This window comes from Camarhynchus parvulus, chromosome 1A (assembly GCF_901933205.1).
Source record: "Camarhynchus parvulus chromosome 1A, STF_HiC, whole genome shotgun sequence".
In the NCBI taxonomy this organism is placed as follows: domain Eukaryota; kingdom Metazoa; phylum Chordata; class Aves; order Passeriformes; family Thraupidae; genus Camarhynchus; species Camarhynchus parvulus.
In genome coordinates, this window is record NC_044586.1 from 17515955 (window position 1) to 17638907 (window position 122953).

The following is a 122953-nucleotide window of genomic DNA, read 5'->3' on the forward strand; positions in this document are numbered from 1 at the left end:
AACCACTGTGTAACTCAGAGCCTTCCCAGCTGTAAGCACCCACTGCAGGTCCTGCAAACAGTCTGTGCAGTCACACTGCTCTGGTGTCCAGACACCATTTCAAATCCTCCTGTCCTTCCACCAGAACCTGTTTTTTCCCAGGAGGACTGTATAGTCAGATCCTATTCTCATGACATCCTCCTCTTTTTATTTTAATCACATAAAACACATTGCTGAGTTTTTTCCCAAGCATATTTAGAATAATTTTAAAGTGTGACTCTAGTTGTTTCTCTTTCCCACGTTACTATCATTGATGATGTTTGCCAGACTAAACATGCCTCCTAATCTGCAAGCTAAGGAGCTTCAGCAAGCTGAGGGCCACTGTTCTCTGCAGATTTAGATCCAAAAGACCTGAATTCTGTTACTGAGCTTCAAATTAACCACAACAGGACAGAAAGACTTTGCCAGGGAAATGCAGATAACAAAGAATGCAGAGATTCACTGACAAGAATATATTTTGTGGTAATAGATTAATGGGCTCAGGTATTTATAGAAAAGAGACAGGGTGCCCAGCTTTGAGAGAAACTTTCTTCCTTTGAAAATAATCTCAGATCTACTTCTAAATACAACCACTGACAACAGCACTAGCCTGCTGCCTTGGTACAGGATCATGTTTGACATTTACTTTGCTAAATGGTGATGAATGGGTATAGACCAACAGTGGTGGGTGGCTCTATACCATGATCAATTTGAAAAAATAAAAAAGCAAAGGATAACAAAGAATAAAGGAAAATAAAGAATATTTAGAAGTGCCTTTGAGATGAGGCAGATGGAAGCATCCCCAGAGGAGCAGAGGGGAAAGCAGCACAGTTAAAACTGAAGCAGAGATTGAAGATTGCACTGCAACCACTGTTTCATTTTCTGATCACATGGGGAAATTACAAACTACTGTCAAGGAAAATTAATTTGACTTTTTGTGAAGATATAGTAGGAACTAGGACAAACCAGGCAGGTTACAAAAACACTGGGCCCCTACAGACTTCAGCCCAGTAGAAGAGAGCTTCTGTGAGACTTGACGAGGTACCCTGGGCTGGAGGTCAGAAATAGGTCCTGATGCCAGCTCAAATGTCCCTTGAGGGATGACCCACATAAAATCTCAGCTCTTTGTTTCATTTGGGTTATTTTCAAGCAAACTCTTTGGGGGCCAGTGGTATTTGTCACTCCACAGGCAGCACACCTCCAGTACAGAGCCAGAACATAATGTGACATCATTGTCACATAAAAGCAATGAAATCCAAAGACAATAGGACATAAAAAATGCAGCAGATGGCTTCGTGACTAGCAGAAAATCCTAGAAACACTTACTGAAGTGCAAGAAGAGTTGCTGCAGAAGAGCCATGGGAGAAAGCTACAAAGGCTGTAGATGTTATCACAGCAGATCCTGTCTCGACAGTGAGCTGTAGCACATGAACAGGACAGGGCAGAAGACAGAAGGGAGTAGGAGGACTGTCAACACCACAAGATACAGTCTGCATAACATGCAGCCTGATGCACTTGAATACTCACCTCTCCCTGTCAGGGGAAATGCCAGACATGCTCTCAGAAGAAATTCTCATAAGCCTTCTTGACCTAGGTGAGCATTTCATGCAAACTTCTCACGCTGTTGTATGGTGGGTGCAAAATTCTTATACTATTTCCTTTTTTCCAGATACATAGGCATAGTCCTTAATTAGATTTCCTTTGTTGAAAGGTGATGCCAAACTTCTCATAATTAAATTCAATTATTTTCCATCTACTAATCTTCTTACAAAAGAAAATGAAAATGGTATGAGCAAACAAAGTAGAACAAATGCACTGTAGAATGTATGTATTAGTAATCTTCAGTTAGGTAGGGGACAAAAGGCAGGTAGATGACGTATTCTGTATATTTATGCTGTAAGCTGCAGCACTGTACAGAGCAATCCAAGCATACTTTAAGAGTTGGGTCACGCAAACTTCCAGCAAGTTGGTGCAAAGGATGGGGTAATTCTCCTGCCAGCAGCAGAAGTGGAACCAGTTTGCTTTGAAATGCCCCTCCCTTCATTCAGGCCATGAGGAGTTAAACTGCCTTAGTTGCCAGTGGTCTGAGTTGACACCAGGTTAAACACAGTGATGGCAGAATCTTTTCCTTTTGCTTCTGGTGTGAACAATTATAGATAAGCAGTTGTGTGAGAGGTGAAATAATCCACTGAGTTGGAGAGGTCAAGAATCCCCATCCGAGTTGAGGAGGAGTTTCCTTGCTGTTCACAAGGAGAGGGGAAAGTTTTCTCCCAGCTCAGCATCAACAGGAGCCTCCTAACTCATGGAAGTTTGTCTTCTCTGGGTTCCATTGCATTGGACAAACACACTCAATTTATTTTCAAAAACAAGAGGTCACTCGCAGGGTTTCCAGAGCATTAATGTTAAATAAAATAGAGTCTTTAACCCAAGGACTAAATCTTTTTCCTCTCAGGACTGTGCAAAGGCCCTGTAGGAGCGGAAGCTTTGTGGTCCCTCTCATCTCCAAGAGGTTGGGTGCTTACCAGGATTTGGCCTATCTTGGTTGCAGTGACAACCGCCCAGAGGAGGCACCCAGCCCTCATGGGGGCACATGCAGGTCACACTGTGCTTCACCCACACACTCACACAAAACCTGTTTTGGCTTAATCACTGAGGGTTTCATGTTTCTTACAGAAAAACTGTGAAATTGCTTTCCCAGTAGCTTTAAAATCTCTGTGTCCCTTAGGAGGGCTCAAGGCATATTCAGACATCCTTGTTACATTTTAACCAGTGTGACCACATAAGAAAAATGTCCTATTTAAACTCAAAAATGGCCAAAACCTGCAGATACAGCTCAGAAGAAAAAAAAAAAAAAAAAATGTAGTGCTGAAACCATCATTAAGAATGATCTATTAGCTAATGTTGTAAAATAGTGGCATTGCATTTAGGCTGTCTTATTAAGGATGAAAAAATACAGAAGTCAGATAAAAATGTAATGAAAGTCATAGATTTAGAAAGCTTAGTTGTGCAGAAAGTTCTAACAGCTCTAGTCCCTATAACATCTTCTTGTGAAGGAGGAAAAATTGACACATAGTGACACTGCATTCAAAAAAAGATCTAAACAGTCCTAAGAGACAAGAATTTATGTCGCTGATTAGAGAAAAAATACAGAAAGGGTCAGGCTGACAAGGAAGTTCAGTAAAACGTCCTTTTGTGGAGACCAGATGGTCTCCTGTGCTAGTGAATTTGGCAAGGCTGGTTGGTGCACCACTACCAAGCTGAAAACCAGAGGTCCTGACAAACATCTGAATGTCTTCTACCTTTCCTAGTTATTATAATTTTAAAGTTCGTGCCTCTAGCTCAGAGAAGCCAAGGGGACTGTCTTTTTTTTATTTCTCATCTTCCCCCCTTCCTCCACCTTTTAAATATTTTTTCTTCTAACTAGCTGCAACTATTTTTAATACCATGATCAGATGTCTACTTCTTCAAGGGGAGGTTTCTGTCTTAACTAAGGGATTCAAATGCTGAAATTTGAATTGACACAGAGTACCAGTTTGTGGGGTCCTCCCATATACAAGAGATTTGGTGGATTGCACTTTAGGTTATTAAATCTGCCTGACTGTTGAACAAGATGGTTTGGTTTAAAAACTAGCACACAGCCTTCAGCATCTTGCACATTTCAATGTCCTTCCCCCAAAATTAGTTTCCTTTCCATACAGAGCATGTGGGAATTCTCCCTCATCACTCCCATAATTCTCAAGAATTATTACAGTATTGGAGTACAATAGCATGTAGAAATCATAGCTTCAATCAGGGCCTCAGTGCAATCCACAAAGTTGAAAATATTCCTTGTTATATCTAAATATAGGAAAGCATAAATAAATAATTTAATTTTGTAGCCAGGGAAGTAAAGCTCCAGGACATTCAGAACCAGCCCCCTAGAGCAAGTTAACATTTTCAAGAGTCTTCAAACAAGACTCAGTGTTACGTGACAAACATCCAAAAACTGTAGTTCAATTTTCGGACATTTCTGCCCCACCTAAACTGAAGCTACTCAGACAGTCCCTTGTAGCAGTGTGTTTTTTAATTGTAATGCATTTCTAGCAGTCAGTTTTATAATCTTTCCTATGGTGTACTGTTACAGCATATTTTATTATTGATGGATTTTTCCTTTCCCCCCTGCATTATTGGTTTTGCCCAAGCTGTCCATCTCTCTAAAGATGTACCCCTCTGTTTCCTCTTCCTCCTCCTATAGAATGTCAATCCTTCCCCAAGCCTGCCTCTTTTCCTAGAAACTTCCCTATTAATTTTGTATCCTTCGAAATCCCATTGATTTTTTAAAGTTATTCTCCTCCCCTGTAGTCCCCTATTAGTTTAAACATTGTATTCCCTGCCTTGTGTACCACCCTCAATTTCTCCCAATTGGTCAAAAATTGTATCCTCTCCTGGGACCTCCTCCCCCTTATAATCTGATATATGGGTTTCAGTTTGTCTTTCTGTCGCTGAACTTGTGGGCGTAAACTTCTTTGGAAACCGTACGGAAGGTCTCTCTCTGATCCCTGTCCCTACCCTCGGCACAGTCTGCAGTCCACCTGTGCCATAGAGCTGCCGTACCCTGCAGCTGCACCCTGGATTGGACAGCCTTCTGGGGGCAGCCCACCCGTGCTGTTGGTGTCGGGAGCTGGTTGGGCAGAAGAAATCCGTCACCGCAGCAGTCCCTGAGCTGAGCACCACATTATGCACCTTTTCTCTGACCTGTCCAGTGGAGCAATCTCAGAATGGTTTTGCCAATGTTTGTCGCATAGCTGCTACCATTGCAAAGAGGAGTAGATCCCATCTTTTGCTATGGCCCCCAGTGGCCCATAGGAAATTAGGAGAAGAAATAATAAAACAAATCTTACCTTAAATCTTTTTCTTCTGCTTTTCCTTTCTCATTTTCAACAAGTCAGCTCATTCAGGTTTTCCTATCAGTGCTTTGATCTTCAAAGCAGTATAGCATCTATGTTTATTTTCATTTCTATCCCTATTTAACCAAGCAGAAAAAGACATTTGATAATAACGGTTTGCTTAAGTCCTGTAGGTCTCAGTACCTTTAGAAGGTGTTAGATGGGCAATAGGAGCTTAATATTTTTCCTTCTTAATCACATGGACCTGATAAAAGATGATGACTGGTAAATAAATACATGACAAAAAAGTCTTCCTCTTTTTATCAGTAGTGGTGATGATGCCAGATTCACCTTCTTAAGAGGCTTTCCCTCATGAAAGGGACAAATTCATTTAATGCAGAGCACTGGAGAGTGAACTTCTAGACTGGTTTAGGAATGTGACAAAAACAATAATGCTCTTAGCACAGACGGTGCAGGGACAGACATGACATTGCTTTGCTACTTAAAACTTTGAAAAATTGTTTTCCTGAGAAATCATTGGGATTCCGTGATATCACATGTTCTTTGAAGGATGGTTTTATGAAATTTCAGAGGTTATTTCAGTATTTGGCTGGGTCCTTGGCTCTCCAGCAAAACACAATACTAACTTGGCCAATAACACATCTCAGAATACAGTAATTTAGATATGCTTGAGAGAGAGAGTTCCACAGCTACATTCCCTAAGTATATTATTTACTTCTGGTTTACTCTGTCACAGGCCTGCAAAGGAAAATCCAGCTTTCCTACCTGCATTTCTTCTCCAAAGTGCAGTGTTCACACGTCGAGCTGAGACAATGTGAAAATGCTGGGAGTGTTTCAAGAATCATCAAGGCTGTTGCTATCAGGGAATGGTATAAATAATTTTGTAGCTCTACAACCTTTGTCTCAAGAACAGTTTTCCTCCACTACCCTTAAACAAGGTTTACTTCAAAATATTATTTTTCTGGCAGCTGGATACCTCGGAATTTTCAGCCAGGCCACAAACACTTGTTGCTTTTTGCATTACCGCTCTATCAGTGCAAACAGCTCTTTTTTTTTCTTGATGCCTGCTACTCTTCCATCCCCACACAGAGAAATGCTCCCAGCTTTGCGCCACAGGCAATTCCATGAATGCACTCTTACTTTTTTGGGCTATACCACTAAAGGAAATGCTAAATAACAACAGAATCAACAAATTAAGCCCAACTAGCATATTTTCTTTCAAAAGCCCTTCTTGCCGCCCCACTCCTGTTCTCTCTAGGACAACACCACAGAAACACACCCACATTGCCTTCCCCCTTGCACCCGAGCACCAATATTTAAGACTTCTTTGCACCCTGGGGGTTCTTCCCTGGCAATGAAGTTACACAACATTGCTCAGTTTTGCACAAGGATTTTGAGCAGTCACTTACTCCACTGAACAATTTTGCCAATGGACTGTAATGGCTTTGGAGAGGAATGTGCGTCTTTTCTCAAGTGCAAACCATTCCTTAGAAATAAATAGTTTTGTGAACCATGAAAATCAGACAGTCAGGTAATTTGTGCTGATCAGACACACACACAATCAGTTTATTAGCTCCAATTAGTTTGGAGTTTCAGTTCTTAATTCTTCAGCCACCTGTTCTCAGGGACCTTTCAACACTTCCCATAAGAAAGTTCCTCAAAAGAAATACTTCAGGTGATATCACTGAATTTTGTGTAACTATCTTCCTTCAGGAATTAAAATCTCTATCACTTGTTACAAATACAGGAGAAAGAGGAAAATGAGAAAAGCCACGTTCAAGAGTCCTTGGACACAGGAAACCTTCTTGGAGGAAATGCAGTGCAGTGAACCCTGAAGCGGCAGCCGATGTTCCTGTGTGCACTGGGTAGAAGATGTCCAACAAAATACTCTTTTAATCAGTAGTTTTTCATCCCTTGCCCTTGCCTGGTTATTAAAAAACAAAGCATTGTATTTATAAATTTGCCCAGATGCTTTTTTTGACATGATTTGCATTCAGAAACAAGCAGTGGTTTAGTTTTGATTGGACTTACCTTATCATTGCCTGTCTCTTCAGTGAAAACAATACCTGATTTCTGATTTCTGGAGGCAAAGTTTCACAGCTACAGCAGAGAAGTAAAAGCATGAAAAGGCAGAAAAGCAGTAGAAGGCTGACATTCTTTACCCTCTTCTTCCAGTACTTCAATTTAAGTACCATTAATTCAAACTCTGCATGGATCTGCAGCTTACTGCCTTCCAGCTTGTCACCCAGTATGGCAGCAGTGGACCCTTTAACTTATCACTCCCTCTCAGAAAATTTAAAAGGTGGCTTGAAAACTTACAAAAAGGAACATAAAAAGATGAATGGGGAAAAGTAGATATTCTACTTTCAACATTACCCCTGTTTTAAGAGGAGACAGCCCAAAGCTCCTGCTGTTTGGAACCAACAAAAGTAGATTTTTTAAAGTTCTATGAGGACATGGCTGGATGTTTCATTCTCAGGGACAGAAGAGCAGGTGCATGGTTATGTGTCATAGTCATGGGTGTTAAGGGAATCTAGAGGCACAAAGACTGTACTCACACCAAATATAAATGTTTAGGTACCAATATAAAAATCATTCATTTACATGATTTTTCTTTTGTGTCCTGGTAAATTAAGTTTGGCAGAGGCTGAGCTCTGCATCTCACAGGTGTGAGATGCCACCAATTTCCTGCCTGGTTACAACTTGCTTCACATCTCTCACTACCTTCCCCAAAACAGCCCTCCATAATTCCTTTTTTACCTGGAATAATTAGGACTGCTCTGATGCTCACAGTAAGCCTCCATGGAGCACCCTATTTTCAGCTGTGCTTACATACAGATGAGGATAAAAATAACTCAGGAGGGCAGGGTGATGAACTGTTTCCTGAAAGAGATTCCAGTAATTTATTTTGTTTTCACTGAAATGACCCCATGGAGAAGTTTACTACACAGCTCAAGTGGCTTAGTCATAAAACCGCATGTGCACCAAAAAGCCTCCTACACGTGAAGACGACCACCAGCTGTTAAGAGACCCTTGATATTATATACATCTGAAAACAGAGCAGCTCAGGGCCAGAAAAAAAGCCTTTCAGCATCAGTGAGAGCCCTGTTTCACTACTCAAACAAGCAAGCAAGCACATGCCAGAGAACTGTTATGGAGCTGGCACCATGTTATTCCTGTCACAGGGACTCCTCTGTGCTTGGAGATGTGGCAGTGCTGCTGACATATAACATGTTCAGTTGTGCCACATCTGATATGGGTTATGCACTAGGTGTCCCCTGCAACAAGCATTCTCTAAATTGCATAAACCCTGCAATAAGTTTAAATATTGTAATATGTTAATGCGTTATCCAAAACACATCTTCTCAAAATACTGACTCCTTACAGTAAATGATGAGCACACACAGAAAAGTCAAGGTCCTTAAGTTTATGACACTTAAGGACCTTGAAATAGCTGTGATATTTGCACAGAAAAGAAACAAGGGCATACACAGTTTAAAAAGGGTCTATGATTTGACCCAAAAGGAAATTTTTTACTCTGAGAAAAACGGTCTCTAGGAACTGCCAAGGGCTTCTGTAGGAAATAGTGATGAGTCCCAGTTCTTTCTTTCAATGTCTCATCAGGCTGCACAGCAGTGCAGAGGCAGGAGCTCTTTAGTCCCACAGTACTGAGGCAAAGTGGAAAATTTTCCAGGGTAGAAATCCATTTTGATTTAGGTGAAATGTACATCTTTGAGTTAAGTCTGTGGTTTGAAACATAGCTATGTAGCCTGACTGCAAGGCCTAGCTGAGAGATTCAGTGAAGGACAGAGATAAGGGGAGGGAGACAGAAGATGATAAAGAGAGACAGAAAGACTGCTGTGACAGCAAGTCAGCTTGACCTAGGAATTCTTTCTGATAAAGAAGAACTAGCGGCAAATGTCACGCGAAATTAGTGAAAATGAATATGTATGAACCTATTGTGAAACTGTATGCATATGTATTTGAGAAGGGGATAAACAAGGACATGAAGTTCCCAGAGGTATGCATGTCATTTAGGAGAACGATTCCCACATGCGTCCTGCACTGTAATAAACGTACCGGCTTTACAACTTTCACAAAGTTGTGGAGTTTTTGGCTATATCTCCACAAAACAGTACCAGGCGTGGGTATGTGCAGTGGCTTGTGCCAGTGGAAGGCAGAGGAACACCTCACACCTAACACTCCCATTCATGCTCCTGACTGTGAGGAAAAAGCATCCATCTCCCCTCCAACACCACATATACCCTCCAGACACAAACAAAGCCCTGGAGGGGGGCAGAAACCCTCTTTGGATCCCCTCACCTTCAGTTCTCCAAGTCCTGGAACAAAGCCTTGAAAGAAGCAGACAGTTCCTAATGCTTCAACAACATAAAATTGAATATTTTGGTTTGTGAAATGCTTTTAGTTGTCTGAGGGCATCCAGCCAATGCTGAGGTACCACCACCAACCCAGACATCCTCCTGCCTATTTGACCTTCCACTAGGAAGAAAAGTAGGAAAGGGATGTCGAAATACAAGTGTTTTCTGACTTCCTGCCAGCAACATGCACGAGGGTGTTTCAAACAAATTTTTTGGAAACAATTTCCCTAGAAATGTTGTGGGAGGACTTCAAGGGAGATGAGTGATACCCTTGATTTCATTTCAGGAAAACCATATGCTAAATTGTAGGAATTAATTTTCCCAGCTAATATTTTGACATTTCTACAATATGGTCAAAATTAAAATGATAATAACGGTATTTGGCTTATTTATCCTGCGTGGTGTCTGAATGTATAGTGGTGGGGGAGTGCAGATATATATTCATTAGTGCAGATTTATATGAGATTAAAGCATTAGTTGTGTAGAAGCCATGAGACACAGCTTACTGTCTTCTTAAATTTCTGAGGAGGAACCACAGACATACCCCCTGGCAGCATCCAGAGCTCAACATAGGGAGCAAATCCTTAATGGGGAGGAGCTGCTCCAAACCCATGGGCATTTCACTCTCTTGTGAAGAATATCACCATCACTTCACCAAAGGGAGAATATTTTGGTCAAAATCAAACCCCTCCCTATGACAAGTTAGAGGAGGTTTTTTTCATGTGTTTGTGCATTCCTAAATCTCCAGTTGTGACCAAGCAGGATGGTGCAAAGGCTCAAGGCCAGGGTTTAGGCTGGCACTGTCACTGGTCTTTCATACAGGATTGTTTCAAATTATGGCTCTGTTTTATCCTCCTTGATTCATTAATTCAGCAGGTTTGAGCTCTGCTAAGTGTGTACTCAGCCTTACTCAAACAAATAGCACAGGATTCCAGTGGTGTAAGTAGAAATAAGATCAAAGATTAGAAGTAAAAAAGAATCATAACATGACAAAACAACTGCCAAAAATACTTCCATAAGCACTGATCCTGTTCCTTCAGAAGGTGACAGAAACACTGACATATACACCAAAGCTAATTCAAACATTTCAGAAAAACATTATCTCATAATTTACCGTAATTTGAGAGAAGCTGCTTGGTTTCTCCACAGTGCTGCTGAAGTGGCGACTTTTGGATTTTACATGCTACAAGCCTGACTGGCACCAGGTGCTATCTATTGTTTCCCTCTCAGGAATCTGTAAATTAAAAAATTATCACTTTCTCTTAGGAAGCCCTCAGGTCTGGCTGCCCAGGTTCACTCTGGATTTTTCTTTATTGGACACATTTTAAAAATTATTTTAAAACCACCAACGTACGGGACTGAGGCCCATCCTAACATCATCCAAATAGCAAGCCTGTTTCTGACCCCCAAACCCTGTTTTCTCTCTAGTCTATCCAACAGTCCAGATTTTGGATGTCAGCACTGCTGTGTAAAAGTTGTGATCTGATCAATTTCTTTTTAGAGACTGTACTACTCATAAAACTAAATCTACCCTATATCCACTGATAATTAAACTGCAACTAAAACTCATAAATATATCATGTAACTCACTTTTTCAATTGGTTGGTCCGTCAGGGCCCAAAGAAACAAGCAGCTGTAAAAAATTAGTTTCCATTACTGACATGAGAAGGCACAGCTCTGACAACACAACATCCATTGATGAAGGGAATGTCATGTAAGACCATGCAGCCTGTAGGACTTATAAACACTGACTGAACTTGAAGAAGAAAGAGAAATTAAATTTTGCAGGTATTGAATATAACTCCCGATTGGCAGCCAGCTGTTGCTTACTCCAGATTAACAGGCAGTATGACAATGCTCACAATCCAGCCTCAGGTAAAAACCAAAGCAGAAAAAGTTTGTCCAGCAGGTGATTAAAGGAAATGTACATGTTGAGAAGTTTCATTCTTTGTTTTTTGCAAGCAACTTCAAGATGTCATCATTAAAGATATTGCACTCTTTGCTCTTGAATTCAGAGGTTACACACATTTTCAGCCATAACCCCCACCCTCTCCTACCATACAAACAGCTGCAGCAAACCATTTTTTAGGTAAAACATACACTGAGAAACAATGGGTAATTCAGATCATCACAGCACATTGTAAATGAGATTCTAAACTGGCAACTACCAAACAACCCCTATGAGGGCATAAACATTGGTGGAAGCATATTTCTAAAACTTCTGGCAGCAGCACATCTTATGAATGGAACATATTTCCTTCTTCAGCACATCATATACCAAAATCCTAGTACACAACTTAGTATAGGCAGGGCAATAAAATATGACTTTTTGCATTCCATAAAGTTAAGTTATAAATCTAGGTCATGTAAAAAAAAATTAAGGTCACTATCACTTCTGATTCAGTGTTTCAGGTAGATACTCCTGGATTGTTTACTGCTGAAAACCATTTTCATTTGAAAATTGCCTTAAATATGTCCCATATTTCCCTGAGCTAACACTTTCCTGCCTTAATGAAAGTGTTACATCTAATGCATAAAAGAAGTATCAGGAGATATTATTCTTCTCCTTCATTGCCCCTAAGAAGTGTGACTTCTAGAAAAGAGCCATTTTAAAAGCTGCATTTCCCAAAGAGAGCTGGGCTGAAGGAGGCCTTTAAACTTGGTCAGAGCCTTTTAAAAGTCATTACTTTGAATTACAGAAGAGGTGGCACATTTTAGCTCAGCATCTTCATGCTTTGAGTTCTGCCAGAATTCTGAGCTCTGACGTGTACACACTCTGATCTGTGCTGCAAATCTGCCATTTCAAACCCCACCAAACCAGTGCAATGTCCCAGGCCGAGGGGCAGAGCACCCACGTTGTTCCACCCCACTGTGCTCCCTGAGGTGTTATTTATTCTGGGGAGGTGCAGCCCCAGCCCCAAGCCCAGCAGTTCCTGACACCAAGGGAGGGCAGGCAGGGATGAGGAGAGTAGGGACAAACCCAGCAAAGTGGCTGCACACAGGTTTTGTGTGAGAGGTGTTGAATCGGAGGGAGCAGAGGCCAAAGAAAACCAAAGATCCATCTTGGAATCCTGTCAGCTCCAGAGGTGAGGAAGAACGTTGTGGAGCAGCCATCCAGCATCCAAAGCAGCTGGGGCTAGGAGGGGCTCACCCACTGCCAGCACCCAGGTAATTCTGGCCCCAGGGTAGAAAAATGCTCAGGACAAAATATCAGAGCTGAGAAAACACACTAACATCTAGAGCATTCTGTTTTCTCTTATGACATGCAGGATATGTATAAGCTAACTCTTTTTATTTGTTTTAAAACTGATAGCATAAGGAAGAAGAGCTGCTAACCTCAACTGGGTTGAGTTGTCCTTATGCCTACTTAGTCCCGATGAAATTAATTATTATTTTCAAAGAGCAAGACACTTCTTTACAAAGAAAAGCTAGAATCAAAAACTAAGGAATTTTCAAACTTTGTATACATGGACTCACTTTATCTGCCATGATATTAAAAGGAAAAGAAATGGCTTAACAGTGAGATTAATGAGAAAATGTCTTTGCCACAGCAACATAGCCAGAGAGAGAAGGAGGTGACTGCTGACACTTCGTAGATGCATTACAAGGTAAAAAGTGCCTGGTGGAAGAAATACTGCATTGTGGCAGTCAAAGAAGTAAGTCTTTTTAACAATCCCCCAGGAAAAATCCCTTTGCCATAAGGAACTCAGCAAACAGAAAATGATTATGTGATAATGATACAGTGAGAATTACCAAGAAGGCTGAGCAACCTGCAGACTGGGTTAATACTTTGTCTCTAATTGAAAAGCTAAAGAATAAACGGTGATCCCAGAGCGCTGCAATTTAAAGTAAGCTGCACTTTGTGAATGCTTTCTGATAGCAATAGTTGACAAAGGGGTAGTAGAGGTTCACAGAAGCAAAAACTTTCTCTGTATTCAATGCCTTTCAGCATGGAAAATTAGGTGAGTTGATATATAAATTAATATTTAATATACCATTTGAACATCGTAAATGTAAGGCACTGTTGGCATTTGGGGGATGATAGTGGCTAATGAAAGCAAAAATTACTCATAATAGAATGAAGCTAATTTGCACATAATTAATCTTCCTACCCCATAATTTAAATGCATAATAACACTAGTTTCTCCCCATGTCTCAGCAGTAGCTGAATAACAGTGCCGTTCTGTAATCTCACATTATGTATTCAATTCTTTTGGAGGCAGGGTTGATAATACCAACAGTTACTGAAATTTCTCAGTATTACCTGCACAGAGCCCTGCTTGTGGTTGCTTTCAAAACCATGCCTCAGTTTAGCTATCTAAATGGATGTTAGATGTCTTCCTTACAGGAGATTATGTTTTTTCAGATCAAAACCTTCAGACAGGATAATTTAGTTGCTTCAGAAAATGTGAGCTTGTGAATGGGAATGAGTTTTTCTCTGCTTTTTTTTTTGAAAAGCTGCTACTTTCCATGTGAGGGTGGCAGCTTGAAGAGGGCAGTAGGTGCTTTTCATGATCCCATATTGTTTTTGCCATCAGCAGAAGAGTTAAAACATGAAAACTGAAAAATCACCAAAGCCTCAGCCTCATTTTGTCTCGCAGAGTTGCCAGGGCTGAACTGCCAACAAACTCACCATCTGCTTGGTGCCACCAAGTGTGTTCCCACCTCGGGAAGGCTTCACGCCTGTTGGCGGAGGACAGCCAGGCTGTATACATCCCAAATCTGAAGTTTGGGATCTGGAGACTGGATTGTGCTAGATAAGAATGAGACAGTTGGTGGGAAGGGGATTGTCCCTCTCTGCTCTGCGCTGGGGCGCCTTCACCTCGAGTTTTAGGGCAGCTTTGTGCACCACGATGTAAAAAAGACATTAAACTGTCAGAGAGCATCCAGAGGAGGCCGCGGGCACAGTGAAGGGTCTGGAGGGGAGGCCATGTGAGGAGCAGCTGAGGGTATTTGGTCAGTTCAGCTGGAGGAGACTGAGGGCAGAGCTCATTGTGCTCTTCAACACCCTCACGAAGGGAAGAGGCGGGGCAGGCCCTGATCTCTGCTCTGTGTGACCAGGGACAGGACCCGAGGGAGCGGCTGGAGCTGTGTCAGGGGAGAGCTAGGGTGGATATCAGAAAAGGTTCTTCCCTCAGAGGGTTGTGGGGCGCTGAACAGGGTCCCCAGGGAATGGTCACAGCCCCGAGGCTGCCAGAGCTCCAGGAGCATTTGGACAATGCTCTCAGGCACAGGGTGGGATTGTTGGGGTGTCCTGGGCAGGGCCAGGAGTACTCAGGGATCCTTGTGGGTCCCTCCCAACTCAGCATATTCTGTGATTCTACAGTTTGATTTTCTTTCCCTCAACTTCAGGTAACAAACAGAAACATACTAAAAGTCAGAGCATATCAAAGGCAGAGTGTTGCGGTGCGCGAGGTTTGTTTTAAGCAGTTTGATGTTGTGTTTGTTCAGTGCTATGTAAGCCTGGATCAGTTTTATAAGTTCAAAATGGCGTTTTAAAACTCGGGTTTTCAGGGCTCCCTCCCCTCCTTCTTCCCCGCAGTTAACTGCCACTCACAAAGTTCCCATAGCAACTCCCGCCCTTTTGTATCCATTTGCCCATCCATCAGTTTTCCCCTCCTTTGTTTCCCCGACAACCCCCCTGTCCATCACCCTTTCCCAACTCCTCATCCCTAGAATCTTCCATCAGGGGCTGAGGGTGATTGGTGCAGGGTGGGAAGCCACTCCCTAGTTGCTTTGTCATTCGTTAGAGTCTCATGCCTTTCATTTGTACTTGTGATGCTAGTGGTTCTTTGGGTTTTACCCCACCCCTCGGGGATTCTTTATCTGCCCCACCCGAGGGGCGGGCTTTGGGCAGTTTCTCGCACCTTCCTTCCCAGCCTGTACTCCCTTTTCCTCAATAAACCCTTCCCCTGCTGCGAGTTTCTGCCTCCTTCGTGTCTCCCATTGCCTCGCCGACCTCGCACTGCTGCCGTGCGCCCTTTCCAGCCTTTCTCAGGGACGCCTTCTCCTGCCCTGCCGCAGGAGAGGTCCCTTGGCAGCCGGCCATCGCCCCAGCTGCTCTCGGTCAAGAGCCTACGCTGCCGTGGTCAGCTGGCCGGCCCAACCAGGCTGTGGGCTGCGCATTTTGTGGAGCTTAGCCGGGATTGGACTTAAACGCGCAGCAGCAGCAGGCAGCCAGCAGCTGAGATGTGTCAAATTGAAGGCACGGGGCCTCCGCCATCTTGAGCCCCATGGGGCCATCTTGGGCAGGGACCACGAAGCGAACTTTAGACTTTAACTTTGGGGACTTAACAACTTGGAATCGGGGGTTCGGGGTAGGAGAGGGAAGGGGAGAGGCAGACCGCGACCCGGCCGTTGGTCGACGGCTGCTGGGGGATCGGGAACCCTGAGGGGGGCCCAGGAGCGGTGTCTGCTCTGGCCGGCTGTGGGACGGGGCTGCCTTCCTCAGGATCCCGGGTTTTCTAGGGGCAGCGGGGGAGGATTGAGGGGTAGGGACACGAGAAGGGGTAGAACAAGAACTTTGAACAGCAGAACCCGAACGAAAGGACTTCTGCCGAGCAACCGGAGCTCTGGCAGTCAAGGGGCGTCCTCCCAGTTCTTTTGCTCTCTTTATTTTCAATGCAGCGATCAGCTGCGTCACCCAATGCAGGTGGCGAGCCAATTTTAATCTTTTGCTTATATCTATCTCTTCAGACCGGGCCAAATCTGATAATTTCCTTAGGACTTTCTCCCAAAATCGGAGGTCCTTACAGTGGTCTGGAGAGAAGTCCCTGAACTGGGAGCAGACCCACTTGATTAAACTCTTGATCTCCCGCTCCTTGAGCGGGAGATCAGCACCAACTAAAAAGGCATAACATAAATGAACAGACTCCTTTTGTGCCGCTGAGAGTCTCGCGCCCATACTCTCCGATGTTAAATGCAGACAAACTTCAAACCAGCACCCGCAACGAATAAAAGGGAGGGGGAGCAAAAAGTCAACAGAAACAGGGAGGGGAAAGCCGCGACTCCGCCGGCGCCACCCGAGGAACCGCGACAACACAACAGGAGTAGAAACGAGCAGCTCTCCGCTTTCACCAGCGAGCTGCTCAACACAAAAGCCAACGCTTAGGCAAAAACGAAATAGGGAACTCCCGGCCGGCACCCCAATCGCCTCACGGAAGAAGCGCCGATCGCGCGAAGGACCGATCCCCCTTAACCCCACGCTAGGGCTCAGGGGCACCCCGACGAATCGCGACGCCGGGGGGGTCTGTAAAAACGGGGTGGGTGACGACTCACCAATCCCAACTGGGAGGGGAGAAGGGTCCGAGTGCAGGTCCTCCACTGCGGCAACTCCTCCGGGCGAAGAGGGGTCTCAGTTGCCAAGATCCCCAGGGAGCAAGCTCTGAGTGCCCCAAAGCTCTGCTCGGCGAACGTCCCCACCCGATCAGGCAGGGAGCGCTCTGCAAGGGGTGCTGCTGCGCCCAGTGAAGACTTCAGGTCTTCGTGCCGCGGGGCGGACTCTCGACGTCGAGGCGAGGTAATCCAATTCCGCCGCACGTTGGGCGCCAGCAGCTGCGGTCGCTCGCTGATCAAGCCCGGCACGCTCCACAGCAGAGCAGGGAGCCAAAGGTGCGAGCAAGCCGGCAGCCTGGTTGGGCCAGCGGGTTCAGCAGCAGCCCAGGGCAGTGCAACCCGCCGGCTGCCTGGGACCTCCTGGCGTCGAGGGCAAAGGAAGGCGTCCCAGAGAGACTGGAGACTTGAGCGCAGCAGCAATCAGGGGAGCAGCGGAGGAAAGCAGATCCGGGAGCCAGACAGTCTTCTGTAGCAGGGAAGGGTTTATTGGGAGGGTAAAGGTAGTGGAGGGTGTGAAGGGTACAGAAGACTGCCCAAAGCCCTCCCCTCGGTTGGGGCAGTTGTACAGAGCCCGAGGGGAGGGAAAACTCATACATGACCAATCAGAACGGAGAACATAACAAGAAAGACAGCCGGCTAGCGTATGAGAACATAACTGGGGAGTGGCCCCCCACCCTAGCCCAATCACCCCTCATCCCCCGGAGAACCTTCTAGACTTGAGGAGTGGGGAGAGGGTGATGGACAGGGGGGTTGCCGGGGGAACACAGGAGGGGACGTGAGATTGACATCAAAATTTTGAACAAAAGAAAGAGGGTAGTCATGGAGATGTATGAGTGGCAGCTAACTGCCTAGGGAGGGAACCCGGGAAATCCCCTAACAGCGCCATCTTAAATCAACTTTACAACTTATAACATCAAACAGTAAACTTGTGAAATCTAACAATAAACTCTAAAATAACACACACCACAACAGAAAGCTATTTATGTATTGTTGTTATTTTTTCTATTATAACAACTTAGTGGCCAGAGACAGGTTTTCTATACACAAGGTTCCTTGGTTTAACAACAAAAAAAAAGCTGTATAAAATTTTTCAACAATAACAAACTAATTTCCAGTCAACCTGCACTGTTTCTTTGAGATAGAAAAAAAAACTGTTTAATTTTAGAACAGTATAACTAATTTAGAGACCTGTGAAATGTCTTTAAGATTAACACAATTTTTAAATAAAAATATAATTTCTCACTAAGAAGTAAGCAAGTTTAATTTCAAAACTCATGAATACCAAGGTCTGTCAGAGTTTTGCCATGGAAAAGGCCAGAAGCCACACATTTTACAAAAAGTGGAAAAATGCTGATGTGTTGGTTATCACTTTCTGTAGTTTGTATGCAGAAGCTGGTGTGTCAGCTGAGCAAGCTTTCTAAACAATAGCACTCCCTGACCTTGAAGATTTAGGAGGCTTTGGTTTTAAACCTACTTTGGTGCATACATTGTTCTCTCCAATTAGTTGCAGCTTCCTGATGAACTCTACTATTTCTAAAAAAGGGTCTTGGCTAGTTTGATTTTAAAGCAATTGGTTATTTTTGTGGGGAAGAGTTAAATGGGAAATTCTCAGGATGTTTAAAAAATTTAAATTATCAATTTTCAACAAAATTGTAAAAGAAGGAGGCATTATATCTTGATGTCTCCAGCAAAGCATCCTCCTCATCCTCTGCAGCACAGGTTTCTGATACTCAGACTTTCTTCTGTGCCTCAGGCAACCACAGACTCGGTGTGAAGGCAGGGAAAGAACAGTTAAATACAACTGTAAAAGCTGAAATTAAAAAACTCTTCCTCTCCTACCAAGTTGAATATCATTGCCTCTCTTTGAACCTCCATAGTTCAACATGCTCCACTTGTTCCAAAATTATACAGGGGAAAAAAACTGACCTTGATTTTACATATAAAATCTAAACCTGAAGTATTTGTACACACATATGTATGTGTATGGCAAAACACAACATAAATAAATAATCCATGTTTAGTCACACACAAATTGCATAAAGGGCATGCCATGGATTCAGGGTCCTGTTCGCCCCAGTTTCTAGATCAGGAATGGTGTCATCTGGATGGCTGTCAGGATTCACAGAATGACTACCACACTGACCACAAGTGCCTGAGATTTCTACCAATCATTACAGCACTGAGGAGATGCTGAGAACTTAGTGGGAGAAATGCCTGGGACTCCCAGGTTGGAGCTTCTTAGATTGTAACGGTATTTGTCAGCATGCAAACATTTCATTCCTCCTTCCCAGCCATTTCGAAGCAGAAGTGAGTCAGAAAAGACATCCAAATTGAGATATTATTTCCATGGCATGTTTATAAATACTCACTTCCATAAAATAGAAGATTCACAGAGCACTCCAAAGGATTGTCCTTGTTAAGGCATAAGGCATCATCATGGGAATATGCCTTTGGTTGTTGAAGAGATTTCCCTGGATTACAACTGAGCATATGCCAACAAGCTGGAAGGGTTCCATAGCATGGGAGTGAAGTGTTTGAGGCATCCAAAGCTGTGCTTTAGCACATGTTCCTGCCTAAATCTACTCAGAAGGGAGTCCTTTTGGAAATGGATAGTCCTGCAGTGAGAGGAAGCAATCATTTGTTGAACACCAAGAATGCCTCTCAGTATTATTCAAGTTATGTGGAAATTAGAAACCTGGGAAAAGTGAAGTGAATGTAAACAGTTTGTGATGTTACCTGGAAAATCTCAAAAAATTCAGAAGTAGCAACTCCAATTGCTAACAGCTTTTGGAAGGCCTTTAAGTTCATCTGTTTGCAAGCTAAGAAAACAGATGTAGTTGGATTTTTTTTTCACTATTTTACTGAAAATTAGGAAAGGAACTGGACAGAACTCAGTGCCTAAGCCCCTTGAGAGTGAACAGGTTTTGAAAAAGACGTTTTGTTGTACCTTTTTCCTTTCAGAGGCTGAGCACCAGAGAAAACAAGATCAAAAAGGCAGAATTGCTTTGGTTATGTCTGTATCCCTTTTACCTCGGCCTCTGCTAATGCTCTGGTCAGTCAGCACAGAAGCTTGTTTCAAACAGGTTTTGGAGAAAATACTTATTTGCATGGGAAATTTGATAAAGTTCCACAATTAGTTCAGCTATAGTAAGGCATTGTGATTCCAGGCACATTTCAGCTTCACTGTCAGGGTGATTTCTCTCTACAGAAGAGATTTAGCTTCCTGTTGTGCTAACAAAACTAAAGAAATTCAGAACAGAAATTAGTAAAAGATTAATCCGCTATAAAGTTTAAGTCATCTTATAGCAATTCACTTCAAAATCCCATTTCCAGCTAAATTAGTTTTAATTTCTTAATTAAATAGTCAGTCACAGAATTTCATTAAAAAGAAACACGCCCTAAATTTTTTTTTCATTTGTTTTTAAGACTCCCAGTGAGTCCTTCTCCACTGGCTGGCCAAAGACAGTAACACATTAAGGATTTGAACTTCTTGGCCACATCTGTGTGCAGATCCCAGCCTCCCCACCAGCTCATATCCCAAGTTGTGGGCAAACAACCACACATGTACTCCTCCCATGGGTGCACAAATACTCAGCATGATATTCCCTGGGGTCTGTGCTTCAACATGCCATTAATGAAAGTTCTGAGACATGCTCAGAGTGATTCTTGCCCCTGTGGTGTAATTAAATATTTCCTCTTTTGTGAGCAGAGGTGTTATATATAGCTTCCGAGTTCTTAGATGTCTCAACCGAATCACAAAGTTGCCTTTGAAGTATCCGTGAAATCACAGAAACGAAGTTTAGGGGAAAGGGGCACATCCATGACGAAAAGTTAGGCTTGCTAAATGTGGTGGGCTGGGCCCAAGAAAAACTAAAAAACCTGTAAAAGTAAAAAACAAACTGGAGAACTGGAAAGCAGGAATACCACTGAAGCAATGGAATGGAACCAAGCAGAAGAAAATGTTGATAAAATATCCAATAAAAACAGAGCACTGGTGATGTTTGTTCCATGGAATGGCTCTGCCCCCTCTGCTGCAAACCTCTAGCACAGAGCAACTCAACAGGCTGTGTCAGGAAACAATTCTGCCAGCATAGGGTATAATATATAGAAAGATATGGATATGGAATTAGTGTTGTATCATTTTATTCTATGGTGAAATCCTCTAAGCAAGCCCCCTTTCAGAAGTAAAAGGCCCTGGAATAAGCTCAATAAGGCAGGTATTCTCATTGGAGTAGCTTAGAAATTCAGTGTAACTTGGATCAAAGGGAAAGGAAGATATATAACAATCCTTCTTCTTCAATTGGTTGCCAAAACCTAACATGGACATAACATGCATGACCTACTGTGAAGAAAACTACCTCAGCCCAAACCAGTGCACACCTACCTTACAGAAAAACTGTGCAGATCAGCTGACTGGGATTTCTGAAGCACTTCAGGGGCCTCTGAAAAAAAAATATTAAAACGGACTTGTGATGTAAAGTGCTTGTTCTTGGGAATTGCCAAACAAATATAGATGACAATGGGGAGCTTGGCAGTGGTTAAACACACCCAGGGAGTTCTCAATCCTTGCCATTCCCACCCTGAAAACAAAGCTTGTAGATAGGAGAGTGAATGAACATACTTGTAATAGAAGAGGGGAGCGGTGATGTGAGGCACAGCGGCTGCCACAGCATGGCTGGAAAATTGGCCTCATGCTCTGCCAGGAGCTGCTGCATGCCTCAGGAAAAGGAGAATATTGCTCAGTAATGAAGAGGTGGCTCTCATTCCACATGTAGGATTTGGACTGGTGGGGGAAGCTCTTTGAGTCCCTCTGGTAGTAAAAGTGGCCCAACAGAAGAGAATCTGCAATCCCTTGTAGAAGCTAGCTGTTCTTTGGGATTTTCCCCTGTGTCCAACAAGGTGTGGAGCCCCATTCTGCACCTTTTGTCATGCAACAACCATGTTTACTGAGATCAACCCAGTTGTGCATTTCCTGCATGTCTGCATCAGTCCTTCCATGAGCAGCAGCCTTCCAGCCCCTTCCTCAGACATCACTGATGTTTCTGTTCCCTCTCAATAGCTGTCATCTGCAAATCCATCCAGAGATGCTGAGAAATAAAATGTGTCCCCTCCAAATTGCCCTTTCACCACTGAAACTGGCCCAAAAATTCCTATTTGGCCCTCAAAAAAATCCCCTTGGGAAAGATTTCTGACAAGGAATTTAACTGCCTCTAAAAATGAAGATTTTACGTTCCTCAGTACTTCTTTCATGGAAGAGAGGGGGCTGAAAGTGAAAATACTGAAAATATTTCAGTTCTCTGTATTAAAAAGCTGGCTCGTGAAGGAAAAAGACAATAGGAAGGGGTTTTTTTCTTCAGGGAAAGTGAAAGAGAAGAGAAAGCAGACGTGACAAAAAGGAAAAATAAAGCAACTTTGCATGATTTTACATTAATTTTCCTTAAATAGACAAAAACAGCATTTCAAAGTAAGTTTCCCTTCAGAACCCTTCGTTAAGAACAGTTCCCTTTCTGTTTCTAATAGATAACATGTAAATAGGCTATTTTCCTTTCCAATGGATTAGTTTATTTATCTGTTATATAGCAGTTTGCTTTGCAATATTTGATTAAATTAGCTTATGACTTCATTCTTATGTGCTTTGTAGCCCTGGCATTACTGATCTAAAAAGTCAATGGCAACATGAGAGTCAAAGGAGCAACAAAACCTGGAAAGAATCTGAAAAATTATTTGATATGCACACATAAATAGAAGAATATCATTCAAAACATGGTATAGAATGGCAGTATTGCCTAGTACCAGCTATAAACTATGCACTTTGGTTTTAGACTTGCTGCTTTTCTTAAGGATGAGCATGACAGCATCCTCCTGCTTCCCCACAACCACTTGTGTACCAGGCCTCTGGGAGAGCGCTCCTCTTTCCTGCTCCAGAAAGAGTTTCCCAGCACAATTGTTCTGCATTAGAAAGATGTATTTTGGGTGACCAGTTCCAGATAGATTGGTCTGTCTTTTGTGCATAAACAGGCACAGCTACACAGACTGCACTGATGAACCGCCATCTAAGAGTCACAGGCTGCTATTGTAGGTCTTCCCCCTGATTCCTACCCAAAATGCTCAACCCCATCAGCACCATCATTAAGCTCTAGACAGGTGGAACCCTGCCTTACATAGAGGGTGACCCCAGCGCCTCTCCTTCCCTGCCTGTGCCTTCTGCAGGGTTACAAATATATAAAACAGAGGGAGCATAAAACAGAGGGGTATTGTGGTGGCCAACAGCTGGCCTGAAAGCCTCACAGTTTTATTTCATCCTAATTTTATAAATGAAGCATAAGTAATTCTATAAGTACTTTAATTATAAAACTTAACCGGTGCGGACCGTTGGGGAGCAGGCCCGGACCGTTGGGGACACCAGCAGCTATTGGCTGTTTGGCCGGGTGGCAACTGGTTCAACCAATATGGACTGACCAGGCAGACATTCAGATCTGCAAAGGAAGACAGCACTCAATTATAGTTGGTTGCTGTGCCTGAACCTTGGTGTGTGTGTGTATGGTCCCATTCCTGCCTCCGCAATCAAAGTGACAGAGGGGTTCCATACAATAGGCAACTCGAAGTCTTGTACCTTCCGAGTACCTCAGGCAGTGGGGGAAGGAAGAGGGTGATGCACCCGGGAATTAGGATAAAAAAGGAGGCTGCGCCCTTGTCCTGGGTCTCAACAAATGGAGGCACCCCCAGGGGAAATGTCCCTTGGTCTCTCCCTTTATTCCAATAACATGACAGGGCTCCTCTGTGTCCTCCCTGGACTGACCTCTGGCGTCGTGAAGTTTTTTCCCCACAGGGAGACACGCTACTCCTTCAGCGCCCATTCTCCAGCTCTTCTTCTCTGCTTTCTAACACATCTAGAAGCCCGTGTCCTTGCTGCTGCACGGATCTCCCACGGCTCTGCCAGCCACACTCCAGAGCTCCCAGCTCCAGCTGGCAGGGCCTCAGCGCTGGCCCTGTGCCCTCCCGCCCCGATGGCCACACCAGGCCCTGCTTGCTGCCCTCATGGTGGCACTCCTGGCCCCAGTGCTCTCCAAGGCCTTCTCCGGGGGCACCTTCCTGCGGCCCTGCACCGGGCCCAGCAGAGACCTGAGAGGGGCTGTGGACAAGGGCCCGCAAGGACAGCACCAGGCCCAGTGGCTTCCCGCTGACAGCGGGCAAGCTTGGGCTGGAGACGCACAAGAAATTCTTGCCTCTCGGGCTGCTGAGGCCCTGGCCCACGCTGCCCACAGCAGCTGTGGCTGCCCCATCCCTGGCAGTGTTCCAGGCCAGGCTGGACAGGGCTTGAAACAGCCGGGCCCAGGGGAAGGTGTCCCTGCCCTTGGCAGCAGGGTTGCGACAAGACCATTTTTAAGGACACTTCCAAAGGCAGGCCCTTCTGGCATTCTGTGATCACAGGGGCCGGGGGCAGCTGGACTTAATTTCTGATTAGAACCAATTCAGCACTGCAAGTCTGGCTAATTTCAAGGAGACTCTTCACAAGCCCAGATTCACAACTTGTCCCTTTTACCTACACTATAGGTCTGGTTGAGGTCAACAATGTCTTGCACGATCCAGGTTCTGCAATATTGTAGTTTATTGAATCAAGAGCAACGAAATTTCCAGGTTGCTACTCTTAAAAGTACTAGCTATAGAACATTATTGTTGGTCCCCAGAAGACAGACACACGCTATATGTCTTTACTACTACATTTAAAAAAGTTCTTCTATGCAATATATAAGATATAATTGGTAGGTATGTTATAAATGTATCAATTTTATGAAAATCTTTTCATAACATGATATAATATATATAAGATATAAATGCCCTAAGAGCATTAATATATATCACAAATTAGAGTGACACTAAATATTGGCTGTATTGCATTCTAAAAACAAAATTACGTATTTGACTCTTTAGAGTAATTTCTTCTCATGATACAATAGTTACATAATTTGTATTGTTGATTTAATTTCTATTATTCTATTGGCTTTTATTATATTTTACTATTATATATGATAACTGATAAGCTTTCTAGCATGTAATATGTACACATGGGATATATATGTATTTATATATATATATATATATCTACACACAGAATTTCACAATCTCGATGTTCACATATACAAAACACCAGGTCAGCTCCAACACAGTTGGTACAATGCTGACCTGAAGGATTCCCATGCGGGAACAAGGAGAAACACCATCCATTGACTGATGTCAAACATTGCCCAAGGATTGTGGAGTCACTCTCCCCAGAGAGAGTCAAGAACCTTGATCCGAACGCAATCCTTTGCAGTGTAGAGCGGGAAGACCTGCCTGGAGCACCCCTGAATCAAATGATACCACCAGTGGTCCTTCCAAACGTTCTCTCGTCTGGGATTCTGAGATCGGCGTCTTTGCACAAGGTGAAGCTCTCAGAGGGAAAATGGACTCAAAGAAAGCGGTGAGGGAACAATAGCATTTCCTCGTGCGTGTTCCTTGATCTCTGTAGCCAACCTGTTCATCACCGGATGCAGTGCTGGGGAGGCTCTTAAGACAGCACTGCTTGCTGCTGATGGCATAGTGCTGCTACGCAGCGTTTTCCCTTCCCTCTCCGAAGCCCACATTCTCCCTTCTTTTCCCTGCCACCAGGTGTGAGCCTCACAAGCACAGCTCTGTGCAGGAGAACCTCTTTCACTGTCCATCTTTAAGGATCCGTTTCAACCAATGCTGCAGATCCACGTACTGGCTCATTGCCTGGGAGTGGGCAACCGGATCCATCACCAGGTCATGGAAGAGATTGCATGGCCTGGCCATTAGGACCTCTGGGGGCAAGATGATCCCCCCAGGAAGCCTCTGGTTGCCCACAATGAAGTGATTGAGGCGCCTGATTTCCACACATGCACGCAGGCTCTCGCTGATATCCATCAGCCGCCTCACAAAATTTCTCCTGCACCACTGTGACACGGGCAAGATGCTCAGGAGGTGCATGACAATGGTCTTGATGGTATAGGTGGAGAAGCCTAAGCCCAGCTGAAGACGAGTGAAGAACTGCAGGCATTTCAGGTGCAAGCTGTCAGGGGGAGCCCGCCTGGCAATGTACCTGAAGAACTTCATCTCGGCCACAGCGTAGCTCTCTGGCCAGATTGTGCTGGAGGTATGGGCTTGCCTAGGCTGGCTGCTTACAAAGACGTCCGAGTTGCCTTGCCGCACCCCAAACAGCATCTCGATCCGGTAGCTTTCTCTGCCATTGGTCACCTTGAACTGGCAGGAGCGTCTGGGGGGCAGCAGCACTAAATGCCAATGGTGTGACTCAAGCAAAGCCGGCCAGATTGCTCTCACCACCTGGTAGAACCAGCGGGCAGTTTTCTCCACGTCCAGGTAGGAGCCCGTGCACAGGGTATGAAGGAGGCTGGGATCCTGATGCCTCCTCAGCTCCTCCTCAGGGTGGTGCAGGAAGCACAGCATGTTCTCACCCTGCTTCTCGCTCGTGCAGGTGCACTCCTGCTGCACGCGGATTTGGAAGTTCCTCAAGTGCCTCTGCCCTGCAGTGCCCAGCTCTAGGTGGAAGCTGTGCCCTCGGGGAGGTGTCATGGGTATGAGCACCTGGTACACAACATCCTGCTCACGGGGACTCCAACCTTCGAAGGCACTGCCCACCCCAATGGCTCCTTGCAGCACCGGATAGAAACTGTTGGACAAGACCCGTCGAAAATAAATTGCAAAATGCTCCATCAGGGTTCTTGTCCACATGCATCCTTCCTGCAGGTCCTGCACAGGCCACTGTATGCGCTGCATTATGTTTCTTCCAAAGTTATCGGCACGATCACGGTACTCTTCCACTTGATTTCCAGCATCATTGACGTTCGCTGCATTTCCAGCCTCATTGCCAACTTCATTTGCAGCATCGTCAACATCCTCTGCACGGCCATCACTGTCGTCTTCCTCCACTTCCATGTCGCTGTCTCCTTCATCTTCATTTCCAACGTCTTCATATCCATCCTCATTTCCAACATCTTCTTCATATGCATCTACATTTTCGACTTCCTCTTCATTTACACCATCATGTCCTTCTCCTTGCTCCTCTCTCCTCAGGCTCCCTTTCCTCCACGTATGCCGCAGTGCCAAGAGAAGGAGCAGGAGCCCAGCAGGAGCCCAGACCTGCCAGTGCTGCCAGGCAGAGCAGAGCAGGTCTCCCCAGGCCAAGACACCCTGCTTCACCAGGACCAGCTGCTCCACCTCCCGCTCCAGACGAATCTTCTCTTCCTGGAGCTTGGCACGCACCTCCATTCGCAGACGTGTCACTTCATCCAAGCCATCATCCACGGGCTGTGGGTACTGGACTACACTTTGCAAGAGCAAGAGCCACAATACCCAGGTATCCATGGTCTGCAGGAGGATGGAGAGAAAGCTTTGAGAGGGGCTGAGAGGGAGGCAGCTGGCAGCAGGGACGGGCAGGGGGGCAGCAGGGACAGGAATCCCAGGGATCTGGGAGCAGGAAGGACAGGACCCCAGAGCAGCCAGGCCCGTTCTGCTGCCCGAGCAGCAGCAGCAGCAGCATGGTGCCCTGCCCAAGGCTGTGCCATGAGGGGCTATTCCTGGATGCAGGGGGAAAAGCCAGCCCCGGGTGCAGCATTTCTGCCCCGGCCCTTCTCCCCAGCCCAGCCTCCCCACCACGTGCGCACTCACTGCTTGCCCAAGTAATACAGGGCCAGCGTTACCTGCTGGGGCCTTGTATAGCTGCCCCCATTTGTGACATGGCCCCATGATGCCATGGATGTCACAGTACACCACAGTCAGCCCAGCTCCACCCTGTTATCTGCAGGAAAAGACCCTGCAGATAACAAAGTCTAACTGCATGTTTAACACTACCCACTCCACTAATCAGCTAGGGCCGAAAATGCCACATCCACATGACTTTTAAGTCTCTCTGAGGGTGGCCACCCTGACATTTCCCTGGCAACCTCTTCTCAAGCTTGATATCCTTTTCGTTGATAGAGCCCAGTCTAAAACTCCTGTGGCACAACTTTAGGTAATTTTCTCTGGCCATGTTTTTTCCCTGTGCTGATATAATGATTCCACCCTGGTAACAACCTCCCTTCAGGGAGCTGTAGACAACTATAAGGTCTCCCCGAGGCACTTTTTCTCTGTGCTGGACACTTCCACTTCCCTCAGGCCTTCTTCATCACACTTGTGTTCCAGACTGGTCCTCAGCTGCATGTTGCTTCTGTGCATACAGTCAAGCACATCCATGTCTTTCTTGTCATGAGGAGACGAAAAGTAGATGCAGGATTTGTGGTACAGCCTCACCAGTGCCCCATGGGGGAGGACAATCACTGCTCTGCTCCTGCCGGCCACACTGCTTCTGGCAGAACATGGGATGCCATTGGCTTCTTGCCAATTTCACACATGCTTGCCCTATGACTGGAGATACGGCTTAAAAAAGCCAATTCTTGCCAAACCACCTTTTGCTGACCCAAAGCACCAATTGATGGTAAAATCTTAGGTCGGGTATTAGCATTTTAGGAGTTTTGCAGATTTGGAATGAACATGCAACCATCCAGTGTGGTGTAGCCCTGTCCTACACTGTGGTGACATACTCATCTGAAGCTGTGGGCTGTCCCCTCCCTCATGCCATGTCAGCAGTGCCACAGGCCAGGGTTCTTGCACCTGGAGGATGAACATCAGACAGGGACAGCTTGGTTTTCTGTGGTCTCACCAAGACCCTTCCATGCACATCTGCAGGGTTTAATTCTACCACCTGAGGTTCACCCTATAACCAATAAGGAGAGCAACACAACTGAGTCCTTCCATCAAATTATTTAATATAGCATTACACAAGGATTTTCACTTAAAATAAAGGCAGAAATTCTCAGGTAGTTTTTTCATGTCTTCATTGTGTTCTAGCACCTATATTGGCATGTTATTATCAGCCAGGATGAGAGCAGAGGGAAAGAACTCCTCATTCTAGTCACACCACAGCAGCTAGGGTTAGTACACTTGGAGTGAGGGATGATTCCTCCTTAAAAATACTGACAGAGGCATGAAGAAGGCATCTGCCTCTCTTCAGACCCACAAAAGCTCCAGGTGAAGTTCACAGCAGTAGCAATGTCAAAGGTGCCTCTTACACATTTCTCTCTTCTCCTGCCCTAGCCTCCCCAGAGCACCAGAGAGGGAAGGACAAGGCAGAGCCAGGCAAAATACTAAGATCTGCAACCAGATTCTCCATCTTAGTGTATTTATTGACATGGTGTAGGATTAAGTGCAAAGTTTAATGGGGAGGGAGGAGGAAGCAAAGCCCGGAAGAAACTGAAGCGATACACAGAATAAATAAACTCTACAACTAGATATAGTTATGAAGCGGGTATGTATGTCAGTGCTCTGCGCAAGCAATATAGCTCTCATGAAAACTTGTGCCCTGACCTTCAGTCTCACTCACATCTTTATTGACGAAGGTCTTCCATATGCAATACATTGCACAACTTTTCTATGCATATTTAACTCCTGGCCCCGCCTGTTCTCGTCTCATATGGCAATCACATCTACGCCCTTCTGGGCATGCGTTGTTTGCTGTGGTGGTCGAACAGGGGTCTCTGCTGGTCTCTGAGGCTGAAGATTGTGGTCATCTTCGTGACTGAACTTTTGAACTTTTCTCCTTTGCGCATGCGCTTTTGGTCTCTTGGTGCTTATCTGAGTACGTCTGTCGGTCTTGATTAGCTTGGAGACAGAGGAGTCTTTTTATCTGGGCTCTTTGCATCACTTGGTCTTTTCTGGTATTGTTCTTTATGCAAGAAACTTCAGAAATTTGCATCTTCTTATGCTTTTTGTACCATGGCAGAGGTTTCTTAAGTAAAAAGGTTAAAATTCAACACATAGTTCTACAGGCTAAACTTTAAATGCTTAATTCATATTGCTAATTCAAGTGAACTCCAAAAATCTCTATTTCAAAATGAGGAAAATTGCATACAAATAACTGATAATGGCATTAGAATCTGAGTGGGAAAGGTTGGCAGCTCCACACCTCTTTTTTTTTGTTTCTTTGTTTAAATAGCAAGACAGTGGAGTGCCCTTTTGAAAGCAGAGAAACCTGGATATTTCTGTTAGGAATTATAGACAGCACACCCTTAATAGTATTATTTTTCTAGACCCATTATCTGAGACTTGCTCTCATCTACTGTCTTGGTTTGGAAAGACAGGTGTCTGCTAGGGAAGGCAGGAGCCTCCCCCAAAATGGAAAATGTAAACCCCCTCCCTCTGAATTGCTGCAAATTATAAATTAAGGGGGCTCTTGGGCAAAAAATACAGGAGCAGGAATAACAGTTCTTTACTAGGGAAGAAAATAAAAAGATGAAATAAACAATGCAATAAACCAAAACAATTCACTGACAGAGTCAGAACACAACCTGACACCCTGTTGGTCAGGGTGTTGGTAGCAGTCCAATTGGAATTGTGGCTGCCGTCCTCCTGGAGTGTCAGGAGTGGTTCCATTGGAGCAGGGATCCTGTAGAAAGGTGTAGTCTTCCTTTGAAGATCCAGTGGAAGGGGCAGCTGTTCCTCTGGGAAAATCCAGTGGAGAAGCGGTGCTGGTGTTCCAGAATCTCAAGATTATATCTGGGTAGCAATGCTTGGCTCCTCCCTCTGGGTGGAGCATCTCACAATGGGACACTATAGTTCTTATCAGTCATGCAGTGACATTCAATAGCCTATTATCAGCAGATGTCTCCTCAGAGGGAGGAGTGGTTGTGGAAGAGATAAGGAAAACTGCCCACTTAACAGAAGATAACTGCCATACAGATACCAAAGGAATACAATTTGCTTGGCAATCCAGGACATCTACTTAAGGTAATCATTGAAGAATTTAAAAATACAACTCAGTCACTGCTTCAAAGGCTGGGTTTTGGCTGTTTTTTCCCCAAGGGAATACAAAGGTATCACTATCACAATGTCTCTTCCCATGGTAATTATCTGAGTATACTTTGGACACTGGAATCTGGGAAAAAAGGCTGTAAGTGTGACCACTGTGCCTTAAAAAAAAATAACCTTCATAAGTATTGTTGCAGGAAGTCCCCTGAGCAGGCAATGACTGAAGTGGTCAAGCTGGAGAAGGATTGTCCTTCTCAGACGTCCTGGCTACTATCCAGCACCGCTAGCAGTAGGGGAGCACTATCCCAATCTCCATGGTTCAGGACAGCACCTAAGGCAAACGCTCTGTGCTATGACAGCTTCTTCTTGTCATAGAACGTGGCTTGGCTTATGGCTACAGTCAGCAGAAAAAGAAGAGAGTGAATCCAGGTTTATTAGGTCCCAGGGGAACCAACAACTGAAGAGAGGAGTCAGGGAGATTGCAACAGCTTATAAGGAGGGAGGGAGACAGGGGAGGAGTTGGTCCTCTGGCAAATAGAGTTTTACAGGGGAGTGGGATACAAAAGATTGACTTAGGGAAAACCCCAATGGGGATAACTTGAGGGTGGGGCCCTGGCCTCTGAACCAATCACTTGACATGCTAGCTGGAAGTTTCTAGGGAGAAGGATGGGAGCGCTGAGTGATGGACAGGGCACCGGGGAGGGATTTGAGAAAGGATACATTAGTCTCCAAGGCAACTGGGGAGGAGTTGGGATAACTGGCAGCACAAGGGAGGGAGGAGAGAACCAGGGCAGAGCCATTACATGATAGGGGGAACAGAACAGTCCAACATATACAGACGCAACACAACAAATGACGAGTCTTGACTCCCTGATTGCAGAAGGCTGAACAAAAGCTTTATTAAGCTATACTGTATTACACTACATACTACACCAATACTATACTACTACTACACTAAAAGGAAAAACCCAGCGCCCTTGCTGGATAGTCCGATGCACACGTGGCCCCGATTGGTCAAATGAAATCAAAACACCATCACCAGAGTCCAATTAAGAAACTACCTTTTGGTAAACAATCTCCATAACACAATCCACATGTGCCAAGCAACAGGAGCAGCAAATAGAGATAACAATTGTTTTTCTTTTTTCTCTGAGCTTTCTCACAGGCTTCCTCAGGATTTTTCCTGGGAAAGTTATGCCTGCTGCTCTCTGTGAAGAGAGCTACGGCCACACATAAGGTGGTCTCATGTCCCAGTGCACAGCCACTCCATCACAGCCAGGCAGGAGATTCTACCCAAGCAGAGCCATCCTCCAAGGTTCTAGCACAGAACAGTTCAGTTGGAGGTGCTGGTTTACATCAGTGTTTTTTTCTTTCCCTTCACAAATTAAAGGATATCTCTGCCTTGATTGGTAATCACAGAGAAATGCAGATTTGCATCTAACAATAGTCTTTCTGGCAAACCCCCATCTTCATGGAAAGTTCTTTAATTCACCATGTGTTTGTTCAGATTTTCAACTTCTCATATCATAAAATGATTCCTGAAATTTCTCATTTACTGGATTATTCACCATTTAGTCATTATGTTAACTTGGGCACCTTAAAAGGGAATTTTATACAGATTTTGTCATGCAGGAAGGCAGATGAGTATGCACACACCTCCTCCATACACAGTCAGAAACTACAGAGAGGTGAGAAACAGCATTGTAAAATGAAAAGTAACAGGGCCTAAAAAACCCTCGAAAACAGGTTATACAGCAGCATCTTCCCAGAGTCCCTTTCCCTCTGCAGGAGCAGTGCCTGCCCCTGCCATGAATAGGTAGTGGGATGTTTTCCTGTGGAGACCACCCTTGGCCACCTCTGGCCTACTTCCAGCATATCGCATGAGGAGCACCTCACCCTGGCTTTCCTTGCTATGAGATCAATCTAGTTTGCAAAGCACCCTCCTTTTACTTTTTTTAAATAAATAATCTTCATTAGTGAAGTCAGCAAGCTAAAACAAGCATTAAAACACCTCCTCACAGAAAGATAAATATGAAATTAAACTCACAGCAATTGGATTACTAGAGCTGTCAAATCACAGAAAGAATAATTCCAGAGAAGAATATATATCCAGCTATTAGTTAATTTTCCAGTACACTAATTCAGGCTATTTGCTGATGGATTTTGCCATGCCTGATTATCAATCAGTTAAAACCAAAACCTCTTGCTTGGAAACTACTGGTTATGCACAGCATTTCTCCAGAGATAATGCAAGCAGGATTTCCATAAACTTGCTTTAGCTCCCTGATAGACAATTAATTCTTAAACCCCTCATGCTGGATTTGCTTCAGTGCTTGGATGAGAGGACATCAGAGATATTGAAAAGTAATAAGGTCCAATACTCTTTGCTACATGCAAATATAGCTAAGTATGCAGAGAGGCTGCCACTGAACAGTCAGCACAATTATCTGCAGCTAATCCAAAATAGCTTATGAGCAAAACCAGAGTGAGCAGTTCATGCCACTACTAGGATTGCAAAGGAGGCTTTCTTGATTGCACTGGCTTTAAGCCAGCAACAAATGGATTTTCTGGAGCCACCAAGTTTGTGATAGATTTTGTTCCAGAGGAAAGTTGTGATGAGGAGGAAGTGGGATCACCTCCCAGACGTTTGTCCATGGTTCTCCCCATAACAGGTCAGCACCCAGGTGCCCACACTCCTCCCACCCTGCCTTCCATTTGTGTCCCATGGGTGGAGTCTGTCACTCTCACAAGCACTCTGTGACAATCTTGTTATAGGTAAAAGTTAAGTTAAATTAGGGTATAGTTCAATTATATTGTATTAATTATGCTATATTAATTGTATTATGTTAAAGGGTGGGGCTGATTAGAATGTTCTAGGAGAAGGGTCCAGGATTTGGTGGAACAGTGGTGTGGCGGGGCAAGGCGAGGTCAAAGAGGGATTGGATGGAAGACCTGACCAATCATTCAAAGCCCTGCAGAAGTGATCGGTCCAGAATGAACGGCGTTAAAGACCAATGAGAAGCCTGGAAATGGACCAGTCATCATGCGGATCCAAAATGGACCAATCCTGGATTCAAAGGGGGCTATAAATGGAGGAAGTTCGATTGGGGGGCGGGGGCGTTCTTCCTTTTGGATTCTTGTTTTCTTTTGGGAAGAACCCAGTGCACTTGGGGTTAGCGCACTGTTTTGGTTTTGGCTCGCTGTGTGGGTGCCTGGGCTTATCCTGGGTACTCTGTTCCTTGTAGCTATTTTAATAAATGAGAACGTCTTTCTCCAGAGAAAGTTTGGCCTCGTTCATATTCATAACAATCCTGCTTGGTCTAGGAGCGGCCCTGGAAGGCATCCATGCAGCATCCCCACGATGGCAGACTATGTATTTTGAAAAGGATTTTCCAACATGCTTTAGTTTGGTTTAACTCCCACTGAATTCACAGCTAAGTCAGTGGTGGGAGTCTTCAAAAAAGAACGCCCACGGGCCAGAGAAAGCACCATTTTTGGACAGTATCAATGTCTCCTGTGGGTAGAGGAGGTAGGAGGGAAGGCACTATCTGCCTGGCACACATTCCACATCTCCTCACACACAGTCACCTTTCAGAGACCTTTCTTCTGCCCTCAGAGCTGTGTGGTCACTTCCACCCATTTATTACTACCAGTGCTAGCAGCATTTCATACCCAGCTTTGTAGGAATAACCTCACAAGAACAAGGCAGTGAGAAGTCAGAGAGCATTTTCCAGTATGCTCAGTGAGGTTGTTTGCTGATGGATTTTGATACACTTGATTACTGAGCCATTAAAAAATCTCTTTGGAGGTACTGTCTGCCCGCCAGCATTTCGCCAATGGGTATTCTCCTGAGCATTTATGTGACAGCTTACATGCAGCTGGGCTCCAGCAAAGACTCAGGCCACCTGTCTCAGGCTCTGCGCCATCAGAAGCAGCACAAGCTGGGACCTCAGAGCTGGCATTAAAGCACACTACGCTCAGCCTGCTGGTCACTGAACCTCTAAGGTTCCTCTAAGGGACACAGACCTGAAGGTTCCCAACCATCCATCAGGATTGTGTTTTCTTGCCTGTGTTACTCTGTCCTTCTGCTGTCAGCATCTTCTTGGAAGGTAAGACAAGGAGAACTGTGAGGCTGTTGAGAAAATACAAACTTTCCCTATGTACCCTCCAGCTATCCCCCCAGTACCAGCCAAGTTTCTTCCTCCTCCAGGCTACCTGTGCCTGATTGCTCTCCTTCTCCAGGTAAAACTGAAATCCACTTCCTTCCTTGCCCTGCCACAACTCACAACTGTCATGGGGTCGACAGCCAGCTGAACACGAGCCAGCAGTGTGCCCTGGTGGCCAAGAAGGCCAACGGTATGTTGGCCTGTATCAGGAATAGTGTGGCCAGCAGTAGCAGGGAGGTCATTCTTCCCCTGTACTTGGCACTGGTGAGGCCACACCTTGAGTGCTGTGTCCAGTTCTGGCCCCTCAGTTTGGGAAGGACGTTGAAACCCTTGAGCGCATCCAGAGAAAGCAACGAGGCTGGTGAGGGGCTTGGAGCACAAGCCCTGTGAGGAATGACTGAGGGAGCTGGGGGTGTTTAGCCTGGAGAAAAGGAGACTCAGGGGTGACCTTATCACTCTCTACAGCTGAGAGGTGCACTCTCTACCTGCAAGGTGGGTGTAGTCAGGTGGGGTTAGTCTCTTTCCCCAGGCAGCAACTGACAGAACCAGAGGACACAGTCTTAGGCTGTGCCAAGGGAAATATAGGTTGGATATTAGGAAAAAGTTTTTTACAGAAAGAGTGATAAAGTACTGGAATTGTCTGCCCAGGGTGGTGGAGTCACCATCCCTGGATGAGTTTGAAAAAGACTGGATGTGGCACTCGGTGCCATGGTTTACTTGAGATGTTAGGGCATGGGTTGGACTCGATTTTGAAGGTCTCTTCCAACCTAGTGACTTTTTGAATTCTGTGAATTCTGTGAATTTGCTGCCCCTCCTCACAGGTCACTTCCTCAGAGATACTGCCACATCCCCTCACCCATGGAGCTGGAGGCTCTGGGCAAGATTTGCTCTCCCCAGGAGATAGCAAATGACTGTGGAAAAGAGGTACAGAAAATGATAGTCCCCTCACCCCACTGGGGGCTCTGGCAGCTCCACTGCTGAGAAGGAGACAAGCTGAGCAAGAGAAAACTGACAAACCCTGATTAATAATATAGTCATAATGAAACCATGCCAGCTGGCAACAGCATGGTCTGTCAGCAGGGCTGGATTAGTGTGGAGGGAGCCTGCTGTCGTCTGGGTCTGGAAAAATGCGCAGGAATTGTGGAGAGTGAGGGCATCCCCACACCCTCGTCCTTGTCAATAGAAGTCCCACCCTGCACCTGCAGACCAGTCACAGCATGTGACACACTGCTGGCCATGCTGGCCACCCATTTGGACAAGGCAGTCACTGGAGTAATGGTCTGCAGAAGGGAAAAGACTGGGTTTTAGGGTTCACACTGAAGAACTCACTGATCTTACTGACTCTCAGCCTGAGCTGGGCACAGATGGGTTCACAGAAGACACACTTTAGCAAAGGGATTTCACCTGCAAGATGTGCAATGCGGCACTGGCACGTAAAACATGGACAGCGATTCACAGCTACAGATACAATATTTATTAAAGGCCATTTTAAAGACATGGCCACCCCTTGGGATCACATACAAGCACAGTCTGCAGGTCTTTATGCTCCTCAGGTATCACCTGTAAACCCTGTCTCAGGCCAGGTCTTTGGGGTGCTCAATGTATCAGCTCAGCTAAATAGCAAGGAGGTAACTGGACAGTAGTTTCACACTGTCACACATCATAGATAAAGCTAAAAGAGCATTACCATAGAAAATCATTTGGGTGTAAAGCCTTGCCCTGCCTGCTGAGCATTACAGACCAGTCCAAGTGAGACAGCTCAACACGGTACTTTTGCCTGTGTTACACTACAATGTTTTCAATAAACTGCTTCAAAGAAGAGAAAAATATGACTTTTACCTAAAGGGACCTGAATAATCCAGTTCTTCCAAGGAACCTTTCACAAGATGATCATCCTTGATATGGTTGCGCTGGTAGCTTTATCAGTGCTTTAACATTCATGTTTGTGTATGTTCACTTCTCACTGAACACTACTTGGGTTTCTTGAATCTGATGATAGCTGGTACTACACTTAATAGCCTACTCTGTGTAGATGTTAAAAGTTTGCAGAATCTATTTTTGTGGGTTTTTTGCAATAAAGCCTGAGACTTTTATGTTTTCCTGATTCTAAAATAAAGGGAGGAATTATTTCAAAGGGCAAATTAAAAGAGAATTTTAAAAAATGTTGTACCAGCCGGAAGGAGATTGTGGCTTTGGAACGTGAATCAATTTTCTGGATTTCATTTTCTACTCACACACTGGAGCTGCCTTTTCCCACCTCCAGTGAAGAGAACAAGTAGGGACACAACTTCTAATTTGTTTTTTTTTTTTTTAATTATTTAAAAAACTTTTGGTATGGCAGATGACACAAAATGTGTTAGCTGCCCACTTCTGCAGACATGCACAGTGAACTTCAGTAACACACTATGAGCTGAATTAAATTGTCTGCCAAAAGCAAGCAAACTTTTCTAGACAATCTGTTATTTGACACACTCTAACCAGTAAAGCCTGTTGGACCATCTGCTCTGCATAAAGTCCAGGGTACGTATTTCACATGGTCCTAAACTTAGCAGTGAGCCAGAGTCAATATTTCCACAGTGGGGATCCCCTACAAGAAATTATATCAATAGCTCTTGCCCTCTTGGCTTGGTGTCCAAGATCCAGGAAAATCCCTTTCCCCAGCCCCACCTGTTCACTGCCAACCTGACACACCCAGGAGAAGCTACAGTGCTGCACACACAATTCCTACCCATGGGCATCCAGAAATCCCTTATATAACCACAAAACAAACCCAGGATACAACAACTGCACCAGAGGAGGCTGACCTGTTGGAGTTTTCAAACACTCCAGAAATTTCAAACCCTCCATATTCAACATCTTCCTGCCAAAAGAGAGAATACAGCCAGGAAAACTACACACAGACAGACACACATATCTCAGCTGCCCTGAATCAAAAGGTAAAAGGGGGAAGGAAAATTAGCTCATTACTGGATCTGGCTGTACTTCTGCGTCCCTAACATGCTGGCTCAGTCAAAATGTTATCTGCTATCTTTGATATTATTTTAATGTTGGAGGAAGGATAAAGAAATTCTTCTTGCACCACTGAGAAATATTTAAAATTCTTATACACAGCAGCCAGCTGATGTTTCCAGAATTTTTACACAGCTTTTTTGCATTTCAAATACAGCTTCTCTACCAGATACCTTCCCAATGACATCCTGGCAGCTCAGAGTATGAAGATGGGAAGGAGTTGTTGGACCACCTATGTCAGCACCACAAGGGGGACACAAAAGGGAGGAAAATTGGGGTGGACAAGGAGTTAGAATGCCAAAATACTGAAATATGTAGGGGGAAGCACACATAGATAAATTGGATGCTAGAATGAGGCTGTAAATTTAGGTTTATTAATTTCTTCCATAATTTTAGTCAGTGTGTCTTGCAGAATAGCTGACAAAATACAAATATCTGACTCCACTCGGAGTCTTTATCTTACTATGACACTGGTATAACTTAATGTGGCCCAAATTATCCAGACTTTTTCCTATTTTATAACAGAATTGTGTTCTTCAGCTGTGTTTAGGGTCAGATCATATTTTCATTACACCACTGCCATTTCAGATCATATATTTCAATGTTCCATTTACCAGAATGGGCACAACCCTGTAGCTGGGCTCTGTTCCCCAAAGGAAGCTGAAGCACCCACTGTCACAGGGTGTGTGCTCCCTGCAGCCCTAGGATAAGCTCGGTGTAGGCTGCAGCTCTCTGGAGCAGGTAAATCCCAATGGCACCTGCAATAGAGTGCAGGGAACAGCATGAAGCACCCCAACTGCAATTCCCCAGCATTTCATGACAGCAGATTTGGGGAGCTCCCATCTAAGCATCCAGTTACAGTTCTGCTGATAAAATCAATCAGTTTAAGCTACTCCATTCTCCTCTAATATTTAGCTGCTATTCTGTATTATTTTATTGGCTCCTTGCTGAGGGGTATGAAATTAATTATGTGCAGGCTGAGAGAGGGCACCAATGGAAAAAATCCTTAGTAACTTTAATTTTAGCCAGTGGCTAGAGCAGAATGACTTGGGGGACTCTGATAATAAAGCAATGACATAGGGGAAAAGGCTTAGAAAACTAAGGGGGGAAGTGAACGGCGAAGGTACCCTGATGCACTTTGTTGAAAACAAAATGCAAAAATCACAGGGGTGGTTCATTGTGTTTGGGGTCTTTTCCCCTCATTTTTAAGTCCTAGAAAGTAGAGTTGGTTGATGGAGAAGATGGGACAGCAGAGATGTGCCAGTCCTCAGTACTGCTGTCCTGATTTCATTGTCACTTGTCTCAAAACTCATCTCTCCATACCTCAGTCTTTACATCCTGTTCACAGTCTCACCATCCTAGAAAATTTTGAATGGCAGAGGAAATCCATCCATCTCCACAGTGAGCAGAAAGGCTCATATACACTCATTTGTTTCCTTCAAAATAACACTTTCATCTAGTCATTATTAAAATAGTAATTGACTAGAAAAAAAATCACTTGTGAAAAGCTGACAATGGCTTTTACTCTTTGGGGAAATTTTAGCAGCCTCTAAGAGAAAAAACAAGGTCCTTCATACAGACCCAAACACAGCTCATAGAGAGCTCATGGAGAAGAAGGATTTGAATGAGCTGCTTTCATGGTTTGAAAACCTAATTGTCAAAGAGACTTACAGCAGCCACTGTGAGGGTGGCTCCCTGCAAGAAACATAATAGAAACCATTGGGAAAGAATAAAGGAAGTGGAAAAATAGGAAGGAAGTGGCGGAAGGGAGGGAGGGAGGGAGGGAGGGAGGCAGGAAGGAAGGAAGGAAGGAAGGAAGGAAGGAAGGAAGGAAGGAAGGAAGGAAGGAAGGAAGGAAGGAAGGAAGGAAGGAAGGAAGGAAGGAAGGAAGGAAGGAAGGAAGGAAGGAAGGAAGGAAGGAAGGAAGGAAGGAAGGAAGGAAGGAAGGAAGGAAGGAAGGAAGGAGGACAAGCACTATTACTTGTGGCACTCCCACCCATCAAGCAGCTGCCAGAATTTTCTATCTGAAGTTCCCCTGCCCCATTGCAAGGCAGCAAGGGCCTGGCTCCAGGGCTGCAGCCACATGATGGGGTGACAAAAATGTCAGCGTGATCCTGACAGGACCAGTTCCCAAGGAGAAGAAGGAGGTTTGACAGCCGGGACAGCTCTCCAATTCCCTGACTCAGGCTTTACAGGCAATACCAATCTCAGTCAGTGGCTTGATCCTGTTAATGAAAACTTCTGTGCATCCACATTCCCTTAAAGTCACCCTGGTAACTCTGCCCCTTCCACCTGCTCTCCTCACAGCCCTGCCACTCCACCTCCAGAAATATGTATTTTTATGGATGAGTCTGGGTATTTTGGATGAGTAGATGATGGAAAGATGACAGCAAGCAGAAGTTGGGAACCCTTCAGATCTGTCCCACTTCCCAGCTACTGCTGTGACCCAAAGCCACTGCACCACTGGCCACTGCACCGCTGGCCTGTGGGACAGGGAAAGCAACAGAAGCTCCTGTAGGGCTTAGTAAGGGACCTTAAAGATCATCCAGTTCCCACACCCCTTCTATGGGCAGGGACACTTTCCACTAAACCAGGTGTTGGCATATTCTTTTTGGCTCTGTCACTTTATATTTATTATTAAAATGGTGCCAAGGCAGTGGCTACATCTCAAGTGTAAATAGTGCGTTTTTATACTACACCAATTTATGGAGTGGGTGTCTGTATGATGGATTAGTAAAATTCCACAGCATGTTTTAGGAATCAAACACAGACTCTTTATCAACGAGGTCAGACACATCAAGGGTATTAGAAATTTACTCTCAGCATAAAAAGCAGATTAAAACATTAATTTTTGGTCTCAGCATGTTTTTGGTTCAAGCACATTAACTGTCTTTTCTCCCCTGTATGTTTTCAAAAGAATGACTTGTTTATAACAGGTTTAGGCAAGCTGGTGTTGAAAAGGGAATATGACCCTTTCTTTCATTAAATATCAATATCTAGACTTCCCCTGTTGGAAGTACAAGCACTGAGTTTATTTATGTCAGAGGCATGGAACACAAAACTCAGAGCACATGGATTAAAATCCAGCAGTTTCCTTGAGCAGTAATAACCATCTAACCACGGTAGCACTAGCTAATCCTCCTAGCGCTGGTGGCTTTTTCCTGCCCCAGGTCATATGCCTGGAATCACACACTGGAACTGAATTCTGATCACCAGCACAGGGCAAGAAGTTCAGGACAGCTTCCCAAGAGGAAAAGGCCAGACTGATACCAAATCACTGCCCAGGCCCTCCTGCCCCCTCTCCCCTGCTCTCCACAAGCCACATCCCGGGTTTATCTGCTCAGTAGCATTTCATTCTACAATGAATGCATGTTCTATGTGCAGTGTTACAAAATTCTGCTAAGCAAGAATGAACTTTTCAGGTCTCCCAGTTGATTCTTGGAAGCCCATTAAGGAATCAAGCAAGATGCCTATGAGGATTTGCAAATGAAAGAACCAAGTATTCTTTACTTAAATTGCCCAGATCAGCACCATGACTAATATTTGCTGGGGAATCGAGTGATCTTGGTAGCTCATTGGCACCAAAGATTGTATTTTTCTCTGTAAAAACATCACAAGCTAATTCTTGGTGGAGAATGGATTGGTCTCAGGGCAGTTTGCACAGCTCCGTCCCCCAGCAGCTGTGCAGTGTTACCATTTTCAAAAGACTTATCAGCATTGCTATCTAAAGATCTTCCCTGGGCTGCATGATCCAGAGGTAGACACAACAAATTCTCCTCTGTAAATGTCAGCACTCGCACACGGTGAGCTCTGGTTTCCCATTAACACACAGACAGAGGATCAGACCAGAGATCAAATGTCAGAGCTACCCATGGCAGGAAATTTATTCAGTTTAGATGGAAGTGGAAAAAAATACTGAAACTTTTTTTTTTTCTAATTATATCTCTAGTTTTATGCAACATGACATAAATTTAAGGTCAAGAGAATAGATGGAGGCTTTGAAAGGAGTTCTGATTTAAATCCCCCAAGAAAGACTGAGGGTGATCATTAATAAATTGTGTGCACCCAGAGAAAACTGCTGGGAGGCGGGGGATGGAGGCTGGACAAATTCACCTAGGAGAGCCTGACGAGTTTGAGATGTCTCAGCTGTCAGAGGCACTGGGAAGCTGAATTCACTGCTCCCACCCATAGTGGCCTCCACCAGCTGCAGAGCTCAGCCAGCATCTGCCCACCTTTTACTGGAGACAAAGTGCAGATGTGACTCCCTCTCACAACATGCTAGACATGGATTGGCATCCCTACTAGCCAGAGTTGGTGTCAGGGCTGCAATTGGAGCTGGCCATGATTTGGCACTGGCTTAGCAAGGAAATAAGGGCATCCTTCTACAGCTGTGCAGGAGAACCCCCTGTTCCTGCACAGTTTCACACCAGCATATTGTGCTGAGTGCCTTTTCCATATTCAAGCAAATGAGCACTGAAACATTTATAAAACACTTGGTAAGTTCACATTTCATTTTTGCTATCTATTCATTTGGCATCCCATTCATATCCTCTTGTCTGACAGCACTGGCCGCCTCTCTAAAGCAGGTTTTGGACTTGAGGTGTGTCTCAGCCCTCCCACTCTGGTGGGTCTTTCTCATCTCTAGTTTTCCAAATGACTTCCCAAAGCAGGAAAATGGGGAGGATGCAGCAACTTTCAAAGTCACCTTCAGGAGCGAAGAACACAGGGCCCAGAAAAAACACACATTTAATTTCTTTGCAGCATTGGGAGGGCTCAGAGAATACAGAAGGCAGGATCTGGAATAAGAGCTACAGCCCTAGAATAACACCAGCTATGGAAACACATTTACAGTTGCTCAGGCTGTGTATGTGAAACCTTGCATGAACAACATATTTGCTATACAGTGTTAACGCAGCAAGTGTCAAACACCAGTGCATGCCCAGAAGCAGTGGCAAACAGAGCTGGGAATCCAAAAACCATACCATGGTCTGCAAGGGACAAAACAAAAAAAAACCAAAAAAAACCCCAAAAAAAAAAAAAAAAAAAAAACCAAAAAAAAAAAATCAAAAACACCAAAAAAAGGGCAGCTCAAGCTCTTGGCCTTGTTCTTCATGCTTCTTTGGTTCTGTATTTGGAATACAAGCAATACAGAACTCGCATTATAGCCTTCGTATCTCCGTTCACAATATCTGTGGATACACAAACCAGAGACAACAAAACCAGATGGGAAGTATTAGCAATCCCTGGAACAGGATGAGACTGCACCTGCCAAAGACAGTCTCCCACATTTCCCCAGATATAACGTGAACTTGGAAAATTGAATTGCAACAGGAAGCAAAATAGGAACTACAGAGATAGAAACTAATAATTTATTAAATTAACATGAAGAAAAGGGACTTCTATTGCTGGAAGACAAATAAGGGCAAATAATGCAGAGGAAGAAATTCACTAGCAAAGAGCAGAGTAAATAATTTAATAGGGCTTTATATCTTGAGGTTTTTATGATTATTCTGTGTCAGGAATCATTATTTTTTTGTTGTACACTTTTTTTGTTGACACTTTATTTTTTGTTGTAGTATTTCCATCATGTTTTGCTGCCATTTGATGCATTGTTTTTTATTGGATTTTTGGTTTTGTTTTGTTTCTATTGTTTTGAGTTTTTTTTCATTTAGTTTTCAGCTTCTTTCTTCTTGGCTATATAAACTGCTCTTTTATTTTAAAATCTCAGTGGAAGAGGGTAATGGATTCAGAGGGGTTTCTGTTCTTCTTCTGGTACTGTAAATCACTAGGAGAAAGACCAACAAAGAAACACTAGCAAAACTAGATCCTTTTAGAGTCTAAATAGTGTAGCTCTAGCAATGACTCCTAAATAATATTAAATTCACTCACTAGCTGAGGATTTCCACGGTGAAGGTAAAGGACTTGAGGATGCTGGCACCAGTATTTCTTATACTGATCAGCTCTGTGTTTGAGGCAGTGCAGAACAGCCATAGGGGAGGAAGGAAAGCCAAAGGGGAGGAAGAAAAAAGATTTATTTCTTTTCACACAAAAAGCGGATCTCAGCATGGAGACCTGAGCCCACACCCATTACTCTGTTAATGTTAACATAAATAAAAGCTCTTTAGCTTTCCAGGCTCCTAGCTCTGTGCAGCACAGCAAAAAGCCCACAGTTTGTGAATGCCCAGCATGCAAACTGCTGACATCACCAAAGCAGTAGTGGGAAGAGAGAACAAAAGGAAAAACAAAGGAAGCCCTAAATCCTCTCCTTCCCTCTCCATGATACCATGTGTTATCTACCCAACACATGCACCCACTCACAAATAACTAACTGGAGCTAGAACTGGAATACTACTTGCTATTTTTAATAAAGATTTGACTTCCTTTTTCAGCAACAAGCTTGTAGAGGAATGCAGAGATGTGCCCTGCAAGAGGTCAGACTTCGCAACCCATTAATTAACCACATCCCTCCTCCCATCAAGAGCTGTCACCAAATTTTTCTGTGGAGTATTTTAATTGGAAAACTGGACTCATCCAAATGTAGCTTGTTTGCTTGTTTTTTTGGTGGAGAAAGAAAGAGGAGCATGCAGGTACATTGATTCAGTGATGGAAGCATTCACTTGAATGAAGGAGATCAAGATTCAGCTCCCAAGTCTTAACCAAGCATAACAGCCACTAAAAAACTGTGACTTTCATATTCAGGAAACTGACCCACCACTCTTCTGAGTTTGACTAGAGTGATCAGTGTTTCTGATTTTCCAGAGAAATTCTTCAAGGTATCTTCCCACAGAAACAAGCTTGCTTTTAATGCACTGAAAGTTTTTATGAGACAGGAAAATAGCTTTGCTTCCAGCTCAGCTGCTGTAATTTCCCTAGGAGCTGTCACTGGTTTAAATTTTAACAAATACTGAATTACTAAACAGTTGAAGTTTAGTGTAAAGTTACTAAACTTATAACAACCCAACTTTTTTAGTATAGAAATAATGATTTTTTTAAAAAAAGGTCTTTCGGAGCTGTAGGGCAGCCATATAAGGAAATGTGCCAGTGTCATTTCCAGAACCTGCTTCCTGCAATTACCTGAAGTTTTGCTAAGCTGGGATGTTAGCAGTTCTATTCCAGGTAAGTTTGCATGTTATGACTCACCTTCAGAGTTCACAGGAAAATTCAGAAGTCCTCCCTCTGCTAGCAAATCCAGTGCCAGGTTAACATTTTGGAGCTGTTGGAGAGAGAGAGAGATATTAATATATCTGACAATATTTTCTAACCAACAAAAGGTTTTAAAAGTATTTCTCTAGTAGCTGAAGAACTGATTCATAAATATGTATTCATATTCCTCTCCTTAGTTTTGATGAAGCGCTCTTCAGAATTTTTACCAATTATCATATAAAATTAGATGTAAAATCCATTTCCAGCAAAACATATCCCATGAGGTGGGCAGAAGAAACCATTTATTTAAAAATAGATCTTGCATGTAAAAGACTTGTGTTCATGGGGAAAACAGGCTAGATTCCTAACTGGATCTAATGGATGCATGGGGTATATTTCTGGGTATTTTTAAGCATGCTTATATGCTTACCACACTTGGAACAAATGAAAAGGGAAAAGTTCTCTATATTTCCTTCAGAATTGCAAAGATCAGTTATGATTGTTAGCTACAAGTTCCTGCTGTACTTCTAAAATGTCTATTCACATTAATAGTAGTGATGATATCCTTAATAACACTCATCAGAAATTAAGCCCCCGTCTATGAATGAAGGCTGAGGGGCTTTTTCTCATTTTTCCTCACTGCTTCTTTCTCTCCCTTCCCCACATAAAAGCAGCATCACACACATAAGAAGTAGTTGTAATCGATTATTTTTTAAAGTAATATCGCCTTCTAACAGCTTAAGGCTAGTTGTGTACTTGGCTGGTAATTAGCAAATTCCATTCCTCTAAAGGAGTAACAAGACCTGAATGAACTTCAAATGGTCTCTTCCTGCCTTCCCTGAGCTACTGGGCAATCTGGGCAATTTATCCTTTGGGAAGCTGCTGTTCCCTGTTATGTTGTGACAATTAGCACAGGACTCCCCCCTGCATAAGCCAGGCAAAACCCCTGTGCTCTGAAGTGAAGCAACAGATTTATGTTTCACCTGGTTCTCTGGTTTACAAATAACTGAGGCTGCCTGTTTGGATTCAGGTTTGTGTCCTTCCTCTGATAGTCAGCAGACAGGAGAGCTTAAGACCATGCAGTTCTACACAATTTGCTGATTGGAATGAATAAATCAAATGTTTCCTTAGTGAACCAGCACAGGCAAAAAGGGCACATTTCCCTCTCTATAATACATCGGGGATTTTCAAGGAATGGCAACATGTGCATTTCAAAAAGCATCTTCAGACAGAAATACCAATAATTCCCCAAGAAAGGGAAGCCTTAAAAATAAGGTGCTTTTTCCAGCTGTGCTTTCTGACTCAAAAGAGCTGGACAGTTTTCTAGAATTTACAACTGGACAGCAGCCGGGACATCTGGGGTGTTTCAGCTCTGGGCTTGTTTTGGCAAAAGAACCAAATTCACACAGTTTTGACAAGCACACAAGCCCTCCATCATCATCATAATCTTCATCTCATGACTGCACAGATATCACCCCTAGTTTCAGCCTGAACTATTTTGTGATTGTATTCTTTGTCTCAGAAAACACACACCTTTCTACACTCACGAGCACCCAGAGCTGCATTTCTTTACAGTTACTTGTAAATGCCTTTTTTAGCAATAAAGACCCCAAAAAAACCCTGCAGCAAACCTGCCCATGTGCAGTGTTAGCTTCTTGCACCTCAAAATTGATCACGTCCTAAATTTCTGTTATGAAATTGTTTTGGTTAAAAGGATCTGTAAGGTGGATGCACCACACTGATCCCGACAGTGCATGTGGTTGTCACCATTCCAACAACAAATGAGATCTTTTAAATCCCAGCAGAGGCTACGTCTTTATACTTTACTGCACCAATTAATGTCTAAAATAACAGGGAGTTAGAAAGCACAGGGGAATTGAAAGACATGTTTTGTATACAAATGACAGCTGGACTATGGTTTATCGATATTTTTAGTTGTCATCTCACTTTTCATTTTGTAATGAGCATCAGAGGAGAAACAAATTGGAAATACCACTTTGGCAAACTGTTCAACAGCAAGTCCAGTCCTTTGCTAAAATGAAATTATTGTACTGAAGTAGTACCCAACCCCATTCTATTCTTCTCTGATGCCAGTGATGGGCAGGGTAGGAACTAGGAAGTCTGAGCTTTGATTTGTACCAGAGCTATCTCATTTCCAGAAAGACATCTGTGGGGCTAGAATAGGGCTGAACCAAAAGGAAAATGGTTATTTATGAATTTTTAAATAATAAAATATTCAGTGACTTCCTCTGAATAAAGCTAATGGAAATGTTAAAAATTTCTGTCCAACTCAATGGGAACAGACCAAACAATTTTGAAAACTGAGTGGAAGAGAAAGGAAAGAAAAACAACTCTAAGGAAATGCTTTGATTATGTCTGATTAGACACTTCAAAATATATTTTCCCTGTTCTTGGATTTAAAAAAACAAACAAAAAAAACAAACAAAAAAACCAAAAAAAACCCACATTTTTTTCCTAATACTTTGAACAGTTACCAACTGACAGCAATAAAATTTTGACAACATTTGAACCTAGGTGTCAAACAATTGTGCTTTTAAACTTTCTGATTAAAAGCTCCATGGGAATATTTATTTGTTAATATAGAACCTCTGAGAATTTTCGGTACGAATAAATATTGCCCAGGGGCATTAACTGTGCCAAGGTTGGGGAAAGGATGAAAGCTTCATCTGTGCGGGGAAGCCGTAATGCAAACCATGCCTGAGGAGAGATTTTCTTCTCTGGCAGCTCTCAAGCAAAAAAGATCTGGCACATTTCACTTCCAGAGATTTGAGCACAAAACAGGAAAAATAGCTACAGTTTCAAGATTTTCAGAGCTACTCAGAGACCCAAGTGAATAAAAGCCTACCCTTACCAGAGACAATCTGAAAATACCTCAAATATCTCAAAATATATCAACATTCCAGACCTGTGGAGGAGGCAGCCCAGCACACACTTCCTTCTGGCTGGTGACAGCTTTTACTTTTAAAGCACAGATGAAATCTGCCTGGTAGAGGTGGAAAAAGGTGCCAAGCAGGTCTGGCTGAGTATATTACAGCCCCCAGCCTTGGGAGAGGAAAGGATGTAAACTCTCAAGAGTTACCCAAACACAGAAGGGGCCTTCAAAATGTTCTGGCCATGTCTTGATTAAGGTATATTTTTAGGGCAGCATAAAGGGACTCACAGGAATCCATTTCTGCTATGCAAGACGTGTCATCTTCTTCAAATCCTGTTTGCAGCACAGACTGGTAGAAGACAACACACCCATTTCCCAGCACACAGAGCCCTGGATTTCGCCAGAAGGCTGCAGAAGCATGGCCAGTGCCAAACAAGTGCAAGTAACAGGTGTTTGCCTCCCATGAGAAGCTAATTTTGAAGAGGACACCGACCTGTTCTGAGATATTTTGGCAGCACTGAGTGCCTGTGTTGGCACTGCCCCAAATCCCCCTCCTGCAAACACTGTGGGCATGGGACTTCATACACAGCAGCAGCAGTGCAAGCAAGAGGCAGAACACACAGTTTTATGGCTCAAGCTGTACATAATTACAGAAAAACCTACCATTTCCATGGTGCTGGCCGGAGTCAGGAAGAAATTCCTTAAATTCAGAAAGTAGCCCTCTAGTTGTCCGATTAGGAGAAGTAAGATAACCCCATCTGAAAACTAGATAAGAATTACCTGAAAATTATTTGCCTTTAGTAAGCTATTCCAGTAAATGCCATTCTAGCAACAAAGGAATTTAAATGTTACTCAGGCAAGCAGACAGTCTAATGACCCAGCTCCCTCCACCTCTTCCACAGTGAACTTCGTATTTAGTTAGGTAAGGCTCCCAAATTCATATTTGTGAAAATACAACCTTGTAAAAGAACAGCTATTAAAACAAACAATTCCAAATAGGAAAACACTTCAGATGAGCACAAATACATAACTATAAATAATAGAAAGTTGTGCCTAGTTAGGTATGATAAAACACTTGAAAACCTTCTTTTCTTACAGTTGCCCACTGGAAAAATTCAGAAGAGCACCTGTTCACCAGAGCCCAGAGTGCTCAGCCCAAATTCTCTTGCAATTTCATACTCTAAAGAAGCTCTACAGTCAATGATGAGACTTTGAAATGTCATGAAAATAAGGCCTTCATACCATGAAGCAAATGCAACATCAACAATCACTAAATACAACAGTCAACTTGATTTCTGTTTTAATGTTCTGGACACCTTTATTTCCATCCTGACAGAGAGAGCACCCTTAGGAGCTGGGCAGACTGAAAATTACTCCCTGTAGCATTACAAAGGGCAGCATTCAACACAAAGTCTTTATTTTTGCATTAATTATTAGCTTCAGAAACTTCAGAGACCAAAGCTTGATATCTTAACCTAAACCTGGAAATCATTATGTTGCCAAATTTCAAATTTACTGTAATAAAAAAGAGAATTCCTAATGGGGAGAGGAAACACCCAAATGGCTGACAAAACATGGGTACCACGCAGCTTGGAGCACGCTACCTGAGATTCGATGTCTTCCACATTTAATCCTAATTTTCCAACATGCTGGTCAACAAATTGCAAAAGTGCCTAAAGAAAAAAAAGGAAGAAAGGGGGAAAGGAAAAAATAACTTTTCTAGACTTTTCTAGTATTTAAGCTCAGCCTAACAGATTTTGATGTCTACTAAAAAAGTAAATTACCTTTTTTACAGCATCCAGTTTATCTGGATCACAGCCAAATAATTCATCAAAGGCATCATCTTCTGTATCAAAACAACATTAATTGGTTTCATTTTTAATAAGTGAGAGATCAGAGCTTTAATGTGGCTACAGAAGGAGAAAGGTATTTGCAACTTACAATCCAAGGAGGAAAAGAGTAGCAGGGAGGCAGAGAAAGATGCTGCTTTTATATTTATCAGAGGACAGGATGGCAGGCTTCCCTTCAGCCTGACCACATCAGAGGAAACAATTTACTTCATTCAGCTCTGTAATTTTCACCTGCAGAGGTTCTCAGTTTGTGCTGCCACCAGTCTGAACACTGGCTAAGTTTCACAATACTATGGTTTATTTCTTTTCACTTTGGTGTTTTTTTTAACCTGAACTTCTGGGATAAAATGCAGGGAGCAGAAGAGCTGTGTGTTTTACTGCTCTCCTCAAACAGAAATGTCAGTTACACGAAATTTGCAGAAAAATACCAATCCTCCTTCCTTCAAAAAACCACAAGCAAGATACAGAGACTCTGCCCTTCCTCTGAAAACTCAGAGACCTCAAAAATGGCCAGTTCTGCCACCCAGTTTAAAGTGGGTGAGGAGGTGGTGCCAGCAGAGCTGTGCCAGAGAACTAGCAGGAGTCTAAAACTTCCAAGGAAATGAGATCTATCCCAGTGCCACTCTCACCTCCCCTTTCTGTCCAGGTGCAGCAAAAGCAGGATCCATCTCCTCACCCAGCCACAACCCAGCTCTGGTTCAAGCATAAGCAAAATATCTGAAACAGCCTGAGCAAGGAGAGGCACTCTGGCAGCTCAGTTAAATGGAGAACCATCTTCTACAGCACAGGAAAGCAGAGGCAGCTTTGCTGAAGGGAAATTCCTCCCAAAAGATAGTGACAGAGCAGCCTCCTTGGTGAAAGGGATTCCTCTGGTTTCTCTGTTCTGCGGGTTGCTGCGGGAGCAATGCCAGGGAATAGGTGAATCCATCAAACAAATCAGAGAGAGCCCTCTTCTGGAGCCACGCTTTGGGATTTCTCTCTTTGCTAAGAAAGCTGTGTCAAAAATAGAGTGAGAGCATCTTGAAGAGTGAATTGCAGATTTCTTTTCCCAGCAGAATCAGCCCACTACAAGAAACACCTAATTATGGGTTGGGGTTTTTTCTTCCTTTTTTTTTTCTAATTTTATTTTTTTTTTTTTTTTTTGCTTGGGGCAGGGGGTGAGAGTTGGAGTTTTTTTCACAATTTCAGGCCACACTATAGAACACTCAGTGGAATAAGTGATAAATAGATATTAAATTATATTGTTTGCACCTCTGCAAAGGATGAAAATGCCAAAATAAAGGACACAGAAGAGAATTCAAACGGTTGACTTGGTTCTCTATGGGCACAGTGTGCTCCTTTGCAGCAGGGAAGAGCAGCTGCCACTGAACCCGGAGCAGTGCCCAGATCTTCTGCAGGCTTTGCCCACGGGGACATTTTTCACCTCGAGTGTTTCCTAGCCCTCAAAATCCCTAAGGGTAAAAGCTCTGGGGATGTTTGACTGAGCTGCCATCCACGACCCAGTACCAGTGGATTTCAAAATCTCATTTGAAAACTGTGGGAAGGAAAGTACAAAAACCGGTAGCAATGAGAAACACAGTTCTGAAGCCTTTATAAATAGTTCCAACAGTGAACATGGTCCATGCACAAATCCAAGCTGGCATTTTGCCTCCAGCCAGGTTTCTTTTTTAGATCATCAACCCACCTTCCTGCCCTGTCTCCCCTCCCATCTGATGCCTGTAGCCCAGGCAAAGTGACCACCCATTTTCCAAGCTGTATTCTGTTGGTATGAACAGGCAGTAACAGAAGACATTTGGAGAAAAACACGAGGAAAAATCCATGAATCTCCATTAAGTTCAGTGGGAGCATACTGATTTTATCATGGGGTAAAAATGAATCAGGACATGGTGTATAAAAGCACATAACAAAACACTGAACTTGGCAATGCCAGCACTTACTTGACTGCGCTTCTATATTCTTTCTGGAAGTGCAATAAAAAGCAAGAATTAGAAAAATGATTCAGCAGACCTGATCTTATTTTTAAGCTTTGCTTATCTGCTATTCTGTAAAGCAGGAGATAGAGTTCAAAGTGGCATTAACTTTATTTCAGAGTGACTTTCCAACACACATTTTTAAGTAGATTGTATATCTGTGTAGGGTCTTGAAAACATATTATATTTTAACTGGCCCACACACCAATGAACATTTATTTTACAAGCACAATCCTCAATATCTGTTCCAAAAAGCTGCTCATCATATTAGAGCTTGAAGATGTTTTGGCATATAAAAAATGATAGTAGGAAAATCTGTTTACAGTTCTTAGAATGATGTGCATGTTTTTTTGGTATATAAATGGTATCCAACTATACTCCTTTAATAATGGCAGTACCTCACACACTCAGCAAGCTAAAACATTTCTTTCGCAGTAAAATAAGAAAATAACTGCCTCCTTTCTCTTTATTTATAAAAAAACCAGCAGCAAATTTAAAGTAGATTTAAACTTTTGTGGCTTTAGAAAATTTCCAGTTTAGTCTGGCACAGGTAAATTTACAGTACTGAAATTTTATTACTATATTTGCTATGAGATTCCATGGCAATAACAAATGCTAAGTTTAAGGAATAATCATACATATTGTTTTATATATATAGAATAAATAAAGGTATTGCACCATAGTGCCAAACGGGAAGAGAGGAATTAAAAAAAGAGAAGAAATCAGAGAAACAGCTCACATGCATTTACCTGCCTGGGCTTACACCTTTTTCATCATCACGATCCCAGCTACTTTTTTCAAGAGAGAACACACCCACAATGTTTCTTTTCTAACTGACGGTGTAAAAAACAGATATGTCCCCTCTTACTTGTTTTCTGTGATATATTCCACCGCATTTGATGTCTTTAATCCTCCAGAGGTGGTCTGTTGAAAGGACAGTAAACAGTGTTGGGTTTGTCACACAAAACATATTCCATAAACAAGCTTTCATGACCTGTTTGCTGCCCTAAATGATTATCAGAGGGCACTTAGTCAATAACTCCAGTACAATTAGTACAGATACTTTGAGAGATTTCTGCTTCCTTCTGCTCTCTTCAGTCTCAAACAGGAAATCTCTTACTTCCTCATCAGAGGAGGTCCTTGGTGTTTGCTGCTCTTCCCTTTCATGCAGTGGAAAACATTCTGTGTTTACATACACTGGTGGTGCTAATTTTTGCAATTATAAATATTTAAATATATTTATTGTAAATAAATATAAAATAAATACATATTATAAATATAATAATAAAATTGATAAATAAATAAAAATATAATAAATAAATCTTCTCCTACAGTCTCAGAACAGACTTTAAGAAACAAAGTAGAGGAAGAAAATATGTAGATATCTGCTTGTAGAGAAAAATACCAAAATGTTACCCTAACAGAAAGGGAGTAAAACCTCCCATCACCTAAAGAAATAAATATTCAGCATTAAAAATACTTAATTATTTATTAATACAATCTTCTATTTTAAAATATTTAGAGACAGTAACAGCAGAATTTCTTCATTTTCTTCTTTACAGAGATCAACATCTGCTTTCAGTTTTGACCATTCCCTTGTTTGGCTGAGGAAGAAAAACAGCATAGTGCTTTTCCCCTTTTAAAGACAGAGTATCCAAACTGAATACTCAATCTAATCCAACAAACTCAGAAATTGAAAGGTGTGGTTCACAGAAAATACGAGTAGCTCTTTCACAGCTGCCACACATTTCTTCTAATTCTAAGCAGGTTAGCCTTGTGAAAGGGCTCTGGGATCTACTGTAACAAATACTGAAACTACAAATACCTCGATGGTGATTGTCTCCACTTGAACATTTGGAGGCAGAGCCAGGGTGGGTTCAAAGTGCTTTGCTATTGCAACAAGAAGATGCAGTGTGCTCAGTAAGTCCTTTGCCAAGATAGCTATAAAGGAAGAAAACAATGCTCAGTGTGCAAAACATGTGAACTTCCCTCCAACATCATGAATTCTCCCTTGTGCAGAGAACCCCAAAGTCATGGAGGGCCATAACACCGGTGGGACACCAGATTGCAGTTTGTATAATATCAAAATTTAGCAATAGCACAGCTTAAAAGTGAGATATACAGGGATGCTGAGGGCTCTTAAGTGATTCACATGCCACACACTTAGAGGAGGCAGACCCAGGCAGGTCAGATATTTCTGTCTCACTTTTGATTCAACTAGTAATTGAAAACAGGTTGTTTAATTGCTGTTCTGGCAACACATTGCCTCACAGCAGCCTTATAGCACAAGAAGCCTGTGATGGATAATTTTTCTTCAATTTCACTTCTGCACCTACATTCCACACTCCATTTCAGCTGACTTTCTTCCAGTTGCAAACACTTGGCCACGACTTCCAGAATCGCTGAGAGTTTCTTTCGCTGTTTTTTTTCTGTTAATGCAATCTTCTCAACATCCAGCTTGGGAGATCCTAAGTTTTCTTTTACAGAGGATCCATAGGAAGAAGAAGGATGTATTTTAACATCATTGTAGGGAAAAAGAAAATAATTAGAAACATAAAATGACAGTGGAGCACACAAACTCTTGTTTTTCATGTTCAGTATCATTTAAGAGCTCTGCAAAAGGGAGAGGACTCAAGTCACTCCTTGTAGCATCATCCCCCAGCCCTAGCTCTTTCCATTTCTTCTACAGAAATCCAAGGAGTGAATCTTTTCTGTAGATAATGTACAAAGTCGATATCAATTCATATATAGAAGTTCATTGCTCAGGCAAGTAAACTATGAAAAATCAGCCAGTCCTGCTCATGCTGCTGCTCTCAGCCCTGGTGGAGAGGAGATTTAAAAGACATCCCAAAGGAGAGTGAAAAGGGAAAGAAAAATATAGTAGGGACAGGAGAGATGGAGAAATAGGTAACAGGCTGCTCCAGGAGGCCACATCTTTATACAAGCACCACATAGTGCCAAAAGCCTCTCAGATTTTACCAGTTCCAGAACCAGAACAGTACTTTGGACCCAGCTTTTAATTTATTTTTTTTTTTTAATGCAAGAAAACATATATTGCCGTGCTGATTCCATCCAATGTTTCTGGTAGCACCACAAGCCACCTTTGTGTCCCTAGTTTATGTTCCTGGTTTGTGTTCCTCCTTCATTTCAGAAGTGCTGAATTTCACACTTTATAGCTAACTTTTTCATTATGTCAACTAGCAGGTATTAAGAATTTCTTAGAAGTAAAATAACCATGTGAAACAATAGTGGGAATTTGTTCAGAATTGTGATTATCACAGCTGGTCCTCAGTGCACTGAGAAGTGATGACAGGTCCCTGCTACTGTGATTCCTGAGGTTTATTCTCTGATTGGAAAGCTCCTCCATGAGATGTCTGCAAGAGCTAAACTCAAAAGACCAGCTCACCCAGGAGATGATGAAGTACCAGCCCATCATACAGGTCTTCCTCCAGACTTTTAACGACTATGTGTTCCTCTTTCAGAGTTCTGTTGATCCACTCAATCAAGAACTGCAGGGGAAAACAAAGCAATTATAATCCTGTTGTTCAGACAGCACGGCACTCGGTGCTATATTCTGTTTCACCTCTCTTTTCAGTCCCTTATCTCAGATCTTGGTTTGCTTTCAATCTCCACTTCCTTTGTGCTTTTTGGTTGTTTTCTAAAGGGTTAGTTTTTCCTAATTATCAAGTGAGACAGACATCTCGCTACTTATAGTCCAAGGAATCATGTTATACAGCTCGGGAAAGAGACACTCTTCCCACTTCCACCAGGGAAAAGGCTGCACAGTACACTTCCCATTCACTGCCTTCATCCCACATCACAGAATTCACACAAATTCAACTGCCAGGCAGAAGTTTGTAAGAAAAGAGGCTTGGCTCATTCTGTGGGTAGTTTCTTGTACTTATCCACACTATTAGCACTCCTTCCTCTCATCTCCTGGTTTTGTTTTCTTTTTCTTTCTGCAATATTGTACCACTCAATCCCCAAATACCTCCTTGGAACTTTCTTACACGGCAGTCCTCCCACTGGCCTTCCAATATCCTTCCTGCCTTTGCAAAGGGGAAGCTGCTCAGGAAGCCAAGGTCTGGCTACAAAAGGAGAGGAACCACATGTGCTTCTAGATGGCAGAACAAAGCAGTTCCTCAGTGCTTCTCCAAGCATGTGTTTTATTCACATGTGTTGAGGGAAAGGGAATATGACCTGGTGAAGCAGAACAGAAAAGCAGTAGCCCCAGCTGGCTGCCAACATGAGCATCCCTCTTGTGAGAGGGAAGGGTATTGCTTTTATTGCTGTGATTGTTATGAGTGAGTGTCTGGAGTGGATAATATCCTTCTCACTTGCTGTAAACAGAGGAGAAAATTTGTACCAGATTCCTGTAAGCTCGCCAACATTAACAAAAATGTAACAGCGGTTTGAAAAGTCTCTGAGAAGCTTGAAACTGCGCAAGAAATAAAAAAGCCTGAACTGGGAAGCTGTCAAACTGTAAAAGGCATCCTCAGCTAAGAAGTAACAAGAGCAGAAAGCTGTGCTCTTCAGCTGGTGCTTGGTGACACTTCGGAGGTGGGAGGGGTAGAGCAGAACCCTGAACACAAGAGTCCAGCCAGAGGAAAGTCAGAAAAGCAGCAAGCACTGCTAAGCAGCCCTATGGCATCCCTCCTCTGCTCTCCCAGCCACATCCACAGCCTGCAGCTCACACAGTTCTGCTTTCTTCCCAGTTGTGGGGGCCCCACTCAGCTATAGAGCAGATCCTTCTGTCTACAAATGAGCAAACAGGGAAAGGAGAAAAGGAATACTTTGTGAAGTTTGCTGCTGGCTTCCAAATTTAACCATCTTCTATTTTACATGCAGCTGGATATTTATAGCAACTACAGGGAGCCATTTCATATTTCTCACTTCTCCAAAGCCACCTCAAAATGAAAATGCAGTGAAAGTCTCTCTCCCCAGTGAGTTTCTTTGCTTCCCTTGTTCTTCTCTTGAAAATTCCTCCCTGTCCCTGTCTCCATCCCGAATGTTTCTCTAGAGAAGCCATCAAATCTTCAGATTAGGAAGGCAATCAAGGGGCACTGATGGAAACCCAGAGGACTTTGTCTCCCTCAGGACACAATTTCCATCTCCTCATCACCCAAAGAAAAGACATGAGACAGTGATGAATATCATTTCAGGAATTTCTGACAGGAAATGGATTAAGCACTGAAGATCACAGAAATTTTCGTAACTGAAGAAAACTCTTCATTTTTGGCAATCTCAAAATAACAAATCCAGTCTTTCTGTAGACAACATAATTGCATTTTGCAGCACCACTTTTCAGACTTTCCCTTTGGTATAACAACATCATGAAAACCTGACACAAAATCAAAAGTTTTTGATCAAATGTGCATACATACCTAATATAGAAACACACCTACCTACATGCTTACAAATGCTACAAAATACAAACTACAGCACATATCTTAAGCTGCTTTTCATAATATTTATAACAATTTCAGCACCTCTATAATGCAAGGAGTGCATAAGACACATGCCATTTTTCTTCCAGGAAGTTTTATTATGTGGACTGTGTCATTAGAGAAATTGAAACAGTGATTGAACTCACTGGGGAGACTTTCAAAATTAGATGGAAATAAAGTACTTGCCTGTGGAATAGGACTCATCCTTCACAGTTACCTCAAGAAGGTAACGCACTGTACAAGGGCCTGAAAGCTTTCATCCTGAATTCCTGGTGACTTGCATACTCTTCATCCCATTCCCCTCTGCTCTCTGCTAACCTTGCCAGCTGAGCCAGCTGCTGGTGAAGGCTGCTGCAAATCAGTAGAGCACTTCTAAAAGTTAACATGGGATCAGTGCAGCAAACCTGCACCATATCTCTCTTTAGTCACAGCAAATGCTGACATTTCTGCTTGAGATCCCAAGATTCCCAAGAATCCCTGGATTCTTGTAGCTGCTATGTTACCATCACAATGAAAGAGCAAGTGGGTGCTTCTGGTGTGGCTCACCCACACAGCCCAGGTTAGGAGACGTGTCACATCAGAAGCCACTCAGGTTTGTATCTGCACTCCACACCCAGCAGTGCTCACTGCATTGGAAGCTTGAGCCTGTATGGCCCCAGTGTTGAAGATTGCATGCAAGATGTTTTCCATTACCATCTGTATGGCTGATTACCTTGTCAAGTGAGCAGTTTGCCTTATCTCTCTCTTTGAATGACCACATTCACACCTCCCTCGGGAGGGGACCTCTGCTGATAACAGACTATTGAATATCAGTGCATGACTGATAAGAACTATAACATCCCATTGTGAGATGCTCCGCCCAGAGGGAGGAGCCAAGCACTGCTACCCCATATACTCCGAGATTCTGAAATTGCAGTTCAGTTTTGTTCTCCACGAGATTCCCCAGAGGAACAGCTGCTGCCTTTTCCTCCTGGATCTTCAGAGGAAGACTACATCCTTCTCTACAGATTCCCCTTGCTCCAACAGAACCACACCTGATACTTCAGAGGACTGCAGCCACATTTTCAATCGGACTGCCACCCACACCCTGACCAACAGGGTGTCAGGTTGGGTTCTGACTCTGTCAGTGTTCTTCCAGTGGACTGTATTGTTTATTTTATCCTTTTTATTTCTTCCCTATTAAAGAACTGTTATTTCCTGCTCCCATATCTTTGCCTGAGAGCCCCTTAATTTAAAATTGTAGCAATTCGGAGGGGTGGGGAGGGTTTACATTCTCAATTTCAGGGGAGGCTCCTGCCTTCCTTAGCAGACTCCTGTCTTTCCAAACCAAGACACCCAGCCACCCTGATGCCGTCCTGGAACAAAAGTTTGGCTTCCTTTGTGGGAAGCCCAAATGCCAAAAGCAGAGCTCGTTCCCATCTGTAGAGAGTGGGGGACTGGGGTCAGAGGGCTGGGCAATTTACAGGGCTAAAAGAGGGTAATGAACCAGGTTCTTTGTTTGCTTTAGCACAACTCGAGGTGAGGGTTAAACAATGCAGTAAAAGAAGTGGTACCAATTTCAATTCTTTCAGTTTGGGGTTGTTGCTTGAGGTTGGTTTTATGAGTTTCCTCTTCTCGCCTGTGAAAGGAAGCAAACAAGATCCATCACAGTTATCAGATATGACTAAAGCAAGTGCAGCTAAATCTGCTATCAGTTTGATATTCCCAATATGGCTGATTGCCCGATGTAGAAGCATTTATTTTTCATTTTAGCTAATTCCTTATGAGCAAGAAACTGGTACAGCAGACTACTAAGCCTGCTGTTGGAAACTATGCTTCAGTGTACTTCAAATGAGTAGGATCTAGATGGACAATTCTAGAAAGAGGAAAACACACTTGGTCAGATCTACATGTGTGAAACTTAAATTTCAGTTAAAGAACCAGCTGGACTTTGTTTTGCTTCTTCATGATCTGCCCCCAAAGAGTCAGCAGCCAAATTACACTCACAGAGCTTACTCATTTCTGATACAGCCATGGGATCACTGCTGAAAAATACAGAATTCTTTTGTACAGCACATTTTCTGTTTGGCCCTTCAGGTGGTTCTTTGGCCTTTTTTCTGTACTGGTTCATAAACAACATACCTTTAGCGATGACATCTTCAGTTAGGAATCGATCAAGTGTAGAAGGCTGTGTAAATGCATTTAAAAAGTCTGGATCCATTGTCTTTAATCACTCCTGGTAAACTGGTAAAAAACATGGGGGGGAACGGAACATGAGTAAAGGGACAAAGATCCAAATTAGTGCTAAGAAAACAAACAAACTAAAGGTGTTTTTTTTTTTTATCAGTTACTATTTCATCACTAGCTGCTTTTAAAAAAATCTGAAAATATATTTAAATGTGTGCAAAGAAAAAGAAGTTAAAAACTATTTTCATTTTTTGTGTTAATCATCAAAACATAGGAAAAAAATACCTGAAGACCTGAACTAAAACTTGTTTTAATCACATCTAGTTGTATTTTCCCTGTATTAGATAAGTAAAATCCTGTTTCAACTGAAGTGAAAAACAAGCTTTCAGTCTCTAGATATTCATGGATATAAAATACCATGAATGCTAGAAAATATAAAAATTATCAGTACTTAAGGAGTATTAAATCAAGAACCCAGTAGTTATATTGCTGAGATAAGTTACTAAATACAAGCAGCTTCCTTTTTTGGACCAGCTTGGTACAGATATGGGGAGAAAAGGACAGCTATTGGCATCTGAATAGTCTCTTTTACAAATTCTAGTATAGAGTCATACAATCAGTTAAATTGGAAAAAACCTCTGAGAACATTGAGTCCCCAGCTGTTCACCCACCACTAAACCGTGTTCCCAAGTGCCACATCTTCATTGCTTTTGTATCTTTCCAGGGATGGTGACTCCAACACTTCCCTGGGCAGCCCCTTCCAATGCCCAAGCACCCTTTCAGTGCAAAAATTTTCCCTCATGTCCAACCTGACCCTCCCCTGACACAGCTTGAGGCTATTTCTTCTCATCCTGTCCCTTGTTCCCTGGGAGCAGAGCCTGATCCCCCCCAGCTGTCCCCTCCTGTCAGGGAGTTGTGCAGAGCCAGAAGGGCCCCCCTGAGCCTCCTTTTCTCCAGGCTGAGCCCCCCCAGCTCCCTCAGCCCCTCCTGGTGCTCCAAACCCTTCCCCAGCTCCATTCCCTTCTCTGGACACACTCCAGCCCCTCAATGTCCATTTCTTGTCCTGAGGTTCCCAGAAGTGCCCCAGGATCTGAGGTGTGGCCCCAGCAGTGCCAGCCCAGGGGACAGTCACTGCCCTGGCCCTGCTGCCACACCATGGCTGGCACAGCCCAGGTGCCATTGGCCTCCTGCCCCCCTGGGCACACCTGGCTCCTGTGCAGCCGCTGTCCCCAGCACCCCCAGGGCCTTTCCCAGCTTTCCAGCCCCTCTGCCCCAGCCTGGAGCTGCAGGGGGTTGCTGTGACCCAAGACAGGACCGGGCCCTTGGCCTTGCTGACCCTCAGACCACTGGCCCGGGCCCATGGATCCAGCCTGTCCAGATCCCTCTGCAGAGCCTTCCTGCCCTCCAGCAGATCCACACTCCCACCCAGCTGGGTGCTGCCCATGAACTGACTGGGTGTGGCCCCTTGTCCAGATCATCAATAAAGACATTGAAGTGGCCCCAGAGCTGAGCCCTGGGGACTGCTTGGGACTGGTCACCATCTGGATTTGACTCCATTCCCCGCTGCTCTCTGGGCCCAGCCTTCCACACATGCAAGAAGCAAAATCGTTCTTCATAAACTAAATGCACACTGATTTAAATGCCAGAAATCAGAATTACAAACTGCAACTATGCTGTGGCCTGCAGAGGTGAAAGAAATTACAGGAGGATGAGGGCTCTGGACACTTAGAGCGGACTATAGTTCTAGCGTGAGTAAGAGAACTCATCCTTCCCAACAGTCCAAAAATCTTTGGCAGTCAGAGCAGAGCAGTTGTCATGACCAGATTTTTACTGCTGGGCCACTGTAGGAGAGGGAGAGGGGATGCTGACTGGTTTTGTGTTTTTTTTAACAGAAAATGAGATGCTCCAGAGGTTCCTGCAGGAGAGTTCTTCCACTCCCTACCCATGGTGTCCACATTGAGAGCCCTGTTTCCTAACTCTTCCTGTGAAATGAGTGGGAATGGCACTTTTAAAAAACAATCCAGAGCATTTAAATGAGTGGCTAATCCTAGTTTTAGGAAGAGAAACTTCCTAAAGTGCACTTCAGGCACCTGGCTGGTGCTGCAGGTACCTGAAGTGAGGTGCTTCCTCCACCCAGAGCAAGGCACCTGCTGAAAATGCTGTGGCACAGAACATCTGCAAAGGGATCTTCCTCTGCTTGATAGCTTTACACACCAAAGAGCACAGTGCTGCTCTGAAGGCTTTCACATATTTCTTACAAGGGCCAGTCAGTATGTTATGAACATGTGTTTTAAGATTTGCCAAAGCTGAGAGAATATGAGTAGAAAATAGTAATTGGATGCTTTTGCACATCAATCTGGTAAAACAAATTGGTACAAAATTGCCAGCAAGGCACTAGGAGAAAGGGTCACAAGAGAATTAATTTCATTATGGTGGAGGCAAAATTGAATGCCATCTGTAAAAAGGTGCTTGATTAAAAAAGATAGGAGAAATTGAGTGATGTAGTGCCTGAGGAACAACCGAACTGTGTGAGATAAGACTGCCCAGATGAAATTAACTGAGAGAAGTTAATTAACAGAGAGCAACCCAAAGGACAACTTATTTTTAAATTAGGTTTCTGACAGCTGTGATGCCTTGGGGAAGTCCAGCTTCCCCATAACAGAAATGGCCTGTGTAAACCACAACTTATTCTCACTCAGCTTTGCAGTATTCCATTTGTGTATCTTTTACTTCCTTCAACTATCAAAGTGTTGCGTTGCCTGCCGCATCCCCGGGCTCTTTTTGGCCAAGGAACCTGAACATCAGAAGCCACTCTAAAATTTGGAAACCTGTAAGGAAAGGCCTGAAATTCAGAATTTGCAATAAGGTAGCATAATACCCTCTAGGGCCTCAGTCCTGTGTGTCAGTCAGAGTTAAAATTGCTACCCTGGGTAAGATTAACTTGCCTGGTATCCAGTCCCCCCCTTTCAGTAACTTAGGGAAAAAAACAGAACCCCAAAATATATAAGCAGTGCAAGGATATAGAGACTCAAAAACACTTTAACAGTCTGCAGTTCAGACTTCCTAAAGCAAAGCTGGGGGGCCTGGTCACTAGGAGCTGTCAATACATTTGCTCCCCATGAACTCCCTGTTCACCCCTTGAACATGTGTCTGTCTCTCTCAGCCCACAGCAGTGAGGAGGTGCAGTGTGGCCCTACATCACCTGAAGCCCCATCTCCTGTTTCTTTCCCTGACCCACCAGCTGTTCCTGAAGGCACCAGGCAAAGACCAACTGATCCACATTTTTCACACCACTGTGTTAATGCTCCGTGTCACTCCTGCCCTAGAAGTCCAAAGCCTCTGTGTCCATCTCTTTCCAAAACTGAGCAAAGACAGCCTACAGTTACCCTTCCCTGGAAAACCAGCTGCCCATCCTCAGTGCTCTTTTCTGAGCTTCCTCCAGTATGATCACAGCCTTTTGGAAGTGCTAGGAACCAGACCTGCTCCGATTTAGAAGGGTGCACTGCAGCATGCAGTGGTCTCTGCTCCTCTCCTCCTAAGTCCTGCTTGCTTTTTTCACGACTGCTGGCCCTTTATTGGGAATTATCTATGAGATATCCAAGATCTTATTCCTACATAGCAACACACAAATGAGAGCCCATCATTTATTGTATTTCAGCTCACATTTATCAGTATTGATTTCCCACAGGCATTTCAGAGCCTGGGAACTGCAGTTCTCCAGCATTTAATAGACCCACTGCTTATTACTCATAATTAGCATTCACAAGCAGCCCTTCATGTGGCTGTGCAGCATATTGGTGAGGCTTGGTCGCAGGCAACAGCCTTTCAGAGAATAACATACTGCAGGAACAACTCAAAATGGAACATGCCAGGGTTGGGACACCTGCTTGGGTGAACTGGTTAATGAAAAACAGGAAAGGTCAGAAGAGTTGATTCTCACACACAAATTTCCGTATTTGCTGCAACCAGCTCCTGCCTCCCATCAGTTAAATTTGCTGCTCAGAGCTGTGGCTGACATCCTGGTTTTCCAGCCCCCATCCTCCCGCACAAGTTTTTTTATCGGTACTTGGAATACATTGTAAGAGACAACTGCTTGAATACTGACTGTACAGGCATTTCATTACAGCCTCTTTAAATAACATAGATGTTTAATTATGGACTATTCAAAGGAAATGGCATTCTCTGAATGAAATGCTCATTCTCTGAGAATGCCCTGGATGTACAGGCTTTCCTTTAAACCCAAGGGGTGTTTGATTTCTTGTGTGCCACCTGCAGTGGCTGCCAAGAATAGAATTGTTCTTAGGTCAGGAGCTAGGCTATTGCACAAACTTGCCATGTCACATCTACTGATAAAAAGCTAATTCTCAAGTTGGGTCAGAGTTCACTTTTCCTCCATGAGCCTTCACAGGGTCTGGCTCCCAGACATCCCCAAAGCACCACACAAGGCACTAATGGGGGTCTCTGGCTTACAAATCAGCTATAGAATATTCACAAGGCACTTTCCAATGCTACCAAACTCTTTCACCTGTTTTATTTCCTGTTTGAAAATACAAAAGCCCCACTCTGCCTAGCTCAAACAAGTAGATCACACGAAGGAGGAGAAAAAAAAACAAATGGGAATGTTAATAGTAATATTTCCACCTTTGGGAAACCAGAATTAAAAATAAATGAGGGGGAAAAAAGAATGCAGATTGTGCACCCAGTTTAAAACTTATTTTCACTTCCCTGTGTAGTACCAGACTTCTCAGGAGCCATCTTTGCTCATAAGTATCAGAAGAGATGTTATCTTGGTAAGAACAATACACACAGCCACAGAAAATCCCCCAGTTAAGAACATTCATTATGAAAAAAAAAGCACCAAAGGAGCCCCTTTTTCCAGACTTACTATTCTCTCCTTCAGTAACTCTCCAGAAGCTCTTCCAAGACCTTGTCCCAGCAGTAAGGATGCAATTTCTGGAGGTGAGGGCTGAGCCCAGGCTAGGAGGTCTCCCATGCAGGGCAGCACAAAACACACAAAGGGGAAGTTGCGCCACAGTGCTCAGCTCTTAAAAACGAAACCATGGTCCCATCCGGAACTTGTGTGTGCTGGTCCCTGCTGCAGAGACTGAAATAAACAGGAACACAAGTGCAGAAACACGCAGCCCTGCAACTCCTGAAGCAGCAGAAAGTATTAAAAAGATATGATTGTTCTTGGATGGCACTGCCCAGCATGACTGGGCTGATTTGCCTCTGGGTGACTCACAGAGCATTTGTGCTTTGTAAATAATAAAAAACTAGACAGAAGCAGAGAAGATCATGTTCCAATACACCTTTTCTTCATGCTCCTTCAAGTATTTTATAAAGCAGAACAGCACCACTCTACCTACCTGGCAGAAGGAGAAACGTACAAAATTAACTTATTTATCCTTAGAGAGGAAGTTAGCCACACCAGGGCCAAAAACCCTGATGTGAGATATGAGTTATCTCCAGCAGGCAGTGCTGCTGCTCTTCCTCCCCTTTCACATCAGTGATTAAAGAGGAAGAGCTCCCTACAGAAACCACTTTCCCTGGACATTTCCTCCAGCTGTGAGTTGCATTTATTAACACACCTATTTTCCTCCAAAACCTGATGTAGTGACCAGTGCATGGAGTACCCAGACTTACGTAGAACAGCAGTAGTCAATCCTGTATAAGTTGCGTTTGATTTCATGCCTATGATGCCTAAAGATTTTTTGCTTTTTATACATTTTTCATGTATTTGTAGCGTTGCAGATGACTGTTAATACATGGTTATATAGTTCCTACAATTTTCCTGCCATTTCTCTTAGATTTTAAGTAATAAGCAATCCCTTTTAACATTCCTGAAGTTCTGTTGAGTTTTATTCTCAAGAAGGGAGCCCTCTAACAAGGACATTTTGTTTTGCAACCAGAATCTGAGGAGACATCACAAGAAAATAGGGCAGAGAAGTCCCTGAACAAGCTCCAAGGGGCTGACCCAGGGTGGGTGTTTCTGTAAGTTCTCAAAGGACATCTCATGCACACACCCCCACCACAAACACCTGGCCCCCACATGAAAATAGCCACCGAAGAACAATTCAAGGATTCAACAGCAATAACAAGTTCTGATAATGCATTTTCCTGCTCCTTCACACAGCCCTGCTGTATTGGAGAGCCACTCTACATTCTCTGCACACCAGAGCAAAGGGAGGCTCATCATCCATAAGTTCTTCCCACAGATATTTCTATTGAGAATAAAAAAAAAGTAGAAAACATAGTGATCATTATTTGTTTATTTGAATAAATAGTACAACTGTTAAAAACCATGCATAAACACTCCTGCTGTGAATTTTAGGAAACATAGCATTGCATTGTAACTTGCTTACAGTAAACAATTCTCGTCACTAAGATGGATATCTCCAACATATGACAAGCCCAGAATTTTATCTGCAAGGCTGGTTTTTAGTAGTTACAAATCCAGAGTAAACACTGTTAAAAACAGTAGAAAAGACTCTTTAAAAACACATTAATACTGAAAGTACTGGGGTGTGGGGAAGAGGAGTAAGAAATCCTAGACAGTTTAAATTGGTTTAAAAAAATCTGCCACTGTCCATTTTTCATCTTGAAAAACAGAATGCAGCTGAGGACTATCTGAGCTTTTTCAGTGGTAATACAGCTCACTGTAACTGAGTGTGTCAAGTAAATGCACCTAAAAGTCAAGTTGTATGGACAGGAAAAGACAGACATTCATTAAGCACTTACAAATGTGGGAGCTTTAATGCTGCAGAGCATTCAGCATTCCAGATGAACTCAACAGGATCCAGACTGGTACCCATATGTAAAACCCCAGTAACACAAAAATATAATGAATAACATTTTTAACACTGACTCAACTTTCTGAGTGGCAAAGAATTATGGTGCATGTGTCACAGAAAGGCATGACAAAAGCAGGTGTTCAGAGAAGCTTTACCTACATGGCTCCTCCTGGAAACTGGGCTCACTGGGATGAAGCCATGCATCAGTTCAATCTGCCCTGCTCACAAATCTGGTTAACAATAAATACAGTGTCTACAGAACAGTGAGCTGGCCAGACAGCCAGGAGCCAAGGAATGAAAAAAGTATTTTCCCTGTGCAACATCTACCAACAAACAAGACCACAACAGAACAGGCTGTGATTCCTGATCCAGGACCAGTCCCAGCTGACAGGGATATTAACAGAAGGAATGCTAAAGGAGACCCGTGGTTGCAGCAAGGGGCCCAGAAACACAGATTTCAACAAAACCGACACTCTTTTATAACCTGTCATAACCTGCTCACCTCTGCTTATGTGCCCTGAAGATGCCAGCTCTATGATCCCAGCTCAGAAACGACCATTCTCCTTTCTAAAGCCAAATCACCCTCACCCATCTCTTCTTTTTATCTTCTGTTTGCTTTTGATATTAATACTGCTTGCAATTTCAAAAACTACACTCTCTGGAGGTCTTTCCCAGCAACTCAGAGAATATAAACAGAGCTGGCACCTCCACATGACCTGAAGGAAGGAGGATGGAATAACAACTCTTTAACAGACTTGCTTCCTGCAAATAACCCTGCATTAAACTAAAAGTTTGAGAGACTTTTCAGCTCAGTGACCTTCCAGCCTCGTGATACCTTTATTTCTCAGCACAAAAGTCAGACCAATTTCCTTCACCTGCCAGGAGAGAGTTGTCCACCAGGCCTTAGCAGCTCTCCTGGTACAAGTCTCCTCTGTTGGTGTTGTGGTAGAGTTTAGTGGCCCCATCTGAACTGCACATGCTTGTTCCAGGCTCAGTATAAACAGTGAGAGGTCAGCTCCTTCTGAAAGAACAGGCATGCAAAGATTCCCCAGAGAGCCTTGCAGAGCAGAGGAGATCTGAATTTTTCATGCAAAAAAAGGGCAACTTCCTTCCATCTTTCTTTTTTTTTAGAGGTGTAACGGGAGGTGATCCAAGTAATCCAAATACTAGAACTCAGAACCCAAAAATACAAAGCAAAGAAGCAGAAGCTCATTTCTCTCCCTCTGTGATGAAAAACTGCTTGAGAAGGGAAGGAGAAAATCCCAGCTGTAAAATTATACCGTTCAAATAGCATGTTTCCTCTTGAATCTGAGCTCAAAGGCAAATAATGTTTGGTGTAAAAAAACTGATATTTAGGGAAAGAAGATGCTGACTTACAACAGGACTCAAGTGAGCCTATGGAGCAGAGCAATTGCACTTGCTCTCCTTCAGGGCACTCTGCCTAGTGTTTCAGCCAAAGGAATGGATGCCCATAAAACAAAAGTTGCTGCTGTGATACATAAAAGCAGCAATCAAATCTCTCCTCTGTGTGCTCAAAGGAAAAGGGTGATATTGAATACATATTCTACATATCATTTACTCTGGAAATGCCAATCCCCACTTCCTCCACAAAGCTCTCCTCAAAAATCCACTCAGATGGCTCCTGCTCCAGCACATTCCCTCTGTTAGTTTCAGGAAGGACAGGGGAAAATGCACTTATCCAGCCTGTGCCTGTGTGACCAGCTCTGGACCAACCTGACTGAAGCTGCCTAACAGGTGACAGTGGCCCTAGCAACCAAATTTTCTCATAGAAAAGAGATTAAATAAAAAATAGACACCAAAGGATTAGTTGGTCATCCCATTGCAAGACTTATTCTGTGTAAACACTGAATGGAAGTAACACTGAGTAGAAAGAGGTGAACACAAAAACTGAAGCTTTTGCCATTAGCTTCAGACAGTGCCTGTAATTCCCCTCAGCCAACCCACCCAACAGAACACACAAACCCTTATTTAAAAGAAAAGGCTCAGCTTCTAAATAAATTCCGAAGGTGATTTTCTATTGTTAACACTCTAAGCCTGGAATATCATCAAATGCCAGTTGCAACCAAGGAGTATGCAAAAGAAAGTCTTCTGTGGAAGTAAAGAATCTTGAGCCATGAGGAAAGTCTCATGTTTTCCCTGCCTATTAAAGTAGTTAGTGGTATATTTCCTTCCTCAAAAGAACATTTGTGGGTTATAGCAAACAACAGATCCATTTGGCAAAAGTGTGAAATACCTACACATTTTCAAGTGACCTAGAGAATACACATGCATCATTTTTAGTGGGATTGTCTTGCAAACAGCTACAGAAAGAACACATCAGCTGTAGGAAGAACACATGAAGTACATAGCGTAAGGCACAATGGGAGCATGCAGAGGGCGTGTTTATTTGTAACTTCTGCCTGGGGAGGTTGAAGGATGAAGAGCTGAAGCTCAGAAGCTTCCAGGATCACTCAACGTTCTTGTACTTGGTGAAAAGGTTGTACAGAACCCTGAGGGTCGACTTCAGGTCCAAGTTGACAACATCTGTGGAAGAAAAGGAGAAATCCTTAATTTGCATTGTGTTTTCCCTCATTTGTCCTAACAGGAACAGAAGTCCTCACTTCTCTGAGCTGATGGAATTGTGAATTAAAAAAATCCACAGAGTTCTGATCTCCCCAAGCCTTTTAAATGTTCTGCACAATTTGCTTGAAAACAGCTTTACAATCACACAGTCATAGCTGACTTCTCTCTGGGAAACAGGAAGGTAATTCCCTTCCCCAGCTAAAATTGGCTACAGAGAAAGTCTGCTTCTGTCAGAGACCTGGGATAAAGGCTTTGGGAAATACTCCTAATGACTTCCCGGGCCACAGAAGCAGTGAACAAGCAGTCACTCATATCCTGAGGTACTGAAGCACATCCACAGCTCTGATATGGTCCATGAATTAACAAAGCCTGTATCCTTAACAGACTCCAAGCTTTTTATTATTTAATAACCCTTCTTATCATGCTCGGCCAGGGAACAGGTCAGGGACAGCTCTCAAGAAAAACCTTTCCTGTTAGCACCTCTCCACCTATACTACAATAAAATGCCAAGAATGCAGGGATTCTGAGGGGAGACAGAGAAGGTTGAAGAGGTAGAAAGAAAGTTTGGATATAACATGACAGAAATGAGTAGAAAGCAGCAAAAAATACACAGTGACCAATATATATGGAAGCAGAAGTGAGGAAGAACAGATAATTAAAAAATCATCAGAAGACATGGAAGACAGCAAACTGTTAAGAGACCAAGCACAATTAACGTGAGGTCCAAGGGAAACCCCCCCACTGTCTGCTTTGAAGACTCATTGCCAGGACCTCTCCACCCTTCCCTCCCACCTCACACTAGATACCACTCTCTACTCCCACACTTCATCTGGTATTTTCAATAATCTCTTAAATATTCTTTCTACCCTTTTGGCCTGTATTATTTTACATATTTCATTTATGATTTTCAGTTCACATTTGCAGAAGAATCTTCTCCTGCCCCCAAAAAAGATCCTAATTGCTGTGAAGTCATGCATCCTGAAAAAAGAAATGTCCTATCCAGAAAACTGAAATACAAAACTTCTAATTTTTCCAGGTATCACAGAAAGTTGATACCCAAATTAAAACAAGCCAACCCAAATTAAAACACAAGCTTAATGCTGAATGTTTTCTTTTTTTTCTATCTTCCAGTAGTGAAAATTCCATCTCCATTCCTTGACAATACAGTCCAATGGTTAATAATGACTGCTGCAAAAGTTATACTGTAATTCCAGTTTACCATTTTCCTAACTTTCAGACCTTGTTATGTCTTAGACTGCTGCATTAGACTACAGAGTGTGCAGTGCATCCTCCCTGGTAGGCAACTGCAGTGTTCCTTATTGATCAGTGTCTAACAGGTATTCCCAAGAATAAACATTCTCAGCCTCCTGCTTCCGATAAGATAAAATGTGCACAGCTATAACGTTACCAACAGCAACAACTAGTAAAATGTTAATTCAAAGTGATCATACACTCTAAAATTAAAATATTCCATTAATTTAAAACTCTCACAGTCCATAACACCTCATTAGAGGATACTAAATTAATCCACCACAACATAGTTCTGCTGCAATAACTCAGTACCAAGTTCTGCTGCTGGCCCAATCCACTGAATTTGGCTGGAAGAACAGAGAAGAGATGACCTGTATGGTCCTCTTTCTGTTTACACCTGTACACAGACACATACAAGATTTAACAAGACCTATTTCTTGCAAGCACTGCAGTAAGCATGAGCTATAGGGATAAAAACAATGTTCTGCTCTAGACAATGTTTTTCCTTAAATCCTACAAGTAATTAAACTGGTTGGACAGCCAGGCCCACTGTCACAGACATATTTTATGAAAAATCCTTTTGCCAGAGTCTTTTCTCCTGAGAAGATGAGAAGCTTCAGCTTCTCCATGTTTTGCTGCTTTGGAATATGATTTGGAGAACTGTTTACCCAGCATGTGGAATTCTTTTCACTTGATGACCAATGATAGCCACTTGTGTTGAGGCTGTGAGCAATCACAAGACTTTATTATCATTCCTTTCTATTCCTTTCAAGCCTTCTGATGTCTCCTTTCTCTTTTCTTTTAGTATAGTTTCAGTATATAATTTTCTTTTCATATAATATGTATAATAAAATAATAAATCAGCCTTCTGAAAAATGGAGTCAAGATTCTCATCTCTTCCCTCATCCTGCTGCGAACATTGCCACAGCCCACCACCTCAAATCCTGGGGGCAGTTTTGGGAATCTCACATCAGAAATGACATTGAGAGGCTGGAGCATGTCCAGAGAAGGGAACAGAGCTGGGGAAGGGGCTGGAGCACCAGGAGGGGCTGAGGGAGCTGGGGGGGCTCAGCCTGGAGAAAAGGAGGCTCAGGGGGGCCCTTCTGGCTCTGCACAGCTCCCTGACAGGAGGGGACAGCTGGGGGGATCAGGACCTGCTCCCAGGAAACAAGGGACAGGATGAGAGGAAATGGCCTCAAGTTGTATCAGGGCAGGTTTCCCCAACTGAATATTGAGAAAATTTCTTCAGCAAAAGGGTTGCCAAGCATCAAAACAGGCTGCCCAGGGAAGTGGTGCATCCCTCATCCCTGGAGGAATTTAGAAGCTGTGTAGATGTGGCACTTGGGGATGTGGCTTAGTGGTGAACATGATGGCTCTGGGTTAATGCTTGAACTCAATGGTCTTAGAGGTCTTTTCCAATTCTATAATTCTACTCCAAGAGGCATTTACTACCCAATTCATGCTAAAGAGCATGGATTCACCTGACAAGCCATTGATGACCAAACAATGGATCAGAGTGTGGCATTAACAGAGCATAGCTATACACAGAATTCTTTGGCAGAACTTCAGATTCTCTGCCAAAATTAATTACTGTTCTGTGAAACACATATTGCAATACATGATGAGATCTTACAAATGACACTACGGTGACAAGCCATTCCCAAGATGTGACTGTCCTCTCCAAGGGAGCAGTTTTCCAGGAACCACAGTCAGTTTCACAGATACCACACAAGCACACTCACTCCAACAGCTGGGAACTGCTGCCAGGAATGGCCACACACAGAGAAGAGGAAGGAAAACACACAAGAGATGGTAGGTACATCTTGCAGCAACAAAAAGCAAAAAAGGAATGTTGTACAAGCTAATTTGGCTCTCCAGCTTATATTAATTACATTTTCAATCAGTAAAACACTTAAAAGCATATTTTGCTCCTTATTTAATCTCCACAAGCAAGATCTGCTATAGTGTTTTACCATTCATGATAATGTAAGAAAGCCTCATGAAAAGGTAACCTCTTCTGGTTTTCATCATTCTTTTCAGCATTCTTCAGGAGCACTTTTCATTCCCCAGTTTACAACAACGTACTGACAGCATGTATAAGCCATTTAATACTGTCTTTTGCCTTTTCCTTTGCCTTTGCCATCTCCACTGTTTGTTAATCTATTTACTATCACAACTTTTTCTCATTTTAAGTCAGAACAAATGTTTCTTGGGGGGTCCTCATTGTCCTTTGTTATGCAGAAGCTTGTAACACATACAAAGTCTGTTACATCAGGAATAAAAATTGCTCATTTAGCAGTCATAAAGTTTTAATTCCTCTTTTTATCCCTAGTGTAAGGAACAATGCAGATCTCATCAATTATTACAGTTATTAAATAATTTTAAAGTTCAGAGACTTAGAGGGAAAACCTGGGTTTTACACTTTTTAGTTCCGACCCCTACATCCACATAAATCAAGAAGATTTTTTGCTACTGGTTCTCCTAAAAAAACCCTTAAAGCCTTCCAGTTATAGGTCACTGAAATCCAATCACAGGAGTCCAGACTAGCACCAGCTGTAAGAATTACATGAATTAGACCATGAAAAGCTTTCTGCTTGGATTGTTATTGAAAACACCAGCTGAATTTATCACATAGCACAGAACAGCTCTTGAATGAGTCACTAAAGCTCCACTTGGACACCTCAGTGAATCTGCTCCAGACAAGAAGCATGGCAGGATATACCCCAGGCACAGACAGTGAATCCTTTGGAAAATCCTCAAGGGGACCATTCACAGCTCCACTTTGTGGTACTATTGCTATTTTGAATGTAATTGCACTTGAAATACACCTGCTCTGACGACTTTATACACAGTTTAAAGCCACGTGGCACATCCATACCTTCAGGGCGAGCTTTTGGCTTCTTCAGGCCTCCATCTTGCATCAGCTCAAAAGCAAAAGAAACATTGTGCACCTGAAAGACATAAAGGGTTTAGAATCTCAGAGTTATATAGGCATCAAAAGCCTTTAATCAAATTTTTTTAGAAGCTTTATTCTCTCTGTACTTGATAAATCTATTTAAATCAATATTAAATATTTACATGATTAAGCATAGCAGAACCATAAAGTGCTTGGTGACAGCAGCTCCTGGGCAAGTTGTGCAGAGAATCTGCAAAATAAGCTTAGCACAACTGTACATAAAGAGTTTCTGAACAAGCCCCCAGAGATCACACAGGAGCACAAATTCCGAGAAAAGAAAATGGACAAAAAGGGAAAGTGAAAGAAGGCAGGTGTCTTCATTTAATCTCTCCTTTGAGGAAGAAAAATTACAATTTAAAGAGATCTGCATAGCAGATTTCTTGTCCACACTTACTGAAATTTAGGCAAGGTAATTAACATTATGAATTCTGTGCAGTTTTGTCACTGCACATGACAGTTCTGGAGAGACATAGTTTACTACTCAGGACTTTATTAATAATCTCTTTTACCTGCTGCAGTTCCTCCTCATTCATTGTGACAAAACCAACCACTTTCAACATGGTATTTTTCCTCCCCCAAAACACAGAGCCTACCTCTCCTTCGTGAATTTACAAATCCCCATTCCTCAAGGCTAAGTCTCCAAACAAAACCACACTGTGACTTCTGTAATACTGGGTAATCTTTATGAATTCCAACCATTAATAATAAAATTGTAACCAAACAGATGCTGGCTGCAACTCAACACCCTGCACTTCTACAAGAGCAAAGATTGAAGATAATGGGACAAAGAAGCAAGAGAAAGCTATAAGGGATGTGAGATGTAGTAGAGAACCATCCTTCCCAGAGATGCACCTTTGCTGAGGGGCTGACAGCAACAACATGTGCAGGAGCCAGTATGAAAACCCCATTTTAAACAGCACTCACAAAGCATTCCATCTTTAAACTTTAGCCAATGTTTCCCTTTTTGACCTAGCCCCCTCCTGCTGCAGCTCAGCCAACACAAAACCTGTCCTCTGCCCTGCAGAACCTGGCAGAATGAAAGGCAGGGGGCACCTGCAGGACTGCAGCAGGACCAGGCTCAGGGTATTCTGATATACCATCACCAAATATACACAGATGCATGTGCAGGTCTGGGAACAACTGCAGACAGAGGCAAACTTTTGGTTGTGACATGAAAACACAGCCTAAATACTTTTCTCATTGTGAGCACAAGAAGGGACACAGGACAATGGAGCAAGTGTGGGGCTGAGAGCAAAAGACCTACTCACAAGAACTACAATCTAAAAAATCACTCTGGTTATGCAAAGTACTATACAGTACAGAGCACTCATTATTGTATTTATTCACCCTGGATATTTGTAAGCTTTATGTATTGTCTGATGCCAGGAACAGAGTACCTTTCTGCCTTAACTATGAGGAATTTACCCATTCATTTCATCATTTTTAGTAGTTTTAACCATCAAGTGCCACAGCCTCTTTGCTAGATCTTCGGAAGAAAACATATCAGCTTCTGTTTCACCTGGCACAAGGAGAAAAGATAAAACACTTGGAAAAAAACATGTGATAATAATGCAGAAAGAGCATAACTTGGAGTTTCTACCCACCTTTTGATCAAAACTTTCAGGTGTTAAGTAAAAGTTGTGAAGAGGAACAAAATAGTCCTCAAGGAGACCCATGAGCAAAACCAAGTAAACACCATCTGCAAACTAAAGAGAAATGTGAGGAGAAAGCATCTGTTTGTAAATCACCATTCATAAACAAGAAGAAAGAAAACTTGGCCCAAATTATGTATTTTGATTTTTTTTTTCGCTAGCACAGAAGTGTGAGATGGTTCAGAAGTCTTTTCTTGCTTTCCTCATGTTCATTTAATTTGCTTGAGGAATCCTGCCAAATTCACAGCAGTAGTTAAAAAACCTCCAAACTTCCTGGGGCACATTATATACCCCCAGTCCTACTGCTACAGTATCAGGTAATTTCAACCACAATCCCTCTTAAATTGTGTGTGCTAGACATTAAAATCTTTGCCCTTAATCAAATATTGAAAATAAGTCTCCCCTGTCACAGGTAGGAAGCTGAATTTAATAAAAGAATATTTTCCCCCCAAGTCAAAATATATTGTTTATGGTTTCAGAAAACACTGAATAAAATCCTACATATTTTCAGCCACCCTATTCAGTGCTCCTACCAGACCAGATGGCTACTGACTGGCTAAGGGGGATAATGTTATGCAGTTCTAAGACTTCCCACTTGTGATCATGATATGGCACGTGTAACATTCTCTAAAAAATAAATTCTTGGGTATCACTGAGGCAACAATTTCTTGTGACAGATCAAATCCAGTTGCCCATTTATTTCAGCAAAGCTGTAAAATAGCAGTGAATGAGTGACTGGTATTACATCAAGCCAGGCTCAAATGAATTACCCATACTCCTGGTATAATTCTCTGGATACTGTGCTTATCATTTTGCTGAGACAGTAAGATAACCATCTCTTATGGCTCAGTAAACTCTGGAAAGGAAGATCTGCTTCTGCTTAGCCAAGCCATGTCTGAAAATCTGCAATTTACACAGATTACATGCAAGAAGACAAAGCCTCCTACCTGGGTTTCCAACTCTGTAACTTCCAAATTGAGTTTATTCAAGTGTTTGTTCACAAAGGTGATCAGAGACTATTAAAAAAAACAGCAGAAACAGTGATGTCAGACACTACACTCAGTGCTGATGTGAAAGGGTTAACATAACCTTTAAAGACATTTTAAAAAACACAATAGGCATGTTTGCTGCCTGCTTTTGCACAAATAAGTATGCAGGATTTATCTGTTTGCACCAGATGCCCCAACTCAGCAGATGGTGCTGTTACATGCAGCTTTCCCAGCACATCAGGCAAACTTTAGTGGCCTGGGAAAATGTTGTGATGACATCGGAGTCTGAAGATGAAGTGGGCAGTAGGTGCATTTACTGTCCCCGTTAATTTATTGAGGTTCTTGAAGGTGCCAACAGCACAGTGATGTGCAGACAACTCTGTTCCTGGAGGGATGTGTGCAGTCAGCACACGGATTACAGCCAGGATGTAGCCCAGGTCCGGGATTTCTATTCCAGATGCAAATCCTGCCATTACAAACCAGACCTGTGCTAATGGATTGAAGCACAGAGATCTGTCAGCCCACTTACACCACTTACAGAAGGGACACATAGCAGAGTGTTACCACTTTTATTGTGTGGAAAGAGTTAAGTTAGTTCTTTATCCACTTAAAAGGACTTTTCTAAAAGACATTTCAGACTGGAAAGATAAAAATCTTCCTGAGACTTCAAAGCATTATTTTAAAAGCACACATCTTTTATTTCACACAAGGGGAAGCGACAATTTACAACACTGATCTTCACATACTGCTCTCCTAATAAGCAGCTTAACAGCCAGGCTGGAACTATCTGATGGAACTACATGGAGTCTCTTATATATTCCCCCAAAGCAGCAAGAGCTGGCAGAGAGAGATAAACAGCTACATTACCCTCTGCTCTATCTAACACAAAGCCATGCCAAAAAATATCTGGATGGATGTGTTGTGCAATGATGCTCAGCCTTAAAGGACAAACCAAAGGACCATAGGAATAAGTGCTTAGCACCTGAGCAAAATCAGCTCTTTTGTAAAAGCTTTCTATATTCAGCAAACTTCTTTATGGGAGAATCACATTTTAATATTTGGAAAACATCACCTGGCTTTGACACAGTGATCCTTGGGGATAAACACCGCTTTCACTACTTCAAATTCCTCTTCCATTATTTGCTGATGCTTCTGAATATCTTTCCAAAAGCACAAAAACATTGCAATGTGGAAAATAAAGCTAGGATTTTACTTTTTACCTTCTTGACTACGCTGAGCTTGTCTGGTGCATGATCAAAAAGAGTGTCAAAGGCATCACGCTCTGGTTTGGGGGAAAAAAAATTAAAATCAGAACACCTCCAACAGGACAAGTGTGGAAAGCAGGTTTCCTGTCCAAAACCTAAAGGTTTTTCTCCTCAGAAAGTCATGTAACAGAGACCCAAGCTAAAAGCACCCTATTTTGGTGTCTGGCTATATGCAAGAGAAAACTGCCCTGGCAATTTCAGAGGTAACTGAAAATAAACATATTCACTGATTTCACTTTTCTGCCTTTCAAAATTGGTACACAAAATATGTGGGTGAAAGAAAAATTAAAATGAAACACAAATTCTGACTATATCCCAGTCCTAACTTAAACAGCTATGGTTGCATCCACATTCAGCGTCAAATTCAGACATTAATTAGGTTAATTTAAAATTATTGGTAGCACACCTGACATCAGTAAAGCCTAGAACTGAACTCAAGTGAATTCTGTTTCAGCAGTGTAAGAAGAGCAAAGCTTACAGACAGCATAAAGATTCAAATTCTGTTTCTACCTTCAAAGCACTGCCTATCAATATCTAATCAAATCTGTTTTCAACATAGTTTTTAACAGCTTTTCCATGATCAAATACTTTTTATTTACAGAACACATTTTAATAGTTTTCTTTCTACTGTTAAATAAACAAACATTTATTATCTAAATTCCTTTGGAATCTGAAGATACATTATTTAGCACCTATAGCTCCCTGACATTACTTATTTTCTACTGCCTTATTAATATTTAATGTAGATATGCTGCAAGAAAAGAAATTATAGTTTTGATATATTATAATGGGCAAATAAAGAAAATAAATTACTTCTTTTCATCCTTTACAGGAGCACACATCTTAAAATGAGAAATTACTTAATGCTACTAAAAAAATAAATGCAAAAAGGAAAATCTCTTGGCAGCAACAGCAAAAGAAATGGGTTTTGTTTAGAAGACCAGACATACAGTTGGTAAGGCCTAAACTTCAAAGTCTAGAAAATACAAAGGAGATAAGATTCTCCATGCAAAGGAATTAGATCTGGTCCTACCGATTATGCTCCATATCTGCATGGAGTAACAAAACCTGCCCCCACAACACATTCCAACCTCATGGAATTGCTCAACCCATAGTCTTGGTCTGCTGAAAGAAAAAACTGACTAGATTCCTGTGCCTGACACAAATCAAACAGAAAAAAAAATTCAGAGTTGTTACTTACCAAATCTTCCCATCATCATCCTGCAAGTCAGAGAATTCAAGAACATGAAGTCAGATCATGAATAATCAGTTTGGGAAGACAAAAGAATGGCCCTAAAAGGAGTTGTCCTTCAATATGCAGAGGGCCAACAACTTGTGCAAACTCAGGGGTCTGAGCACATCACAGAGCAGACCCAATGTGCTGCAGGAATGCCCCCAGCAGAGCACCAGAGAAGTCAGGGAAATCCATTTGAAATTAATGGCAATGCTTAATAACATTTTGCACACAATTATGACTTCTTATCCGTACTTTTTATGATGAAGTGTGAATGACTAAAAGTGCTTGTATGCGTATTTTCACAAATATAATCTAAACCACACAGCTTACAAGAAGCAAAGTCATCTATCTCACTTAAACCTGTTTTCTCTGAAGAAAACACATTCTATGTGAATATTATGTAAATAAAAGTGCCACGTATGAAATACATACATAGCCAGTGACATCACCAGCCATACAGATGTTTATCAGCTGAGAATCAGGCCCTGATTTGCACAGAGGAATTGGAAAGTATTCAGTGAATGTTGGATTCTGCTGATCACTGCATTTTCCATAGGTGTACTTGTGTCTGGATATGCAACACATTAAGCAGTAACCTCCTAATACTGTGTAATATCAATTAGCTCCATAAAATATACATATAAACACACAGGCAAATCTGTAAGCATCTTTCTTGCTAAAAAATGTCCAAGCCCCAGCCTGCAGATCACATCTTGCAAACCACATCTGGAGGAGAGCACAAGCTCACAGCGTTGTTGAAGGGCACAGGAGAGAGGGGAGGAATTTTGGCCCACAAACCGGAGCCAGAGCTCTGATCCTACAAAAACCACTATGAGATCTTTAATGTCCACACAGAGACATTATGATCTCATTTCTGTGCACTTCCATCTGAAAGATCTTCCCCACTAAGCACCACATGGTGCGTCATTTTATCTTCAAAGCCACGGGAAGCTGAGCCAACTCTACAGGGAGCCAATACACTGATAAACTGAGGGAGGGCTCATGTAAGCCCCTCTTAGAAAGCTGCCTTCAGGCCATGAGAAGGAAAACCTCAGCTTTCAGTTGAAGCCAAAATGTATGTCTAGCCTCCTCCTTATAAAAAGGACTGTAATAACATACAGCAAAGTAAGCTGGTACAAAAACTGGAGAGGGAAGAGGTTTATTTATTTTTGCTGAGCTCTTCTCTCCTTACAGTTTTAACTGTATCACTTCAGTTTAGAGAGCTATGTGAAAGAATTGCCTTTTTTCAAACTAATTCTCCCCCAAAATATCTACATTAGCCCTTCACTTAATAGAGAAAATAGCACTAAGCAGAAAGCAAATATATATAGCTACATCCAGTAGGCAGGGGGGAAAAAAGGCTGACATAAGTCACTTTCAGTTAAAAGCTTCTAAGAGACAAGAATTTCCAGAGGACACTTCTCCCTTGTAGCATATTTTCAGAGACCAAGTCATTTCCATGTAGTTAAAAAAACACCACATGAAAGGATTTCATTAATTTAGCAAGGATGGGGGGATGATTAACCTTCTCCCTCATGCTTATTAATGGTCTCACATCCTACACAGAAGCGTTTTGTGCTTACTCTGTTGTGGTTGTCAGCTCCTCTGAAACATGAGTGGTCTGAAGGAGGCCTTCACGTTTCTGGAAAGGAAGATGGAATTAGCAAAGGAGAAGCTCATCAGGAGCTCATTCAGCATCTTTCAGAGCACCAGAGGACCGAACTGGATGAATTCACTAAGTTTCACAGAGGCAGAGGTGAAACAGCTGACACAGGAGGATTCACGCCCAGAACAGCAGCATTGATCAGGCTGACAGCCACAGGGATGTTTGGGAAATGTGTATTTGCACCTGTACTTGCAGCTAACTGCCTCACTGGCAATCCTTCTCCTCCTCAGACCACAGTCAACATCATGCCTGGAATACCATTTGGAGTTTGCCAGTCCCACCTTAGATCCCCACAGGGCAGCTGGTCATGTCACAGTGCCTGCCAGCAGCTTGGCATATCTGCCAGCCTGACTCTTCTGGGACTGAAATGACACGGATGGCTGTTCCCAGGCCAGGGCTCCAGAGTGCTGGCACAGCTCTCCTAGAGCAGGCGTGGCACTGGGGCCACTGCCACACACCTGACAGGGACACACACATCCTCCAAGGAAACACAGGGAGCACAAAAAGCTCAGCTAATGATTTCACAATGAACAGCACTTCCCTGATACCACGTGGTCTCTCCTTGGCATAATTTTCTGCATGAATAAGGAGTCTCTACCCAAGAGAAATAGCATGTGTTGAGACAGTTTCAAAATACCTCAAAGGGTGGAAGTGTTTTCACCTGAGCGAAAAAACTCGCTTAGCATCTCCATGGGTTCCTTTCAAAACTGTGCCTGAATAGAGGAATTTCTTTCCTCCCTTCTGCGTGCTCAAAAAGCTGACAGAAAGAGCTCAAATCTCAGCAGCCATCTAGGAACCAGGTCTGTCAGAATGACTTAGGGGAGGGTTAAGGGAAACAACCCCCCCAGGCACAAGCTCTGTACATCTGTACCATCTCAGTCAAACCTCAAGCAAGAACTTATTAGGGAGAACAGCTTTGAGGAGAAACACATCCCTCCCCAGAAGCAGTTCGAGAAATGAGAATTGAAATCTAAAAACCTGCAAGAAGAGCTCCTGCCCCTCCACTCCCGACTGAAGTAATGAAGGCAGGCAGAGCTGCTGGAAGGGAGGGAGCCTGGCTGGAGGCATGGGGGGAGCTGTAACAGCTCCATGCCTGCCGGGGCCCTGGGCTTTGTGCTGCCAGCTGGCCATGTCTTCACAGCCCTCACTTCCCTATCACACTCCTATCTCATCCTGCTCTCCCGAGGGAGCCATGGGAACAGCGCCAGGAGCTTTGGGGGAAAAGCCAGCATGACAGCATGGATGGAAAAATGAGGAGGCATCTGACAGGGCAGTGTTTTCCTGCATACAAAACAATGCCGCCTTTATTCCATCCCACCACGTCTCTGCTTTGTTAACACAAGGCTCAGGACCTTCCAGGAACCCTGAACCCCAGGGAGACGATGGTGTAACCTGCGAACAAAACCTCAGTAAGTGATGACTCGTGAGTAACGCCTCAAAGTGCCTGATAAGAAAGAGGAATGGTTTCCAGCACTGGCTCCCCAGCTGGTAGAAAAGGAAGCACTGCTCCCCCTCCCAGGCAGCCCAGCATGCTTCTCTCACAGCAAGCCTAGGTCTCCTGACCTTGCAATCCAAAAGCAAATGTCATTCCTTGATAAAATGTTGATTCCTTCCACCACTGGCACCAGACACATTTATTCTTCATCCTGCCTTGACTCTGACCTTTCAGTCTGCAACTCACACTAAAAGGGAATTACTGTAAAAATACCCCAGATCTCCCAGCAACACCAAGGTGGGACATGCTGCAATTTTAAGAATGAGGCTGACACAAGCTAAGCATAAAAGATGACAATTCCTGAACCTTGCAAAAATAACCAATACAGTGAGCCTTAAGGACAATTTTCCACTTAATTCTGAGAACTTTTTTTGTTTTCCTGAATTAGAGTATTTCTTCACCATGCAAGCTTACATTTAGAATAGCAGGCAGTCGAGTCAGCTAGAAAATCTCAGTATTTTCAGTCCTCACTGGAAGCACCACCAAAACCAACAGTTTCTCTCCTCCCTGCCCTCACTGAGGAGGGCTGGAATGACAGGCATGTGTTGAGTGACACCAGCATTAAAGCATGTATCACCCTAGACTCTTAACACAGCACTTAGAGTAGCTATTCACAGAATTTAACTAGAAGGCCCACCTGAACCCTTGCTCTGCCAGGACCCTTCTTGAATAACTTGGGCACACATTGCCATGATTCCCCACTTTCCTATTTCACACAAAGAAGCCAGCAAGAAAACTAATTCTGGAGGTTGATTTCAAAAAGGTTTTCAAGTTACTTCCAAGTAACTGTTTCAGGAACTCTGCTCTTGAGAGGGGCTATGTCACAGAGGCCATTATGAAATAATAAAAAGATAACTGGTTTTCTGCTGGGTTGGTCTTGTAGTTGTTCCACATAATACGGAAAGACAGATAGCTAGCTAAAGGTTCTTCCTGCCAAGGAAGGTAAAACAGAAAGTCATCTCCAAAATGCTCATGGGTTTCTGAGCAAACTAACAGTGCAGGACCAAAAAAGGATAGTGCATTGCTTGACAGACCCAGACTGAGCTACAGATATTTCTCAGACTCTAAATCAATTATTTTAAATTACAAAACATATGCAACACCTTAAGAAAGTCTCAGTCTGTCACCTCAAGATGCTAAAGGAAGAGAAGGATTTAATGGAAGGGCAGAATTACCATGGAACTGTGGAGATCTGGATAAACATCTTCCATGTAGTACAGTGCTGTCATAATATTATCTCACTTTGTGGATTAGGACACTGAAAGTAAGAGGAAAAAAGAGCCCATAGCACTTACACAAGCTCATAAGGTTCTGCATTGCTGTGGGATGGGCTGTGGAAATGCACACATTTTAGCTGAGCAGTCACTTGCTAAACCACTTTATTTTCATGGTGTAAGGACAGTCCTTTTGGGGAAGAAGCACCTCAGGGATCTGCACAGTGTGAGGACAGCTCAACAAGTGGATAAAGATAATCAAAGTCACCCATGAAAATGAGACTCAGCTAGTTTTGAAAATTTCAGTGTGGGTGTGTTCCTGCACCATACTCCCACAGCATCTTGCACAGTTTTCTTGCTGCAGGGTCAGTTCTCAAAGACTTGCACAGAAGTCACTTAAACTGTTTATTTGCCCCCTCAAATGTATAACCAAGCAAAAAGAGCCACTGAAATGAAAACCTCTCAGTTAACATGTTAAAACTGTGATCTAGTTTGACAGGACCCTGTTCATTGTTGGGATATGTAACAAGAGATCACTTCAAAACAAATTGGTAATAGGGGCAATAATCTTCTTAATAGTAGTTTTCTTGTTTGGATTAGGAACAATATTCACCCCATCACCATTCTGTTTGTCATTAGAATAACAGAGGCTAAATAAAGTCCATTTAAAGAGATCTGTGTTACTGAACCAGCATGTATTTTTAGACTAGATTATGGATGCTAAACTACAAAAATTCAGTTTACCAAATTAGAAGCAGAAGGTTTTTTTTTCCAGAACGAACATTCTCTGTTTCATACCACCCCTTGCTTTCCATTTAAATAAACAAAGATGAAGAGCTGCAAGCTTTTCCTAGCACTGGGTTAGGGGCTGAGAGAAGCCTCCTCTTGCACAGGGCCAGCTGTGCCCATGCCCATTGCCAGGACCCCAGGCTCTAGATCCAAGAGCAAGAGCCTCTAGGATTTGACTTAACTCCCACTATACCTGACTCCTTGGGGACACAGGTGTTGCTCTCTCTCCTGCCTAGTTTCTCATCAGCCTTTACGTCATCCTGTCATCTAGTCTCAAGATCCAGGGACTCTGGTGAACCAGATGGAGTCTCCTCTATATCCCTCCAACAGGAAAAGAAGTGAAAACCTTTTCCACAGCCTTCTTCCTGCTGTAGAGGTGGATGGTTCTGTAGCTTGAACTAAGGACAAGGAAAGGGAGGCTTTATCTCTCTACCTCATATTTTTTCTGCCTTAGCAGTTATAGAAGACACTTCACTGTACTGGGCAGAAGGAGGTTTATCACATCAGGGTGTGAGAGAGCTGCTGACCAGCTTATATTTATTTATATGTTCCTCCTCATCTTTCCAAGACACACAAAAGAAATCTAAAAGTAAATCAGTCTCCTACTTACATTCATGTTACTTTACAACTAACTCACTGTTCTTAAATTCAAAATCACCTCCTATAGATAATACACACATTTATTATGAACCAGGGAACATCCATCAATTTCTCATTTACATCACATCCTGCATGTCTAGTGCATCCAGGCAGGCAACCTGGAAACACCATTACTTAAATATAAAGCAAAATTAAGCTCATCTAATAACTACCCTGCATCTTGTAAGGGGATCCAGGTTTGCAAAACAGGGTGTGGGATCACTTTATCTTCTCCATTCTTGAAAGGAAACTCACAGCTGGAACAGTAAATGGCACTTGCAGAGTGAGTGCCACAGCAAACAGCACTTGCAGAGCAGAGTGCCAGCTGGAACACATCTACCTGGGGTTCAGCAGCTGGGAGAAAAACTGGGTTCCCATGGGAAGCTTTCACTGGGATAGAAGGCAAGGAAAAAGAAGAGATACAGATGCTTGAAAGTAGAGCCTTTGTAGAGGGAAAGGTCGACACAAAGCAGAGAAAGGAATAACCAGAGCAGTATCTAGGGCAGGGGGGAAGCAGTCAGGGTTCCTTAGGTCAGATCTCTCCCCCATATCTAAGGAAAGCTAGCAAAAACACAGGACTGTGAAAGAAATGATGAAAGTCTATCAGGCCTGCCAAGGAAAACAACGCATCTAAGTCTGCACATGAAGTCATTGGGGAAAAACCACACTGCTAACAGGCATTCCAGACTGGGGAGATTTTATGTGCTGAAACTCCTTCCTGTGCTGTTTGGGTTTCAATGGCTTCTCTGCAAAAAATGCACAGCAAAAAAAAACTGTACCGGAGTGACAGAAATCACAAGCCCAATGCTTCCTTATACAAAATCCCATTGCATGTTTGAGCTTGCTATTGTAATAGCAAAGGGTGGCCCCAAACCTACTAAAGATGCGCTGTCCTTGGGAGTCTCATTTAAGCACATGCAACCCAAAAATGCATTCCCAAGCATGGGACTCACCAAACAAGTGGGACACACATTCTCTGAATGACAAGAGATGGGAGGCAATGGGTGGGAGCAGCCCAGCCCTGCAGAATCCCCTGTGCTCCTCCCAGGAGCTGGTACTCACCCGTACAACCACCACCTGCACAGACACGTGCTCAGGCAGCCGGATGGGAGCTCGGAAATGCATGGCCAAAGCCACCAGAAGGTGCAGGATGGAAATCAAATTCTTGCCGTGGATGGCTGCAGGGAACAAGGGAAATGAAGCAAGTGAAAGGACTCTGAGGTGTTATTTTAAACAAACAGCTCTGGGGGAAAAAGGCAGTGAAAAATGCTTTTGGTCAACACAGTCTTTTTATCCTTCTTCCTCTTTTTCCTAAATTAGTAAGGCCTACAATGTAACTTCCCAGGTAGCAAAGCCTACATTCAGCCCTTCCTTTAAGCACAACTTACAAGTCCCAACCCTCTCTGATCACAGACAGGCAGACCCAACCGCTTGCTTTCCACTGCACTGGAGGATGGTGGGGAAAAATGCTCTTAGCAGACTTCCTAAGTGATAACACACTTACTGAGACAGAAAATATAATAAAAGTCCTTACAGTCAACGTTCCACTTGATTGTCCAGCCATGGGGTCGGAGTAAATCATGGACAGCTTCCAAGACCGTCTGCAACTTCTGCTTCTGACCAATTTCAGATTGTGTCACCTCCGCCACATTCAGTTTGCGGTCAGCCAATTTTTCTGCATTTGAAAAACAAACAAAATAAATAAATAAAAAGGGCAGACAAAACCAGATTAAACTGTGTGGAGATAAGCACAGACCACTGGAGTCCACTAGAACTTTTCTAAGATAATTATTTTCCTTGGATGGAAAAATAGCTGAAAGTAAAACTTTCACCAAAATATGTCAGTTCCAATAAAAATGTGACAAAACTGGTAAAGTCTGGCTGAACATGCTCATCAATCAGATATCAAAATATGTAACAACTTTCAGCTAGACATCAAGTTAGCAGCAATATTAATGATACCTTCCATTTTCGTTCACTGCAGAAAAGCATTTGGCACAACACAGCCTTCACCACACAAGGAATCTGCACAGGTATAAAGGACTTTTTTACAGCTAGTTTAGGACAATAAATGGGAAATATTGCATGAACATTTACTTCAGCTTGACAAGCTTTATTTCAAGTCAGCTGAAGATATGAATTTAAGCTAAAGCACATTTTGCATCCTCAAATTCTAAAGACTCAAACCAGGATTAGTTCAGTGGAACTAATTTAAAAAGTAAGTTGGTACAATCTTGTCATGTTGTTGACATTGTCACATCATAGTTGATTACTTCCAAAATGAAATAAAACAGGAAAATGTGTAAAATTCCATTACTAAAATTTCAGTTCTGCTTATGTCATATAACTATTTGTGGCCAAAGTCACAGACAACTTGTTCTTATCTTTCTCTGTGCTGTGGCCCTTGCAAAAGGGACAGAAGCCAAAATTCTAAAAAAAAAGAAAAACCAGGGTGTGACGGTGGTCACAAGGGTTTCAGGGTGAAGGAAGAGACGAGATGGGCTCCATGATCAGAAGGCTTGATTTATTAAGTTATGATATATACATCTATTATAACTATACTAAAATGAAAAAGAAGAGGAGTTTCCAGAAGCTGCTAGCTACCTAACAATAGAAAGTAAAGAATGAATAACAAACCAGCTCTCTCAGACTGTGTCCGAGAGATCTCAGTTCTGGATTGGTCACCAACCCCAAACATCCAAACTGGGCCAATCCAGAACTGACCTGCTGCATTCCACAGAAGCAGATAACCTATTGTTTATGTCTGGTTGCTGAACTTCTCAGCTTCAGCAGGAAAATCCTAAGAGAGGATTTTTCATAAAAGAAATGTCTGTGACACCAGGGAGCTGAGGAAGGTGGGGTAGAGTCCTCCAGCCATCAGAGCAATGGGAGCAGCTCATCTCTGTTCTTGCTCCACACCCAGTGAAAAAATGTGGCCAAACTCACTGTGCTGATCTGTCCAGGATGTCAGGACTGGTTGGCCATATTCTAATTATATACTTTTCCTCTCTCTGAAACAAAAAACATACTTCACCAAAACTGTTTTCACAAAGTGAGATTCTAAAGAATCTGAAGACTCTTTCAGAAATGTTTCAGAGTTGTCAAAATTCCTCTTTTTCCAATAATGGAGATATTTCTACTCTCAAGTTCAAGAGCATGCTTCTTCTGGATGTTTTATCTAGCTGAAGATATCTTTTTTTTTTTTTTTTTAAAGTGGCAGCAATACAAAAAGTACTCTAGTAACCCAAAGAGAAATGACTTGGAGGTTATCAACTAACAAATACTTTAAATGTCTTGAATGTTTCTAGCAATCTAAAGTAGGGATTTTTTTTAATCAATATTATTTTATCAAGATTATCAAAACAAGCAAAATCACTTTTCAGTCACATGTTAGGGCTTCTGCCTAGTCTCAGCCCAGGCTACCTATCAGTCAGCAAACAAATTTATTTCCTTTCACACCAATATCATGTGTACCAGGCCATTCCAGCTTCTCTGAGTGATACTGCTTGCACCTTGATAAAATTAACTAAACAAGGAGCTCTACCTCCATCAGTCATTTACTAATATCTTACTTCAAATCACTTCAGCATAAGCCCAGTGACAAGCTGTTGTCTTTCATCCTTTTTGGGGGGCCTGGCTATCAAGACAAAACACCTCCCACTCAAAAGGAATGGTTACCTACTACTTGAAGTTTAATGACCACACCTTGTTAGTTTTTCCAGGAAGGTGAGGGAAGGAACAAAGACACTGCTGAAGAACAGCACAAGACTCGGGCTGAGCTGTGGTAGCTCCAGGTCAGGGGAGATGCATCTGCTCTCCAGTCAGGAGCCCAAAACACAGGGAATGAGTAAAAGCTGGGGCAGTAAAAGATCTCAGGCTGCAAGATGTCCAAGTCCATCTTTCCTCCTGTCAGATACGCCAAGTCTGACTGATCTACACAGAGAACCATAGAACCATTTGGAAGGCTGGAAAAAACCTTCAGATCACTGAGTCCCAGCACTAACCCAGCGCTGCCAAGTCCACCACTAAACCACACCCCAAATGCAAGACCTGCATGATTTCTGAGCACCTCCAGGGATGGTGACTCCAACACCATCCTGGGTAGCCTGTGCCAAGGCTTAACCACCCTTTCAGTGCAAAAATTTTCCCAATATCCAACCTGAACCTCCCCTGGCACAGCTTGAGACTGTTTCATCCTGTTCCCTGGGAGCAGAACCCAACCCTCCCTGGCTGCCCCCTCCTGTCAGGGAGTTGTGCAGAGCCAGAAGGGCCCCCCTGAGCCTCCTTTTCTCCAGGCTGAGCCCCCCAGCTCTCTCAGCCTCTCCTGCTGCTCCAGACCCTTCCCCAGCTCCGCCGCAGAGTTACGAAGAACAACTGGATTCAAGCAAATACTCCCCAGTCAAAATTACCTGTACAGTGCTGATCCACACAACATTTGGAGGCTCCTGGCTGCAGGCTAACCCAGAAGTGTTGAAAGTACTCTTTCTTCATTCCTCAAGTTATTGTTTTTGAGGAGTTTCAACTGCACACAAAGCTAACTGTAATTAACTAATTTTAAAAGCTTGTGGATGTACATCAAAACACCTCTCATTTAAGGGGCCTGTGCAGAAAATCCAGCAGCCAGTGGAACTAGCAGCACTAGGTCCTCCTGCCCCACTGTGACAAACACACACATCCCACAGCCCAGCCCACTCCTGAAAACACATCAGAAGTGAGCTGAGAGCAGTCTGGCTAAGAAAAAGTGTGGATTTATACAGTACTGCAAGCTCAAGCCTTTTTGTTTTCTAAAAGCATCCCCATAAAATTACTGGATTATCCTGAGTCTTCTCCACTGTGCTTCCTGCATCAACACACACATTGCAAAGAGGGAAGGGGGCTGCAAAATCCCAAATTCTCAACGGAGTGTATCCTCTCATGTGTCATTCACACAGAGGTGCACATTTTGAGCACAGGTCTGCAGTCATTCATTCTCTTTTTCTTTTTTCCTCCCAAAAAGTAAAACTTTTAATCAGGACCTCAAAACAGCTCTCGGCCCAAAAGCTTTCAAAAGCAAAATACGCTGACAAAATTTTGGACCACATGGCTTCTGCTTGGCCCCACAAACACAAACCTCTTCACTCCTTTTCTACCCCACATTTCAGCTGCCTGGACTACAGTCAGTCCATGAAACAGACACCTAGGAATTACCTGGATTTCCTCCCCTCTCAGCAGACAGCCTGAGGAGAACAGATGGAGAAGCTGAGGCAGCTTTCAGTGACATCCACCATCTCCCTGAGATGCTGAGTTACTGCACAATCTGCAGCTTTGGGAGAGGTTAATTTTGGGCCCTCTCAGTCTTTGGCGTCACCTTCTCTGACATGGACTCACCCAGCAGCTTTTGCAGCACCTGCCCATCATACAGGTCCTCTTCAAGCTGTTTGACAATGATTCTCTCCTCCACCAGCACATCATTAATCCAGTCAATTAGAACCTGCAAGCACAGAAAAAGGAGGCAAATGTTCAAAACCAACCAAAATTCTTTCCTTTCATTCAAGGCAGTAATCAGTACTATAAAATAGATGAACTGCAAGCATATTTATGTATTTCCAATTTGCAGAGATGAGACCCGAATTAAAAAAAAAAAAATAGAATAAAAGCATCTGATTGTCCCTTATTGTTTTTAATTCAGGTCTTGACAACAGGACAAGGCATTTTATCCTCAGCTATTGCGGAATACAAAAGTCCAGAATTAAAATCTTGGTCAAATGGGTCTGATAATAATTTTACCATTTTAACAGTTCCTATATGCTGACTACCATAACTACGAAAATAATTCAGTGACCTGTAAAACTGGAATGAGCATAAAGAAAAGGAACTGAGTTAAATCTCCCCAGGTGCCAAAGACAATTATTTCTAAACAGTTACAGGAAAACAAGCCTTGACTGTTTGGAGCTGGTAGTAACATTCTCCTCCAATTTACTACTTGGAAATTTAAATTATTTTCACAAAAATAACACAGTTCTGTGGGAAGAGACACAATGTTAGCTCCTGCTACTTCCTAGGTTCCATAAGATAAGGGCATTGCCAATCACAGATATAAAAAATCCATTGATTAGCCCACCTGAAACAATAAGCTTAATTTAAAGATTCTGTAATCTTTAGTTTGCATTCATACAAAGTTGCAGATTCTTTGAATTCACTTCTGATTAGAATATTTCTGCCTCTTCTTGGCAGTTGTGATGGCTAAGAAGGTTCTGGGATTTTATTATACAGGAGATAGTGAAACAAAAGCAAATAAACAAAATATATGCAGGCTTGCAGTGGAAAACAGCCACCCTGGGACTCCTAGGTAACAAGAGCATTTAAATATGTTGGGCACAAGGACATTCAGCCTGGCTGCTGATGTTCATTCAACCTAAAAACCTCAAATAAATCTGGCTAGGCTTAGTGACCATGAAAAGGTTTACAACCCAAACATGAAATACTAATGCTTCATGTACCTCTAATCCATGTCTTTAGTACTTCCAAAGCATGCTGAAAATACAGAGCTGAAAGTCAGCTCTAAAACAGGGGCAGTGTGTAAGTGGCAAGTAAGCTTTAGCTGAGTGATTTGGCAAGTGCTCATTCCATAGAAAGCAAAGGATCAGCATCAATGCTCACCTAGGTAAATCACCTTTGCCCTCTAAACTGTCCAGAACGATTAAAACCTCAATAATAAAAATTACTCCTCCAAAGATCTGCCTTTGAAAATAAAGGTTTTCTGGTAAGTTATTCACTACTGAATATCATCATCTTGTGTCAGAAGTGGTCTTCTCTCACACAGGTACAAGAGGGGAGGTGAGTGAGGACATATGGATACACAAGGATGAACTCTGCAGCAGCAACATCATCACCCCATTGCTCCCCTGGGACAAGTCAGCAAAAGATCACCACAGCTGGAATCCAATGAGAAGCACAATACTATCTTTCACCTCAAAAAGCTTCACCAGTTATACAGAAAAATCAGTCCTAGATAACAAGACATCATCTAGAAAACTGCCTAATTCCATAATTATACAAGCTTGAAACACAGACATCCATAAAAAAATCAACTGAAGAAATCAAAATCATAAAAGGTTTAGGTCTTCTGTGAGATTTACAGAACAGGCTTTCAAAAATTATCTGAAGCTCAGCAGAAGATATTTAATATAATCAGATCCCATTACAGACCCGAGGCTGGATTTCAAGAAGTCCTCAAAAGCTTTGTTAAAGGAAGACTCAGGATGCTAAACTATTTGAAACCATTAATAAACATTTTATTTTATTTGTCCTGTGCTGAATGGTATTGAAGTCGGAATCTAAAAATGCCAAGGAATTATAAATAAAAGACTAAAATGTAAGATCCAATATCCCATTTCCAAGACTGCAGATACACAGTACAGGGTCTTAAAAAAGGAAAATATATACACTATGTGCAACTAAATGTTTCACAAAAATTTAGAACTGAAAAACTTTAAGTAAAAAAACTACAAAAAAGACAAATTAAACAGGTCTAGAGATAATTATTTTATTATTTTCACAGTTTAGTACCCAAATCAAAGAAAAATATCACAAAGAACATTCTAACTTCTCTACTATTCAGACTACAACTTTAGCTTCACTAAAAAAAAATGAGTTTGCAAAGAAAAAAAAAAAACAAGTGGTTGGTTCCAACAGCTGTTGAAGACTGTAAAGTACTGCAATGAAAAAAAATCCCAAGGCTTTCTTGATTCCTTGATTATGTCTTAATTAGAAATCTGGAAAAGCTTTCAGCACAGATTTTTTTCTTTTTAACTTTTACAGAGGAAACACCACATTGCTTATTGAAACGATGAAGGCGCAGAAATAGTTTCTGACTCTGCTCACAGAACATCAGCTCTCTCCAGTTTTATGTGATTTCTCCTTCATAAAAATGCAGAAGCAGGAAACATTCAATAACCGGAATGTCTCGAAATTTTAACAGCCTGACACAGGCACATTGGTGCTTGGTGGGAAGCAGACAAGAGCATCTCTTATGCATGAAAAGATGCTTAACCTCGATGTGTCTGGTCTCACACTCTACCCATTCCTTCCTTCCTGTGCTTGCACTTCATACAGCTCAATATTACATTTTGGGCTCATAAAAAGCTGCTTTTCTATAGCCTTCTATAATATTTGGGGCTAGAAGCATGGTTTTAAAAATTTAATACAATATTCTGATGTCCTCACAACTGTTCCTGACATTTCCTGCACGTCTGCACTCATCTAAGGCACTTTTGAACTGGGCCAAATGCTCAGACACATGCACTCGAAGCTGCAAAAATTCAGAGTTCAAGGGCATAAGGACCCCACAGTCACCACTGTACAGTAGTGGAAAAAATGCAAAACAACTCAAAATACATGAACACATCTGGCACAGTGGGAAAACAGGAAGCCTAGCCACCAAAAACAGCCCAGAAAGAAAACCCTGGCTTCAATGACCCACTTCCCCTCAGCTTCTGGGGAAATCAGGAGGCAGAGATCAAAGGTACAAAACTGGCTTCAGGGCTGAGCATGAAAATTAATAGCAAAAATTCACATTCAGGCCTCGTGGCTAAGCACAAAGCATCGGCATCCTGTAAGCAAGGGGAAGGCCTCCTGTTGCCAAAAGCAGATCACAAACTATTGAGGGAGCTCAGTTTCATCTGGTCACATGTGACAAACCACACGTCAAAGGACTGTGGCCTCATTTTGGTTTTCCCTTTACCTCAATAAATCTAAAAAAAGCCGTAAAATCAGAGATGGGAAAAGTTGGTATCTTCCAGGACAATGAGTGTTTAACTACAAATGAGAATGTTTACTCTTTTCAGGCAGTGTCCAGAGCAGCAGTGTTTGGATCTGTATAAAGTTTAGATGAGTCTTTTAAAGACTAGAAGTTGTTGCAGTTATAAGTCAGTCTTACAGAAAGCTTTGCAGGGAGGAAAACCACCTTACAACTGTGGCCTGATGCCTGTGGTCAAGGCACTTTCAGACAGGACCCAACTCTTGCAAGCTGATGTTCTAAAATTTTGCGTTCAATTAGCTGAAGCTCTTTCTCATATTTTCCTAATGAAATACAGAAAATGAGCAAATATTGGACAACAAGTAAAAGAAGCTGACATATTTCAGACACTAAAAATAGAGCATTTTGTGAATGCAATTATTATTCACACATATAAATAATAGCAGTAACTCATCTCTTTCCCTGATCTGAATTTTCAGTTTTAAGTCTGTTCAACCATCTACCAAATTTTCATTACACACTGGGCAAATGAAGTGAGTTTAATAAAGCTGCTGGCCAGGGAGGGAACTTTGCTGAACACTTCATACTGACAAATTGTGACTATTTTTAGTAAACTGTCCATGGTGATAGCATACAACACTTACAGGCATAATGGTTTTCATATGTGCAAGAAGACTTAAAGCAGGTATTTTCACATCCCCAACTAAGCAGCCTTCAACAAAGAGATTCTCTGTATATTTGCTTTACTACGAGAGAGAGGAATGAGGTTTTTTCTTGTGTTTTTCATCTGCTGGTCTCTGTATTACCACAATGCTGTACAGTCTGTCCCTCTAGAGTTACAAAGGCTCTGTCAAAATCACTTCCAAATGCCCAATCCACAATGCATATAATTCTTATGGCATGGAGTTAGCAGAAATAAAACCAACATTTGGTGATCTCTGCTGCTTCTTTGCACTGAGATCCATTTACCCCACTGCATTCATCTGGCAGGACAGAAACACTCAGCATCAGTAATGGCAAGCTGTTGGCACGTCTAACTCTGGTGCTGAAAGAGACCTGGGCTGGCCCCAATGAAATTGAGTTCCACTGCCAGCTTTGAAAAGGCATCAGGATCTGCTGCTGCTATTGGCACATTCCTGTCTGAGGGAAAAGAGAGAGAAGGAACCACTTGGAACTATAAAAACCTCCATCTATTCAAGTTCCCACTCCTCACTAGTCCATGGAGAGCTTTCCTTTCAGGCTCTGCAGGGCAGACACTTTTCTGCTGGCTGGGTTTCTAAAGCACAGCAATTCTCATCCAGCACTGGGGCTCTGGAAAATGCCAGTACCACCAAGGAACAGAAAACAAAGAATAAATTCCTCTTTTTTTTTTTTTTGGCTTTATCCAAACTCTGTAGTATAAAGCAAGTTTTGCCAGCATAATTCAAACCTCCCCTTGGCTTACAGACTGACACCAACACAGTGTGAATTCACACCAACACTGCTGAACCTCTGTAAAAACTCTAACTGCAGAGAGGTATGCAAGTTATTAGCAATTACCCAAATTACACAGGCACTCTACAGAACACATCTCTCCTTCGGGGGTGATCCCAAGAAAACAATCTCCAGTTCCATGCTGCTCCCTGCACCAGGTGATCCCATTCCATTGGAACCTCTCTCCTTGTGCAAGTGTGAACTGGCCTAGTGACCCTGAACCTGATTCCTCAATAGACTCAAACATTATCCTCAAGCATTGTTCTGGCCCTGGTTTTCATTCCTCCTGGAGGCTTTCAGGTTTTTAATCTGAAAAAAAACCCAAAACTTGTTGGACTACAGCATCCAGGGAAGACTCAAACTTGTATTAAACTCAGCAGGAAAATTCACAATTTAAAAGCAATTGCAGTCTCCATATCAAGTTTCCTGAATCACAGAGTACATCTGGTTCCTCCACTGCAATGACTCTTGCTCAGATGATAATATCACTGCTCCACTAGCAGAGAAACCACATTACATTCTGAGAGGGTGATGCAAGACCACTGCACCTTTAAGAGAATTAATGGATTTAGGCACTAACAAAGAAAGAATGCACAGTCACTTAATTTAAAACCACAATATACTCCCGGTGAATTAGAATAACAGAAATTTGAGCACAGTTCCTTGCTAAGCTCAGTCTGATGTGGTTTTGTGATGCTAAACACATTATTGCAGTGGTAATAACAGATCACTGGGCTTGTTTTAAAGATGTACCAGGTGAGCAGTTTGCTGAGGCATTTGCTGAAGCAGTTGACTTTGGGGAAGCAGCCAGGGTGCATCAGGTTTTCAGCAGGGAATATGCTCAAGCTCAGCCCCCTCTCAGGAAATGATATACACTACCCAAAGTTTTCATAGCCACACAGATATAGCTGGATTGTGGTTTCCAACAAAATTATTCTTAGAATTACTTTAAAGAAATGAAGCAAAAGTGCAGTGGGAGGTGTAACACCAGCATAATACTTTTTTGAAAGAGATCCCACTTGTTCAGGCTCGCCATCCCTTCTCTTCATGCTCAAGCTTGCACTATGTTAACCCCAACAACTTTCTGCATAGAAAAGGCTCTCCTAAACACAAGTCCTTCAAAAGCAAGCCCTGTGTCATGCCAGGCAGGAACTATGGGCACTGCTGAGTCAGGAAGTCTCATGTAACATCAGCACATCTGGGCACACCATATCAACACCTAGGGCAGTTGTGTCCAGCAACAAGACAGACTCAGAACCACCTGTCCCTGACCCAGCACACAGGTAAACTGAGGACAGGATGTAGGGCAAGAAGAACCTCAGTTCCAACTTCCCCAGAACACAAGAGGTCCCTTCCTTGTCCCCTAACATTTCAGTCCTACTCTTTCTTCTCCTGAAACCTCACTAATGCTTTGCAAAGCTCCTTCCCAGCTTTCAGAAACAGAAGATACCTACATTTTATGTGTAGGGACTGCAGACAGACTCAAACCAAGCACTGATCCTTGCTGTCACCATCACAAGGATAGAAATGGACAATGGAGCTTAACTCCATAACTCCATGGGCACCCTGACATTTAGCCTTTCCTTATCCCTCTCACTGTTACTTTTAGCCTTACCTTGTTGTTGACCTTGCTCTCAGTTTCCACAGCTACATTCCAGTAACAAGTTGCCATTCCTCAACTATGTTCTTGGGTGACCAGCTTGCAAATAACTCCAGCTCACTAGTTAAAGGTTTGAAGAAGGACCAAAGATTGATTTCCTACCTTGATCAGCTCCTTGAACTTGGGGTCTTCTTTTGAGTTAGGATCGATCATAGTGCGTTCCTCATTCTCCTCTGTTCAAGTAAAGAGGGGAAACCTTAGTGAGATCCACTTCAAAAGTGCACTGCTGAAACTGCAACAACTCCACACCATTAAGGGGCTCATCAGCTGACTGAGAAATGGCAGTGCCTACTCATCCTCTCAGCCAGGGGATGTCCGATGACCCCAGTGTCAGGCAGTTTTAGAGACACACAGAATGACAGCACAGCCCCACTTCCCTAAACCAGGATTGTCTCCCCTGACCTTCCCCTGCTCTAGCCCTGCCCTGCGCAGAATGCTTCAGGAAAATCCCTGTCCTGATGTGGGGCACATTCATAGTAACACACCAAAAACCACTATGAACTACTTTTCTCCTTCTCCTCAGTTTGAATTTAACTTCTAATTGAAAACACCTGTCCCAAATTGAAGCACCTGGAAGAAAAGAGTGAGCTTAATGCACTACATGCAGCGCAGCTGCTGAGATTTGGGCTGAGAGTTTTTGTCTCCACCCTCTGGTTCCCCAAAACTTGGTCACACATGTGCTCCTAAGTGCAGGAACTCCTCAACCTCTGATTAAGCTTATGAAATAAAATTACCCCACTTTGTATCAGCTGTGCTGGTGCATGGGGGAAGAACATAAAATAGATTTCACAGGTGTAAAGTCTTCCATTTCTTCTGCTGATGAGATGTGTGAGAAGTGCTAATGGCCAGAAGGCAGGCCATATACAATCCAATTTTCCTATTGATTTTTCAATTCTTTCTTCCTATCAGGACAACAAAGTTTTGGTATCACCCTTGGTCAGACCATTGTCACATTGCTCAGTGAACCCCTAAAACCTGGCAGTGACCAGCCTACAGTGACTTCCCACTGCAGAGCCAGACCTCATTGCTGTCAGATGGGAAACATGACACATCCTGGTCATGAGACTGACTACACAGTATTTAGTAACCAGTATCTGACTGGTTACCTTAGACCTCACCCACAGATTCTGGGGTCAGTGTTTTCCAGGGATCTTCATTTTTATCAAAAAAATAAGACTGTGCTACCTAAACACACTTGAAAAATTTTCACAAACCAATGAATAAAATATCAATTATTTTGCTGCCTTTTTTCCCACCCTGTTCCTTCACTTCCCCATTACTGCCTAGGGTGAGTCAGGCAGTCCATCATAAGGAAGTGACACCCACTACACACCCAAAACACTAACCCTGAACAGGACTTGACCCATAATAGAACATGATTTACCACAAAACTCGTGGTGATCGTGTCTTTGCAGGACAGGCCTTCAGCAGAAGTTCTGCATCTTCTAAAGACATACCCAGCTTTGGTGGTATCCAGAATAAATCATTGGAGACACTCCTGGTCCAGACATATCAACTCAGAGCAAACAACACTTCACCGACATCTTAGGAAAAAGTACTTTGCATTTCCTAGTACTCTCCTAATCAGAAAATCCAAATTAATAATACCTTCTCAGTTTAATTCACTATTTTATTATTTATCCTGATGTCTGATTTACTCTTTCATAATTAGCTTGCTTCAACTAATTGCATAGATTGAGAGATATGTGGCCAGGAAAGACAAAAGTGGTTTATTTCAACAAGTTTTAACACTTTTTGCTATTAAATTATGCTGTTTCTCTTGTAGGGACTCAGAGTGAGGGAATGGGGATGGACATGGGAGAGAGTCCATAAACTACCTTGCTTGGCACTGCTCTTCAAACTCCATTTAGCCTTTTTAATTTCTAGTCTACAAGTAATATGCAACCTTTTTCAATTGTGACTTCCAATCCTCTCAGTTCCAACTGGACAATCTACATTCAGCACTGAAGCAATGATGTGGGGGCCACAGTGGCCCCTTTCACAAACCATCCCTGCAGCATGAAATTTTACCTAATAGTGTGTCTTCTGGATGGATGTCCACAGTGCTTGGGTTCATTGGTGCATTGATGGCATTTTTACCTTCTTCTTGGAGGTCACTCACTGGATAGAAGAAAAAAAAAACAGAAAGAGTGTAATAAATGCAGAGTTGGTGTATACGTAGGGGTTGGGGCTGGCGTTCATAATAACAGACAACATCTGGTAGATCCATTTTAGAACAGGACCACAGTTTATGGCATGAAGAACTGCAGCCACAGTGGAAAATAAAATCCAAGTAACATCCTTTTACAGCTTCCTATTAAACAGAGCTACTACAGAAGTGGCTGGAAACTTTTAAAAAGAAAACCAATTCTGTGGTAAGAACAAGCTTGGAGTGCTTGTTTCTCCAGAAGGAAGGTGTGAGCTTTGCCTGCAGGACAGGCCCAGCCTAGAGCAGATATCAAACTGTAAAAACAAATCCCTTTTCTTACAGCACAACCACTCATCACCCCCCTGTCCAGCTGCAGAACATGCAACTTGCTACTGGCCTTGTTAAATCCTCAGAGAATCTCAGGCAAACCCAGCAAATTAAGATGAAAATGTATTTAATTCCAGTGTTGCCACTTGATAAAATAGATGTGCCATGATCTGGTGAACATAAATTGGAATTTTTCTACTTCCAGCTGTCCTAAACTTACAACTCTCATTGGCAAGCTCAGTAAAGCACGCCTCATAAATAAAATGAATGTTAAAATACTTCCCTGCATCCTGCCATTAGGAGGGAACTAAACTTGAGGACAAACACTGAATAGTTCTTCAGTATTTTCCCAGAGCTTGTCAGTAAGAAAAGAAAAGCACCAGCATTGCTGTAACACTTTCACATTCTCCAAGGCACATCTCCCCTTAAACTCAGATGACATTGATTACAAGGCATGAAAGCACAACAGCCCTGTACTTTCAGTGACAGTTCTGTGTAAGCATGAACTAAAATGACTTGTGGCAGCATTTGTGGTAGTGCAGTCTCCTTTGGGAAGGGTCCTACACTCTTTTCAGGAAAAAGCAAGGACTTTGAGATAAATAAGGTTTGCTAGGCAAAATTTTCTCAGGAAAGAAAAGGATGAACAGTTAAATAATGGTCACAGTGTCCCTGCAAGCTCTCCCCTTCAAGAGCAGCCGTTATTCCCCTTTCCCACTGGAAAAACATTCCACAGGCTTGACATTAGCATGTAGTCTGTGAAGGTTACAAAACCCTGCATCAGGACTTGCTGTTTTTCTGCCCCATAGAAGCGGAAAAGACAGAGATCCTACTGCCACAGAGAAGGACAGGGAAGAAGAATACACTACAATCCCCACTCCTTCCCTCACAGAAAATTGAAACAGGTGCTTAAAACAAGTTCTCACATTTCTTAATTGCAGTCTCAAGAGGTTACTTAATTCTGGTTCACAGCATGGTACTGATCACCACTAAAATCCTCGTTATGGAGTGCAAGCAACAAGCCCCAACCTTGTATTTTGAGACCTGAAGGTTTATGCCCCATGGTTCCCCACTGCAAACAGGACACAACGTCTTCAGGCCGAGATTTTTTCTCCTGAATAAAGATGCTGGTACAGAAATTCTTAAGTTCCCCTTTTCAGCATTCCTTCTCATTTTCTTGAAAAAGTCCACAAACAAAAAAGTCAGGGAGCAAGAAGGCTTCATACAACAGATCAAACCCGCTCTAACAACATGCCTTACCCAGCCCTTTTTGCATTATTCCCAACTGGAACTTTCTCACCCCAACAACTCCTACATTGTGATGCCGCCAAGAGGCATAAGACAATTCACGCGAAAACTGAGGTTTGATTTTTAAAACCCTTCTAGGACTATAAATGTCCAAATTTCAATTAAGTCAGACTTATTTAGGAACTACCAGCCTTATTTCTAGATGTAGCACTCTTCATTATCACAGCAATGCTGTCATTCTGGGAATGCCAAGTGTTCAGTGAGTTCAGGGCATCACTGTTCCCAGTGCTTTGCCAATGCAGAGAGCTGCTAAGTTCCTCTAGGCAGTGAATGCATGGCACAGTGTATGTATATGAAAAAAAAATGATGCATACATTTCAAGCCAGAATACTTCTAAATGCAGCTAAACTACATTTATTCCCAGAAGTTCAAGTAAGGTGATGCACTTACTCTTTTATTTTAATATAAAAATTACCTTTACTCTTCCTAACAAAAATTACCTAGTTTCCGAGCAATTTACTAAAATGGAAGAAAACATTAATGCAAATTTGTGTATTAAGCCCCCATCCCTCACAAAAACCTTCATACTTGTCTTCAGACCTTGTGCAGCTGTGCCAGATCTCATGGGACCAAAACATCTCTCTCACCTCTGCCAGCAGAAAGCTTCCCAAAGCTGCCTCCCAGGGAGAGCCCGGCACACTAGGTCCTAATGAAGAGATTCCTGCCACAGAGGAAGCATTTCCTACCTCCTTTTTTGCGCCTCCTGCACAGCAGCCCGGCCATCCTGGCCCCAGTAGCAAGGACAGGTCACACACAGAGCCCATGGGGTGTCTGAATGGTGACGGAGTGGCAGCAACTGGATACAGCACTGCCACCTCCAGACTGCCAAACGCCCCTAATTTGGGCACGGTGACACGGGAGCAGGCACTAAGATCAGCTCCCAGCTGCCAGGGACAGGGGCCAGGAGGGCGGACACAGCACTTGGCTGTGGTCCCAGCCAGGAATCCCTCTCTGTCCCAAGAGAGCCCAGCACCTGCCTCAGCCCAGCCTGGCTGCCTAAGGGCAGGCACCTAGGGATGCTGTTTGCTGGGCATGGAGCTTCCCAAGCAAGTCACCTGCACCTTCTGGTGAAGGCACAGCTGGGTTTCCACAGCTGGCCCCAAGGGACACACAGGTTCCCAGAGGCAATGTGCAGACAGGCACCCGCACTCAGGAACACGAATTTTCCAGGGCACTCCCCACACGTGCAGCACTCCAGAAGCCTTTCACGCTGCACTGGGACAATGCTGAGGACTTTCTCCCTGCTCACTGCCCCCCAGTATTCACTTATCACTGCTGAGCAAAGAAACAGAAGCAGGAAAGGAAACAGAGCCACAATGCCGGAAAGAAAACAGAACCCACAAATGAGCAAGCCGAGGCAGTTATAATCAGGATGGAGCAACAGGTACATTTCTGAGAACCCAACAGGTATTTTAATGCAAATGTACACCAAAGAATGCCTTTCAGGCCATGCCTTCACAAACCCAAAGGTACTGTAGAAGATTATGGATATTAAAAGATTGGCAAGTACCAGCAGCAGTGACTTTGCTGGGAGGCTTATACCAGAGCTGTCATGCAAGAGGCAGTGACTGGAGAGCAGAGCTGTGCTTGCAGAACAAGTTACAGTCATGACAGGTCCCACATGAGGTATTACTGCTCCTTGCCTGCCCAGTCACAGGGCTCCTTTTCCTCTTCCCTTCCCCACAGGGAACAGCTTCCCCTGTGGTGATGGCAGAGGTGTTTTGCTCCCTACCCAATGCTGGTGTAAAACATCTTTCTCTAAAGCCTGATCATTCCATTTCAGAGACCAGTCACAGCAAACATGCAGCATGAAGGGGTAGGACATTGAGAAGAGGCTGAAGGAGCACAGCTTAATCCAGGCTGGCTTTCAGCAGAAACCCTGTGTTTTCCCCTTAACTAGAAATTTAAATTCACATGAAAAGGTCACTGCTCTACTGGTCCCCAGGAAAGCAGCAAGGGTTCCTGGCAGCCCTGCAATATTTTGACAATCTCCTGGCAGTGTCAGCAGTCAACATGATTAAGTCACACTGGAAGCTGTGCTGGCCTTTCAAACAAATAAATAGAATGATCAGATCACACACACACAAACACACGGAACAGAGCACTAGATCTGTAAGCCAGGCAGGCTGTCTCAGACATGGGATTACAGACAAGCTGCACACAGCAAAACCAATTAGCTACAGAAAGCTGGAAATGCCACCAGAGCTGTCAAGGATTTCTCAAAAGCCAGGAGATGGCCTTTAAATTTAGCAGGAACACTACAAAAAGATGTCCCAGCTTTCTCCTTTTTAAAAGAAAGTCAACTGACATCAACAGCTTTCTACCTTCACTCTTAATTTTAGTGTAATTTCAAACGGTATCAGCAACAGCACAGGTCACTTCAGTCTTCACCATTCACAGCCTTGTTATTAAAAATCTGACCACAAGCCTCTGCATCTTACAAAAACAGATGGAAAATGCTACTTAATTTTAGCTCTGGTTATTTCTGACTGCAAGGCTGAATCCCACCCTGCAGAAAGCAGCAGCTGTTGTGACACTGATCCCAGAGTCCCCGTGCTTCTCTTTGCATTCAGCCAGTGCCCAGCTGGCTCAGCAGTGCTGCCTGACCACAACTTTTACATGATGCACTTTCATCTCGTGATTCAATCCTAACTTTGGAAGCTATCAGGCTGCTTTTGAGGTCCTTGGACGATGACAGTCCTTGCAAATGATCTGTCCAGGGAACTTTGTCCTCCTCTCTGGTGGGAGCAGCACACAGACAGCAAACTTGCAATGCCCAGGTAGCTCAAACTGCACAAGGAAGTTTGAGCTACCTGGAAGTTTGAGCTCCCTTCCTGCCCCCAAGCTCTTACCCCTCCCCAAGTTTCCTCCTTCTCACCAGAGACGAAACTGACCCAGCTGCACTTTTTCAGACAGCAGCTCACCTGCCTGCATTCATGTCCTTATAGTCCAGATCAGCACGTGCAAAATAGAAAGCCTATATCAGGACCGTGCTTGGCCCTTTCAGAGCAGCGACACGGCCCTCATTCACTCACATCTCAGAGGAGAACGTGGATACAGGGCAAATTCCCCTGGTTAAGCAGCAAAAAAGATCAGGTATCAGCTGGAGCTCCTGCTTTCCATGGGGGAGGTCAGACCAGAAGGCAACAAGTCCCTGAACACTCTGCAGTGCCAACCTCTTAACTTGCTCCCCTGTCTATCACAGACTAACACAGGCAGCCATGCCCACAACTACATTTCCACCTGACAGCTAAAACTTTTACAAAAAGTTGTCTCAAAACCTGCAAGCTTTCTAGGCCCACTTAACAAAAGGCAGTTTTGCTAAATCTCACATTTTCTATGAAAAGCTGATAAACTGAAAGGTTTCAGAACCAGGCCCAAACATGCTGCTACAGTGCACTCTTTTCTAGAGACAAACCACACACAGCTCAGACTACTGATCACTGCACATTTACAAAAGGCGCTGAGATCTTTTCATAGAGGCTGCAGGAGAAAGACAAAGCAGCCATTAACTATAACAGAGAATTAATAATCCCAGGCAGATCAAAGGCAAAGACTTGACCAAATCCACATAAAGGCACTGTATCAAGGGACTGCATTCGAAGCAGAACTGTGGTAAATAAGCAGATTACTTAAATGCCTCAGCAGGCAAGGCACTTGCAATGGCCAGACTCTGGTACATGAAGAAATGGAAAGGTATAAAAGAAAAGGGAAAAGCAAAAGCCAAAGGCAACTTTTAGGAAAGGGCTGTAATAATGCTTTTGGTTTAGTTGCAAAGATCAGGCCACACTTGCTTAAGTGCATGTGTTAAAATTTACACAGGTAAGTCTTTCTGCGACTGCCAAAGAAAGATCTCCCCTTTATTTCTGCCAAAGGTAAAACACGTATCTGCCATGGTAACAGCATATTCAACACTTGTGCCAGCTGGGAATATTCATAAGAAATTTGGGCTTTCTTTTGTTTGCGAGGGTGAAATACTGCTTTTGTATTTTCACAAATAAGGAAGTTCCTTTCTTTCTAGGGAGTTGTCTGGGGGGTGTCTGTGGAAAGAGGATTTCCATTTTTTGGTGGTGTTATGTTGCTGTCTTCATCAGGCAGGGATCCCTTATGGCAAAGAGGCACTCAGAATTCATCTTGAGCCCTACCTGCCACTCACCCCTTCCTTTTGCAGACATTACTGGTTCCAGAAGCCACAGTATATCACACAGGGGAAACTGTGTGTCTGAAAACTAGCCAGATAAGAAAGAGAAAGAAAATATAAAGTTAATTTTCACTGTGTAGACACACAAACATTAATGCTGGGCAAAATTAATTAAAAGAGCCAACCAAAAAAAAAAACAACCAAACAAAAAAATAACCAAAACCAACCAAAAACAAACAAACAAACAAACAAACAAACAAACAAGCCCACTCCAGCCCCAGACAGCAGAAATACCAGTGCGGACAAGAATGGTGTTTTAAAGTATTTGTAAAGTTACACTTCAAAAGAGAATAATATATGGATACCCTCAAGGATGCCGAGCAGATACCTCCTACACTCCAGGACATGCACTTGCTTTGTCCTGAATAGATTGCTTCAATCCCAAAGTTTTTTGACTGGCAAAAGCCAGGCAAGAATTAAAGCTGAAGAAAACCCTAAAAACAGCCAGGGAAAGCTACACTCCTCCCCCTGCACCCAAGTTCTCCTTGAAAATGGGGAAAATGTACTCTTTCAGCCTCTCCCAGGTATAATTCCCTCCCAACACCGAAAGGGTCATTTCTCACAAATAAATGGTGAAGGGTTATGTTCTCCCAAGGACACTGCACGAGCACCAGAACAACTTCCAGCAGAAGGGGGGATATGGAGCCAAATCTGACATATGAGAGCAGAGGGAAAGAAGTCTGGTAAGAAAAGAAAAGGACTGAAAGAGATTTTGGTCTTGTGTCCACTCCCAGTAGAAAACCATCAAGGCATTTTCAATTTACTGCCATCCATTTTCAATGAAAAGCTGTGCTCTCCTAGGAAGTCCTTAGCACTCTCTCAGGCTTTGGTGTACCCCTACAACCAAAGCTGAAGGCCACAAGCAGCTGAAGAAACAGTACCTTCATGTCTAGGAACTCAGTCCAAGATCCCAAACGAAGCAGGTTGATTTCCACAAGATGCCAAGCAACAACAAGCCTCTTTTAGCCAAAAGCAACTTCAGAAACCAGAATCAACTCATTGCTTAAGGTATCCACATTTAATGGGTCCAGTGAAAGCAAGCCACCAAGGGAGAGACAGCAGAAGCTGTCAGAAGCAGAGCTAACAGGACTAGAATAGAGACACCCAACCCATTCATTCAACCCTTGTCTTCTGCAAGAAGAAATCTGATGAAATCTGGGAGAAGACAGCACTTCAGTTTACAGCCTCCTACAAGCTCTACCTCTGGATCCCACACCCACATCTAACCCTGCAAACTTTATCAAGCAGAACACTCAGCTTCAAAAAAAGTCATTACTGCAGCTCAGGCTAGCATGTTTTACAAGTGACCAGCTTTCCATTCCTCCTCCAACTTTCTTCCACCTCCTCCACATGGTTTGGCACTTCGTTTGTAGGTAGGTAAGTGAGTGAACCCCCCTTAGTTATTTGCCAAGCCAGTTTCACCTGCCTCAGCTTCCTGCTCTCCCCATATCCTTTGCACAGAGGAATGAAAAGGTCACCACTGCAAGTCATCTACTATGCAAATATGAGAACATTTTATGCTGTTTGTTCTTCTGGACATGCCAAGACAAGTACAGAGTAACAGACTCACTTCTAAAGGCACTGATGGTAGGTGAGCAGCAGCAAGGCTCCGTTTTCCACAGGACAGAGCTCAAAAGCCAAACTCCAGGGGAATGGAAAGGAGGCTACAGATATGACTTGCACTTCAAAAAAAGCAACTATTTTGCTCATGGAACATGATTCTACAGGAAGAACAAGCCAAGATAAATGGTTCTGCAGACCACAGAAAGTGCACATGCCTCACTGCTGCAGTTGCCCAAGTGTCACCCAAAAAGACAAGGAAAACCCTGAAAAACACTTACATGCAGCAACTCTACTTGCAACACACACATTGAGAGTTTGCTAGCAAATACCAGAGGACCAGTGGAGGGACAGGCCATACTCCAAACTAGAAGCTTTACCCTAAACACTCAACACAGAGTTTTCAGTGTACCATCTCCCAAGGTTGCTCATGCCCAGCTCTACCTTTCCTGTGTCCTCCCTGCACTCAGGGCAGTAAAGCAGTGTACTAGAACTGAGATCAAAGATCTGTGTAAGTAAAAGCTACAAAATACAAGGGAGTTTTCTCACTGTTTTCCAGATATGTCATATGAGGGAAATTATTTTACTTCTTGCTTTGAGCAGCAGAGGAGCCTGTCAAGACAAGCACTTCAGTGAAAAGCACTACAGACCTCACAGTAAAAGCCTCAGAGCCCACAACCAGATAAAAGCCAGTCCATGAAGGGAAGGTACAGTGGAGATAGTGGCTGCCATAAAAGCATTTAGATGTTTTACTCTGCTGGGTTTAAGTCAGAAATAGCCCAAACATTTCCTAATGGAGCTGCTGAAGACTACATAGAAAGAGTGGGGCCCTCCAACTGACTTTGCAGTCCAGTCTCCCAAGCACAGCCCTCAAGGGATATCAAAATGCAATCATGAAACAAGAGCCAGCCAAAGAATCAAATAAAAACAAGTCCAAAGCACAAGAAAACATCACATTTCACAAAGTATCAAAAAGACCTGCCGCTATTTTTATTCATTTACTTAGTCAGCACATCAAAGTTTCATGGGATTTGCAGTTAGAGCTTTCTGTGGTCCCTTTCAAAGCCTTTCCACAGGTAACACCAGGCCCTATGAGCTAGAAAAGGTGGTGCTTCAGTGGTGCTGGACATCTTAAAGACTTTGAAGCTCAGTTACAGGTCGGTCCCAAACCAGGGAAGAGGACACATCCCAAAACATGAGACAAAGAGCTCATGCAATGCAGGTGTAGCCCAGAGGATCTTCTCCCTTGTCTTCTTGCATCTCTTCTTACTCTGTCCATGATTGCAATGGATATGGAACCTTTCACATTCCCCACAGAGAACCACCTGGCCAGCTGTGCTGCAGCATGCTAAACCACCCAACCCCCTGAAACAACAGTGCCCATCTCCTGTGCATTCAGCACAAGAGTGAAATTCCCCAGCTCAGACAGTTTCAAATTGTGTCTGCAGTCTTGGAGAAACTTCTTACCAACCACTGGATCAACAGCAAATGAAGCACTGCACTGAGGATACCTTCCGTCAAGATTCTGGGTAGTATGGCACCTATATCTAATGCCATTCACAGGAAGAAAAGTCCCTCACTAAAATTTCTTTTATCAGATGGAAACAAATATGTAACTTTTTCCCTCAAACATACAGCAGAGAGTGGACACTAAGGCCAGTCCCTCTCATCTTCCATTACCATCTAACTCTTTCCTAAAATGGGACTCTCAAAAAACTCAGAAACAGAGAGAAACTCAGAAAATAGGACAACATAATCAGGGAAACCTTCCTTGGAAGGACCTAAAAGTTCAGGTTGAAGCTGGACTGTTGCTGCATTAGGTTAGGTCAGGCACAACAGCTTCTTCCCTTCCACATGCAAAAATAAAACCCAGCCACAGTTTGTGTGGTAGACAGCATCAGATCTGCTTCACAGGCAGCACATCTGGTTTGCTCCTGACACAGCAGGGCCATTTTGCAGCGTGACGTCCTGGATGCAATTAAAATCCAGTTTCCCAATGATATGGCTTCATTACACAAGCTTATTTAATTACCTAATTTCATTACCTGTCCTTCCAGTTGCAGAGAACTATGAGAGAGGTAGCAGGAAGAGCCAGCAGATCAATACCTGGCTTCAAGTCTGGTTAGGGTCTTGAATTTTCGATTTTTTTATCTTGGATTTTTTTGTCATGGATCAGTTTGCATGACACAAAGCCTGGTGGTCACACATGGGATACATCTGTCTCAAAGGGGGATAGAGTCTCTTGGGAGGCAGCTCTGAAGGGAAAATGGGTCCAGGAAGGCTGGACATTCTTCAGGAAAAGAGTTTATCACCTTGGAAGGAGGGCAGGCAACTCAGGACGACTACAATGATGGCATGAGGCTATGCAGGGAGAAAATTAAATTGGGTTAAGGCCCAACTAGAACTTAATCTGGTAAAGGACAATAAAAAATGTTTCTACAAATGCATCTGCAGCAAAAGGAGCGCTAAGGAAAATCCCACCTTTTACCGCATGCAATGGGGACACATAATGAGAAAGGCCGAGGAAAAGGCAGAGGTACAAATGCCTTCTCTGCCTCACCCTTTAACAACCAGACCAGTTGTTCTCCTTGTACCCAGCCCCTGAGCTGGAAGACAGGGCCAGGGAGCAGATCAAATCCTGGAATCAGTTTTGGACCTCTAATGGCAGAAAAGACACTGAGCATGTCCAGAGAAGGAAAAGGAGCTGAGGAAGGGTCTCAAGCACCAGGAGCAGCTGAGTGGGGGGCTCAGCCTGGAGAAGAGGAGGCTCAGGGGGGACCTTCTGGCTCTGCACAACTCCCTGACAGGAGGGGACAGCTGGGGGGGATTGGGCTCTGCTCCCAGGGAACAAATGATGAAGCAAAGAGGAAATGGCCTTAGGTTGAGCCAGAGGAGGTTCAGGTTGGATATGAGGAAAAATGTCTTCACTGAAAGGGCTGTCAAGTACTGGAACAGGCTCCCTAGGAAGTGTTGGGGTCATCATGCTGGAGGTACCTACAAGATTTGTAGGCACTTGGGGACATGATTTAGGGATGGACTTGGCAGTGCTGTGGGAACAATTGGACTTGATGATCTTGCAACTTAACTCCAGAATTCGAAGTAGAGCATCAAGATTCCAGACCAAATTCTGCAGAGTTACCATGCCTACTTTTCCAGTGGAACCAATTCACTGTAACAATACTGGGAGCCATACATGGAGAAGAAAGCAAACAGGAATCCTGAGGTACAATTTCGTAACCCTGCTCCTGTGGGAGAATGTTAAGTGGGAAGTGCTAGTGGTTACTTTTTCCAATAATTTTTGAAGAAAATCCTGTCAGTTTTGCAAAGCCTCCAAATCCATCTGCTGGACTAGGCAAGCCAGAGAGTAAACAACACTATTCTATTTTAAAATGACAGAAGCGTCTACATCTGTTTAATGGCACCAATGCATGCATCTGCCAAACAGTCCTAGTGAACAACACTTTCTGAGGATTACACATTCTTCTATTTAAAGACACGAAAAGAGACACGATACCATGCCTCTATACAGACATCTCCTCATCCATCTCTGTCTCCTTCCTTACTCCAAATAAACTGTGTATGCAACCTTCCCACAGCTAATTAAAAATTAGCAGTAGGGCCATATGGCAGCTATAACGGAAAATACACTTTTTTTTTTCAGTGGATTTCATTATTATTCAACCACACAATGAAAGAAGTACTAAAGAAGGAACTGGGATTCCAGGAGCCAGAACAGTTTGCTTGTTTTATAACCAACATGCAGCAGACCTTGAAAAGAGTTTTTATAAAATCTGTATCTGATTGCCAGACAGGGGATTATAAAGAAACCTTTTTTGACCTGGAGAAACAATCATTGAGAGGCAGAACTGAATTCCCAGTTTTCTCACCACCAGAAAAGCCAAAATGAGATTCTCATCCCATGGCCTCCTCTCTCAGCCTAAGGCCTCTGGAGAGAGACAGGTCCACAGAGAGTGCAAGGAAACAAATCAGTGTACAGGATTTATAATTAGGAGCCCCATTGTTCCTCCAGGAGGAAGTGACAGTGATTTAAGGGCCTGGAGCCTACAGACCCACTGTTCCCAGTACGTGCTGCCAGGTGTGCCTGTTCTCTCCACATCTGGTTTTCAGAGCAAGGCTTCACTGGGTTCAAATTACAGAAGGCTGACAGCACGTGTTTTCCATCATCCTGTTCCAGCCAAACTAGACATACACAACAGAAGTCACGAATTTCAGGTCGCAGCTTTCTACTTGGCCATCAGAAGAGTACAAATTAGGAAATCTACACCTGAGCACAATATGCTTCACCCTGGAGAGATCACTTGGCCACTGGCCTACTAGCTGTGCTACACAGAGGTTTCTGTTCCCCCTTCCCATCAGTGCTGTGCCCACTCCCAAAGGCAAACAGGGTTTGCTTACACTCAGATGCTGGTTTAGACCCCCTGCCCACAGCCACTGAGCAGCCTGTCCTGAGCAGAGCTCCAGCATCCAGGTTCAGGAACTCCTCCTGAAGGCAGCCTGGCAGAAGCCCTGGATAAGCAGTGCTGTCCTACTGCTCACACTCCCCTTCATTCCCTTCCACTTCCATCCTCCTCACAACAATTCACACCTCCCTCAGCAGGGCACAACAGGTGATGCAGCCTATGACACCAACCAGAGACAAGTATGCTACAGCCACCACAGAATCACAGAATACCCTGAGATGGAAGGGACACACAAAGCATCAAAGTCTAACCCTGGCCCTGCACAGACCCCCCGACAATCCCACTCTGTGTTTCAGAGCGCTGTCCAAACACTCCTGGAGCTGTGGCAGCCTTGGGGCTGTGACCATTCCCTGGGGAGCCTGTTCAGTGCCCCACCACCCTCTGGAGGAAGAAAATTTCCTAAACTCCAACTGAACCCTTCCCTGACACAGCTCCAGCCGTTCCCTGGGTCCTGTCCCTGGTCACATGGAGCAGAGATCTGGGCCTGCCCCTCTGCTGCCCCTAAAGAGGAGATGTAGCCCCTGGTGAGCTCTGCCCTCAGTCTCCCCCATTTGAAAAGACCCAGTGCCCTCACCTGCTCCTCATACAGCTTCCCCTCAAGGCCCTGCACCATATCAGCCTCCTCTGGACGCTTGTAGCCCTCCTCTGGACACAAGGCCTCCACCAGGCAAAGCAAGGGCCAGTCCACACTATCCCTTGTGAGTGAGAGTGAACACCTCAGTTGGTTGGGCTGTGCCCTGAGCAGAAAAGCTGAGCTTCATTAGTGACAGTGCACACCCACAGCGCATCTCACAGAGCAGGCAGTGGCTGTACAAGGGTGGGGATAAGCAACTACCAAGGCTGCCATGAAGAAGAGCTCAAGGCTGGGCAGAGTAAGGCATGTGGATATTGTGAGAGCTGAGCAGAACAGGCCCCGTGCCATCAGCCTCATCCTGACACTGGCACAGGTCAGATCATTCTCTGGAGCCACCTCCATGACCTTCAGGTAGTTGGCTTCTCTAACAAAATACCTGGATCCTGTTAGTTCAAAGCATCTGGAAGTGTGCTGAAGTTACAATTGCTCTAATGCTCAGAGGTCAGCACAAGGAGGAGCCTTTGAGAAACATGGTCAATTTCCTTTCCTCCTTCCTTGCTGACCTCCAGATCTCCTGAAAGAGCTGAGAGGAGCTGGAGGGCTGAAAAGAAAACAAGACTCCAGTCTAAGAAGGCACATACAGCCCCTCCCACACTGCAGGAGTGACAAGGATCACAAGCCAATGATGGTACAGGTGAGGCAGGAAACTCCTTCTCCTTGTGATACACACCAGTGTCTCTGTATGGTCACATTCCCCTTTGAGATACCATATCCCAGGAACCCTGACAGAGACAACTTCAGGAATCTTGCAGGCTGAGATTTCCAGTGATGCCCAAGAGATCTGTACACTTGACTGGCTGCATTTGAAAGCTGACAGCAATTTGGCATCCAAATCCCACGTGGGCAGCTCTAAAGTAGCAACTCTGCTGGACTTCCACAGCTACAAACCTGAATCTCCTCAACTGTGACTGTGAAACTTGTGTGCACAAGGCACACACACCAAAGCTCCTTCCAGCTGAACAGCAAAGCTGTGGCTGCTGAAACACCAATTCCTGCAACCAGCAGACTCTGTGTTGCCCTGGGTTTGCCTCAGACCACATAAGCCTGGATCCCTTAGCGGCAAGTTGTTCTGACATGCTTTTGCAATGAAAAAACCTTGCCAGCTAATCTCCCAAATCTCCTAACATCAAAGGACAATCCAAAGCTCAGAGCAGCGCATTGGAAAACTCCACCAGCTCCATCTGTTCTCAGATCCGCTGGCCTGTAACAGTCCTTGAAGTACATAAAAAGGCATTCAGCACTGTCATGCATGACTATACTCTCTCTTCTGCACTGCCCTGTTGCCAAAGTCCACATCAGTAAGGTGCATGTATATTAATGAAGTGATCTAAATATCCCAACTCTTACCAACACGAGCAAACAATCAGTAGATTAATGTATTTATGATAATGCACTGCAGAAGACAACCTGATGTCCCTGCACAGATTCACCAGTGAGATCAGGAGTCCCCCCTTCACACAGACTTTCTGTGAGTTGTGACTTTGCAGCTCCCCCCATTCCCATCAAGTCCATGTGCAGCTCTGCAGTACATCAGTCTCTCACAGGGCTCACCCATAAACTTTCTTGGACACAGCCAGATGCCTCCTTTTAAAAGTCTCTCTCTCCAGTGTCATAATTAATAAATCCTTTAGAAGAAATTAAAACAGGTATCATTGAACAAATGCTGTGAACTTTAGGGAGAAAAGGATTAGAATTCTGGTTTTGGAAACCTGGAAGTGTTGATAACCACCCTGCTAAGGTTTTACAATGAAGTTTAACAGTATTCTTACAATGAATCTTATTTTAAAGATTGCAACTCTGGAAATAAAATTACTTTTGAATGCCTGTTTTCCTCAAAGGGAGGCAATGCATTCCTTTAACACTACTGAAGAGCTACAGAGCTATTTTGTGTGTCTTGCTGCATCCTGTCTGGAAGAAAACTCGGAGCTGTAATTCCAAACTCATTTGTCTCACCAGGAGACTGTGCCTGAAGGTGAACTGGGTGAACCATCCTAGCCTAAGTGCAGCTACAGGAGGAAAATGTGGGGGTTATGATACTGTTAAAAGCACAATTCTTGAGCATGAAAAGTTCATTTCAGTTGAGATATTAACACCAAATATATTCCCAGTACAGCTTTTGCCAGAATAGAACAGAGAACCAAACCAGCACCACTCTACCAAGACTGCAACCAGACCTGGTCAAGCCTGAGCCCTACAGGAGAAACAGCAATTAGGCTACACAGGTTCCAACTGGAAATTTAGGTCTGTTTAAATCAGTGGTAGAAAGGATAATAAATCGAGGTTGAAATATGAATCTATCTACATGTGTTTGCACAGACTTTCTATATATACACACATATCTGGAACAGTGTGTAGCTTCAACATAACTACTACTACTGCAGAAAGGAACTGCAAATTCCTTTCTTAAAGAACAAGTCCTTCTACTTAACTAGCACTCATCTTCTGTGGGGATATTTCAGCAGCAGTAGCACATCACAATGCACAGACACACTTCTCCAGCCAAGCATCCTCTCAGTCTGCAGCTAATGTACTCGTGTGAAGCAAGACAACAGAATTAGAGCCCACTCCTTTTGTATTTGTCTCTCCATCTGCCTAAAAATTCACTGCCACATCCTGTGAGTGCGGAAAGTAAATTAAGAAGGGGGTGAGACACCATCAGGACATCTCACTGTAACACCAAGACAGGGATCCCAAGAACAGCACCTCAGCCCCCCTTGAAATGCACAAAACTTTCTCTCTATTCAGCTCCTGTTGCAATAATCCTGCACTCTGCAGTGCTATCCTCTCTTTCACTCCCCTCTCCTACTGATTTCATCAGGCACAAATGAATGGCACTTTTCCAGAACAGATTCCTCAGCCCTGTGCCCACCCTCCATCGTGTCACTGGGACACAGCACTAAGCAATTGATTCTGTTTTATTTCTCTCACTGACTCCCCCATATTGGCTATACACACACACAGATACAATAACAGAAAGCTTATTTAGCCAAACACCTGCTGCCCAGATCTTCCATACAGCGTGTCATGAGGAAAAGAAAATCAAGCAAATGCAGCAAAACCCCCTCCTTTATTTCAGTACAGCAGCATCACTCTGACAAACAGGAAAGGGCAGATTTTTCAATTTCCTTTTGCAGGTGAAGCTGAAATGTAGTACTACCTGAAACCTACAAAATCTGAAAAGAAGCTAAGGAATCATCTGGCTTACAAACCATATCCTCTATGGGCCCTGCCAGCACCCCAACATTTTTCTAAGGTATTTAAAGCAGATTTTGGAGCTCTTGAACAGGTGGCACATTTTGAAAGACCAAAATCACCAGAATCATGGAACGGTCTGGGTTGCAAGGGACCTTAGAGCCCATCTCCTGCCATGCCCCTGCCATGGGCAGGGACACCTTCCACTATCCCAGGCTGCTCAGAGCCCCATCCAACCTGGCCTTGGACACTGCCAGGGATGGGGCAGCCACAGCTTCTCAGGGCACCCTGTGCCAGGGCCTCACTACCCTCATGGTGAGAAATTTCTTCCTAACACCTAAGGTAAATCTCAGATACACCAAGACAGAGACATGGAACGGTAAACATCAGGCAAACATAGATATTTGCAGATTTCCATGTGGCCTAAATGGGGAACAGGGAGAGAAGTAAGAACCAAAGAGGTTGCAGAGCACTGGAACTGACACATCCCACTTTTCTAAGGATGTGCTTCATGACTGATTGTAAGATTAGGAACACACATCTTCCTCCATGCTATCCCATGGCCTTTCCTGTCCTTTCTCTGGCCAAGTCCCTCCCCAGTGGGCTCCAGTACTATCATGATACGGTTGAGTTCATCTGCTGTTTTTCCTACTGCAGAGCTCCTCTGATGTGTTCCTATACTTGCTGGTGACCCATTTTGACATAGCCTGCAGGCATTAATAATCAGCAAGACTTTTCTCCCTGGGACATTTTTACCCAAACTAGGGGTTAAAAATATTCCTGGGAAGGAAGAGGAAGGGAGGAGCCTAACAGACACTGAGATCACTCACCAGCCTTCCATAGGAAACCAGGGTAAAACAGCTTCCCCACGAGCTGCTCGTTCTCTCAAGTCAAGGCTGCCTAAAAACTCTCCCCAAAAATGCATTGCAATAAGTTATGAAGTAATTAGCCAAAAAAAATTAAATTTAGATGCTCATTCTTAGCAGCCGCACATTATGGTTATTTACGACCTGTGATTAAAGAAACAAAAACCACAAATGAGAACTTTTTCAGTATCATCACAAGGAGCTTTGAGCTGCGTGGCTCAGAAGTTGTGCACAAAAATGAAAAGGATTGATATAAGTGGATTTTAGCTCTCACAAAGACCCTGTTAGAGGTCACTGTATGAGCACAGCTGGGACAGTAACAGCTGCAATACACAGACAGGCAGTGAAAGCAAGGTATAAACAGCACTCAGGCTGAAGCTTTTGGAGCTGATGGAGCCAGAGGAGGAAAGGATCATTTCAGGCTGTGGCAGCCTCAGCATTCTCATTTGCCGTGGACAGGATTTACTCTGGGAAGATCGTTCTGACCTCTGCTGGTCCCCTCAGGCAAACCCAGCAGAAACCTGGAGGCAGGCCAGGAATTCCCAAGGGCTGAGCACATGGAGAAACGCTGACCACATCTGCTTCTACCAACTCATTCAAGGAACACCACTCAGATAACCTTCCAGTTTACTTCTGCTCCACACTCACATAAAAAAAAAAAAATTAGTTTCTAGCCCTGAAATTTGCTCTTGAGGCTGCCCAGGTCCTTCCACAAGCCATGTTCCAGCCGCTCTCCCCCTGGTGCAGACCCCCCAGTTCATCACTCTTACCCATTGGCCCATTCCCATTGCACAGGCGTGGCTGGGACAGCCTCCACTGGAGAGCTGCTCCACAAAGGGAAAAAAGCCATTTCCCTTCACAACAAAGGGGCTGGGCCCCTGCAGCACCAGGGAATGTCACACCAGTGGCTCCTCAGGCTTGCAGACAGTGGCATTTCAGACTGGAAGGAATGCTCTCATGAAAAGCTGCCCCCTGTGTTGCAGCTTCCACCCCATCACACCAACAGAAGCAGGGCTGGGAGGCTTTGGTGTGGTTCCCCACTAAGTACCAGGCACAGCGACCAAAAGAGGCCCTTCCATTGCCATGAGGAGCTGTGGCCACACAAGTAGGTAAAACCACAGGCAAACTCAGCAAAACCAGCGGGTGGGCCCTGCTGGAAGTGGCCACCTCAAGAACATGGCCTAGTGAGGCTGAAATGCTTAAGAAGGGAAGCTGCCAACATGTTTCAGCTTTGAAGCCACCTCTGACATGCACTTTTTTGGAGCACATGCTTGGCCTCCTTGCCAGAGATGAGTTTTTTCCACCATCTTCCTTTGGAAGCAAATGAGATCATCTCAGGAAGACACAACTGCTTGTGCTGCTCCTCAGTAGAACCACGTCAGGGAAACTTGATTAAAAATAGATAACAAAGGAAACACCAGTAAGCCACACCAAAACAGGCAGCAGAAGGAAAGGGAAGCAATTTCCTTGAACCAGGTTTCAAGGCTGAATATTGTGTTTTTTAAGATTAAAAAGCTGTCTTCTGAATGTTGCTGGCAATTCATAGACTCAATATAGGCAAAACATGCTCAACAGTCAGCTGAAAGGAGGCTGAAACATGAATTACATCCCTACCCTACACACAGCAGACACTAGGACAAAACCAAGGCCAGTTTTAACCAGCCATCAAGTCACAGTTGTGTTAAGCCATAGGGCAAAGACACACAAATTTCCTGCTGGCAGATGCCAGGAGTCTGGGGATAACATGGACGCAGCTTCTCCACAGAAGCCAGCACTGGTGAGTCGGGCTGCTGGGGAGAACAGCAGACACCATCCCCAGAGGACGGGCACACTTTGAGCATTCAGGACTTGGCCAGCTTTATCAAGTCCAGCAATGAGACACCTCCCTTTTTCAACAGCAACAACGCTGCTATCTGCACAGCCCTGGCGTGCCCATGCCCCAGGTCAGGGTGTGCAACAGGGGCTGAGCCCCCAGCGTAGGTGCTGGTCCATTGGGCTCGAGCTGGGGAGCTTCTCCGGGCTCTCTGCAGCAAAGGGAAGGCTCCTGCCTCCCTGCCTAGGTAGCACGAGCAGTGACATCCCACACGGCCACACTCGTACAGCCTGGGCGATGTGTGCCCATGCGGAATCCTTCATAGCGAGGTGAGTGGGATGGGTGTGTCTCCGGGCACAGCGCCTACACTAGCATAAAGCCTATGGATGAAGCGGACCTGGAATGAAACACGGGTGGACTTAACCATTCCCTCTGGGGTCCTCAGCGCTCAGACCACAAGAAAACGACAGCCACCGTCTCGTTGGTCACCAGGACTTTATTTTATAGCACAAAACGGGTTCTGGGCTTACCTTCCCGGACACGCGACATGAGCTGATGTCCCGCCCTCCATCACTTCAGTCTCCCCCCACTGCTATCAGCCGCTCCCCATCGCTGCCATCCATCTCCCATGATTCCAGTCTCCCCCATCCCTGCCAGGCGCTCCCCATCGCTCCAGCCGCCCCCCACGCCCGTCCCCAGCCGCGTTGTGGCTCTCGGGGGCGGGCACGGCCCCTCCGCGGGGCCGCCGAACAAAGCGCGGCTCGAGGGCTCCGCCGCTGCTCCCGCCGAGGAACGGGCCGGGCCGGGATGGGATGGGGCGGGCCGGGACGGCGGAGCGGCCGCGAGTCACGCCGGCCCCGAGCACGTTCCTTCCTTCCCCCGCGCCGGCGAACTCACCCTCCTTGGCTTTCTTCTTCCTGGCCAGGGTCCCGCCGAGCTTGCCCAGGAACGACTCCTCTTTCTTCATCCTGTGCGGCCGCAGCGTCGGGGAGCGGACGGGCGCGGCGGACATCAGCTCGGCCGGGGGCTCGCCGGGGAATCCCGCCCGGCGGCTGCGGGGCCCGCGGAACCGAACCGAGTCCGGCAGCGGGGAAATCAGTCGCCCGAGCGAGCGGGGCGAGCCCGCGGTGTGCGCTCGCAGCACTGGGGGCGGGCTGGGAGCCGCCGCGGCCACAGCGCCCTGCCACGGCCGGGAAGTCCGAGGGAGGCGGGGGCGGGACGAGCCTCGGACACCCCCGGGTGCCGGGGGCGGGCACCGAGCCCGCCCGAGCATCACCTGGTGCGCCGGACCCACGCGGGTGCCAGGAAAAATGGGTAAAAAGCATTGCGGCAAAACAACACCCCCGGTCCCACCACTGCCGGACCAGAGCGGTGTTAGGCTTGAAAGTACACAAAGATCAAATTTGAAATGACATCCTGTCTTAGGAACAGTTTTATATAGTCCACATTCTGCAATAATTGGACACAACTGGAGGCAAACGCTCAGCATGTGCCATTTGTCAGGGCACCGCAATTCCTTGCGGGCTGTATTCAGGTGCGCCGCCTAATTTTCCAGCCATGCGCCCCTTCTGGCAGACCAGCCCGCTTTCTCCTCCTGGCATGCGGCCGGTCAGGTCTGACATCTCCTTTGTGGGAGGATCGAGGAGAAGGGGCTGTAGGCTCTGTGTTTGCCAAGCCACCACCTCCCAGGTGCTGCCATCAGCACGGTGTGTGTGCACAAAAACGCCCCAAACCAGACACTCGGTTGGGATCCCACCGGGAGATTTTCTTATTCCTTATCATTTCACAGCAGCATGATAAGGGGATTGTGGAATACGCGTTCAAAACAGGTCCTGACGAGTTTCTAGTGTTAGGGTCTGGTCCTGTTTAAGCCCCTGAAGCGATCCCACTGATTTTAACGGGACTGCTGTGTCCCCAAAGTCACACACAACCTTTGTCTGTGCTCCTGCGAGCAGTGTCCCTGTCGGCAGCTCTTTGCCCCAACAAAGGAGCGCATTCAAACCAACACAGCTTGGCTCAGGAGCTGCACACCCAGCTTATATGGGACAGATTTGCAGGCTTGACCTGACACAGAGGCAGGACACGTCCAGAGTAGAATATAGCAGAGACAATTTTCTGAGTTTCATTCGAGATTTAACCCCAGCTAATCGCCTTTGTCACCCAGACCCACTCCTGTCCCTCACCTCCAGCTGCTTTTCTACAGTCACTTTGGCAACTAAAAGAAAAACCCAACAAACAAAAACCAAAATCACCCAGCCCAAGCTTTCCAGTGTGACTGAGCATGAAGTCACCCAAGGGCAAGTGCCAGCAGAAGGGGAGGGCACACATGACCAGGCTGGAAAGGCTCTTTTGAATGGCAGTGCACACTTCTGTGAACTTTATTGAAATTCTCCTTTGGAACAACAAATAAATTTAATTTCCTGCAACAACAGTGTGTTGCCTGTAGCAGAGGCTTTTAGACTGCAAATGAGAATTTACCAGGGGTGGGATCAATACCAGTTACAAAACCACTTTGCAAAACTAAATAATTAGCAAGGACGTCAACTGCATTCTCCTGGCATAAGCCACATGAGACCTTTTACAAGTTCAAGCTCCATTTTCAGTTCATCAATAACCTGAATTCATACAAAACCCACACATTAATGTTAATCTCCAACAGGACTAGTAGAGTGGATATTTTAATTTCATAAAATGCATACTGAAATCTTAGATTACACTTAGCATTAAGGCAGTGTGGAAAAAGCATTTTATCCAATGTCTGGGGAAAAAAAGTCCCATAAAAATCAATCAGTTCTCATACCAGATTTTTTAAATGAAATTACAATCAGAAAATGTACGAGTACAAACTTTGAGCAGGAAAGCAAACTGGTTAATTTACACACATGGAACAAATGCTAAATAAAACTTCACTGACTCCAGCGCACCACTCAAGATTTAACCACTTAAAAGAAAGTGTCTTTTAGTAATTGAAATAAAGCCACACAGATAGATCCATTCACCTCTGACTTTGATGTCCTATCTATTTATAAAATGCTTCAATCTCTAGCTAAGTAGAAAAAGCATTCTGCCTATTGAAAAGAAAAAAGGAGGTGGAGTTGTTTGAGACAGGAGAGCCCATGGCAACAAAAAGTCAAATCACACTTCAGAAACACCAAAACAAAACCTGGAGCATTTTAAAGACTCATCAAACAAATAGGGCTCTTCTAAACAGGAAATTAAGAGCTTCCACAACTGCTTTGATCAGTGTTAGTGTGCAGTGATTTAACTGGCTAATGGCCACTAACAGGGACACAGCTGCTGCTGCACCAGGTCAGTGGCCTACAGCTCAGAGCAAGCCCAGTTACATGGTTTAAACTCTCCATAATGAATGACATATCAGCCCTCTGCAGCCAGAAAATTCTCTCTGGTACCTTCCTCTCATTAGGGATGAGATTCCCATGTATTTCTATAAGAATATATTCAATATTCCAATAATGAGTGTATTCTCATTTTAAAAATTGCCAGAGCATAGACATGTAATTTGAGAGAATTACACTAAAAAACTAAGCCTTGTTTAAAATCTGTTTTTATTTTCAGCACTGAACTGCTACTTTAATATTTAGCTGAACATTTAAAAGTCTGAAACCACATCTGCTCATTTTAACATTGCTCACCTGTTTGATAGAGGTGTTGCTTCCTTTATTTTAACCTCATAGCACTTTATACTGCTTTCAAAATTTTAGACCACCTGAGGTTACTGTTATTAGATATATCACAAAATAACAGTGACATTGAATATATGGTCTCATCAGATATTGAAGCAAGGCAAACCCAGCCACTTCTTAAACCAGCAAATCATTGGTCTTGTTCTATTATAACATCACTTTTACGGACTTTGTATATAAACTTTAAAGACACAAGACACAGCTGATTTTTCTTCCTGGTCTGACAGATAAATGAAATTGTGTTGGGGGCGTGACTGCTGGAGTTTGGGTTTGGTTTGTTGTTTGGGGTTTTTCTGGGGTGGGGGGGCAGGGTTAATAATGTTATTTATTAAATACTGAGGCAGGAATGTACCACCTAACTGATGCCGCTGATTTGCTTCAGAGTGCCTTCTATTATGAATTCTATTTAACTGAAAAGCTTGTACAAAGACAATTTATCCCATGCAGATGTTGGCTCTGGGTTGCGTTTTTTGCTTAACAAGAGAAGAAAGCACAGGATGCACTCAGCACATGTCTCATCCCAATTACAGTAAAACCATCCAACAGCATTGCAGTTGCTAACAGCAATTTCACACTGCTCTCAGAAAACACACATCCACTATCTCAACAAGTTTGCCACAGTTGAGAAGCTGTGCAAAAATTCTCCTGGAAAAGATTCCTACTGAAGCTGTGGCTGCAAGTTCCAGCCCTCTTGAAAGCAAGACAAGAATAGCAGAACAAAATGTAGCGTACACTCAAAATTCCGTAATTTTGGGATTCTTATGCTCTCCCATACAAAGTTTTGCCTAATCTTCAAGATATCTGACCAACTCCTTAATAGTCCCACAAAGGGATTCATGGTGTTTTCTTTCTCTGTAACACCACAGTAAAAATTCACACCTTTTCATGTGAGTGCTCACCCAGCCCAGAGAAGGGAGAGCCAACATGACCTCCCCTCACTTTTCCGTGTTTGATCACACATGGGAAAGTCTTGGGACACTTCCCTCAAAGGGCACAACAGGGACAGCTGTTTCTACAGAAACACCTGACAAAACCAGCAGGTAGCTTGCAAAGGCAGGAAGTCCTAAACCTTAGTTGCTACACCTCTGCAAAGACTGGCAGCCAGATCTGCACAAAAAAAGGCACAGAGTGACAGCAAAGGTACTTATATAGAAGCACGCTTCTGCGTTATTGAGGTCAGCATTGGAATTTATTTTTAAAGCTTATATTTTCAAATCAAATACATTTATGGACTTAATATGGCAGCAAACCTGCCCCTTACATTCTCACAACCTCCCAGTTTCCTCTTCAACCTTCACCTAAGCCCCCTAGAAACTTACTCATTAACAGCACCTGCAAACACCAGATCTTCCAAATATAAAGAGTGATTTCAACTTTTTTATATAAGCAGAACAGCTAGAAACCACCCACAGTGTTAGAAGTGGTGATGGAAATATTTGCCATACTTCTGACATGCTACTGCCACCTTCTCCCGGGCTCGTGGGTGCCCTGACACATCACAGAGACCCTTCAAACCTTGTCCCAAAACAATCCTCTCCTCCCCAGGCCTCCCTCGGCCCCCTGAAAGGGCTGCAAGCAGTGAATTAAGACCACAGCTGAAGGGACTCTGCCAGCCTGGTGGGACTTACAGCCTCAGCACTCACATGAAATCAGGAGGCCACAAGTACATTCCAGGTGTGCTGTTTGGGGACACTCCTTGCCACCTTGCTGTCCCTAACAGTGGCATGCCTGAAAAGCAAGAGCATCTTCACTACTCCACAGGTAAACTGATATCCAAAACTGTCCATTTAAAAACAAACACCAAGCTTCTAAATCACAGTTCTGACTGCAGGCCTTACTCTGTTTATCCTTTCAACTCTGGCCAGAAACACAACCACGAAGAACATGGATTCAGATCTGCCCAAAGCTCTCCCACTGAACATTATGGCAGCTTTTACTGGAATTCTGATTTCTACCTTATCCACTTAAAGTACCTGGGCCTCTGCAGCAAAATTTAAATGGAAATATATTAATCATACAGTATTCCACAGAAGCAATCACATAACCCAAATGCTTCTTCCAGAGGAATTCAGACATACTTTCTGTACTGGATAGCTTTTGTGGTATGCCATAAGAAAATGTTACTTTTCAACCTAGTGCAATGCCAATAGGAAAACAGTGATACAGGTGGAGCCTCATGGAACATGATTTTGCTCTTGTTATCCTACTGGACAATTCTCTGCCGAGTGGCACAGCGAGGTCTGTCAGAAGACGTGCTCAAAAGATCTCTTCAGCCTTCAGCAGTTTCTTCCATTCCTCCCTTGATGCTCACAGAGTCTCTCAAAGCTTCATTGTGGCCTGGCTGGTGTGTGGTGTGCACACTGAGTTCAGGGCTCTCCCCAGGCCTGCTCAGAACACTGAGAGCCCTCTCAAACAGCCAGCTGAGCTTAGGGTCTTGTGTCATCATAAAGGATGGCACTTGAGCAGCCTTGAGTAAACACAGTGTGCACAAAATAGAACTCTTAAGGCAGCAGAATGCAGCTAACTTTGAACTACTAGGAGAAAACCCTAACAGTATTTTAGTATCTAAACATTCACATTAAAAATAATTTTATATGTCAAAATGTCAGTAGTGCTGGAAAAAACGATTAACATTTGTTGACATTCTTGACATAGCTTCATATTTTATCTCATAACAACAAAAGAATCATCAAAGATGCTAGGTTAAATACGTACTTGCTACAGCATCTGTTAGATAAACACACTGAAAAAGTTTTTTTATATCAAATTTTGCTATTTGAAACAGCTGACTTCTGTCATTCACACCATTTTGAACATCTGTAAGCCTAGTGCTGCTACTTTATAAGAGGGGAAGGATGTTTAATCAAGCAAAGCTCCGCAAATCCAGACAGTCCAGTTTGTAGCCTTCATATTTTAGAGAATTATCAACTAAGCCAGATTTAGTGTATTACACCAACAGCAATACATACCAATGCTAAACCAATGTATAAAACCATGTTCTCTTTAAAATGGTAGAGTTTGAGTGCTGACTTGATTGGGAATGAGCTTTCATGGCAGTCCTGACATATTCAGCAAAGTCAAGCAGAGCACCAGCATATCCAAAGCTGTCTTTAGCTGAGCAGAAAAAAATCAGGAGTTAAACAGCTCATGTATTTCTATTCTGCTCCCCCAGAATCTTCTTTGCGTTGTGATTTTAAACCCG

General features: G+C 43.6%; 3 protein-coding genes across 4 annotated transcripts; all 3 read right to left on the minus strand.

Moving 5' to 3' along the window:
* Nucleotides 1-25309: 25309 nt before the first annotated feature.
* On the minus strand, nucleotides 25310-27001 carry LOC115910013 (inositol 1,4,5-trisphosphate receptor-interacting protein-like 1). Its single transcript, XM_030959782.1, has 2 exons — nucleotides 26827-27001; nucleotides 25310-26715 (listed from the first exon to the last, which is right to left on the minus strand). The coding sequence occupies exons 1-2, from the start codon at nucleotides 26999-27001 to the stop codon at nucleotides 25310-25312; spliced, it is 1581 nt and encodes a 526-aa protein (XP_030815642.1).
* A 15716-nt stretch (nucleotides 27002-42717) lies between these two features.
* PARVG (parvin gamma) lies at nucleotides 42718-64189 on the minus strand. The gene is made up of 13 exons (XM_030960383.1): nucleotides 64008-64189; nucleotides 59078-59179; nucleotides 58510-58574; nucleotides 54916-55018; nucleotides 53846-53986; nucleotides 53335-53450; nucleotides 52378-52433; nucleotides 51477-51499; nucleotides 49474-49535; nucleotides 49294-49362; nucleotides 48353-48454; nucleotides 44794-44866; nucleotides 42718-42842 (listed from the first exon to the last, which is right to left on the minus strand). Exons 2-13 carry the CDS (start codon nucleotides 59154-59156, stop codon nucleotides 42763-42765), a joined length of 969 nt encoding a protein of 322 aa, XP_030816243.1. The 5' UTR covers nucleotides 59157-59179; nucleotides 64008-64189; the 3' UTR covers nucleotides 42718-42762.
* A 1184-nt stretch (nucleotides 64190-65373) lies between these two features.
* PARVB (parvin beta) lies at nucleotides 65374-117257 on the minus strand. 2 transcript variants are annotated; one of them, XM_030959443.1, is made up of 13 exons: nucleotides 116945-117257; nucleotides 97551-97640; nucleotides 95622-95692; nucleotides 89017-89119; nucleotides 85184-85324; nucleotides 84712-84827; nucleotides 79430-79488; nucleotides 77811-77830; nucleotides 76565-76626; nucleotides 75303-75371; nucleotides 74308-74409; nucleotides 72626-72698; nucleotides 65374-68457 (listed from the first exon to the last, which is right to left on the minus strand). In XM_030959443.1, exons 1-13 carry the CDS (start codon nucleotides 117057-117059, stop codon nucleotides 68381-68383), a joined length of 1098 nt encoding a protein of 365 aa, XP_030815303.1. In that variant the 5' UTR covers nucleotides 117060-117257; the 3' UTR covers nucleotides 65374-68380. The 2 variants fall into 2 exon arrangements, with proteins under 2 accessions (XP_030815303.1, XP_030815304.1); XM_030959444.1 differs by lacking the exon at nucleotides 116945-117257 and adding an exon at nucleotides 99987-100058.
* Nucleotides 117258-122953: the final 5696 nt, after the last annotated feature.

Excerpts from the sequence above, each read along its gene's own strand:
- PARVG (XM_030960383.1), bottom strand. The coding sequence starts at position 59,156 with ATGGATCCAGACTTTTTAAATGCATTTACACAGCCTTCTACACTTGAT. Across the intron at positions 51,500-52,377 it reads GAATATATCACAGAAAACAA|AAAGAATATAGAAGCGCAGT; the intron begins GTAAGAGGGGAC and ends TTGCACTTCCAG. Across the intron at positions 48,455-49,293 it reads TGGAAGACATCGAATCTCAG|TTTTCAGATGGGGTTATCTT; the intron begins GTAGCGTGCTCC and ends ATTCTTATCTAG.
- LOC115910013 (XM_030959782.1), bottom strand. The coding sequence starts at position 27,001 with ATGGATACCTGGGTATTGTGGCTCTTGCTCTTGCAAAGTGTAGTCCAG. Across the intron at positions 26,716-26,826 it reads GCTGGTCCTGGTGAAGCAGG|GGAGCCTGAGGAGAGAGGAG; the intron begins GTGTCTTGGCCT and ends CGTGGAGGAAAG.
- PARVB (XM_030959443.1), bottom strand. The coding sequence starts at position 117,059 with ATGTCCGCCGCGCCCGTCCGCTCCCCGACGCTGCGGCCGCACAGGATG. Across the intron at positions 97,641-116,944 it reads GAAGAAGAAAGCCAAGGAGG|TGAGTGACCTCCAAGAAGAA; the intron begins GTGAGTTCGCCG and ends TCTTCTATCCAG. Across the intron at positions 76,627-77,810 it reads GATGATGATGGGAAGATTTG|AGCGTGATGCCTTTGACACT; the intron begins GTAAGTAACAAC and ends CCCCCAAACCAG.